General features: G+C 38.6%; 4 pseudogenes; all 4 read left to right on the top strand.

Annotated features, from left to right (window-relative positions):
- Positions 1-15,285: 15,285 nt before the first annotated feature.
- On the top strand, positions 15,286-19,899 carry LOC144251585 (ribonuclease H1 pseudogene; annotated as a pseudogene).
- Positions 19,900-25,092: 5,193 nt separating this feature from the next.
- On the top strand, positions 25,093-26,287 carry LOC144251584 (unconventional prefoldin RPB5 interactor pseudogene; annotated as a pseudogene).
- Positions 26,288-28,622: 2,335 nt separating this feature from the next.
- On the top strand, positions 28,623-89,715 carry LOC144251583 (E3 SUMO-protein ligase ZBED1-like; annotated as a pseudogene).
- Positions 89,716-98,501: 8,786 nt separating this feature from the next.
- Positions 98,502-99,257, top strand: LOC144251582 (2-aminoethanethiol dioxygenase-like; annotated as a pseudogene).
- Positions 99,258-144,179: the final 44,922 nt, after the last annotated feature.

Genomic DNA, 144,179 nt, shown 5'->3' with positions numbered 1-144,179 from the left:
GCTTCAGCCATAGATCAGCCATATAAGTTTGCAGAGGTTAAGGACTATGCAGCTAAAGGGAACTCACTTCTCAACATACACTTTGCCAATGGTACCCTTGGATTGGTGCAGAATCTGTACAATTCTATAAGGTGTCTCTACCTAGCCCTACCCTAGCTGCCCCTAAGGATGTCAGACTATCCCTTTGCCCTTAGCAAATGATGTGTAAATGTCTGTTGTCCTAATATTCAAAGGTGTATCCTGGTGCCTTATCCCATCTCTTGAGTTAGACATTAGCTTTTGTAATACTTCTTGGGTTAAACCTGAGGCTTTAGAAAGGAAGGTTTCCCATGAATGTGTGGGTGCTCACCTGTAATCCCAGCTACTAATGAGGCTGAGGCAGGAGAAACACAAATTTTAGGTCAGCTTGTCAACCTAGTGAGACCCTGTCTCAAAATCAAAAATAAATAAATCAGTTAGAGATGTGGCTCAGGGGTAGAGCACCCCTGGATTTAATCTCTAGTACAAATGTTAGACCAGGATGCAAGAAAAGACCACTGACTCCAATTAAAATCAAATTAAAGCAAGCTTATTATTTCGACCAGCTGGGCTGCCTCTCCCTCCTAAAACAACGGGAACAAGACAGCACCCCAACTTTCCTTCAGCCCAGCTTTATAGCCCAGAAAGTTACACAAAGGGGGGTTACAGATTACAGAACTCTGACAAGCATCACACTAATGGTAGTTTACATTTTTTGCTGGCCCCAACATCAGAATTTATGAGGACCATTAGAGCCTCAGAGGGGGTCATTGTCTGGCCAGGGAAGGCCAAGATTTGTGAGGTGTCACTAAAGTTTCAGAGAGGGCTGCTATCTGGTCAGAGAGCCAGGCATGGGTGAGTTAAGGCACGGGAAGGCATTCCAAGCAGGTTCAGAATTTTCAGTAATTTATAGTAAAGCCAAAATTATCTTTTCATGGCTTTGTGGAGAGATGCCAAATTTTAAGAAAAGATCAGGTTGGGTCTATCACTAAGAAATAAATAAGGTTTTCTTAGATGATATAGATGGTAGATGCAAAAAACAATGTTCAAAGCAAGGTCTAAGCTTATACACTCTCTACTACAGGCAAGCCAGCTGGAAGCATTCAGCAGGCAAATGTCTGAGGTTTAGTGCCAGACCATGAAAAGCATGGTTATCTCAGACACTCATTTATTTATTCCTCACATTTTTCCTAAGTCTCTACAGGACAGTCACCCTAAGGTACCATCCAACTCTGCCATTCATGATATAGGATATCTCCAGTCTCTGTTATATCAGGGGGGCCTCTTTCAATTGAAAATGGCAGGACTCCAACTCAAACTGATATAAGCCAAAAGGGTATCTTCTTAGTTAACATAAATGAGAAGTAAAATCATGTGCCACATAACATTTTGGTGAATGACAGGCTGCATATACAATGGTTTGTCCCATGAGATTACATCTCCTAGTGAGGGAGTTGTCATCTTAGTGTGGGTAAGCACACTATATGATGCTTGCACAACAAAAAAATCATCTTGTTAAGAGCCACAGCCAAGTCAGAATGACACCTGGCATTTTGCCAGACAGAATGGTTGAAAGATGAGGCCAGGGAATCATTGAGATGATTATTTTAGTTAAACTGTATATAATTGTTGTGATGCTGGATTGATTGAGTTGTATATGGACCCTGCTCCGGGGAATAGGGTGGCTCCGGGAATCTGCCTGGGCATTAAGCAATGTGTGACTGTGCAAGGGTCACACTGGATCCTGGGCTTAAATGGGGTCTATTCATCTCCTGAATGCCTGCTTCTCTCGCAGGCTGGTTCTTCTCACAGAGCTCTTGAAACTCTAGGCTTAGGTCTTCTACTGATGAGTCTTCAATGACTCTTTTTTTTATGCCTTTATCAAAAGTTCCAAGGAGGGGGGCCCTGTGAGGTGGTACAAACCTGTAATCCCAGTGGTTCTGGAGACTGAGGCAGAAGGATTGCCTCAGCAATTTATTTAAAGCCAGCCTCAGCAATTCAGTAAGTCTGTAAGCAACTCAGTGAGACCCTGTCTCTAAATAAAATAAATGTTTTTTTTTTTTTTTTTTAATAGGGCTGGGGATGCGGCTTAGTACTTCAGTGCCCCTCAGCTCAATTCCCAGTACCAAAAGAGAAAGAAGTTCCAGAGAGGGCTTGTATTGGCCCAGCGAGGGTCACATGACTACACAAATCAATATCTCTATCTACTATGATCAAATGCTATGGTGGGCAAGAGTTGAGTCTTCATCTGTCAGCTCTTGGAGCTGACTCATATGGACTCACAGTGAGGGAGACATGATTTCCTGAGAAAATTTTGGCAGCTGTTATAAAAAAAAAAAAGCAGTGGATGCTGAGCAAATGGAAACAATGATCTCTTGCATTTCTCATTTCACAGATGAAGAAACTGAGACTCAGAGAAGAATAGCCCATGATTACATGGCCCTTCTATCTGGCAACTTTTATGCAGTACTAGGGATTGAACCTAGGGGGACTCTACCAGCAAACTACATCCTCAGCCCATTGCATTTTTTGAGACAGTGGCTCATTAGGTTGCTGAGACTGGCCTCAAACTTGCAATCTTCCTGCCTCAGCCTCTGAAGCAGCTGGGATTACAAGTGTGCACCATTGTGCCCAGGTTATATCAAGCAATATTAAATGATTTATGTACACTGTACATTAAGAGAAGCCACCTCTGGCTTTTGTCCCAGCATCCACAGATGGTAGGCCATCTGTGGAGGCAATTTGACGATTTTAAGGCCAATGCTGCAGATGGGTGCTGTGACAAAAACACTGTAGAATGACAATCAGGACACTTGGGCCTTCATCCTGACTCTGCCATTAACTTGCTGAATGAATTTAGGCAAGACCATTCTTCTCCTATGCCTCAGTGTCCTCATGTAGAAGCAGAGAGTATTGGAGTAAATGGTCTGAAAACATGTTCTAAGTTGGTGCTTTAGTTTCACTCTTGGGGAAAGAGGGAAGGAGAGAGTCGGCAGACTGAGGGAGCCCCTTCTCTGTATCTGGACCCATGTGGAATTTCTGCAGTGGAGACATTTAACCTGACTTTAATTGGAGTTGAGACGCCTGATATTTCTGATAGTAATAACATGCCCTAGGTGGGGGCCAGGGGGAGCAAGGCCCCCTGAAAAAAACACTCAAAAGCCCTCTCTGTTCCTTCTCTTGAAGCACAGCCCCCAGCAGGCGGGGGTCCCAGCACCAAGGCCCAGGGAATTGGGGGTTCCTGAGAAGCCGGGGCTTTAGGAATCCATCTCAGGCTGGCAGGCGGCAATGCTGGCTGCATCGCGGGCTTCTGCACCTCCTTCTTCCTTCGGCCTGCCCCATCTTGCCCTGATAGGCCTGGGGGCTGCTTCAGGATGGGCCAGGGGCTATGGAACACCAGGGAGAAAGCCAGACAGTGGGTGGCATGTGAGGTCCTACCTGCAATGTTGCACAAGTGGCTTGGCTGAGCAAAGAGGCTTGGTGTCAGGGTGTGTGTGGTAGTGGGAGTTATGGGGTTGGCAGGACACTGCTGTGGTGGCCACGGCTGGGTGTGTTTGTCCCTCCCTAGATATCCATCACCCTCATTTTCCTCCCCCCACTGAGTCCATCTTTCCACACAAGCATCTCCTCCTCTGTGGGAGGTCCCTTGGCTGCCACCCCAGCTTCTCCTGCTGTGACACAGATGTTTCATCTTAACCCTCCCTTTGTCACAAAGTAAATCCTAGCCTAGATAGGTATGGGGGAGCAGGGTCACTCATTCAATAGGGATCCAGCTAAAACTTCTTAACTCTTTTCCCTAGCAGGCCGAGCACACTATGTGTTAGACAGTGAACTTAGATGTCCTGCCTGGTGTCTAGCCCCTCATACTGTATTTATTCTATGCAGGAGTTGGTGAACTGCTGGCCAACCACCACTATATAAACAGCGCCTGGAGTCAGTGACTAAGTGGTGCCCTTGCCACCACTCCTTTAGTTTCCCATCCCACCCCTGGCCTGTTTTCCCATCTTAATGATCCCTCTGTGATGGGGCAATGAGTGGGCAATGGAGAGCCCATGCTGACCACTAGCCCAGAGCAGGCAGCCCTCCCATTACCCACAAAGCTCAGGGGAGGGCCGGGGGTGGGTCGGGAGCTAGTGCTTTCCTCCCCACTTTAAATATATGTATATTCAAGCAAGGAAACAGACTTCACTTTCAATCTTCTCTCCAAGAGATTGTCATGAACAAAAGCAGGTCTGGGGCAGGAGGAGGAGGGGAAGAGAGGAAAGTGATTTGGGAGATGAAGGAGGTGGCCCTACAATGTCCCCTTTTAAACCTCAATCAGGTTGTTTTTCTTGGTCATTTTTCCCCTCCTTGTCCCTCCAGCCAGCATTACTTAAAGGAACATTATGTTATCCCAAATCAGATTTCCAAACATCACCTCCAGGTCACTGTGAACACTCAGCAATCTGGCTGCAGGTTCCTGGAGAAGGAGTCCCCTTTAAACTCCAACTCAGGAGGGAGCGGCCCCTATCACCAACGCTGTGGAAGCCCTCCCAGTTGGGCTGGGACAGAGAGCAGCCTGCGGGGGAGGGGGGTGCAGGGCAGGAACTGCTGTGCTGGGGTGGAGCCCATGCCACCCCAACTCCACTGTGTCCTGAGGGGCTGCTGGGGCTCCCACTGCCCACTGGAGGACACCCCTGGCTCTGCCGGATGGGAGCTGGACCCTGGTGGGGTGATGTGGGTTTCATTTTTCCGCTGCCATAAACTTGGGCTTGTCAATGTCATAGAGCTGCCAGGGGAGACTAGAGTCAGGGCTGGCGCCCAGGTGGCAGTGCACAGTGAGAGACCACACTATTCCAGCTGGGTTGGTGAGGCCTTCAAGTGATGAGAGTGAGGCTGAGGGTGTGGGACAGCTGACGGCTTCTGGAAGTATAATGCTCCCCCTATTCTGTTCCATCTGTCCAAGTGAAAGGCCACCCTTTGCCCTCCCCTCCTCCTTCCTCTGAGGACAGAGCAGGAGGTGAGGGAGAAGAGGAAAGAGAATACTGGTTAGGGGGTGGCAAGTTAGTACACATCTGAGTAGGAACCTCAGCAGAAGGACCTGGGCTAGACACAAAGCATTTCCAAACTGGAGATTCAGGTCCCATGGGGCAGTTTTCTCTCACAGAGAATTGGGAACAGAAAAGAGTTGGGGTATCTTGGCGTCTCACCAAATGGAAAAAGCTAAGTGACAGCAATTGGAACTGGGGTGCCTGAACATTTGGTGTGTCCTGTGTTGATGCAGAACTGAGCGCTGCCAAAACATTAAATTTCAGGTCCTCAAGCTGAAACATTCTTTCTAGGACCCTATTGCCATGAATTTTTGTGCACTTCCCAGTAGCCCCAAGGTGCAAGAATTTAAAAGTCCATTTTAGAGACTGGAAAACAGAGGTCCAAAGAGGACTTGAAAAGAGTCCATGAGGAGTAAATTGAGGAGTTGGATCTAGACATGAGGTCTTCTGACACAGGGGTCACCACGGAAGGTGCCCAGCAGCAGCACCCATGTCACCCTCAGTTTAGGGAGTTCTGGAACTTTGGTCATCTAGGTTTCTTACTCCAGGGGCCTTCAGATTCTCTGACCTCAGGAAGTGGACCCAGGAGCCCAGCAGACCAGAGATGGAAAATTGGGGAGCTGGGGGATAGGGATGGGGAGAGTCTCCTACCACTCCCCTCATCTCCACACTCCTCCCTCCTCCTAGGCTCCCTAGCAGTCCCTCCAGAGCACCCAAGAAAGGAGACACTGAGGAGGGATTCAACATTTTTCTCATGCTACTCGTTCCTGGGCACCTGGCCCAGGCACCCTCCCTTCCACGTTCCTCTGGGAGGAGGGTGGCACAGCACCCACCGCAACCTTGGGCAGACGGACACTCGGCACGCCACTCCCTCCACCAACAGGGGCCGCTTCAGACATCAGCTCGGAGCATGCAGAGGCCTCTCCCTCACTTGTTTTATTTATCCTGGCCCAAGGACGACGAAGCCCGGATGGATGGGGGGGAGGATGATGAGGCCATTTCCAATACTTCCTCCCGGCCTCTCCATGCCCCTTGGTACCTGGGAGGAGAGGGCAGAGGTCTATGGTCTGAAAACCATGACTTGAAACTGTAAGGGTGCAGGGATGAAGGGAGAGAGAGAACTCAGAGCCCACAGCTCTGTGGTGGACTTGCAGGTAGTGCACCACACCCCAGGGGGGCTGTGATCCCTGATGGGCCTCAGCCCCCCAGCAGGGCCCACCCCAGGCCCAGCCTCAGACAGCTGTGGATACATGGGGTAGACACTGGCCTGGTTCCCTCTGCCTTCAGGGTCAGGCCTGCACCAAAGTGTCAGCACCCCCAGGAAGCCAGGCCGAGAGCCCTCTGTTCAGGCCAGTGAGCAGAGGGGTGGCAGGCCTGTCTCCGTGTCCAGGGAGCTCCAGGTCTGTATCCCCAGAGCCCAACAGCCTCAGGAGAGCTCCCCCACCCTAGAGCTCAATGTCTCCCCCTCTTCAGCTTGTCTGCATGGCTGGAATCCCTAAATCCAGTCACCATGTCCCCATCACACCCAGCGCTGTCCTTCAGCCAAGCCACACATAGAACTGCTTCCATCTCCCTCCTCAGCTAAGCCTGCCCTTCTCAAGGGCTCAGGGACTTGGCTCCTCTGAATTCCCTCCAATTTGTCTCCATCACTCCCATGCCCAGGGACGTTCAGCTGCACTGTGACCTGGACCTCAGAAGACAGGCAGGAGGCATGGGGGTGTGAAGACAGGCAGGAGGCATAGGGGTGGCAATGAGCTGGCTTGCTCCTGATAGATATCAAGGAGGGGAGGACATTTTTTTCTTTCGCAGCCTCCCTCCTTTCTTCTGGATTCTGTAGGGCCAGGAGGTGTCAGGGGGTGGGTAGCCTTAGGCTCCATCAGCAAATGTGTCTGGACATCTCCAGGGTGGGTGATGAAAGGCGTCGGACTTGGTTCCTGCCCAGGAGGATTTGTCAGACCGGTTGCTATGGTTCCAATGTGTTCCTCAGAATTCATGTGTTGGCCCTAATATGGCAGTATTGGGAGGGGAACCCAGAGGGAGGTGTTTGGGTCCATGGGACAGAGCTGTCATGAACAGAAGAATGGGGTCTCGTGGGAGGGAGGAGTTCTCACTTTCGAGGGTCTGGATTAGTTACCACAACGGGGGGTTGTTATAAAGAAGCCTGCTTCTTGTATTCTCCCCATCTGTCGTGTGCCTGCTTGCCCTTTCACTTTCTGCCATGAGCTGAAACAGCACAAGACCCTCATGGGTGCCATGCTCTTACACTTCCCAGCCTCCAAAACCATGAGCCAAAATAAAACTCTTTTCTTTACAAATTACCCAGTCTCAAGTGTTCTGTTATAGCAACAGAAAATGAATCCATAAAAGAGGCCATATTAGTAATAACAGCACTGATAAGAGTAATATGGTACTTTCCCCATGGCAGATACTATCCTAAGTATTGTACACAGATTAATCTTTTCATTTTCACAAGGGCCCTATGGGGTGGTAATTATACTTATCTTCAATTTACAGGCAAGGAAACTGGGGTTCTTGCTCAAAGGTATTCTGTAACTTTCCCTAGGAACTGGATAATGTTCCAGCTGGGATTCTGCACCCAGGGAGGCTGCCTCCAGAGCCTATGCTCCAAACCACTACATTCGACCTGATGGGAGCTAGGCCTGGTGGCACAGGCTTATAGACTGAGCTGCTCAGGAGGTTGAGACAGGAGCATTGCATATTTGAGGCCAGCATCAGCAATGTAGTGAGACTGTTCTCAAAAGAAAATCAAGGGGGCTGGGGATATAGGTTAATGTTGCACCCCCACTATTGCAAAAAGAAAACAAAACAAATAAACCAAAACCCCCAGCCAGGAAAGCTGGCAGAATGTTTGGAGGAGAGACCTATTCTTTCCAACAGGAGACTCGGTGAAGGCTTGCTGGAGGAAGCAGCCCTTGTGATGAGCCTTGCAGGCAGCTGGACCAGGCAGAGAGCTGGGAGAGAACATTCCAGGTGAAGGCAAGAGGAAAAGCCATCACCAGGGAACAGGGCATTGAAAGTCAGGTCCTAAGATCGTAGGGAGCTCAGAGGAAGGAGGAGTTCAAGGGCAGCCTTGCAAGTCAAGGCTGGAAGACAGAGGCTCCTGCAGGTCAGGCAGCAAGAGATGAGCTGGTTCTGTTCTGGAAGGGTGGCAGTGGAGATAGAGTGGTGTCAGGAGATGGCACAGATGACAGTTTGATATAATCTAGTCCCCAAATGGATGTCAGGTGTGAGGGAGAGTGAGGTGCTCAGCAAGGAAGACATGAATGCTGGCACTGGAGCACTGTGGAAGAGGGAAAGGTGGGTGGAATGGGGTGGTTTGTCGTGGATGTGGAGAAGTCGAGGTGCTTGTGGGCCATTCAGAAAGGCTCCCATTTTGGCAAACAAGGAGAGCCCTGTGTGCCCTGAGTGTGGGATTCCTGCATTTCCATAGTGGGAGATGTTTCTGGAAAGGAAGCTGGAGCCTTGAATAACAAGTGAATTAGGACTTGATTCAGCAGGCCACAGGGAGCCCATAAGGGCCCTTGAGGAGGGGAGTGGTGTAATCTGATCTGCCTTTCAGGAAGGTCGCTGTGGTGACACTGTGGGAGACAGGCTGCTCAGGAACAGAGAGTGAAGGGAGATGGTGGGGATGGGTATGAAGGGACACACAAGAGAGACATTTTAATGACAGAAAGGGCAGGACCCAGAGAGGGGAAGAGAGGTTAAAAATAATGAGTGATATGCCCTCTGTGGAGAAGGAGCAGGTATACTGGTCAGGGGGGAAATAGAGTGGCTGGCAGTGGGGACAGGGACCATTGAGGTCTGTGGCTTTCTCCCTACTTGTTTGCTCCCCTGGCCACAGGTTTTCATTTGAGGACAGAAGAAATGCTTCCAAAGATAGCACTCCCTCCTGCCAGAGGTTAGAGATCTCCAGAGCCAGGACACTGACACACACCTGCTGCAGGCCTGGGCTCCATAGCTGGGAAGACAGGGTTGGGGCCAGCACTTCCCAAAATATGGGACCATTGCCAGGTTCTGTTTCCAAAGGAATTCCTGGCTGGGGAAACACCAGAAAGCAGTGACTGTGAGGAGGGGAAAGAGCCCACCCATCCCTAAACAGGTCTCAGCATTTACAGAGGGGTGGAAGGGGCGTGTTTCAGGCAGCTTTTCACTGCTGTGACTAAAAGGATCCAACCAGAACAACTGTAGGGAGGAAAAGTTTATCTTGAGGCTCACAGTTTGAGGTCTCAGTCTACATACAGCCAGCAACATCATGGTGGAAGAGTATGGTGGAGGGAAGCAGCTAACATGATGTTCAGGAAGCTGACTCTACCTGCCCAATACAATATGTACCCCAAAGCCACACCTGCCATGCCTCCCCACCTCCTGATACCACTCAGTGAATCCCATCAGGGTATTAATCACTGATTGAGTTAAATCTCTCACAACCCAATCATTCCTTCTTTGAACTTCCTTGCATTGTCTCACTCATAAGCTTTTGGAGGACATCTCACATCCAAACCATCACATGGGGTCTTTCCCTAGGAATTAAGCCAGCCAGACTTAGATGTACCACTGTCAGTTACTGTCAAGTCTGGGGCCACACCCCCTCCATGCACACACATACTGAGACGGTCTCAGAGCAGGAAGGACCCTGGCAAATGCTTGAGTCTAGTACCAAAATGTCGACCTTTGGGGAAGCAGATAATTCAGAGACAAGGCACAGGGATGAAGTGACAGAGCTGAGCCTTTATCTCCTGGTTTAGGACTTGCTAGCACAAAGCTCCACCTTCTACAGGGAGGACATAACAAGAGAGATGAAGAAAACGTGGGATGCATCTGTCACCACCTGGAGAGAAGTCATTTCTTCCCTCCTTTTCTGGAGATAGGACTGAGGACTAACTGCAGTCACTGTCATTGCCAGAGCAATTAGACTTTGGCAATCCTTGAGAAATTGAATTTGGCAAAAGTGAAGCAAGATTGAAGGCCAAGAGATAATTCTGAAGAGGCTGAAAGAAAGTGGTGGAACCCACTTAGAGAAACTGGGGTGCCAAATTGGAAGATTGCAGGACCTTGGCTGAGGGTGGAAGGGCTTCTGGGAATGGCTATTAGCTGGAGAAGACAGGAGACAGCAGAGAAATGGAGGGTTGGGGAGGGTGTGGTCCTTGTCTTGCTCTGATTTGGCTTCAGCCCTCAGCTTACCCCCTGGGTCCTATCTCTGTCTGTAGAGATTTCCCTTATATGTTCTAGTTCTAAAGCACTTTGTTCCTCCCAGGACAGCATCCCCTTTCTGATATCCCAATGCATGCAATGCGCACTCCATGGAAACTTGTTGATGCTATAACAGAAATTGACAAGACTGAGGAGCTCCTGATCCTAGGACCTCGACTCCTCCATCAGAAGTTTCCCTAGGGTCCAAGAACACACCCCCACCATGACCTGGCCTGGAATCCCTGAGAGAAGTTGTTGTTGGGCCAGATCCAGAGGATGAGGGCAGGTTGGAGAGCGCAAGGAAGGAACGAGTCACAGAGCAGCTTGCCATCTCCTGTTGAGCAGTAGGAGCCAAGGCAGAACCTCTTCCAACACTGACACTCTGTTTCCAGGTTGTCAACTCCAGCCCAAGGTTATACTCACAGATAGAGGCAACCACAAGCCCAGCCCGTCATCTTGCTTTGCAGTGTCAGACATTCTTTTGAGAGAGGTGACAATGCAGCCTTTGTCTTTCTCCTTCCTCTCTTATTCTCACTTTCCCTGTCCGCTAGCTCTTTAAGTGGTCATTTCCTGGCTTTCCTCCAAAAGGGGAGAAAAAAAAGAAAAAAATAATAATAGGCCACCAAGAGAGGCCACAGAGAGCATTAGGTCAGACCTGTCCTTCTTGTGAACTGGCTCTCCTCTGGGGCCCTGAAGGGAGCAGAGGTGGTGGATATAGTTCCTCTCCTGCTCTCTCCTAGAGGAAGCGGGGGGAAAACGGGTTCCCTTTCCAGTGCCCCAGGGCGTTGCATTTGCAGTAGACAACACCTGGACCCTGGGAAGTGTATTAAGGGTAAGTGAACATTGAGCTGGATTTTTGAAGGTGTCTACCTGCCCAGAAGCAGAAGGATGGATTTGGTGGCAACCCAGGTCACCTGTGAGGTCCAGACTATGGCAGGGGATTTTGAGTAGCAATTTCAAGAACTTAAGGTTCTTCCCTGGGACTCTGAACCAAAAATTCTGCAGAAACTGTTACCCCATCCCATTCTATTACCCTAAGCTTTTAGTCAAATGTTCCTGTGCCTTTGAGGTTCTCCAAAGGTCACTTTATCCATCCCCCAGCCTCCAGGCTGTAAGCCATTTTTCTCCAGCCTGGCTAACTAATCCCTCCCTTGTAAGCTCAGGCATTCTGGTCTCCAAAAAATTTTAGTGGGTGACCATGGCATTGGCCTTGGGCCCTGGAAGCCATGTGTGCCTGCTTCTGAGTGCAGGGTTGGGGTGTTCCAGAGAAGGGGAACAAGGAGCTGCCTGGTAGAGTCAGCTGGGCAGCAGGGCCTTTGGGGAGCAAGTCCCCTCTCCTGTTGAGGATCACTTTATAGGAGAGCCTTTAAGTCTCCTTGGACTTTCCCTGCCTTCCTGGCTGCCTGCCTGCATCTCAATTTCTAAGCTGAGCCCAGGGTCTGGCCTCAGGAGCAACCTGAGTCCCAGCCCCAGGCCTTCTGAGAGCAGCAGAGTCAAATAGCTCCAATCAGCCTTTGGCTGCCTTGCTTCCTGCAGGTGGAAAAACCATCCTATTTATCCCCAAATGGATTCATCTACTCCAACAACAGACAGACACAGAGACACACAAGGAGTTGTAGACATATGTGTAAGACAGTTCCATAGATGCACAGCCTCTCTCTCTCTCTCTCTCTCTCTCTCTCTCTCTCTCTCTCTCTCTCTCTCTCTCTCATCTCTCTCTCCCTGTCTCTCCCTCCTTTCCTCCAACTGTCACTGCCTCTCTCCATCTGTCTTTGTCTCTCCCCCACCCTCTGTTTCTCCTCTTTCTCTCCCTCCCCCTTTCCCAAGGCCCCCTCTGTCTTTCATTACAGCATTTATCAAAGTGGCCTGACCTCATGTTGTAAAAATATACAGCGTGTAACAAAATCAACCTTAAACTCTCTTCTAAATATATTAAAATAATAGGAATTTTCATCTTCCTGATTGAATTTGCTGCTTGATATTAGAAGCATGCCAGGCCTTTCTGGGCCCAGTCTGGGGCAGGGAGGGGCGGATATTCCCTGCCTGAATCCTCTCTGTTGGTCAAGGGATCAGCTTCCTTGGGTGGTGGGGTCCCAGGGAGGCAGTGAGGCTGTGTTCTAGCCAAGGGACCTTGGGCAGTCACCTCAGTCTGCAGCCTGCACAGTCCACTGAGCATGTGTAGACAAATATCAGGGCTTCTCTGGTCCACATAGCACCTCATCTTAGCCTGGAAACGGTGAACCTTTGTTTCCCATTCCCATCAGCACCAGGGTTCATAAGCCATACTGTGGTAGCTCTCATGCTTTCAAACATCCAATTTCTTGGCCTGTGGGACTACAAGCTTCTTGAGGGCAGGGGCCGTATCTTGTTCTTTCTGTCACCAGGATTCAAAATGGCCTGGTACAGAACAGAGGCTTGGGCGAACATGGGTGGAATGAGCAATTTTGTTCACTAATTTATTCAAGGGGAATTAATGAACACTTAGTATGTTCCAAGTGCTGGGAACCCAACCCAAACCAAAATAGATGTTGAATTCTGCCCTCCTATAGCTGTTATTGTAATGAATAAATAAATGGGCCCACTCAGCTGGTGAGAGGGAGTAATTGTTGCCCTAGATTGGGTTTCCCCTCAAAACCTCCTACTCCCTAGAAAAGCAAATGACAGAACTTGCTAAATATTAGACTCTGCTCCACAGAACTACTGTGTCTGCCTCATTGTGGCTTGCTTAGGCTTGCATAGGAGGCTGATGTCTTCTTGGGGCAACACTGTACAGGCAGAGATGAAGAAAGGACAGGGTTCTGACATAAGACTCCATACTCATTTAGGATTGCAGCTAGGAAATAGGCCTGGCAAGCAGTGAAGGATCATTTCCTAATGGGCAAAGTTCAGTGTCAAAGGGCAGGGACCTGATCAACAGTGGGCCCTGAGCTTACAAAGAGATATAAATGAGACAGGACAATCCTGTGGCAGGAAGGCAGCTACAGGTGGATTTTGTGTCTTGAAGAAGCAATGGTTATCTAAGGAAGAGCCCTAGAGTGTCACATGGAGGTATGAATCCGTTGGTGTAAGCAATGGTGTGCTGGGAAATGTTTAGTAAATTGCTCACTGAGAGAATAAAAAGCCCTAATTTGCAGTGTTTGCCAATTACTATAATATAAATACTCCCAAGATATCTGACTTCAACTTCTGAACATGACATCACTAAATGCCAATTTGGGAAGATCTATGCACAAAGGCCTTGCCCTGGGCTGGGGATTGGGATCAGGAATACCATTCTTAGGGAGGGACTTACACTAGGATGGGGATGAGTGTTTGACTGAGGTCATTAATGTCATAGAGTCTGTGCCAGCACTGGCTTGATCTATTGGCTGATTTAGCATTTATAGAGGCAGTAGGACATCAATGCAGTGGTTGGGTCCTAGGGATCAAGGATAGTTGCTGATGTCTGATCCTGAAAATTAAAGCATGCCATGATATGGTGCTTCCTCATGTAGCTGTATGAAATTTTCATGTATTCATTCTTTTGACCTCAAATATACCCTATAACATAACATAGGCAATTCTTATTATCACAATTTTAAGATGAAGATAATGAGGGCTGGGGATGTGGCTCAAGCGGTAGCACGCTCGCCTGGCATGCGTCCGGCCCGGGTTCGATCCTTAGCACCACATGCAGGCAAACATGTTCTCCCTGCCGAAAACTGAAAAAAAAAATGAATATTGAAAAAAATTTAAAAAAATATGAAGATAATGAGACCCAGATGGATTAAATAACTGTCTCATGTCGCTGACTCCATTCTGTTCTCAACCTCCATACTCTACACCTCTAGCCATGATTCTCCGATGTAATCTTCTTGAAATAGATCACTTGCTTTGGCCCAGAGTACCCAACTGAGCATTATGGCCTTGCCTGCTGCTGCTAAATACTTCTTCCAATTCTTTTTCTAGAACCCACCTCCCAGGGGCTATTCCTGGCCTCTTGAAATCTGTAGCCACCCACACCCCCAGAAAACTCAGTTCTAATCTTTATTTTATTTTGTGACTGTGAGATCTGGGATGATGATATCTGTGTTTTGAGGTTAGGGGTAGCTAAGCCTGGGTGGTCTTTAGGAAGAGGGAAGAACTTTCTAGAAGGGGGAAGAAAAGGAGGAGGGTGACAGCTCAAGTCCCACAATTGTCCTCTGCTGCTATTAGCATTGCTGTGACCCCTGCACACAATCAGAGCAGAGTGAGCTGTGACCTGCTGAAGTGTCAACAGGATAAGAGACTCTGAGCTCCTGGGAGTCGCTGCTGGAAAAGCTCATCACCTACAACATGTGTTCATGTGTGCGTGTGCACAGACATGCTTCCATACCCGGACTCAAATGAGAAACTGTATCTGAGTGTGGTGATTGGTTCATGGGGGAGATGCTATGATTGTGTGAGTGAGTAAGAAACATGGACATCCTGGACTCCTGGAATTTACCTGACCTTCTGGAAAACCCCCAGCAGAGGAGGCTTGGCAAGGTCTCCAGGGAAGCCCTGAGAGGGTTCCTTGGGGGGCATGCTGGCTCCAGGAGGGGCTTTCTTGTGACCCAAGGTCACTGGCCCTCTTGTGTCCCCTACTAGACATAAGTCATCAGTCTCCAGCAAATGCCTGGAGAGAGGGGAGGCATTTCCTCTGAATTTTTCTCCACAAAAGGAAGAGACATACAAATGAGGAAAAGCTTGTAAGGAAGCACCAGGGGTGGGCACCTGTCTCGGCCTGCCCTTGGTTGTCCCTGTGGTTGCCTGTGACAACATGATCAATCCCAGTGTCTCAGCTTTGTCACAGAAGCACAGTATAGAGGGAGGAGCATGGCTTAATGTTGGAGTAGGTAGCTTAAGTAGGCATAAGCAATGAGGATTAGGTAGAGGAAATTCAGGCTTTGTCCCAGGGCCACACACAATGGACCAATGCACCACCTGGGGACCACCTTCATGCAGTCAGACATGTCCATGACAGTCTGGAGAAAATGGATATGGTATATGCTGAACAATTTCCAAGATGGCGAAATCTGCACACGTACATTAAGCCATCATGGGAAACTCAGGAACCACCCCAAATACATAATACATGAAAAGGGAGGTTCCCACTCCAAATACCAAAACTCTCCCCATGGGGACCCCAGGTCCTTTCCTCTTATGGAGATCATCCCCTCCACACACCCTGGAGCATTATTTCTATTTCATTGTCATAAAATCATTGTTGTTCGTGGCTGAGTAATATTCCATTGTGTATATTCACCACATTTTCTTTATCCATTTGTCTGTTGAAGGGCACCTAGGTTGGTTTCATAGCTTGGCTGTTGTGAAGTGAGCTGCTATAAACATTGATGAAGCTGCATCCATCCTTGCTCCATTGAGTACCTACTCTAGTACTTCAGATGAACTCCCACATACTACTAAGCTTTGGTTTCCTCATCTATAAAAATGGAAATGATTTCCACCCTACAGAACTAAAGGATATGCAAACATCCTGCTCAGTCCTTAATTGTTCCCCTAATTTCCCCTCTGTATAGTCAGACACTAAAAGCAACCTTCTCCAAGGCAAAAATCCAGAGGTCCAGCTGTTCTTCCTCTCCCTAAGCAAGGAGGATGGGGAGGAGCCCTCTATTCAGACTTGAGTCTTTGTTGGTCTCTCCTTCCTTTACGTATCAGCAGATAGTTCACAGGCCCCAAACCCAATGTCTGAAATCCAGCCCTCCTTATTCATACCATACAGCTCAGATGAACTCAGCAGTTTCTTGTCCACAGGCCTGGAAAGATCTCTAGGGACTCAGGTAATCCCCTCTTCCGACATTTTTGCAATACAGGGATTTTTAAAGATACAATCTGTATATCCCACAAAGAAAGCTTAAGACATTTCATCATATATGTGTAGATGCTAGATGTAATCAAGTAGGAGTCCCAAGAAAGGGTGCTTTAGCTGGGCATGGTGGTGTGCACTTGTAATTCCATTGACTCAGGAGGGTGAAGCAAGAGGATCACAAGCTTGAAGGCATCTTCAGCAATTTAGTGAGGCCCTAAGAAACTTAAGGAGGCCCTGTCTCAAAATAAAAATTGAAAGAGGGCTGGGGATATAGCTCAGTGGTTAAACACCCTGGGTTCAATCCCCAGTACAGCCTCCCCCCACCAAAAAATGAAACAAACAAAAAAAAAAAACAGGGTATTTGTCTATTGTGAATTGGTTCTTCCTTTAAGCTTGCTGACATGAGGGACATTTTGTCCTATAGCTCATGTGAAATTTGATGAATTTATAAAAATGAAGCTAGGTCTAGCACAGTGGCACACACATGTAATCTCAGCAATTTGGGGAGCTGAGGCAGGAGGATCACAAGTTTGATGCCAGCCTAGGCAATAAGCAAGACTCAGTCACAAAGTAAAATATAAAAAGGGCTGGGAATGCAGCTCAGTGCTAAAGTCCCTGGGTTCTGTTCCCAGTATAGAAACAAATAGGACCTGGGAGGGGTCAGGTGGCTGGCTGGGAGTCTTGGGGGACTGTTGACATAGATAAGGCTGAAGGGTCCAGGACTGTACCTACAGAGAGTGTAGTAGACTGATGGAGGGTAGGGAGAATTGGAGGGCCTCAGTGGAAAGAGCTCCCATGAGCACCAAGGGGCCTGCAGCCTGCCACTCACCATCTGTACAACTTTGGGCAAGGTATAGAATATTTGGGGGCCTCCATTTCCCCACCTGCAACATGAAGGGTCTGGACTACTGTGTCAGACCGTCTGGGGCTATTGTGAATATGACATGACATGATGCATGGAAAGTGTTCCATGGACCATAAACACTGCACATGCGGAGACAGAGCTAGGCGCCCAGGATGCCTGGGCCTCTGCTCTGGGCCACCTCTTGTGCTGGGAGTGCAGTTCCACACAAGAGCTCCCCCTGGACTGCTGCACTGGGAATGCTTTGGCATCAGGGAGTGGATCTCCTACTTCTCTGTGTGCCCTTCAGTTGCCCTGCACTGGGCTTGGCCGTGCAGACGTAGTCTAGCTACAGTCATTCGCCAAATATACAATCTCATCTGAATCCACACAGCACAAAATGGGACAGTCAGAATTAGGATCTTTTTTTTTTTTTGGTCTGTGACACAAATCCATTCTTGCTTCAAGACACACATCTGCTTTTCTCACTTCTGTATAACTCTCTGTGATGCCTTCGTGACCCACTCTCTGGCTTGGTGGGAAGGACATTGGGTCAAACAGAGAACTCAGAAAGCAGGTTGAAGCCAGGTGTGGTGGTACGCACCTATAATCCTAGCAGATCAGGAGGAGGATCATGAGTTCAAAACCAGCCTCGGCAAATTAGCAAGGCCCTAAGCAACTCAATGAGACCCTGTCTCTAAATAAGATATAAAAAATGGGGCTGGGGATGTAGCTCAGTGTTTAAGTGTGCCTAGGTTCAATCCCCAGTACCACCCTTACCAAAAGAGAGGGGTAGGTGAAAAAAGTTCTGGCCATCCCTGGCTCAAGCTGGATCCCAAATATTCTGTTGGTCACAGGTGACTTTATGTTTCAGATACTGCTAGTGGTAGGAAGGAATGCCTTAGGGGTGATAGGGTATTGAAAGAGGAAAAGGGCAAGTGTTGAGAATATCAGAGAGAGGCACTCACTCGGACCTCCCTTGGTTACCCATTGTACCTAAAAAGCCTTATTCTGAGGAAGTTCTTCCTAATGCTATCCCAAATCCTTCTTGCTGCTATCTAAAACTCCTTTTTTTAAAAAAAAAAAATGTTATACTTGTTGATGGACAGAATGCCTTTATTTTATTTATTTTTATGCAGTGCTAAGGATTGAACCTAGTGCCTCACACAGGCTAGGCAAGCGCCCCAACACTGAGCTACAGCCCCAGCTCCTACAACTCATTTTTGTCTCATTTTCTTGCCTCTAGGTTTTCATACAAACAATTTCTCACAATCCTTCAGATAACTTCTTTTCAGGGGCCCTTACTAGCAAAGCTTTTATACTCAAGAGTGAGGAGAGTTTACCATCAACTCTACCCAAGGGAGTTAAGAGGGACCTGGGAACAAGAACCCCGGAGTCAGTTTCTGGCTCCAGCTGAAGTCTGTATCCTCTGGACATACTCCCTGTGCTTCAGTTCCCCCCATGGAAAGTGTTCCTCAGGGCCTAGCAAAAGGTTGGTGCTCAAAAAACAGAAGTATAGTCTAGTGATAACATTAACTGCAATTTTTGTTTCTTATAAGTACACAGTAGCTCATTCTGGACCCCCCACCTCAGCCAATTCCACTACAGTTCTTGCCCGCTGCACTTCTGCTGTCCTGCAAATTCTCAGAAACAACTGGTAGTTTCATTATCTGGGCAAACATCAGAAAGATGTTTTCTACAAAAAACCGTTAACTTGTACTCTTGTTTATTTCTCTCATACTTAGTAAGAAATAGGAGAAAATCTGGAAATAGCTCAAGCAAAAAGCAAATGGTCTTCTATAAACCAGAGAGGGATTGCTTTTCTATATGTGAAATGTAAATATTGGCTGTACCTGACATGTGCATTGGGACTGGTAGCATTCTAAGCTTTCTCAGATTTCTTTCTGTTTAATTTTCACAAAATACCCCTGTGAAGTAAGTAGAAATTGTTATTACTTTAACACTGAAAAAAATTAAATGATTTCATAGAAAAAACACAGCTAGTAAGTGAAGAATTCCAAATTGGAATCCAGAATATATTCAACATAAATATACAATATTAAATATTGTTTTTATTTCAAAATCATAAACTTAAGACACAAAATATTAATCATTTTTGTGCAGACGTACTTCTGAGCTTTTAATTTCTGCTTTCACATAATCATTAATATGAACCCTTCCTGAGCTCATGGGGTGTGGTAGAACCTGGAAAGTGATGTGTTTGTGGGCATGAACCTGAGCAATGCAAGGCCTGCTGCCTCTGGCAGGCCTAGTAGCTCTAGTCACACTGCACAGCTGGGCTGCTGTGGGCTAGGAATTTTCTACACCATGCACAGTGGCCACAGGACTGGTGTCATCCTCACCTGAGCAAAAAAATACAGACGTCCAGGAGTCACAGGTGAAAGTCACCAAGCATCTCAGAGAGCCCTTAGATGACTACGAAGAAGAAGTCTCAGAGCTGAGTATGATGTATGTGTGAACAAACCTAGAGCTAGGCCCTGCCCTTGGCAAGGATACATTTTCTTATATGGGAGACTCTGTAGTTGGCTACACCGATGGATGCTGCTCCAGTAATGGACAGAGGAGAGCATGAGCAGCAATTGGCATCTACTGGGGTCCAGGCCATCCTTTAAACATAGGCATTAGACTCCCTGGATGACAGAAAAACTAAGAGCAGAAATCCATGCAGCCTACAAAGCCATGGAACAAGCAAGGCTCAGAACATCAGTAAATTGGTTCTATATATGGACAGTATGTTCACTATAAATAGGATTACTAACTGGGTCCAAGGCTGGAAGAAGAACAGGTGGAAGAGGAGTACAAGGAAGAAGGTGATCAACAAAGAGGAATTTGTGCAGCTGGAGGAGCTCACCCACGGCAGGGATATTCAGTAGATGCATGTTCCTGTTCATTCTGGATTTGTGGGCAATGAAGAGGTCGATAGGTTGGCCAGAGAAGGGGCTCAGTAGTCTCAAGACTGAGTGGAGTCACTTGGGTGCTCTGGAGAAGACTAGCAATGGCTTTTGTTGCTGTCATTTCCTGGATATGCATCAAGACCTTGCAGCAGGAGTGGCTGCAGGAGACAGAGCTGAGCCAGGAGTCACTGTGTCCTATGACGTCTTGGTAAAAAGCACTCCAGGAAGTGTCAGGAAGTGGATATCTTTGATTTCTGGTAATTCTGAGATCCACTGCTTACTGGGCTTAGTATATTTTCATGTGTTTTATTGCAGTTTGGCCCAAAGTGCTTGGGTGTTGTTTTTATAAGAAATCAATGAAACACTGGTTAAAAGATACAGACAGGAACTCAAAAAGAATTGTGGAATAGTTCGTTGACCTTCTGATTTTCAAGGTGGAGTCACCTGCCCTTGTAGTCACTCTGTGCATGTGGCTCACAGGAAGAACTTCAGGTGCCTGATGCTGTGTACACAGGAGACCGTGGCTATGGAAGAATGGCCTCAACTCTTTCAAATGTGTGTGTGTGTGTGTGTGTGTGTGTGTGTGTGTGTGTGTGTGTGTGTGCAGGGCTGGGGATAGAACCCAGTACCTCACACATGCTCCACAATTACAATTTTGTGCATGTATATGTGTGGTGGGCACTTGGGATTGAACCCAGGGATGCTCTACCCTGAGATATTCCCCCAGACCTTTTTATTTTTTCATTTTGAGAGGTCTTGGTGAGTAGCTAAAATTGACCTTAAACTTGTGATCTTCCCTCAGCATGCTAAGTGCTGGGATTATAGGTATGTGTCACCACTCTTGGCTCAGTTACACCTTTTTTGGTACCAGGGATTGAATCCAGGGCACTTAATCACTGAGCCACATCCCCAGCCTAATTTTATATTTCATTTAGGGACAAGGTCTCACTCAGTTTCTAAGTGCCTTGCTAATCTTCTGAGTCTGGCTTTGAACTAGGGATTCTCCTGCCTCATCCTCCCATATTGCTAGGGTTACAGGTGTGCATCACTATGCCCGGCTCAGTTACAGATTTTAAAGACCAAGATGCATATATCTTTGAAAAGTTTCTTTGGATTTTTTCCTTAAAAATACTGTGTGGGTGCAGGTTAACTCTTCTGTATCTATTGATTTTCTATGTGAATGATCTGTACATGAACAAAAGCGGGGTGTTGAAGTCCCCAGCTGTTATTGGCCTGAAGTCCAGCCCCCTAGACCAAATGGACGTAACAGACATCTATAGAAAGTTCCATCCAACAACTGCCAGATACACATTTGTCTCAATAGTGTGAGGAACATTTTCCAGGATGATCTCATGATAGGCCACAAACAAGTCTCAATAAATTTTAAAAAATTAAAATAAAAATACTGTGTGGGTTTAAAACTAATGTTTGGCATGATCTTTTATTTTTAAATTTTATTTTCCATAAAATAAGAATACAGAAAATCATACACACATACACACACACACACACACACACACACACACACACATACACATGAACCCTTACTCAATAACTCTCTTGGGTAAAAGATTCTAACAGGTAACAGATAGGAAAAGGACACAAATGTCCAAGATTTAGTCATGAGATAAATGTCTAGCATATATCCATGCCCATTAATTTGCTCAACTTGCTTAGTGTTTGTCCTTAAGATTTCAAAAGCTCAAACTATATTTTAATCTCTGAGATATTATGTTAAAGTAGTATTTCACTATTTAGCAGCTCAAAATATGAATAATTTGCAATAATCAAGAAATAATTAAAATATGTTTCCACTTTTCTGCAATTTTTTGAATTTTTCTGAGCCTGTACTGATGTATCTATAAACAGTACCGAATTCTATCATTTTACTTAATTTTATTAAAATTCTACAATGGAAAAAGATAAGAATAGTTCCTAACAAAATATCCAAAAGTATTTGTGTGTGTGTAGGGGGGGGTAGGGATTGACCACAGGGCCTTGTGCATGTAAGTCTAGGACTCTACCAACTGAGCTATATCTCCAACCCCTTCAAAAGTATTTCTACCAATTTTAAATTTTAAATAGTGCAAGAAATGAATGGTTAAACATTTTTCTTACATTAAAACTGTAACAGAGAAATGAAAGAATTTTTAGGTAAAAGCTGTTATTAAGTTGCACAGAGATAATGTGTCCTTCTACTTTGACTAATATAAGTAAAAGAATAATGGGATGAGGTTGTGGCTCACTGGTAGAGTGCTAACCTAGCATGTATAATGTCCTAGGTTCAATCCTCAGCACCACATATAAATAAATAAAGTAAAGCTAGAAAAAAGGAAAAAAATAAGATTGCACATAGGCTAGAACTAAATGACCCTGACTTCCTTTCCTGAGGCTCTCAGAAATCCATGTTAGTGAGCATCAGAGACAGTGAGAAAGTAAGTACAGTACATATCCAAATGACAGAGTGTACAGGATTCCAAAGTGGAACCTTTCTGTGAAAGTGGTATACATTTCACTTTTTTATTCAAAAACATGTTAATACACAACCTTCAGATCCTTTAACACTACAGCATTCAGTCTTTCAGTATAGTGCAACTGTCTACTGTTTACCTTAAGTTGCAAAAAGTTTGACTAAGCCACCACTCACCCACTGAAATGACAGAATTCAGGTTTAAGCTGTCAATATGCTTCTACCTACTGCAACCACTACCTAAAAGAACCCCTTCCCCCTTTTGTGTGAATTGTACTTGGGGTCCTATAAATATTGGTTCTAGAAACTATATCTTTAATAAGAAATCCAGCTCTAAATCAAAGAAATTTCAAATAATGATTATAAGATATTGCTAGTTACTTTATTGTAAAGTTTGATTAGCCATTAATAATTTTTTAATGTTTTGGTATAAATTATTGACACATAATAATGAGCTTCATTTTGACATATTCACAAATGCACACAACAGTTTTCTCCATTTTAATCATTAGTACTTCCTCCCTTCCTGCCTCCCCCTGATTCCCTTCCTCTACTGGTCTTTAATAAGTCAATTTTTCTTGTTTTAATAAAAGATATCTTCCTTAAAATATTGTTTTATAAATTTTATGGCATTAAAATATACAGAGCACAGTTACTAACCCCCTAAAACACAAATCAAATTAGAAGAGAGTAGAAAAAAACAAAATTCATTTCCAAAATTTGTGCTGTTAGCAAACTGTTTTTTAAGGTATGACTACACTAAATAGTGATCATCAAGGGCCGGTAAAATATGTGACACTACTGGAACAGGATTAGCACCTTAGAGCTGCTACCGACAAAAAAAAAATTGTACACAGTTAATGAAAAATTCCTTGAGTTCAAAGAGGCTGTGACCTTATTTCCCTTCCCCATCATGTCATGACACTACTTGACATCATCTTACAAGGAAATAAATTTTGCCTATAAGTACTGCCCAGTGATGTGTACTACCCCTTGAAGAGACTATCAAAATCCAGAGCTAGAAAAGTGGCCTCAAATTATATAAGAGAATAGATAATCTAAGTTCACCTACCTATCCACTGTACCTAACTATCAAGGACATAGATGCAGTCACTCATTTCATTTCCTGTTTCACATTCTCAATAAATCAACTGTGATTTCATAGAGTAGATTGAGGTCACATTCTCATGAGGCTTCACAAAGGTGACTCCAGTGTCCCTCAGGCACACTTTTTACTTCATCCATCCTTAAGTTAAAAGAAGCATGGTCCTTCATGGCCCACAACTTCTTGGGATGGGTCTTCAGTTAATTCATTCCTGATTGGTGAGTGATTTTCCTTCTACTCATAGTACACACCTGGAACCATCCTTCCAATCAAGTCCAGGTTCTCATCTTTAAGTGACAGAAGGACATTTTCTTTGATTGCTTTCTAATCACACAAATCACTCCTTCCTCCCAGTTATACCCCTCCCCACACTCAGTTGCATCCATTACACTTTCTGTCCATGATCTTGCAATTCTCAATCATCTTACTCCCCATTTTAGACATATTCTCTAATTCACTAATTTTAATACCTCCAGTCTAACTCCTCCACCAGGCCTGTCAGACCTCCAACTTTAATTTCATTAATCCTCAAAAACATCATTCCACTAACTTTCCCATGAATCCCCAATCACTCTATCTATGAATAAGTCTAGCCTCTGACTTTCACACAAATTACATTCTCCCCTTGCCAAGAACATGCTTATTTCTCCTGGCAATTGAAACATGCCTTCAGGAGTCACATCTGGTCACATTTTTATAAAAGATTTACCTTTCTTCCCATTTCATCCTAGATAAGTATTCTGTCAGAACTCCATCTCATACCTATTACTCTCTGTATGTTTAGCTGAAGAACTTATGGTTCAAAGACTAAATACACATTTTAAATCTTTCTTAGTAACTAACTGTAAAATTTGAGTGGTTATAAGTTTATCATAGAGGAATACATATTTTAGTCATTAAGTGCAGGTAGGTTTATCACATAAGATTTCATATTGTCCATCTTTTCAAAACCTCACAATCATTCCTATGTTAATTTCCATCAAAAGTATTTCTCTAGACAAAGAGCGTTATTATAACAATAAGAATAGCTGGCACTAATGAGACATACAGAAAGGAAAAAAAAGAGTTGACTTAAAGAAGTAGATTTAAATGACAACTTACATTTGGAATATAGGTTTAGGGTCTATCTCCAGAGTAAAGGACACATTTGTTTCCTGGCCAGGATAATAAACATACTCTCTCTCTCTGAAGGGTAAAAATTAGACTGCTTTGCTAGTAGCCCCTTAAGAGTAGAGAGTTTTCTAAACTCCAAGTTTCTCAGTTGTGACACAAATACACTGTGTACAAATATCTACAGAGTCACTCAGCACTGCCTGAATCATGGATCTCATAACAGGGGAACTGGTGACAACTTGAAGCTCATACTGTTATGCCCTGAGTCCTAAGTATGTTTTCTCTGATCCAGGAGATTTCTGTCTTTCACCAGCATCTATGTTAACTGTGGCAACCTCTCTAAACTGTGACAGCAGCAGCGGGCGCACAGTGCATGAAGGCAACCAGGAGGACTCTGGGCAGCAGCCGGCCGGGCCGCCTCCATAAACCGGTGCCCCATTCACGGAGGCCCCTTCTGATTCTGGAATGTGTGGAAGTTTGTGACACACGCTTCCGCCTTGGCCTTGGTGCTGTTGCGTGCCCTGGAGGTGGTGTGGCTCTGTGAGGAACAGGAAAAGATGTAAGAAAAACAATAAATGGTTTAAAAAAAGTGATGGAAAATTTTTGAATCCAGAGTTAAATTCACAGAAGATTTGGAAAAATGAGTGATGCTGCAGGTGATATTGCTGAGATTAAAAGTGACTTTGAGTTTAAAGCCAAACAACGAATTTCTCAAAAACCTCATTCCAAACAAAATCTTCAAATACTTTTGAAGCAAATTTTGCAAATGAAGTAAAATCTGAGGATATACTTGCTAATAAGAAACTGTGGGCTCGACTTGAAGAATTATAGAGATAAGAATTGCTGGGTGAACTTGATAGTAAGCCTGATACTGTGACTGCAAATGGAGAATACCCAGCCTCTTCTAAAGTGGAGAAGGAAGATTAAAACACAAATGTGAATGTGATACATCAAGAAACAAAGTCCCTTGCCCCCAGCAGTAATCATTAGGATGTTACACATTTAGAACAATTCAATGGACAATTGACTAGTCAGTTGAACTTTTCAGTAAATGGTTCAAGTTTTTGTCAGAGTAATGAAGAAGATGATGAAGACAACAGTCATGATGGTGATAATGAAAATGACCATAATGCTTTAAGAATTGGAGATAATTCTGTACCAAAAATATATTTTTCTCATACGGTTGAACCTAAGAGGATTCGAATAAATACTGGAAAAAAATACCACTTTAAATTCAGTGAAAAGAAAGAAGTCGTCAAACGTAAAGGACAACTCTGGAAGAGTGGTCATTCTGCTCAAGAGCTTCCTACAATCAGGACTCCTGCTGACATTTACAGAGTCTTTGTTGATGTTGTGAATGGAGAATATGTTCCTTGTAAATCTATTCTGAAGTCTCAAAGCAGAGAAAATAGTGTTTTTAGTGATATCAATGAAAGTAGTGCTGCTGAATTTGATAAGAGGATTTTTTGAGGAGTATTAGCTGTGAAAAAGCCAATTGCAGTGACACCAGTGAAAGCATTTTAAAAGAAGAACCACAAGAAAATCATCAGAATAAACTTTTCCCATTATCAGGAGCACCTGAGGCTTTTTCTGGAACTGTAATAGAAAAAGAATTTTTATCCTCTTTAACACCACACCCAGTCATTGCTCATCCTGTACTACTCACCATTCTGGAACAAAAAGAAATTCTGTCAGAAGTATCAGAATGAACTGCCAAAAGGGTTTCAAAGTTCAAAGCTGCCATATTTCAATAGAAAAACTAGGAAATGGGAGTTTACATCCTAAAACCTAGTTGTGAATTTTTAGAATGTATAAGCAAAATATGTTACATGTACTTTGAAATAAGGTGTTTTGAATTAGTTTGGTAGCAAGCTGTCATTCTTATCAGTGATATTACAAAAACCAAAGTAAATGTTGGAATATAGTAATATTCAGCTTGTTTTGTTAATTCTCTTACTACTAAGTTGGCCTTACAATTTTGAATTATTTTTCAAAGAACACAGTTCATACACATTGCTTTTGTGTTTTAAACTAAACACAAGCAGTTTTGTACCAGCTGTGATACTGTGTGTACCTAGCTGCTCCCCAACCAACTTTTTGACAGCATCACTTTTTAGGGCTTCAGTGTGAGTTCACAGATGATAGTTCCCTTGACTTTGACTTCCAAACTTTTCTAGCAGGTATAAATACCTAATTCCAATGTTAAAACACTCACACCAGAAAACATAAAGTGGATTCAGTTTCCCCAAGTAATTCCAGATATAAAATGCAGTGTTTTCTCTGCTGCAGTTCTAAGCCATTACAGGTGCCTGACAAATTGCTGATAAAGAATTTGAGTTGGTGATGGTTTCCTTGATACCTAAAAATTTGGACTGCTAATGAGAACATCCACCCAGTAAACACATTTTACCTCACATTTAACCATTCCTATAGTACTCCAGCCTGGGCTTCCAGAAAGCTACTTTTTGGAGAAAATTAAGATGAATCTGTGGCAAAATGCATTTTAAATTGACTAAAAATGATTTAGTTTTACTTATTATATTTCCTCAAAAAAGAGGTTTATAAAACTAAATTCAACTCTTATATAATTTCTTGAATTGTAAACTGAAGTTTTCTGTCCTAAAATGGCATTTATAAAGAAATTTATCAAAATTAATGTGAAAGTTTCAGTCTAAAAACTGTGTCATATATTCTAACAGGTTACAAAAAATGCAAAAAAAGCCAACTCAAAAACAGTTTATACCAAAGAATAAATAGCACAAGTTTTTGTATTATATGTTTCCAGAGTTCAAAAATTATGGTGATATGATTTGCTCAATATAACACCTAAATTTACACTTTGAAGGTTATGAGAAAAGAATTCCTGTTTCATTTCAATAGACATCCTCATGAACATATATAATATTTTAGATTTAAGTGTACATAATTAAATTGCTGCCCATGAAGGTGCAAAAATATTTAAAATGTTGTATTTAAAACATTGATTTGGGTTAATACATTATTGGTATCCAGAAAATAATATGTTTTTACTTTATTACTTGTCTGAATTAAATAAATAAAAGAATGTACACATATGTATAATGTCTCAGCATAACAGCTACTGAGTATTAGCTTAGTTTTTAAATTCTAAATAAATGTGAAAATAGAAATGCATAAATAACTATTTGGGAATACCCATAATAATATTTTTGATTATATTTAACAAATGTATTGTGTGTAAAAACCTGGAAGAAAAATTCACTAAAAAAATATTTTAACCTTAATATAGACCATTTTCTTTAATCAATACATAATATTTGTATAACTGTAAAACAAATTAGCATATTTGTGCTGTTCTTTACCATTTAAAATAAGTAATGATGTATAGGTATTCTCAAATGTTTGGATGTATCTTTTAAACTCCATTAGTAAATTGAGTCTGACATTATTCAATTAAGCCAGTATTTTAAAATACATTCAGGTTGTGGATGATGGGAAGTCATGGTGCTCAATGCAGAGCAAGATATTGTATTGGATTTAAAGTTAATTAACATACTTTTGTGACAGAATTTATATAATATTTATCAATTTAGCAGCAGCATGAACCAAAATATCAAGTAGAATTGGGGAGAGAAAAATAAAATTGAAATTTAAAAATCCATAATATTTTCATTTTATTTTCTACAATATGGGAAATAAGACCACTATTTGCACCAAAACATTGCCATTTGATTCCTGAACAGGAAATTTCAAAGGCAGCAGCTGACCCAAGTGGCCCTATTGAGGACTGAAATGCCCACTTCCAATTTTCCAAGCCAGGGCTCTGGCTAGGCTAGACTATGAAGGGTATGTTTTTCTAATTTGTTCACCCCAGCAGGTGCCTTTTCTTATTTATCCTCCAGAGATAGTGCATTTTCCTAATTGGACAGTCCAGAGTGTATGCTTTTACTATTTTGCACAGAGCACTGGATGCTTGGCCATCCTGCCTCTCTACCCATTGGACTAGGAGCACTGTGAGACCAAGGAGACCCATCTTCAGGGAAGTGATACACACACAAACTGGATCAAAGCCGACAAACTCAGGTTAGAAGGCATGTAATTGAATACGGCATGAAGATGGAAACTGATGAATTGTGCCCATTTTCCATGGAGTCAGCTGAATCTGCAGAGGTACCTTTGTTTTTATAAAACTCTCTGTAAGAGGTCAGTTCCATTTAGAAGTGTTTAATCAATGAGAATTTATTTAAGAAATCACTTATTGTAACATGGGCAGCATTCAAGAAAGTAACAAGTGATGAGTTTACCCAGACACCAGCATCAGTGGAAACATTACCACTATTCTATTGAAGAGGACCAGAAAGAGCAGAGCAGTAGGAAGAGGCTGACATCATGAACTGAATGAGTCATAACCAAAGTGAAGCGCCAGAGAGGATGAGCAGGAAAAAATGCCCTGATTTTTCTCCTTTTGCCCTCTGTTCCTCAGTTTCCTTGCCAAACCCCAAAAGAAGACAGGACAGGGGAGCTCAGGCAACACAACATTGAGGATCAGACTCTTGGGGCACAGAGGAGAGCAATTGCAAGGTGAGACATTACTACCACAAGATGCAAATTACAACACGGACAACCATTATGTTGGGGACAGGTAGATTTAGTGAGCCTTAATCTATGCTAAGGATTTACCCTCAACCTTATGAAGTCAGTTCTCTTATAATCCTGGTTATACAAATGGAAAAATTAAGGCAAAGAGAAACTAAGTTACTTGTCTTCTATGGTACACAGCCAGTAAGTACACTTTTTGTGGTACACAGCTAGTAAGTACTGCTCTGGGACACATGTTACATAGTATAACATAAAACTAGTGGGACCTTGTCTCAAAATGAAATTAAAAAGGCTAGAGATGTAGCTCAGTGGTAGACTGCTTGTCTAGCATGCAGAAGTTTTAGGGTTTGATCCCTAATAGTATCCCCCTTCCCCAATAAAATGGTTTCAAAATAAATTACAAAGTTAGCCCTAAGAAGGCTTTGCTAAGGAGCATTTTCAACTGAGAAATTCTAGTCTTTATTAGAGTTCAGCTCTGATCGTGACCTTATTTTCAACAGAGGGTCATGGTCTGTGCCATGTGTGAAATCCATGAGAGGTACCCCTAAGCCAACATGTGAGGCCCCTGAACTGAAATCTTGGCTTCACTTAGTGAATATCCTCACCTTCATCCCCCTTTCCTCAAAGTACATACTGTCATGTTAGGTGGCAATACTTAATATTCACTGGGCATTGGGCACATCTTGGGCACTATGCAGAGTATAAGTTGTGCTACTTCTCAATAACTCTATGAAACGAAAGGCAATTTTATACTTGAAGAAACTGAGTTTTAAGGAGATTGAATGATGCAGCCACAAAAGTCCAGCTAGGAAGTTGATCTGACACAAATGGTTTCACTCCTGCACTTAGTCTTTAAGCTACTAGTTCTCTGAGTATAGGAAACAGATGAAAATTTTAAACCAGCCTAGAACTTTGGATAACTCTTCAGGAAAGCTACAGAATAAAGGAGATGAATAAATAGTGTGGGCAAAACAGTGGGGAAGATTTCTCCAGTGGCTCAAGGAGTAATAATTATAAAGGACTCTGGAGAAGAAGTGGGCCAAAAGAGTCATGTAAGGATAATGTAAAAACAGTTGGATTAAGGAATACTGTGTGGAGAAGAATAAATACTAAACTGCAAAACTCAAACTGGAATCTCTGTAAATGGCAGGGACTGGGAATAAAATTTTTGGTTATCATTTTTTTATTTCTTCAATCTCCCAAACTTGTGATGGTTATTAATCTTCTCATTTTTTAAATCGGGATATAACATACAAAGAGAGAAGTATATAATCTTAAATGTTTGACTTAAAGATATGATTTAAATGTTTAACATGTAAAGAAAGCACAATTTTTTATGTTTATATTTGGGCATCCACCATATACATGAATACAGAATATCCACATGCCCCACAGTCTTCCTGGTGGACCTTCCCAGTCAGTTTACTCCAACACCATCCCAGGAAACTACTATTCTAGGTATCTTTTACTGTGGATTGCTTGAGATTCATACAAATGGAAATATAAATATCCTCTTTGTGCACAGCATCTTTTGGTTTTATCTGTGGGGTTATCTGTGGTTCTACAGGGAGCAGTCCATTCTATAACCGTGCTCCATATCCCATGCTGGACATACCACAATTTGTTTACCCACTCTATCATCGATAGACTGGAGGTTAGTTTCCATATCAAGATTATAAATATCCTTGTTAATATCTATGTGGATATAATGACTGCTTTCCATGGGCAGACATCTAAGTTTTGGGTTAGTCATATGTTGAGCTTTAGTATATGACCAGCTTTTTCAAAGATGCCTGAAAATGTAGGCTCCCCAAAACAGCATGCAACAGTTACAATTTCTCTACATTCTTACCAACACAAGCATTTTCCCTTGTTTGAGTGGTACTTTGTATTTTTAATTTGGATTTTCCTGATAAGTAATCATATTTGTCACTTTTTCATATGCTTTTTTACCCATTTGCATATTTTTTGAGGTGTGTTTTCAAGTTCTCCCATTTTTTAAATTAGGTTTTCTTTCTTTTTAATGGATATATTAGAGGACTTAATGTTTTGGATGTGCAAGTTTTGTTGTTTGTATTGCAAATATTTCTTTCCAGTCTGTGACTTGCGTTTTCAATTTCAAAGGGTATATTTTGATTATCAAAGTTTTTGAATTTTAATAAAGTATTATCTTTCAATCATTAATTGTGTTGAATAAGGTTGAATGATTTAAAGAGATCTGAACTGGTACTATTCTTTGTGTAAAAGCTTATTTTTAAATTTAATTGTTTATCAAATGTGTTTAACACATTAAAAATGTACATATTTATGGAGTACCATGTGATGAATAGTTAAATGTATATGTTGTGTAAATACAGATTAAATTTATTTAACATTTATAAAGTGCTTCAGATTTTTCTTTCTTCTTTTGTCAGTCTTGTTGTGCTTTTCAAGGGGTGTTTCCATGTTAGCTAAATGAATTGACATAATGTGATTTAAAATGTTCTTTTAAAATAAATAATATTAAATTAAATGTCCTTTTATGGTATGCCACACAAGTTTTATCTTTTTAAAAAATCATTTTTACCAGTGGTTTATAAATTATATTAATCTCTATTTTTAAAAATTAACTTTGGTTTTCTGTTTCTTCTGTTATTGGTGTATTTTTAATTTCCATTGATTATTCTCTTATCTCCATCAATCTTTCTTTGGCTTTGATCTATGTTGTTCTTTTGACTTCCTGAGAAATATTAAATCACTGATTTTCAACCTTTTATTTTCCCAATATATGTGTTATGGAACAAATATCCCTTTAAAGACTACTTTGGCTATATCTCACAAGTTTTGATGTAATGTTTTTTATTTGGTTAAAACTATGTTCTAATTTATTTTGTGCTTCACTCTTTGACCCATTGGTCTTTGATGTGTATAACAGTCAACAGTCAAGCATGTGGGGATTCCCCAATTACCTTCCAGTGTTGATTTCTAGCTTAATTCCAGTGTGGTCAGTGTGAAAGAAATCCTTATATGATTGAGTATGTGGATATACATTGAGAGTGAGTTTTTGGCCCAGAATATATTTTATTTTGATAGACATTTCATGAACACTGGAGGAAATAGTATATTATTCAATGGCTGGGTGAAGATATGTCTGCAAATCAATTAATTTCAGTCCTTTAATATTGTCACAAAAATAATTATATCAACACTGTGCAACAGAATTATAATATAAGCTACATGTGAAATTTTAAAATATCAGTGGCAATATTTAAAAAGATAAGACTGAAAAATGAATTGATTTAATAATATATTTTATTTGAAACAATTTACATAAAATGTTATCATTACTGTAATTATTCAACATTATATATGAACTACTTTGAATTATGTTCATACAGTCTTCAAAGTTCAGAATGAATTTTATACTTTTAGTGTACCTCAATATAATGCTAAATTTTCATCTGAGGTATTTGATCTAAATTGATTTCATATTATGTCACTTGAAAAAAATATATTTGTATACCTAAGATGCTCAAAATATACTTTAAAATTTTCCAGTAACTTAATTAACTTCTAAATAATTATCTTTCTTTAATTTTCTCACTTACATTGACAAAACTGGTTGAAATTTTCTGAGTTGATTTGAGTTTGAAGCAAAAATCCTGCCATTCAAGGTAAGCAAATTCACTAAATCTTGAGTCAAAGTATTATTATTATGTATTATATACTTTATATACTTTTTAAAAAATATTTTGCAAATTGAAAGATGACTTTATGAGTTTCAAAAATACAACTTTCAATCTTTTCTTATAGGTTTTGAAATCAATTTTCATAATGCTGTTAATAACAAGTATTTTGTATTTATGTTTAGAATAACCTATAAAATCATATTGCTGATTTGTATAATGAAAAATTTCAATTTCCACATAAATTCTTATTTCAATTCCCTTATGTCACAAGTAAGCTCTTCCATTGGAACTTTAAATTTAATTCACTTGCATGCATTGTGATATTAGTGAGTAAAAATAAGTCATTGTCAATTTTGTTTTGTATTATTAAATAATTAGCAAGTATTTTTTTGTTTTAAAACAAAAAAGAATTGTTTTAAAACAATTTTGAATTGAAGTTAAAAATCTAGGAAATCTGTAAAACTTTCCCATGATTCAACCAGTGAGCACTGGAAAAGAACACAAAATCACTATCTTCAATTTCTTCCTACAGTTCAAAAAACTAATAAATGGGTGATTCATGTCTTCTACCACCCCCACATGCATACATTTTAATAACCATAGAAATAATATTTTCATAGAAATTGAAGCACAGATATTTTGATATGCATCACACAGCAGAAAAGAGCAGTTGAGAAACTTCAGGTATCTGCTTGGAAAGGAAAGTGAACTTTTAGTTTTGACCTAAGAAATGGAAAATTGATGTCTACAATGTGAGGGGGGAAATTAGTTATTTTGTATCTATGTGAAATCCTTCTTTTAAAATTTAAAGTATTCAAAAACTAATGATACAAATTTGTGGTTTGGGGATATAAATTGATATCTTTTTAAAATAGTAAGGTGCTTGTGGCTGGGCTTGTGGCTCAAGGTTAGAGCACTCACCTAGCACAAGTGAGGAACTGGTGAGATCCTCAGCACCACATAAGGATAATAAAATAAAATTTTTGTGTCCATCTATGACTAATTTTTCTTTAAGTATTAAGGTGGTTTTGTCTTACAAAATGTTAATTGTGCAATGTTTTATATCATGCACATTTATCTGAAACTTCAAAAACTCGAAATTGTTCAATTTTGAATCAATTGATCTTTGCCATTGTTAACGGCATCTTGTACATTCCCAACAATCCTTTGGTGGCTTAATTTGAGATACTAATTTGTTTTGTGAAATATCTCCTTGGGTGTCTGCCGCATACTTTTTTTTTAACAAAATGTATAAAATGAAAAAAATAATTTATTTTGCCACTTCATGAAACATAATTCTGTCTCTGTGTGTTTGCAAAAGTTTAAACTTCTTTATAGCTGATCAATGTTATAATCACAGATCCTGTTAAAACACATTTTTAAATGTTTTAGATATTTAATTTTGATTTTAAGTGATTGGACACTTCCCTTATACTGCAAGAAATTTATAATAGGTCAAATCTATTTTAGTTGTTCTTTGCAATAATCTTAACAGTTTATCTTTACATACATTTTAACCTATGCACTGTAATATAATTAATATTTATTTAGATTGGTCTTTTGGACTGCTCTTTTTTTCTTTTCTGCAGCATTCTCTAAGGTTTGGTTTTTTTGTTTTGCTTTTATTTTGTTGGTCTAAAATGTTTGCATTCATTTTTTAAGGATATTTTGGCAAGATATAGAATTCTAGGTTTTTCTTTCTTTCATTACTTTAAATATATTACTACTATTGTCTTATCTTCCATAGTCTCTTAGTCAAGTCAGCAATATTCTTATTGCTATCCCCCTAATAGTGATGTGTCTTATTTACTGGGACGGATTTTATATTTTTTTCATAGTGTTTTATTTTTCTTCAGTTTAAATAGAATGTGACTAAAAGTGAGTTTCTATTTATTTATTTTGCTTTGGCTATCATGAACCCATGTTGATGTATCAACATATTTAGAAAATTCTCCACAAGTTCTTTTTAATAATTCTTCTGGTTCATCATTTTTTTTCTCCTTTTAATCTGAAACTCTGATTAGAATTTTTTTTTTTTTGCAACTTCCCACATTCATTTTAATTTAGTGTGTTTGTGTGTGTGTGTGTGTGTGTGTGTGTCTGTATGTTGCATCCTTTCTTCTTTCTGTGTGGCAGTATGGAAATTTTCTTCAGACTTGTCTTCCAAATCACAAATCCTCCCCCACCTAGCCAGGAGCGGGCGGGACTGCGGGCGGGCTGCAGGCGGCCTGCAAGGGTGCGATGCCCCCAGCGCTGCTGCAGAGCTAGAGAATCCGCGTCCCAGGGCGGTTGCTAAGCACACTGCTTCAGTGGGCCCGCTGGCATAGCCGCCTTGCGCAAGCCGCTTGCCAGGCGGGGCAAACTGAAAGCGCTGGGAGCACAGGGCCTGGGGCCTGAGGCGCTGCTCTGGGGCCTGAGGCACTGCCCTGCCGCCGCCTCCGACCCCCACCCCCGGAGCCTCCCCTGCGGCACCACCCCTATTCCCAACCCCCTCACGCACTCACCTTCTGGCTGTGCTGCGCGCGAGGAGGAGCAAGGCGCCCATAGATCTGAAGGGGCTAGAGCCTGCCCTGGCTCTGTGGCTGACTGGAGGACCACCGGGGCTGCGCTCCCCAGCCGCCAGGCCGCGCAGCTCCGCGCCATTCCCGGGCACAGACCCTCAGCGGGGCGTTGGAGGGCAGCGAGGAGCTCCCGGAATTGCAGGCGGTGCAGACTAGCTGTTCCATTCTCACCAGAGACCTCAGGGCCAGGGGCTTGACCCAGAGGTGCAGGGAGCCCCTCAGAGTGCAGAAGATATTTGACTTTGAATATTTAATATTCAAGATTATGTTAAATAAAGAATAAGAAATTTGTGTCTTGAGTTTTAGAAGGCTAAAGCAGGTTGTGGGTGCACTAAATGAAAAATTTCTGTGCTGGGGATTTAACCCAAGGCCTCATGCATGTTAGGCAAGTGTTCTGCCACTGAACTATATTCCCAGTTCAGGGGTTGGCAAACCATGGGCCACATTCAGCCCATTATATATTTTGATATGGCCTGCAAGTTAAGACTGGTTTTTACATTTTTCGATGAAAAACAAAATCAAAAGAATACTGGAGCTGCGGGTGTGGCTCAGTGTTGGAGTGCCTGCCTTGTATGTGCGAGGCACTGGGTTTGATTCTCAGTACCATATAAAAATAAACAAATAAATAAATAAAACTAAAGGTATTTTGTCCACCTTAAAAAATAAAAATATAGAATGCTTTGTGTCATGTGAAAATTACAGGAAATTCAGGTTTCTGTGTGCGTAAAGACAGTTTTATGGGAACCTAGCCATGCTCATTTGTTTGTATATTGACTGTGGCGGTTTGGGGGTACAGCAGCTGACTTGAGTAGTTACCATTGAGACCATATGGTCTGCAAAGCCTAAATATTTACCATTTGGCTCTTTACAGAAAAAGTTTGCTGGTTCTTGGTCTATTACGCAGTCTGTGCTCATTAAGTACTTATTGAATATTATGAGCTGTAGCTACACCTTGTCCATTGAAGGATTTGCAGGGAATAATTTCATTTATTTATTGAGAGAAAATTGATCACCTTGCCTTAGTATGGGTTTTTCTGACAGACCCCTATTGAGCCCTGTTATGATACTCTTACTATGTCTAACTCTGAAGAATTCAGTTTCTGACAAAATGTGTTATTAGATTCTATTCCTTTATCAAAGAAGTATCCCAAGTAAGAGGTTAGAGCACAGCATGAAAGAACATTTTGCTTTACTCAAATTTAAGTCTATCATGTATTTTCCACACAAAAAAAGATTGTTGTTATATTTTTAAATACTGGATTTTGTATAGTAATTTGTTACACAGATACCATGTGTAAGGTATGAGTTGTTGAAGTATTTATATTGAAAAAATTGGGGGATTATATATGGAGTATATTAATACATTCCCTTACTTGATATTTATTAACCACATATTATGTACAAATTTCACTACTGTTGTATTTGGTTTAGGATAAAAATGGTATATTCTTCCTTGAATAAAAGCTAAAATTGTAATTCGGGGGAAAAAAAAAAGAACAACAACTCACAAATCCTTTCCCATGGTTTCAATACTGATATTAACCCCATCAACTGAAAATTTAATTTCAATTATTTTATGTCTCATTTATAGAGGTTCAGTTTTACTCTTTTTATGAATTCTAGGCCTCTGCTCAAAATTTTTATCCTCTGTTCTATTGAATATATTAATAATAGTTATTTTAAAGTTCCTATCTGAAAGCTCCAATAAGTGAATCACACAGGGTCTCTTTTTATAGTCGGTTATTTTTCTTGGTTCTCATTAAATTGTTTCTGTTATATATCAGGATTTGCATTTTTTTTTATCAGTTTCCACATTGTGTAGAAAATTTTGGAGAAACTCTTAAGATATGTATGGTGTGAAACTATTAAGACATGAATGGTGTGAAACTATTAAGACATGAATGGTGTGAAAATACATTGTGTACAACGACTGTCTTTAAAAATTGTGTTATATGTTTGAAATATGAAATGAATTGCATTCTGTCATCACTATGAACAAATCAGGATAAATTTTTAAAAATTTAATTGAGGAAACTCTACGTGCTGCTATATTTCTGGAAAAACAAAAAGGAAAGGTTGTGGGTTGTTTTTATTCTGACAGGCAGAGAGATACTATTAGATCATTTTAATCCTTGTCCTTCTGATGTCATAACTAAAAGTCTGAGTTTTTTTAAGTCACCCCAAATTTGTGTATCTTGAATAGCCATCTGCTTCCCAGCACTAGGCAGATGCAAAAATCTATGCTTACATATTTAGTCTTTCACTCTATGCCTTCTACTAATCTTGCATCTTAGATTTGAGTATATCAGATGACATCCCTGACTAGCAACAAATTCGTATACAGATTCCTTGTTCTTTCCTATGTGGCTTTTGACTCTGTGCAGCTGCTCTCTGTTGAACTCCTATTTATAACTCCTCTGTGCAGACAACCTATTTTGTTTGGATTGCATTTATTCATAACATGGTATAACTATCAAGTGTCCTCAGTGCAAAGTTGTAAAAAATGTGGATCTTACTCTTACTCTTTAAAGAATGCATTCCTTTGAATTTTCTCCGGTGCCACCTTTATCATTTTTTTTTTTTTGGCTTGGATTTTCTTCAGCTTTTATAATTTTTGTTAGTAGGTTAATCCAAGCAATATATGCTGCTCTGTCAAATATTCAGCAAACTCTAGTTTCCTTCTCCTTAAGAAAGAGATACCCAGTAATGCCATGATCACTTTTGTCTTAGCACTTTGTTCTTTCATCTCCCTAGATTTCCAATGCAATATTTATTAATTTTTATTTTTATGTGCTTTGTAGATTATTCAAAGAAAGATCTAAACAATGTAATTTTAGTAAGAATCAAGACAACATGGTACTATCTAGATATAGTTTGGTAATTGTGAATATGTATTATAAATGAAAAGTAACTCAAATTTAGAAAATAAGTTTCTTGAATTTATGACAATTTTTATTCCTCCTCTGTTTCCCTATGTACCTGCTGGCATTTCATAAGATTTAGGCTGTTATGGTAGAAGAGAAGAATTTCAATGAGGTATGTGTTTATGAAATGAAGAGAGGCTTAATTTACACAAAAAAACTTTTACATTGATCGGGGTATGGTGGTGCACACCTGTAATCCAGGCTGCTCAGGAGGTTGAGGCAGGAGAATTGCAAGTTTGAGGCCAGCCTCAGCAACTTAGCAAGGCACTAAGCAACTTTGCAAGACCCTGTCTCAAAATGAAAAATAAAAAATGGCTTGAGATGTGTCTCAATGGTTAAGCATCCCTGAGTTCAATCCCTTATAAAAACAAGTAAATAAAGGGCTGGGATTGTGGTTCAGTGGTAGTGACCACCTAGTATGCATGAGGTATGGGGTTCAATCCTCAGCACCACAAAAAATATAAAATAAAATATTGTGTTCACCTAAAACAAAGAAATAAATATTTTTAAAAAACAAATAAAAATAAATATTTTACACCGAGAAAATAAATTATTACCCATAGAAGTTATAAGAAATATTTAGTAGAATATCTAAAAATATTAAAATATGACTTTAGTAAGGTCTCTGAATTAAAGGTGAATAGAGGCATCCCACACAGAGGATATCCAAATAATTAATGAAAAAGTGCTCAAAATCATTATTAGCACTTAAAGGACTTTGAGATATACACATCCCCAAAACGTTTAAATGATTCTGTATTAATGTCAAAATAAAACTACAGAAATTCAAGAAAATAGCAACTGGAGCATCCATACACTAAGAGGGAGTGTGATTGTAGCAGCTTTAGAACACTGTCTGGTGGTATCAGCTAAAGTGGCACATGGTACACCTGTGACCCAAATGTTTCATATAGACACACAGTCTGAAGAGCAATGTATTTATGTGTTCTCCAAAACAGATGTGCAAGAACATTTATAACAGTACTGTTTGTGACAGCATCAAACAAGAAGCTCTCCATATGGCCATTAAGTTAAAAATGAACACATTTTTGCTATATTCACACACTGCAATAGTATGTAGCAATGACAATGGAAAACTACAAGTATGTTCATGTGAACATTTACATGAAATTCACAAACATACTAATGTTCAAAGGAATACTAAATAATCACAAATAGCTCACGCCATATGATTCCATTTTACTAACATCAAAAACTAGCAGAACTGATCCATTCTGTTAGAAGAGAAAGTAATTTGTTTTAGTCAGCTCTTTTACTGCTGCAACTAAAAAATCTGACCAGAACAATTTTAGGGGAAGAAAAGTTTATTTGGGGGTTCCCAGTTTGGGAAGTCTCAGCCCATAGACACCAGGCTCCATTCCTTAGGGCTCAGAATGAGGCAGGACATCATGCTAGCAGAGGGAATAAGCTCATGTGCTGATCAGAAATCAGAGAGAGGTCTCCACTTTCCAGATACAAATATATATCCCAAATGCCCACCTCCTACAGCCACACTCTACCTGCCTTCAGTCACCACTCAGTTAATCCATATCAGAAAATTAATTCACTGATTGGGTTAAGACTTTCATAACCCAATCATTTCTCCTCTGAACCTTCTTGCATTGTCTCACACATGCGCTTTTGGGGAATAACTCATATCCAAACCATAACAGTATTTTATTTGGAGGAAGTAATGAGAAGGCATCTGAGGGTGCTGGAATGTTCAATTTCCTATCTTTGCATGTTGCTTACACAGGTATATGCATGTTTTGAATATTCATTGAACAATTCTGATGTAAGCATTCTCTATTTTTGTTACATTTCAATTAAAAAACTATAATAAAAACAAACAATAAGAAAAGCCCTCCCAAGCCTTGTGTGTATTGTCCATTCAGCAATAAATGCCCCTTTTTCCTGCATCTTGCACCTATATTGGAATCTTTATTCTGAAGCCAATGCAATAAACTGAGTCATCATACAGAAAGAACCATTCTTTGCATAGTTGGTTCTTGAAACACAGCTGGCCATGGGAATCAGCTTTGGGTGTACAAACAGGAACAAACAGAGCCTGAGGAAGAGCCATGGTCCAGGATAGATTATTATTCCAAGGAATATTTGCTGAATACTATTACCTCGTAAATATCTCATACCTGCTCAGAGAGTTCACATTGGAGGGAGAATGGAGATGATCATGCCTGACATAGCAAGATGAATTTCATCAAACCAATAAAGCAAACTAATTCTAGTGGAAAAGACACCTTCATGAGAATGGATCTTTTTTAAGAAGTATTTTGGTCTCGGATTTTCATTTATATTTAAACATGAGCATATTTAAACATCTTGCTCAAAGGGGAGAATATACAAGTAGGCCAGTTTTTCGTGTGTTTAACAGGAATGGTGATGATGATAACTAATTCCTACTATGCATCAGAAACAGTACTAAGTGCTTTATATGCATCAATTATTTAAAATTTCAATAATATTATGAATACTATCTTTTTCCTGAAAAGAAAACTGAAGTTTGAAGAGAATGTTTCCCCAGGTGTTCTGTAAATGTCTATGTGTACTTGAGAAAATTGTATGTTACCCTCTTAGTATACACACTTTAGATGAATCTGCAACATGTACTAGAACAATCTATAATTAGATACATACAGGTTTATGATTTACAGTTTCCTGGAAACTTGTTCTTTTATAACTGTTGAGCTTCTCACTTTACCTTAAAAGTTTTTGCCTGAAGTGTTTTTTTCTCCATATTAAAATGGCTACAGTGGTGTATTTTTTAACTTGATACTTTTATACTTTGTATTTTTTACTGTTTTTCTCTTATTTTCAGCCTCCCTCTGTGGTTTTATTTCAGGTTCATCGATCCTGTATGTAATAGGACTGTATTTTATTCCATATAAGTAGCTTTTTATTATGATTACCTTAGTTTATCAGATTTTGTGTTTTGATTATGTAATTTCTTATATGCACATATATTGAAATACTAATGAATTTAGAAATATTTCTATCAGGTTGTTTGTCTTTATTATCCTTTTATGTATGATGTTTTTCCTGCCTACCATTGGATTCATAAAATGTCTGTGTTCTCTTTTATTGCAATTATTTGCAATAAAGACAAAAGACATACATATTTATCAGGAATGTATTCATCATGGAATGACTAAATCAAAATAATCATGTATATAATTCACATTCTTATTTTTTGTGTTGAGATCATTTTAAAAGTACTGTTGCCAATTGTCAAAAATGCAATATGTTGTTATTAACTATAGTCACCATGTTGTACAATAGAGTTCTTGAACCTATTCCTTCTCCCTATCTCTTATGAAGATTCTCTACACAATGACTAATATCCCCCAACACTTACTTTCCAGTTCCTGGTAACAATCATTCTCTTTTCTGCTTCTGATTACAGACTTCTTAAATCCCATGTATAAGAGACATCAGGAAATAACTTTTTTTGTGTCTAGCTTATTACACTTAGTGTAGTGTCTTCCAGCCTCATCTATGTTCTCATAAAGGATAAATTTACTTCTTTTTTAAAAAAAAATAGTGCAGATGGACACAATACATTTATTTTATTTACTTATTTTTATATGGTGCTGAGGATTGAATCCAGTGCCTCACATGTTAGGCAAGCATTCTATTACTGAGCCACAACCAGACCCCTGATTGCCTTCTTTTAAAAAGCTTAATAGTTTTCTATAGCCTACATATACCACATCTTCTTTATTCATTTATCCTTTGATAAAGAATAAATTGATCACATATCTTGGCTTTGTGAACATAAGAGTGCAGATGCTTAGACATCCTGATTTGATTTCCTCTGGATATATAACCAAGAAACAGATTGTTGGATCATTTGTTAGTCTTATTTTGTAATTGGTTGAAAATTTTTCATTCTATATTTTTCAGTTTTGTTGATTTTATTTTTTTAAATAAATGACAGTGGAATGCATTACAATTCTTATTACACATATAGAATGCAATTTTTCATATCTTTGTATATAGAATATGTTCACACCAATTCATGCCTTTATGCATGTACTTCCTTGTATTTTTTGGCATTACAATTCTTATTACACATATATACCACAATTTTTCATATCTATTTATATATAAAGTATGTTGACACCTAATTTGAGTCTTCATACATATACTTTGGATAATGATGTCCATCACATTTCACTACCCTTGCTAATCTTCTGCCCCCTCCCTTTCCCTCCCACCCTCTTCCCTACCTAGAATTTATCTAATCCTCCCATGCTCCCCATTCCTACCCTGCTCTGAGTTAGCCTCCTTATATTAGATAAAACACTCAGCATTTGTTTTGGGGGGATTGGCTAACTTCCCTTAGAATTATCTTCTCCAACTGCATCCATTTACATGCTAATGACATGATTTTATTCTCTTTTAATGCTGAGTAAAATTCCATTGTGTATATATGCCACATTTTTGTTATCCATTCATCCACTAAAGAGCATCTAGATTTGCTCCACAGTTTAGCTATTGTGAACTGTGCTGCTATGAACATTGATGTGGCTGTGACCCTATAGTATGCTGTTTTAAAGTCCTTTGAGTATAGGCCAAAGAAAGGGATACCTGGGTCAAATGGTGGCTCCATTCCCAGATTTCCAAGAAATCTCCATACTGTTTTTCATATTGGATGTACCAATTTGCAGTTCCACCAGGAATGTATGAATGTACATTTTCACCCACATCCTCACCAACACTTATTGTTATTTGTCTTGATTGTCTTCATAATAGATGCCATTCTGACTGGAGTGAGATGATATCTTAGAATAGTTTGGATTTGCATTTCTCTGATTGCTAGAGATGATAAGCATTTTTTCATATATTTGTTGGTTGATTGTATATCCTCTTCTGAGAAGTGTCTGTTCAGGTCCTTGGCCCATTTGTTGATTGGGTTATTTGTTTTTTCAGTGCTTAGCTTTTTGAGTTCTTTATATACCTTAGAGATGAGTGCTTTATCCAATGTGTGAGGATTAAAAATTTGCTTCCAGAATGTGGGCTCTGTTAAATTCACAGATTTTTTCTTTTGCTGAGAAAAAACTTCTTAGTTTGATTCCATCGCATTTTTGATTCTTGGTTTTAATTCTTGTGCTATAGAAGTCTCATTAAGGAAGTTGGGGCCTAATCCCACATGATGAAGATAAGGGCCTACTTTTTCTTTTGTTAGAAACAGAATCTCTGGTTTAATTCCTATGTCTTTGATCCATTTTGAGTTAAGTTTTGTGCATGGTGAGAGATAGGGATTTAATTTTTTTTTGTTGCATATGGATTTCCAGTTTTCCAAGCACCATTTATTGAAGATGCTATCTTTTCTCCAGTGAATGTTTTTGGCACCTGTATCTAATATAAAAATAATTGTAATTTTGTGAGTTAGTCTCTGTGCCCTCTATTGTGTACCATTATTCTACTAGTCTATTATGGTACCAATACCATACTGTTTTTGTTACTATTACTCTGTAATATAGTTTAATGTCTGGTATAGTGATGCCACCTGCTTCAGTCTTCATGCTAAGGATTGCTTTAGCTATTTTGGGTCTCTTATCCTTCCAGATAAATTTCATGATTGCTTTATCTAGTTCTATGAGGAATGCCATTGGGATTTTGATCAGATTGAATAATGGCTATATTAATTTACATTATACACCAAAAGTGTGCAAAAGATTTTTTTCCCCACATCTTCTATAACATTCATTATCTGCTCCATAACAGGTATACTATCAAGAATAAAAGTGATATCTCATTGTGGTTTAAAAATGCATTTTTCTCTAATGACTCATGTTGAGCATTTTTATATGCCTATTGTCCATTTATGTCCCTTCTTTTGAGAAATATCTATTCAGATCCTTGCTACTAAGTTATGTGGATATATTTTTATATTAACAGATGTGAGAATGACAAACTTCTTTCATTCCATAGGTTGTCTGTTCATTTTGTTGATTGTTTCTTTGTCTGTAGAGAGTTTTAGTTTGTTGTAATTCCATTTTTCCATTTTTTAAATTTTATTACCTTTGGAGATTTTCCACTGTGTTTTCTGCTATCGGTTTTATAGTTTTAGGTATTATGTTTAAGGTCTTAACCTATTTTGAGTGGATCTTTTTGTGAGATAAGAATGCAAGTACAATTGCATTCTTCTTCACGTGATATCTGGTGTACGAACATCTCTTAGTGCAGAAATTGTCCTTGTTCCATTAAGTGTTCTTACCACCTTTGTCAAAAAATGTTGGCTCTAAGTCCCTGGGTTTATTTATGAGCTATCTATTCCATTCTATTGGTCCATTCATCATCTATTTTGTGCCAGTACCATGCTATTTGTGTGCCTAAAGCTTTATACTATGTTTTGATGTCAGGTAGTTTAATGCCTCCAGCTTTGTTCATTTTTTTCAAGATTATTTTCACTATTCTTGGTCTTTTATGAATCTGCACGAATTTTAGAATTTTTAAAAATATTTCTGTGAAAATGTCATCAGGATTTTGATAGGGTTTTCTTTAAATCTGTAAATTACTTTGGTCAGTATAAAAATTTTAACACTAGTAAATTTTCTAATCCATGAATACAGAATATGTTTCAATTTATTTGTCTTCTTCAGCTTCTTTCACCAATGTTTTATGAATTTCAGTGTGATGACTTTTGCCTTCTTAAATTTACTTCTACGTATTTTCTTTTGTGTCCATTATAAATGTGATTGCTTTGTTGTTAACTCTTTCAGTTTCCTATTAGGGTATAGAAATTCTCTAGACTTCTGTGTGTTGACTTTATGTTCTGAAACTTTATTGATTGATTTTTAATATTTTTTGTGGATTTTTTAGAATTTTATAAAAATAAAATTGTGTTCTCTGTAAATAGAGAATGTTCATCTCCTTCTTTTTAAGTCTAGGTGCCTATTGTCTCCTTTTCTTGCCCAATGGTTCTGGCTAGAACTTTCCATCACTATGCTGAATCAATCTCTCTCTCTCTCTCTCTCATTCTCTCTCTCTCTCTCTCTCTCTCTCTCTCTCTCTCTCTCTCTCTCTCTCTTGCTCTAGGCTTCAGAGCCATAGGTTGCATTTTTTGTTATTTTTATAGTTTAAAATTTAAATATATATATATATATATATATATATATATATATATATATATGTCAGATACCAGATAGCACACTCAAATTAGACATCAGAATTTGAAGATATTTTAGTAATAAAAATATGTACAGGGGCTGGAGCTATGGCTCAGCAGTACAGGGCTTGCCTCACACAAAACAACAACAACAACAAAAACTAGACATCTAGATATCTTACTTTTTTTCATTTATCTGCAGATGATGGGTTGTTCCTCCTTTTTGGCTAATGTAAATGTCGTTGCGAACATTTGTGTACAAAAATCTGTTCAAGCCTCTGCTTTCCATTCTTTTAGGCAGCAGAGATAGATTTTTAAAAACATTCTGTAGGGAAAATTTGGAACTGTTATGGAAACAAAATAATTTACCTCATTTAATGATTCATAGAGGGAGCCATTGTTGGGTTTTTCTGAGTTGACATTATAAAAATTTACCTCATCACAAACTTTGGAAGAAAAAAATAATAAAAGACTTTCTGGACTCTGATTTATTATGAGACTATGCAAGTGGCAGTGATCTAAATGATTATCAGATTTTAAGCTTTTCATTAATGTGTTTAATAAAAAATATAGCTTTAGTTCTCAAAGTTGACTAAAATAAAATGAATATGTGCTCATTGGATTTCTTAGACATGTTATGCTATGGTAACTCCATACATATATAATAAGCCTTTTTAAAAATATTGCCCACAGCAACATGTAGCTCTAAGGAATACCATGATTCAGGAGATAAGTTGGTTCCTGTGTTTTATCAAACACCTATAAATAAATCACAGTTTAAGGGAGCCAGGGCCAGTATGCTCAATGGCTAAGGACCACCTGAAGAACAGCTTTTGGAAAAAATATTCCTTGTTATTCAAATAGTCACCTGCTAATCATTTAATTCACCAATTCAGAGATCCATTCTTTGAAATGTGTTTGGAAGCAGGGACAACTCTTCAAGTCTGAGAACTGAAGCCCCACGTTGATTTACCAATGTAACCTATCATGTCATTCCTGAGGCTCATAGGTCTAGACTGCATCTTTAGCTCTTTTGAGCATAATGAAAAGTAGAAAATAACATCATTCAAAATTGGAAAACACTATGAAAGGGCAATATTTTCAAAGCCTCGTGCCCTAATGGCCACCTGGTCATCTCCACATCTCCTACCACAGGTCATCTTTGTTTTTCATTTTTTTGAAGGCAAACTCCTGTCTCATTTCAGGGTCTTTCTTGCCTCACCCCCACCCCCCTGTCTACTTTCTCTGAAATGCCCTCATTGATTTTAAAGACACTAACAATTTTCATTTGGTCTATTTCCTCCAGTCTCTCTTATCCTACACTCTCATGCTTATCCTTGCCTCTTGATATCAAGTCCATACTCCTCAGCTGGATATATAAGACCTCCCATACTGTGACTCCAATCTTTCTTCCCAGTTTACTGGTACTCATTGCCTTAGGTTTTGAAGAAATCTACCCAATGGGTTCAGTCTACACTGTTTTCCCTGTTGGGAATCCCCATCCCTTCCAATTTTACCCATTCCCAGCCTTCCTCATTTATCAAGTCTTTTCTGGTTCTTCTCCTTGGAAAAAGCATGCTTTTGTTTGGACTCCCATTGAGAGTTACCCACTTACCTCTGAAAACGCTTGCCACTTTCTACCCCATGTATCAGTTACTTGCGTTTCTATCTCAGTTCCCATAGATTCCCAGAAGCTTTCATAGCAACTCAATGAAAATATAAGAATGATTATAGGATACCAAGTAATATCAGTAATTTTGGTTCATAATTGCATTACCTTTATAAGAAGTCAGAGTTTTGAGTTATGGTCAACAATAACAATATATTACATACACATTGAGCCTTCTAGGTCTATAATCTATTATCTGAAGACCCCTAGGAAAAGTGGAATCCCCATTCTCATTTGACAAGTGAGAACAATGAAGCAAAGAGCTGGCAGGAAGCAAAGTCAGTGTTGCTGCATCAGGTGAGCATAAATTTCTGAAAATGCTCGAAGAACATAAATCCATCACAAAAATGCAGCTCAGCCCAACTGTACACCTTGGCTGTGGTCCCCAGACGACACTATCTATGGGGCCAAGAATGCCTCAATTAGTGTGGATCATCACGAACACACTTGATACACAGATTTCAGATAAGAGCAAACAGGGAGTGAGTTCCCTTAAACAGAAATCACCATGGATCCGTACTGTTGCTGCTATGTAAGAGAGTTTCCCTATCTTGATACAGAGGAGTCATTCATCAGGCATCCTCTGGATCTGCCAGCTCCCAAGTGCATCTCCCTTCTAGCAGGGATTCTGTCACGGGGGTAGCTGTGCATGGACTCAGGCTAGTGGCAAAGTTTTCCAAAGAGTGTTTACCTGTGGGAACTCATACTGTGACACTGTGCACTTCAAGGCAATTCATAGGTTAATAAGTTCATTCAGTATCCGACTTTGGTTATGTCTTTTGGGACTGCTAAATACATATAGAACAATTTATCTCTTTTGTCCCTTGGTTTTTCAATCAAGTGTGTGTAAAGCATTAGAAAGCAGCCCTTATTTATTTTTAAAGTATGGGGTCAGGGAACAGCCTTGTGGCATGCAAATACCCACAGGTGGAAGTTAGAAAAGTCTGCTAGGGAAATGCTCTCTCATGGGCACCTTTCCTTCCCTCTGCACTGTGCACATCTCTCTGTTGGATTGCTCCATAGCACTCAAAAAATGCAGTCATTTTTTCCCAGCATCATCTGGAATCCTTACAAAGAGAGCATTTTAGTATACAATTAATCGAATGCATTTGAGATAAGCTAGACTTTTTAAAAAGATGATTACCCATGAGCACATCTTCCCTTTCTGGAGAAAGCCTGGTTATGGGCTTCCCAGCTGCAGCACGTATTTCTTCAATATGGATATTTCTAGCCCGAGGTGCTTATGCACAGCTCAGCTGCCAAGATCATGCCAGCCCTCCTTCTTCTGGGACCCAAGGCCCAGCATCTCAGACATCAGTGTGGCTTCCCACAAGATCTTTTTGGCTGGAGGCCCTTTGCCATTTTGCCTAATCCCCTCTGCTGGCAATGGCAGTAATGCCGCTGAGGGCCGTCTGCATTAGTCAATAACTTGCTTATTGGGTGCTTACTTAGAAATGCCTCTGAAAGCATTTTCTTAATCTAGCTAACAAATACTATGGTTGAGTTGATATTAGTTTCAACAGCCAAATATCACCCCAGTTGTCTGTGTTGCTAGGTGAGAATAGTGGTAGGAAAAGCCTCAATAACCATGAATGGATTGACTCACAGTTTTTGGTTTCTTGTTTGTTTTGGTGCATACTTGAAGCACAGGCTCAGCCATGGAGCTGCACTCCCAGCCCTGGCTTGTAGTTTTAGCTCTTTCTTGACTCCTGGGACTTACTCTTCTACAGCTTCTGCTTAAGAACTGGCAATGGTATAGTTGCCTGGTTATACTGAGTACCAAGACTAGAATTTCAGAAAGGCAGAAGTTGATATCCAGTTCTGCACTATAGAATGGTGTGTGTTGTCTAACCTGTTTCCTTCTTTGCCAAAGAACAACAGGATGACCCCATCAGCCCTGGGTAATATCCTGGCCACTGCTGCATCAGATGAGCAGACACATGCCAGGGCCCCTGGGTGAGCAGGAAGCACTAGAAAAAGGAGCTCACTGTTGCTGCCTGGGTGAAGGAGGAGGCGTGATGGGGCACAGGGCTTTGCTGCAAAATATCTAAACCAAGTGCAGCAGCTACAAATAGTCACAAAGCAGAATGGGAAGGATATTACCCAGCAAGAGGGGCATATGTAAGAATGATCTTTTACCTAATTTTTTAAAAAATGCTTTATGTCCACTTGTGTACAATTCTAACTACCTTAGGTACCTTCAGTGTCCAAGGTATTTTCTTGGTGCTGAAAACACCAGAACAGTAAGATACAATCCTTGTTCTCAATGAGCTAGTGATGGGTATGCACACACTATGTGTAGGTGTGCAGGGACGCAGCCACATGAAGGTGCCCTGTGGCTTGCTGTTCTCTGGAGCACAGGGCATCGGGGAGTCCAGGCCAACTGGCAAAGCACTGAAAAGGCAGCAGAGGTGAGTTTGCTTTGAAGGGACTTCAACAGGCAGGTTTATGATAGAAGGTGTTTTTGAAGGAAAAATACTTGAGAGAAGGCAAGGAGGGGGTGTGAGGCACATGCCCCCATGTGCTGATATGTGTGGAATAGGAAGTGGGGAGCTGTGAGGTCCCTGTGTGGCTGGGAGGCATGAAGGAAGGGCAGGAGGGAATTGGTACATTTACAGTAGCCACTCAGGTCTGCTCTTATGATGTTTGGGAACCAAAAATGCCACATTGAGACAAGATCTTAGCTGCTTCTTTTTTGTGGGGAGGAGGTACCAGGGATTGAACTCAGGGGCACTCGACCAGTGAGCCACATCCCCAGCCCTATTTTGTATTTTATTTAGAGACAGGGTCTCACTAAGTTGCTTAGCACCTCACTTTTGCTGAGGCTGGCTTTGAACTCACGATTTTTCTGCCTCAGCTGAGTTGCTAGGATTATAGGCATGTGCCACCATGCTCAGCTCTGGCTTCTTCTTTTTTATTCTGTCCTTTTCATTCAGTTTGGCAAAGAAATGGCACCTTCCTGCAGCAACCAGACCCAAGGACAGACTCCCAATGGACAGTTGTGTATATAGAAAGACTGGCAGAAAAAGAAAGGTATTCTATCTTCCAAAATATTTGTTGGTTTTGTCCCCAAACTTATAAATTGATTTTTCAAGTCACATAATTATAAGAAAACTACAAAATCTTTCCACTTCCTATAAAGTGAAAGACTCAAAGGAATTCACTGAAATTTTTCTCCAAGTTCATTACTAACAATAGCAAGAAAGTTCATCATTTGTTCATTTAACAAATATGTCTTGAGCTCCTATCATGCACCAGGCTCTGTTCTAGGCACTGGGGATGCAACAGGGAACACATAGATGAAAATCTCCACCTGGGTGGAACTTATCGCTTAGCAGCAGAGACCAGCAATAAATGAAATAAAACAGACAGTGAGGCAGGGGACCAGAGATGCTGTGGAGGAAAAGTACAAGGAAAGATGTAGATGGCATCTGTGACACTGGAGCCAATGCCTGAAGGAAGGGTGGGGTGACATCCATGCAGACACCTAGGAAGTGAGCCATGGGGCAGAAAGCTGAAATGTACTTGGCAGGGCAGAAACAGGAAGGAGGCCAGGGTGTCTGGAGCTGAGAGATGGAGAGAGAGGAGCAAGACGTGAGAACAGAGACATAACACAGAGCCTGAGGCAGGAGCACAGCGGATGAGGAGAGGGTGTTTTTTGGCAGCAAGAAGAAACCGTTTCAAGGTGGAAGAATTGATCAATACTAGCTAATGCTCTGAGAGGCCAATTAAGATGAGAACTGAGAACTGATCCTTGAAGGTTCATACCTTAGAGGTCATGAACTCCCCTGAGGAGAAGGGTGTGGGTGGAGTCATACGGGCAAGGCTGGCCACAGTGAATTCAAACAAGAATGGGAGAATGGACAGGGTTTTGCTGTAGCGAGAGCAGAGAAATGGAGTGGATGCTGGGAAAGAGAAAATGGTAAAAAACTATTTTTATTTTGTTCTGTTCTTTCTTTTTTTCTTCAAATGACAGAAATCACAGCCTGTTTTTATGCTGCTAGGAATGGATCCAGCAGAAGGAAAAAAAATCAATGTTGCACAAGAGGAAAGGGGTAGCTATCCAAAGGTACCAGGGCGCTAGGTGGGAGGGAAGATTTAGTGCAGAAGGGAATGGGTGACTGAGGCAGCATCAGGGACAGTGATCTTCAGAAAAGGCAGGAAGGCAGAGCATCCAGGCACTGAGGTTGGGAGATGCAGATGAGTGCTGGCAATTCATGGAGACCCTCTTGTGACAGCTCTGTCTTCTCCATGGATCAGCGCAAGCAGGCAGGGCACTGGTGAGGAAAACAAGAGCCATCATGCAGGGGCTGTCTCTGAGGGAGGAGACAGTGGGACATGGCCTGACTTACATTTGGGGAGCTCTCTCTGGCTTCCAGCTTCAGAATGTACTGAAGGGAGGAAAGCGTGGAAACAGAACAGTTAGTTAAGAGGTCACTGCAGTTGGGGATAGAGACTTTTCATTTTTTCAAGATGAGGATGGTAGCAACAGAAATGGAAACACAGTCAGCTTCAGAATGTATTTTGAACATAGCTGAATGTGGCAGAGTCAATGAAGTACAGGATGTTTTGTTTTTCCCTCCAAAACCAATACAACCCACCTCAGAGATGTTATTACATGACTGAGACCCAACTCAATAACATGGCAGTGCTTTTAATGACCTGATCCAGTTTTTTTTTTTTTTTTTGGGGGGGGATTGGCTTGTTTTGCTGATCCAGTTTTTAACTAGCAATGATTATTCCAGAACAGTGGTGATATCCATAAGTGATGCCAGTGAATACATAAATACCTGTTGGTGTTGTAAAGTGTTATGGAAATGGAAGCTGTAGTTAAGAGAGGCATTTGTGTCTGCTCCAATAAGCCAATAGGCAGGGAGGAATCAATACAGCATGAAATTAGTGTGGAAAAATATTTTAAGCTTTCCAAGATCAAAGAAGGGATAGTAAAATATTAACTTGATGTCCTTTTAACTTCCCTTTCTCAATATTTATTAATGTTTGGCCTCCCTTGAAATGAGAATTCCATTATGAGCTCTTTTGGTAAATGGATTGAAGGTTGTCTCAAAGCACTCCGGCTTCTCTTAAGTATTTTCTATTCTCTGGTAAAATACTATTAGTCTGTATTTTATTGTGCTCAGCGTATCAAAAACAAGCATCTCTATTCAGAAGAACTAAGGGACTGCTCTGTTCTTCTCCCTCCCCTGCCACCTGTGACTACAATTATAGACATTCTTACAATGAGGGTATGTACAAATATAACTGTCATGGTAAAATTGTCATTATAGCTGGGCATTGGACCCACACCAGTAATCTCTGGAACTTGGGAGGCTGAGGCAGGAGGTTTGCAAGTTTGAGGCCAACCTCAACAACTCAACAATCTCCTGTCTCAAAATAAGAAGATAAAAAGAGCTGGGGAGGTAGCTCAGTGTTACAGTGCTAGCCTAGCATGTGCAAGGCCCTAGGTTCAATTCCCAGCAATGCATACAAACATACACAATTATAAAAAACACCAATCCCTGGTGATTCATGAAGCCTACTTTAAATATACCTAAAATATAGGGCTTTGAACAACCAAAATATATGAGAGGCTCAGTACTTTTCAAATTCATAGCTGGGAAAAATGCACACAAAATTTCCCAGAGAATAGAAGACAGAAATCCCTTCCTTGTCTTTTCCTCAGTTCAGATTGTGAGAAGCTGCAAACTTTGGCCACCTAAATATTCTGTGTCTTACTAAAGAGCATGTGAGGTAAATCCTACAAGAACCATGGCAGTTTTTAAACTAAGAATTAAACTTCTAGGATTTAATACTAAAGAAATAATTAAGAATGCATAAATCTCTGGCTATAAGAATGTTCATAAAAGCACAGTTTATTAGAATAAAGAGAAACTGGAATCAATTTAATGCCTAACAAGAGCTGGCTAGTTTAAAAAAAAAATCCATCCATGCAATTGAACTATTAGCTGGGTATAAAATTCTAGGTTGACTTTTTCTCAGCACTATCAAGATATTAACTCATGTAATTCTTCTTTCAGTACCTTTTTTCTCCTGATGGATTCATTTTTATTATTCATTTTCTATACATCACAATAGCATAAATAAATGTGGGTTTACTTTTTATATATTCTATTTGCACTCGATGTGAACTTTCAACCTAAGAACTCATGACTTCATTACTGGAAATGTATATCATTCTTTGTATCTTTTTCTCTTGGAACTAAATCAGATGCATTTTGAAGCTTCTCAATCCATTCCCCATGACTCGTAACTACCCATCACATGTTTACAAGTATGTATGTATGTATAATTTCTATTGTGTTCATATTTTGTTATGGGCCTACGTTCTGTTATCCTATAGTAATAGAATTCTACAAAAAAAAATAGGACCAATAAGATATATATGTCTTCTTGAGAGACAGGGAGTCCGAAAGAAATTTATTATAAGGCATTGTCTCATACAATGATGGAGACTGTCCAATCCAAGTCTGCAGTCTGGCTGAGCATGCGTAGGACAGCCAATGATGCAGATGCAGTCTGAAGGCAGTCTTCCCGAAAATTCCCTCTTAGTTGAGAGAGCATGGCCTTCTTGTTGCAATCAGGCCTTCATCCACCCTGATTGGCTCACTCAGATTGTAGAGAGCAATCTGCTTTTCTGTACCAATGAAAATGTAAGTTTCATCCAAACATACCCACGCAGAATCACCAGCATAACATCTGAGCAAATATTTGGGCATCTCGTGGCCCAGGTAACACATAAAGTTAATTATCACACCCATTATTTTCTTTCTTTTCTTTCTTTTTTTAATGTGTTAGTTCTAAACTGTAGATAAGAGTTTATTTCATCTGTTAGCAGTTCTTCTTGATGACTTTATTTTGTAGTATCACAATTTACTACTGTTACTTTAAATATTCTCTTATGTGCATACAATTTTTTATTTCATCATTTTTCTTTTTACTTTTATTATAGTTTGTCTTTGACAATCCTAAATAGACTTATTTTTCAATTTTCAGGTTTCTCTATTATTGTAATGTCCCCAGAGTTAAGTTCATTTTCCCATATTTTTTTTTTTAATTTCATTAGTGCCCACTTTTTTCTTCGCGTGTTTCTGGATTTGGGCTTCCAGGTTCATCTTGTGTGAGGCCACTTAAATATACACAGAGGCCACTTGGGATTTCCGTCTGCATGTGATATTAGGAATAATATCCAAGCCAGCAATAATCTTGACCTTGGCCTTTGCTCTGGGGCTTTCTGCCATTTTCCATCTCCCAAGATGTGTGGTTCTAAATAAGCCACAGACCCAAGCAGAATTTCTCTGAAGCCTCTTCATGGCTTTACAGAAAGGACTGTGATGGGGTCTTCTATACCCAATTGTAGACTAGTAGAATTGAATGTGTAGCGGCCTCTGGTGCTTTTTCAACCTAGGACCCACAGGTCAGTAGGTTTACTCTACCAATTAAAATCTTATCCAGAGACATTGACACAGAAACTCCCAGAATAATATTTGACCAAATATCTGGGCACCTAATGACCCCATTCAAAGTGATTCATAAAACTAATCATCACACCCTCTTTTTTATTGCATTTAGAGCAGCAGGTAAGAGGTCTGGAAGGAATGGAATTTTCTATAGCAAAGACACACAGAAAACTTGTCAGAGGTATCTGCTTTTAAAAGCACATAAATCTCAGCCTTTGATCAACTCTCTTTTCATTTACTATGACCCCTTCACCCAAAACCACTTCCTCTTCACTTTAGAGCACCAGTTTGCAGGTCAGAACAATATCAGTTGACAGCACTCCATCCATCAGGAGAGCAGAACTGTGGGACCCCAAGCAGAGACAGGACTGTCCGTAAGGCCTGTCCTGACAGGCTGCAATCCCACATGGAGAGGTGAAAAGAGAAAAGGAGGTGGAAGAGAAAGAGGTGCTCAAACTGAACAGGCAGGTGGGATTCAGTCTTTTTTTCCAAATTAAAGAGATGTCTTCTCTGCCAGGGTTTCTGGGCCCTGATACAGCAGTAAGTCAAATACCAGCATTCATCTTCTTGCAAATGGGAACCACTTCCCCTCCTTGGAGCCCAGACAAAATGCATTTGAGAAACCCAGTGGAGAAAGCTGAGTATGGCTGGGCTGCCACACAGAGGCCTTTGCCTCTAAGTTTCCTTGAGTTCCCTCCCCAGGAGGGACAAATATGCAGGGCTAAGAGGTGTCCAAGGAATGCAGCGGTCTCAGCCATTCATTACGGAGGCTCAAAACCACTGAGGCAGGAAAAGCAGACAGAGAGCTGGGTAGGATCTGTCTCTGGTGAGGTTTGGAAACAGGAGATACCCCTGGCTGGGCAGGCTGAATTGATGTGGTCTGGCCTAGGGGCAAGGGAATGGGAAGAATGACCATCGCAGCGCTCGGCCAGCCCAGTGGGTCTATGAAAAGAGACGTTTGATTCATTCTCAGGCCCTACCCAAGTGACTCTGAAATATTCCTAGACAGTTGCCAGGAGAGTCAATGGTGGATGAAACAAAGATCCAGAAGCCAAATACTGGGCTTCCAAGCCATTTCCTTTCACATTTTTTAAGTGTTTTCCTTTCTGTCTGCTTACTGATTCTCCTTCTCCAATAAGCTCTAAGACCCTGAGGACAGAGCTACTTTCTCCTGCCACCTTCTTCTGCCTCCTCCTCCAAGCTAGATTGGGCTGCCTCAAAAAGAAGAGTTTCTGATTGACTTGGATCATTTCTTGACCTGACAAGTGGCAAGGGCTAGGGAGAGGAAAAGCAAGAGCCAGGGCAGCAAGAATGACAAGGAGAAATAGCCCTGGCATCATGATGGTTACTCATTTATGGTCTTCCAATTTATACTCTACTCTGATGCCCATGAAAGAAAAAGGAAGTTATTTAAATAAAATGTAGACAAATTGCCTGCCCACTCCCAGGCCCAGAAAAAATTAGTTTCTTACCTGGAAGAAATTCCACCAAGCATGAAGTTTAAGTGGGAACCCAAAATCTGATACCTACTCACATCTGGACACATTTGGATCCTATAGATACAGCTGTGTGCAGACAGACAGATTCATCAAAGGGATGTCTGGAATTAGGTACTAAGAACCAGAGAGAGTGAGTCAGGAAAGCCCTCTCACAAGAAGTTGTTTTGAGTAAAGATTTGTGGATGAGGAAGAAATTTGGAATAAGGAGAGGTAGGTACATCCTCTAGGGGTGGTGATGGGCCAAGGATTGAATGAACGGGGGGCTTGGGCATGCAGACAAGGATCAGGAAACATTTTAGGAGAGCCTGCAAATAATAGGAAGTGAGTACATGGTAAGATTGGGCTGGGGAATGAAGCAGTGTGGAGTTGGGGATAAGAAGATAAGAAAACTAGATTGAATCTAGCACAAGGGACCCAGGGAGACAAGTTGGAAACCCATCCAAGCATCTGTGGAGACATGTAAGAAGTTGTGATCTCTCTAGTCTCTCAAAGAGAATCACAGGAGATTGTTTGATAATTGTAAGTTTCCAGTACAGGCAGATCAGGGGAAGGAGAGAAGCTTTCCCAGAAAAGCTGAGAAGCTAAGCAGAGGGGGGATTAGCAGTCAGTGAGTGAAAGCATCCATTTTTGATAAAACCTTTTAGAGGAAACTCCCCCATCCTAGAAAAAGAAAACCACTCTTTGATTGGTATGGATATAAATGAGCTTAATTTAACATCTGAGGATTACTCAGTTACATCAAGAGAGCAGAAATGCTGGCAAGGATGTCAGGAGAAAGGAGTCACTGCATGAGTGTCCTTCACTTACCAGACACCTATGACTGACAGCCAACAGGAGGGCTTGTCCCGGGTTTTGTAGCTGCCCTACACCCCCATGACATAGAACCAGCTAATTTCAAAAGTTCATCTTCACTTCACTTTAGTTCAACAAAAGATTTTTGAATATCTATTTCAAACCAAGCACAATTTTGACACTGGGATGTGTAAGAATAGATGCTTCTGTTCTAGGAGACATGCTTGCATCCCGACGCAAAGAATGCAAACGAAACAAACAAATACACAACTGCAATCGCTGAGTTGGTGCTCAACACTGAGAAGAAAATAAGACATCCAAGCCAAGCACGGATGGAAGTGGCATACGAGAGGGTGACACGCAGCATAAGCTGGTGAGAGAGGACTCTCTGAGGAGTTGATGTTTGTGCTCAGACAGAAAAGGCAAAAAAGGCAGCCAGAGGGAGAGCTCCCTGTACAGAGGGAGAAATACATTCAGCAATCTGATCTCTGGAGCTGAGATTTATAAAAAGGAAACAAATAAGATGTTCAGTACTCAAAGTGAGAGATGGACTAAGATGTGGAGAGATTCCACACTCTTAACCTTTGTTATTATTAGTCAAGAAGATTGGAAGATGGTTGGCACTGAATGCTGGACTAACTTTAAAGATTCCTGAGCTCCAATCCTGACCAATAACTTCCCTTTTACTTTCCCCTGTGGGTTTTACTTTCCCCATATATAAAATTAAGGAACTGGATATTAGTATCTAAGGGCTATTCCAGCACTACCAGTCTTAAAATTATGGAGGGAGTATAATCAAAAGAGAAATAGAAAACATTAGCAAGTACAGCATGACAACATCAAAAATCAAATGAGGGGGCTGGAGTTGTGGCTCAGTGGTAGAGCACTTGCCTAGCACGTGTGAGGCCCTTCGATCCTCAGCACCACATAAAAATAAATAAATAAAGATATTGTAACCAACTACAACTAAAAAAATAAATATTTTTTAAAAAATAAATGAGAATTGCATTTACTCTATAGATGACTTTGGGTAGTATGACTATTTGCACAATATTATTTTTTTTCCAGTCCATGAACATGGGCTGTATTTCCATTTAACCATGTTCTCTATAATTTCTTTCACTGCTATTTTATACTTTTCATTTGAGAGATATTTCATTTCTTTGGTTAAATTTAATCCTAAATATTTTTACTTTTTGTATCTATTTTGAATAGGATTGCTTTTTTAATTTCTTTTCCAGCAAGTTTATTATTTGTGCATAAAATACAATTTTTTTGTATGTTGATTTTCTTATCCTGCAATTTTATTCCATCATAAAAACATAATGAAATCCTGTCTTTTTCTACAACATGGATGGAACTGGAGGTCATTATGTTAAGTGAAATAAGCCAGGCACAGAAAGATAAATATCACATATTCCTACTCATCTGTGGAAGCTAACAAGTCAATCTTGGAACAACAGAATGGTAGTCACTAGAGACTAGGAAGGGCAGGAAAGAGAAAGATTGGAAAAAAATTAATAAAGGACACCAAAACACAGAGTGGAATAATTAATTTTGGTTCTTCTTTAACACAGAAGGGTAACTATATGCTACAATAATCTATGACATTTTTCATAATGACTGGAAAAGAAGAGTAGGAAATTTTCAACACATAAAAATGATTAATGTTTAAGGAGATGGAAATGCTTATTACCTTATTTGATTGTTGTACATGTAATTGAATTACCATAAGGTAACCCATAAAGATATACAAATGTTGTGTCTCAATAAAATAATAAATTAAAAAATGAATAATAAATAATGAAATCAAATGGACCAGGGAATTCTGGTGCATTGGTTAGTCAAGCATTTGGCTTCATGTAATAGAAAATATATCAAACACTAGCTTAAGCTAAGTGAAGGTTATTCTCCTCTTATAACAACAAACCAAATTGCTTTAACTCAAGATCTATGCTGAGTATGAGAGAAGCAAAGCTGGATTGAGGGTGATTGGTTAAATGCAAATGTCCTTGGGGATAAAAGGAAAGTGATGACTTCAGAGGTATTTCTCAAGCAAAGGAGGGACAGTCATGGGAGGTAAGAGTGGTCAACAAGGGGACCAGGAGGTTCCAATATCAGAAGAAGGGTTTGGGCAGTTTGGGGAGATGAGAACACCTGTGTGTAGCCTTGACAAAGGATTTCTAACCAGCAGCTAGGAAAAAGAAGAAAGTAATGAGATAATAATTTATATGGATGTGGGTAATTTCTTAGCATCCCCTGGAGGCCACCTTTCTGCCTTACCCAACAAATCCCATCTAGAAAATTAATAAAGAAGTGGCAGATGTGCAGAGAACAAAGGAGCACAGCCAGCAGGGACAGCCTGCCCAGATGGAGGAGATTGGAGGGAAAGGAGCTGGAAGGATTGAATGTCTGCACCTCCAAGGAGGAGATGTGAGGAGGAAATGTGGCAGAACTGTAAATGGCCTGGAAGTAAGGGTGAGAACCAGGAACTGCTTTCTCCCTGCTGAGGGGCTCTCTAAGCCCCAAGGACCTTTCTCATTCTGGCCTCGGGAACTTTGAAGCACCTGCCTATCATGATGGATTTGAGTGTCTATTTGCCCTGTGAAAATCTTTTTTGCTTTGCTGTCTTGGGATCTTAAGTCTGATGGCCCCAGTCACTCTAGTTATTGAATGCCACCAATCTCATGTTTTTTAAAGAGCCTCCAAACAGGGCAGCTTTACTCTTCACACTGGGATGTCCCTAACATGTAAGGACATATGATGTGAACCCATACAAATCATTAGCCCACTAGACTGTGTGCTCTAGTGAGCCCAAACTCCACTGTTTGTCCACATGTTGATTTTTCCATAATAAAAATATGTAGGTGCCTAACAACTATTTCTTGAGTACTGCATATGAGCAGCAGTGTCAGGGTGTTTGAATGGCACTCCAGCGTGACACCCAGTAACATCCTGCGCTGTCCAAAATCAATCATGCTGCCAAAGGCCAGGTGGAGTTGCTGTCCACCTGAGTTGAGGAGGAGAGCTCACTCCCTCCCTCTTCACGGCCCCAGTTTCCTGGAAACCTTACCACTCATAGAACTGGTCTTGGTTTCCTCAGGGTCCCACTGTCTGGGGCCCAGCACATCAGCCTGCAAGCATGTTTACTTTGGGGCCCAGAAGACACCACACTTGTCTTCTGGGGCTTGAAATCACTCCAGAACCTCAGTAGCCGGCTCTCTCAGGTTTTCTCCAGCCCCCTCCCCTTTGCCACTTGCTAGCACTTTCCACAAAGCTTGGCCATGACTCATTTGGTGAGGCAGAAAGGGGTCAAGGGGAGGAGGGAGCTCAGAGCCCCAGGTCGCCAGTGTCTGGGCAACTCAGAGGAATCAAAGTCCAGGCAAATAATCATTATCATCTCTCCCCAGCGCTCCCACTCCCCCCTTTCCTGATGGAAACAAAGTGGATTTGAGGTGAAACATCTGTTTTGCTGTGAACCAACTTCATTTGTCTTTTCTTTCTCTGTTCAGTTTTAACCCTCTTTCTGCCATGAGATAGCTTGCTACATCCACCTAATTTAATTCATCTCCCCGGGGACAACCAAGGCACAGTCTACGTAATGGACATTATTTAGTTTATAGAGTAGGTGAGGTGACTTGTCCTTCCTTTTATCCCTTGGCTACAATGTGTCTGAACTGAGTTCAAAGTATGAAATGATATCTGCCTACTTGATTCATCTCCCAACCAACTATTAAGAGAAAGTACATAGCAGGCACTGTGCTACTTAATGGAGACACAATGATCAAAAAGACATGTACAATCCTTTGAGAGCTTATGTTTCAGGGGCAAAGACAACAAACGAGCAAGTCAATAAATGAAATTGTCACAACCTGTGATAAATGTCTAAAAAGTCAAAAACTAGGGTGTCATGAAAGATAAAAATGGGTAAGAGTCACAGGGGGTCATGGAAGATCAGGATAGTCCCTTCCATAGAGAAGACAATTAAAATGGGACATTGATGTTGGCAAGCTATGGAAAGAAAGGGGGAAAGAGGACTTGGAGAAGAAAAGTGGATCATGTGTTGAAGGAACAAAAAAAAGAGTTTAGTGTTTTCTAAAAATTGTGTAACAACATATCTTTCCTATGTTCATAGAAGACAAGCGAAACTTCACATTATATACAATCACAAGAATGGACCCTAATTAGAATAAGTAATAACTCCACGTATGTATAATGTCAAAAACCATGTATACCATTCTAAAAAGAACAAGTTAAAAAAAAAGTGAGTCTAAAATAAAATATTTCTAAAAAAATTTGCACTGATTTTTTTATAAGGACAAAAGCTTTCCAATAATGAAAAATATGCAAGCAGAAACTTTAAAAAAAAATTTAACTAGCATTGACATAAAATAAAGCTTCTGATGCTTACTGAGTGGGAAAGAAAATAATGACACAAAGGTGTTAGAAAGAGAGGCAGAAGCCAGCGTGGTCAAGCCTGGCCACCTAGAGAGGGACTTTGATTTTATTCTAGGTCCTCTTGGAAGTAAGGCATTGAAAAGGAAAGTCATGGATACCCTGAGATACACCTCTAGGGAAAAACTAGGATAACTTCAAGACTCACCCCAGCTTCATCCCCAACCTCCATTCTCAACTTCCACCCCTTGCCCAGCACCAGCAACCAAAGGGAGCTAAAACCATGTTTAATTATTTCAGTTTCCTCACTCCTCTGATAGGGACAATAAGATACAGTTCAAATCAGTCCATTTGGCAACCTCTCAGCATATTTTGGTCAATGATCAACTCTCAACAAAAATGAGATTTTTGAATTATTGTGAGAAGTTTCAAAGATCCAGCCTCTCCCTGTCCCCCATGACTGTGAAAAATCCCAAATTTTTTATAGGACAGTGCAAGCTTTCTTAGGCCAGAGGATGTTTGCCAGATATTTCTACTCCGGGTGGTTACAAAAGATGGTATCCAATAACAGCCCAGGCCTCTTAGGTTTGGACGCTCACTATACCCAGATGTGCAGAGAAAGTGTGATTTCTTCACACTTCTCTAAGTGATCCTCCCCAGATGCTCACATGTGATAGGGGAAGGAAAAGATAAATTCAAATCAATGGATCATTTCAGTCAAGTACAATAATTTCAACAGTGCTTTTAGGTAAAATGCTCACATTCTTAGACTTTATTACTCTCCCATTGTTTCCTTTTCCATTATGGTTTGTAAGAATATGAAGACAGCTTGAAGTGTCCTCAAAGCCCAGGGGAGGGGCCTCATGGCACCCTCTGATCAATGCTGTGGGGTAGGACCATTTAGGATACTGATTCTCTCTGGGCTAACCTGACATTGGCTATTGAGGTGCTTGGGTGACACAATTCAAGGTCTAATCTCTCTTTTGGTTTGCTGTAGCCCAGTAACCGACAGTGTTTGACCCAGTCTTGCCACTATCATTGTGGATGATGCTCAGGACTGAGTCATCCGAAGGCTCTAGCCTAGGTGATCCATTCCAGAATATAATGCTCTTTTCCCCTGCCCGGAAATCCTCTCCTACTGCCCCTCAGCCTCTTAACCAACTTCTCATCACTAGGTCGACATCCTGCCCAAATTGCACAGGAACCCAGGCAGCTCAAGAGAAAAATAATGCCTTCCATTCCCCAAACTAGGGGGCCCATCAATTTTACTTTGATGTGGCCAACAGTAAGCTGGTTATTTTCGGTCGAGCCCCTCCAGGAGGTAAATGAGATGTTCCCAGCCTTCAAACTCCATTTTAAGTAGTTATTTATGATGCTTCTTGCATGCTTGATCCTACACACCATCCCTCTTCCTCTGTCTTCTTTATTTTCCCCATGATCCCCTGAAGTGTGAACATGGGAGGCCTTTATGCTAGTTGATTCTCTATATTATATACTCCTCCTATCCTTGTTAATCAACTCAGAGATAAGACAGGATTCCTTATGTTATCCCCTTTTTTATTATCATCTGTGTTATAATTTTAAATAATCAGTGAAATTTACAAGGAGCATTTATTTGATTGTGACCTTTAAGTATTTTCTTTTAAGTGACAACATGCAACCTCTACCCTTCCTTTTCATGTCCAAATATGCTAACATGTTTGGAGGAAGTAATATTTTTCAAATACCATTTATTGGTTTTCAATATTTATATTGCCATTTAAAAGTTTAAAAAAGACTTTCAGAATACAAAATTACATGTAAATGCTATACACTTGCAAATTTCAAAAGAATACTCATTACTTGAAAGGAGGATGGGTCAGAGAAAAGGTAGAGAGAAGGTATTGGATACTGAATCCATTCTTAAATACTGGAAACATGAAGACTTTTTCAAATTTTTTTCAATAAATAGAGTTTTTAATATATTATTTAAAATAATAAGTAAACCAATGGAAGGGATGCTAGTAATAATCTAAATTTCTCATCTGTAATAGCATAAAATAGGCTGGTACCTTGATGCATGTCTGTAATCCAGTGACTTGGACTTGGAAGGCTGAGGCAGGAGGATCTCAAATTCAAAGACAGCCTCAGCAATTTAGCAAGGCCCTAAACAATTTAACTAGAGCCTGTCTCAAAAAACAAAATGGGCTGGGGATGGGGCTCAGTGGTTAAGTGTTTCTGGGTTCAATTCCCAGTACCAAAAAAAGTATAAAATAGTACTATTTTTTTTAAAAATGAAATGGAGGTTAAAAACATGTTTTTTTACACATATGTAGATAACCAGCAGAAGTTTTAAAAATAGAAGTAACTCTGAATGTTTACATCTGAAGAGTGGTGCTAGTTGGGAAGAACCCCACTTACTTTTTCTTTGAACATTTCTCTACATATATTTCTTCCCACACAAGAAAGCCCTCAATGAAAGGTGGTAGATGATGTGGATCCCAAAGATCAAAGAGTGCTTCACAGGAGACAGGAAGTAGGTGTTGGCAATGAGATAGGGAAAATGTCCTCAGACACAGAGGGCTCACAGCAGTGGCCAAAGCAAGAAGAAAATAAAATGGTCACAGAAGCCTCCAGTCTTAGAACAGATCTTGGGGGTGTACCATGAGACCCCACAATGACACTCAGCAAGGTTGGTGTAGTTCTGTCACCTGGAACAAAGCATAAGCAGCCACCAAAGGCTTGGATGGCCATCCTATTTTCTCTATGCAGAGAATAAAGACAGGTTAGAAGAACTTGAGGAACTCAGACACTTCTGTGGGTTGAAGAATCAAAGTCCCCAGAGAAGAGACAAGGTACACCTGGAGTTGTCAAGGGTATTCATGTCAAGAAAGAGCAGCAGATGAAGGAACCCAATAAAGGAATCCTATAAAATGAGCATCAGAATCTGGCACTTCAGGATTAGAAAATGAAGAGCAGCTGCAGTAATGACCTTCTCTGTCATTACTGTGAGGGAAAGACTCTAGATTGAAAGCAGCACCAGAAGTGCCCAGTAGCCTCTATGGATAATCCTCCACCTGGCTGAACTGAGGAGGGAGGAGATGTGTTGTTAGCAGGCCATGCTTAGGACTGAACTTTTTACAAATTTATGTCATCAAATCCCGCACTTTGAGAATTACCACTGTTGGTTTGGGCTTTTATAAGAGTTCCAACCCTTTTTATTATTTTTTCCATCCTATTTTATTCTCCTTTTGCTTTTGGTTTCCCAACATATTTTGGCCTGTTCCCCCTCTCTTTGAGCCAATTCATTGTTTCTCAGGAGAAACTAAGAAGAAATCCTCTCTGGACATGAGTTCTTCTCGTGGGGTTTCCATACTCAGTAACAAGTTCTCTCAGGCTTCTGCAGTAAGATGAGAAATATCACTCAGGCCTTCATTTTGAATGGGACTAGAAAGAGGTCCAGAATTATGGGGGGGATTTCAGAGATCCATGCTATCACTGAATGGAGAACCATCAGACAGCTTTCAGTACCAACAGTGTCAGGAGCATGGCCTTCTGTGTTCAGGCAGGAATCACTTTAATTCACTTATCCCAGGGCACACATAAGAAAGTGGGGAGTCAGTGACTAGCTTACTCCCACATACCTGGCAGCTGTCAGATCAGGGTTCACCTCTTCCACCTACAAATACAGACTTTCCCTGAGACTGCTGCAGTCTCTGACCACCCCCATCACTGGTTCCATTGGAGGAAGACACTGAAAGCCACTGCTAAATGACCAATAATACTTACAAAGAGAGGTCCTATGATACAAAGCCAGCTCAGTCATTTAAAGCTGAACTCTAGAAAGTAAACTCACTCTAAAAGTCAGAGCAGACCCATAGAAAAGGAGATATAAGTTGAGCTGGGAGAACATCTTGGGGTTTACGTAGCTCCACCCCCATCATTTTACATTTAAGAAAAAATGAGTCCCAGGGTTATCAGTGCTATTGCAAAGTTACTTACTGATAGAAACAGGTAAACTCCCTTGCATATGGGGTCCTAGTCCATAGAGTCTATTCATAGAGGCATGCCATTTTAGAACTGGAGTTCTTAGGAATGAGGGTCTTAGATCAATATCAGGCATTTCAAAAATTGTGGCAGTATTTATACCTATTGGGAAGAATGACACAAAAGAGACATGTGTTTCAGTTACTGGTGTGTTACACCACCCCAAAATTGGACAGCTTGAAATCACAACACTTCTTTTCCCTATGAATCTGAAATGTGAACAGGTCCCAGTGGAAACAGCTCATCTTTGGTCCAATCAGCTTCAGCAGGGGCAACTGGAAAAGGCCACACATAAGAAAGTGGGGAGTCAGTGACTAGCTTAAAGCTTTGCTGACACTTGATGCTGGCCAGCAGCTAGGCTTTCAGATGGACCTGTGGCCAGAGCCACAGTGCCGCAGCCCATCTGGCTGGGCAAAATAACCAGGGGGTGACGAATAACTTGTGTAGATTGACACAGCAGGAGTAGGAGCCATTTATTGTAGGACAACAGACGTATTTATACATTTTGCACAGCTTATCTTAATTAGCATAAACTAGATACATCAGTCGACCAATAAGGAATCTCCACACTTAATGGCTCGCTTTTGTTACTTCTCAAACCACTCCCTCTGGCATTTTGCCAGGCACCATACAGACTTGTTTACAAACTCTAACATTCCCCTGGCAAAATGCCAGGTGTTATTTTGACTTGTTTACAGACCTTAACACCACAGGACTTTGTGTCCTCTCCATGTTCCCACTAAGAACATGGTGTCTTGGTTCTCATAAGAGAGAACCATGAACCAGCCAAATAGTCTGTCTGATCAAGCTCTTGATGCACGGAGCATAGTATATGCCACATCCACAGAAGGCCATGCTCCTGACACTGTTGGTACTGAAAGCTGTCAAGCAGTCATAAAGCCTGAGCCATCTGAAATTGCAGGGGAATCCAAATTTTGATGGAGGACTGCCAAGAATTTGAAGACAGGTTATAAAAACACCATAGTAGGTAAATTTTCAAAGCTGATTTCAGGGGTTCTCCCAACTAAATCCTGAGCACTTCTTGAGTCGAGATGTTGGAGCTTCCAATAGATGAAAACCACTTGTAATTCTCTTGGTTTTTGGAATTCCTTAGTCACCCAACTCACCTCAGATCCTGTAATACTGGGGTGACTCAAGAATTGAAAACAAAAAAAGAGTTTGCTAATGTTTCAGCTTCCTAAAGCTTAGAATTCTATTAAGTCCATCAGAATAAGAAGTCAAACAACTAGCTAGTGACCCTTTTGATGAGGGAAAACTATCACAGATACTCACAAATGGAGTAAGAATCTGAAGGTTCTATGGCAAAATGGTTTCCTAATAATCTACTAGGGGATGCTGGATGGGTCCCACCTTCTCTGACTACTTATTGGAAATCTATGAACACAAAAATGACCTTTCCCTCCCACTTTTAACAAAGCAAAGTGAAGTGCTCTCTGAATTTTGCAGGCAAGTTGTAACTCAAGGGGGGCTTGATTTCTAATTGTTCATATTTTCCTGATGAATTCTCTTAAGTACCTAAATTTCCTGCCATAGAGCATTCTTCTTTTGGAAAAAGTAAAACATCTCCTGTCTGCCTTGTGTGCAAAAGGCATCACATTAGCCTCTTAGCCCTCGAGTCACACTAACAAAACACTGGACTGACTGTGGAGATACAGGATGCTTAGGCAACACAGAAGGGATGGGGTTTTTAAAGTGTGGAGGCAGGGCAAGGCTACAGGATAAGCATTGTCTGCATGAGGGGAAGAGGAGAGGAAGACAGACGTGGAGTGTATGGGTGGGGAGATGGAGGAAAGCGAAAAGATCACTAAAAAGGTGAGGGATGCATATAAGTAGAATAGAGGAAAGTGGAAGAGCCCTGATACTGCACATGGGTGGCCACAGTTCTTTTGGGTGGGATTAAGGTGCTGCATTCTCTTTGAAGATCAACTGATACCTACCTTTTATGGGCATTCACCTTCCAAGGGACTGATGTGTCAACAAAGAGATGAGAACAAGTAGCACAAAGGAAGAAGAGTCTCACCACTGATCACATGAATATCTCTCCATCTCTCTCTCTTTCTCTCTATCTCTCTCCCTCCCTCCCTCGCCCCTCTCACACACACACAACTTAGGTATCTTATTATGCAAGTGTTCTGCAAAAATCACATCCTTTAGATTGCACAGACTGGCCCCTTAGGAAGCTGAAGTAGGATTTCATCTTTCAGAAGGCTCAAGCTCAGCCCCTGTGAGTTGTTCAAGAGGACTTTGAGGCCATTTTGCAGGTTTTCAATACAACTCTTTCAACATAAGGAGCTCCCTCACTTCCCAGGGGTCAGTGCTCTCCAAGCTGCTCTTAAGAGAACTGTGTCCTAGGAGGGAAAAATCAGAATGCCAATCCATTGGATGTGAACACTGAACTCAAAACCAGGGGAAGACGGAAGATGAGGAGAGACAGACAGAGATAGAGAAGCAGAGGAGAGAGGAGGAAAGACAAGAGAGGGGGAGAGAGAGAAAGCTAGCAGAGGCACATCTGTGTATGTGTGTTTAGAAGGACAACAAAGAAAGAGGAGAGAGGAAGGGAAAGAGAAAAAAGTTGACACTTGAAAAAGTCTTTACTGGTGTTGAAGCCACAGTAAATCAGAGGATAGTGAAATTCTGCACAGATTAAATGCCCATCAACAGAAATCTTGGATGTAAATGATGAATTTTATCACAAAACCTCAGAGTCATATGTTAGTGGGCAGGGTTATCAAAATGGAAGCAACAATTACATTCTTCCTATAAACAAAGTGGTTCTGAAAATGGAAGATTGAAGAAAGAAGAATGGCAACAGTTCTGTCAATGATTAAATGGGGAGCAGGGATCATGCATAGGGGGAGCTGGGGAGAGAGGGAGGGGCTGGGTGGCAGCGATAAATATAGAAGCATAATTTAAGAGACAGTAGGAAACTGTGTGTGTTAATTGGAAATGCTTTCTAGAGGCTGCAGTTTGCTCACCATGAATGTCATGATCTTGGGTTCCTTGAGGGAATGTGGACTCCACCCTGTCCCCATGGTGAAGGGAAGAAGCGAGAAACCATGTCATTCAATGGATGAAAGGACTTCCAGTTTATTGGTGGAGGAACCATTTTTTTGTTGTTGTTTTTGTTTTTCTGTTTCATTCTTTGGATTAAAGAGAGAAATGCTGTGGGATCACCACAAAGCCATCCTGTTTGCCAAGGAAAGAGACTCAGATGGGAAGGTTTGAGAACGGCCACACTCCACGTTAGAGCAACAAGATGGATTCTCCTTTCTGCTCTTGGCTGCCAAAAATTTTGGTTAATCAAGAGAGCATTTGTTCCAAAGGAAATGGAGGTATTGGGAACCGGCTCTGAGAGGAAGATCCCTCCAGTTTATCTGGGACAGTTCTTTTCCCAGAGCCTGACTCTGTGTCACATGATAGAGCAGAAGGGGCCATGCTCGCTCATCAGAAAGCTCACTCATCAACTGAGAGTTGAAGCCTGTTATACATTTGGTATAAAATGCTTTTCTTTTTTTTTAATAAAAATGGCAAAAGGTGAACCTTCAGGAAGTTTCTGCCAACCAGCCCTTATTCTGAATTTTTGTGATTCAGATCATTTCCTCCTTCCATCACTTCCCACACCATTGCTATAGAAGCAGGGTATTTTATGGTCTCAAAGATGACCTAGGATCCTGATGTCCAAGTTCTGGCTGTATCCCAGATGAAAATAAAGGAAGCACTGAAAAACAAAGCTTAAACTTGAATCAACACATGCTCCTGAACCATCTCAGGCCTACCAAATATCTGGCAGGTGTTAGGAGGAGACAAGAAATCTGATTTTATAATGAGCACCAAGGTTTATCTCATGTGGTCATCCCACGTGGAAGCCACTGAAAACCAAACCCTCTGTGTTTTATCTGTGTAAACTAAAACTGAGAGAGGGAAGAGCTTCCAAAGCCACACTCAGCTGAGACCAGAATGCAAACATGGCACTTCTCAATCCAGAACATTTCTTGTATATCAACAATTTCCCTCAAAGCATAAATAAGATCTGAATCTTCTCTACCACCTAAGTTAGGACTGATGTGAGCTTACATCTGGGAACTCTACATTTATGATGATGAGGAGGAGCCAGCCTTGGTGAGGGTGACAACTAATTGTCACTTATGTGCTTGGTGTTTTATGAAAACTTACTTAATCTTCAAAACAATCCCATAGGGTAGGCAGTACAGTTGAATTTAAATAGGGAAGTTATTCAAGATCCACATGGCTAGAAAGATATGGAACTGGGATTTAAGTTTGGGATAGACAGAGCACAGAAGAAGCGTCCAACATCCTCAACATGCCTGTGCATTTTAGCATTTCACCTTTTGGTCACACAGGACATTCTTAGCCTATGGTGCATTACCTCTCTCCATCTTACTATTTCCCCTTCTGTCCTCCACACCTGTTGTAAGTACAATAGAGCGTGGTATAATGAACCTGGAATGAACAGGAAGATGACTGGAGATGGAGGGAAGCACTGGTGTTCAAGGAGGTAAGTGCTGAGAAGGTTTGTAGGAGTGAGCATGACAGGAGGGACCAAGCACAGAACCAACTCATGGCACACTTCTTTCCCCAATCTCATACCTAGATCTTACAAAATTGAAAACAGGACTTAGATGAAGATCAAAGTAAGCACTGGCTATGTTCCCCAGCCCCCAAATACAGGGGCTCTGGTTTTACTATGTGAGGATGTGATTTAAGGCTTCTTGTTTCAGAAAGACTATAGGAAAGCTCCTCTTTACCATCCTCTCTGCCTCCTCCCACTCCTGTCTTTTGGATTTAAGTACCCATCTTGGGAAAGACACAGCAAGTTCTGAGCTACTTACTACAAGAGAAGGCCCACCAAAGTGGTGACCTTGGACATGGTCTCATCAATAAAATGTGCTATTTCTTCTCCTTGCTTGGTGGGCTGGAGGTGTGGGAGGCTAAATAGGAGAGAGGAGAAAAGAGAAACCAGAAGTAGACCTCTGATCCTATACCCTGATGAGGAATAGAAGTCCTTTCTCCTATACAGAAGCATGAAAGGTGGGATGGTGAGTGTTGACTCTGATATGCTCCATGACTATCCCTACTAACTACCCATAGAGCAGCGAGCTCTATGTTTCTCCAGTGGAGCTGATTTGCCTTCATTCATTCATGCTCTTCTTTATTCCACTCTTGTATAAATGATGGATAAAAGAAACCCAGTCCTATAACTTAGGAATTCAATCATGCCTTTGTGACCATATGGATCAGTTAATTCAATTCTGCTTCAGGCCTCCAATCACCATGAAGAGTCAATACAAAGCATCAACCCATTGAAAAATGGCATTATCTTTGTTTTTGTCGCTTGCTCCAAAAAAGAGCCAGTACCCTTAAATGGAGAGAGAAATGAGGCAGGGAGATGATAGAAATAAGCCTCTCAGGGAAGGCTGAGGATTATGACCACCCCTTGAGGCTAGAGCCCAACCCATAGGAGGTGCTGCTGATCTCCAGGGATGCCACATCTGCCTTCCCTTCAGCATCTCCAGCAGGAAGCTCTTAGCTTATGATCCGCCTCCACAGCCCCCTGGGAAAGCTATATCATGAGCATTTGAGATCATTTCATATTTCATAAATGGGCTTAACTCAGACTCATGAGGTCACCAAGGAGGCCTACTGGATTTAATTATGCTGGAAAGGGAGCAGCCAGAAACATCTCACATGGCTCAGGAGAGACGCAGCTCAGAGAAAATCAAAGGGAGATCTGATGTGATATGAGTTACTCTATTCAGGATGAGGGGCTAAAACCACACAGGAATGCAAGGAGAAAGAAACCCACAGTTACTGATCCAATAGCATCCAAGTATATTCTGGTCCCAACCCATTCCTAGGAAGGCTTTGGGAAGTAAGTTGAGTTCATGCTACACTGATAAGTACATGATAAGCTTTATGGCACAGGCCTACATGCCCAGATCCTTAATTAAAAAAAAAAAATCTAATAAAGTTTCAACAGGGGTTAATAGACTTGGTCTCTTTCACTATTAGTTCCAACCAAGTTCTGACTCTACAGTATGAAGCTGGCAGGTTTTGCATAAAGTTGATTCAAGGACAATTTTGATGGGACAGACAAGAATCCATGGGAAAGCACATGAGAAAGTGTTGACAGAATATTAGGTGAGGAAGAATACGTTAAATCTCATATCATATATAATGTAATCATGATTTTAATTTACATGCAGTATTTATATACACATATATGGCATTTATTAAAATCATTGCAAATGCCCACTGTCTCCTGGATGTTATCAGTTTATTCCTTTGAGATTGATTCAACTGGTTGGATCACCAGAGGACTGTTTCTTTCATTATTTACTGACATGTTTCATCAGTAGTCTCAGGTTCTCAAGGATTGGAATTGTACTATAAATTTATATAATCATGTATAATATATTATATATTATGTTCTATATAATAATCATGTTGATGTTGTAGAACAAATGAACTAACAAATCCTCAGAGCAGAAACAAAGTTGGCAAAGTTAATCTTCCCTCAAGTGGTCCCAGTCTTAGGCCCCTACCATTGGATGACTTGAATGTCATGTCCATCATTCAAATTCCCATGCTACTTGCAACATTTCCTGGACAGGATTTAGCTGCTGTGATTCTTTTCCTTTTTACTAAGATGCTCTTATAGCTTTTTTGTTACCATAATAGTATTGTGTAGTTTAGAAGCACCTGTTAGCTGGCAGTCATTCTTGAATATAAGTCCAAGAAAACAAGATGACAAACTCAGGTTTTATTTCTTCCCAAATAACCCAGTGAAAAATCAGAAAATATCAAGCATATTACACATAACATGTATATTAAATAATATTATTAAATTAATGTCACCAGAAATAATATAATATTAATAGCTTTTGGATCTAAGTGGTGACTCACAGATATACATTATACTATTCTTTCCAGTTTTTAAGATTAAACATATCCAAGTTTGGAACATTAAATTGAAGGCAAAAAAATACACAGACACGACCCCCACACATATAAGCACACATGCGCATACTCAGGCACACGGGTCAGTTAGGCTACTAACAATTGCATTGTGTTTGCTTATTAATTCATTTAAAATTCATGGGTTTGCACATATTTATTGAGGGGCAACTGAGTTTAGTGAGAGCAGCATGTATTTTGAAGTCAGTCAAATAGAAGGCAAAGATGAGCTTGTCCTGTGGGGCAGCTACTTGAACTCTTGGAGTTCAACATCATCCTTTCATCATTAGAGATGCTGATCATTGTATCAATATCTGTGAATTATTATTATTATTATTATTATTATTATTATTATTACTAAAATGTGGCAGTCATATTTTAGATCCATATTTTAAAATACTTTCATATTTTGTTTCTCAAGATCTCTTAAGTGAATAAATACCATGCATTTAAGATGGCATTTGGCCATGTAGAAAATTTGTTCTCAAACACTTTAGTAAAAACACACTATTATGAATATACATAGTTATGCATGGTTATGTATATGTGCTATAAATATTTTATACTGCATACACATTATACATGCATATGTGCATATGTTAGAGAGAAATTATGTGTTTGCATATGCAGGGAGAGAGAAAGAAAGGGTTTATAAATGATCAAGCAAATTGAGTAAGATGTTAGCTGTAGATGGTGTTCAGTAGAATCTCCATTTATATGTGCTTTATGCTATTTTTCAATTCATTTGTATAAGATTAAAATTATTTCCAAATAAAACATTTTTAAAAAAAGATGCTTGGTGGCTAGGAGGAAAAGGAAAGCATTTATGTCTATAATAGTCATCTTTTCCTCAAGGTTCTTGAATGAAATATGTACAAATAGAGCTTTGTCTGAGATTCAGGTGCTTCATTTTCAGAGACTAAACCCCCAGTCCTGTATGACTCCCTTAGGGTTGTATGCATAATACAACAAAGCCTTTGATTTAGGCTAGTCACGAGCCTGTGGCTTACAATAAACTTTTTTTTCTCTCTACAAAATGAAACTTAATGCAGTAAAGAGTCATGGTTAGGCTGGTGGATTCTGAAGATGGATTGCTTAGGTTTGAATTCTGTCACTTAAAGGAATAATGTTGCAGATAGGGATATAGCTAGGTAGACTATTTACCTAGCATACATAAGGCCCTTGCTTCAACCACTAAAACTGTGGGGGAAGATAAAGAATAAAAGTTATTATAAACATTGAGTTTGGGAACTTTTGCAATGGTAGGGATTGAACCTAGAACATCCCCAACCCTAAGCTACATCCCCAACCTAAGAAGAAGTTCTTTTAGAGTATGAGCCAGATGAAGTCATCAAGGGGAAGGAAGGAAGGAAGGAAGGAAGGAAGGAAGGAAGGAAGGAAGGAAGAAAAAGATTGGAAGGAAGGAAGGAGGAAATAAATAGAAAGGAAGGAGAAAAGAGGAAGTAAGTAAGGAAGAAAGAGGTAGAAAGAAAGAAAGGAACAAAGGAAGAACAGAAGGAAAGACGGAAGGAAAGTAGAAAGGTAGATCAAATGGGACAACAGATGCTGTGTGTTAGACAGTACCATGCTTATCCTCTTGCTTACCCCAATTCTAGAAACCATAACCATGTAGCTGTTTTCTACCCCCTTGGAGAATAAGAAAATGCGTAAATACAGACCCGCCCTTGGTGAAGTCTGATATCTAACTTGGGTGAGTGAGCAATAACAACAAAATTAATTGGTTTATGCTAAAGACCTTAGTATTGATTCCAGAAAATGTTTTCTGAGAATAAGTCAAGAGCCTCACAGGTGACAGTAATTTCTCCTATCACATTATGGCAAGTCAGAAGCATAGGTAATTTCTTTGTCTTCCCATCACCATAAAATGCAGGATTTTTTTTCAAAGTTAATTGTCATTTGGTTAACTTCAATGGGACAGAGTGAGAACTCAGTAACTAATAGTGACAAATGTTTAATGAAATGCAAATGTATTATGAATTCATAAAAATGCCATTTATGATGGAACCTTTGCTTTTTCACTTTTTAATTAAAGATTATAGGGTCCCTAAGTAAATATCTCCACCCAGAGAATAAGAAAAGAGTGAAAAGACATCAATAGATAAACTCTATTCAGGTTACATCAGATACACATTTTAACCTCTCTGAATCAATGGTTATGAACCTATTTTTCAATAGCAGTGGATACTTCTATTGATAGTAAGTGCACTGCTATAGCTACAAACACAGATGAAAGAAGTTTCCTGGTTGTGTTGGGCAGGGCCTCAAATTCTCAGAGCTCCTAAGTCAACTCCAGGTACTCAAGGCTCTGCACAGTCCAGATTAATATCTTGTTATTAGCTGAAAGATTCACAATCCTTTCACCATCCAGGATTCTGTGTTATTATTTTTCTCCCAAAGCTTCTAAAACTTCCTATTATGTCATCAAAGGTGAATTACCTATACCAGATGCTTTACATATTATCTGCTTTAATCTTCCCAAATACCTTATTAGGTAAGTTCTATTTTACCTACCTAGTATAGGGAAAAATATCTATTTTATCTAAGTTCACCCAGAAATTGTGGAACTGAGTACTGAACCCAGTTCTGGTTCCAGACACTTAAGCTACTCAGTTAAGCTACTCAGTTAACTCGCAATAATTATGTATTCATTAAAAATTTTTTTTTGTGGGGCCAGGATTGTGTCTCAGTGGTATGGCACTTGCCTAGCATGTGTGAGGCACTAGGTTTAATCCCCGAAACCACATAAAAATAAAATAAAGGGCGGCGAGGTTGGCACACATGGAAGGCCGTCCCACGTGCTGTATGGTTGGTACAGATGGAAGGTGGCACAGTATTCAGAGGCTTTGCTTGTGGGTCACCAGTCAGAGCTCTGAACACAGCACAAGGTAACCCCAGCACCCCCCACCTCACCAAACACCCTAAGCAGGAAACAGATGGAATCCATCTTGGAAAACCTTACTCACCATCTATCAGTTGGTGTGGCTACCAGTGCAGTTCTGTGGCTGACCAGAGAGATTTTGGAACTATACAAGAGCAATATAAATATATAGGGGAAAAACATTAAAACAACAGTCACACAGAGCTGGAAAGAAACATGAGCAGTATAAAAAGACAAGGAAAGAAAGGAACATAAATGATGTAGAGCAGTTCAACATTAGATGAGGTAATATCTGCAGCAAAAGGAATGTCAGATAAAAATTTCAGGATATACATGGTTCAGATGATCTAAAGTCTCAAGAAAGACTTTAGACAGCAAATGAAGACAATGAAAGATCACTTTGACAATGGATTTATATAAACAAATCCAGGAAGCAAAAGATCAACTCTACAGGGAGTTAGAGGTTATACAAGAACAAAACAAAACAAACAAAAAAACCCAAAAAAAACCCCAAAAAACAAAACACAGAAATCCTGGAAATGAAGGAAAAAATAAACCAAATTAAAAACTCAAATGAGAGTATCACCAGCAGAGTAGAACATTTAGACGATAGAACATTAGACAACAAAGTATATCATCACAAAGAGTGTAGACAGCACAGCAAGATTGATAAGAAACCATGAGCAGAATATCCAAGAAATGTGGGATAGCATAAAGAGACCAAATTTAAGAGTTAATGGGATACAGCAAGATATAGAGGTCCAAACCAAAGGATTGAGCAATCTGTTCACTGAAATAATATTAGAAAACTTCCCAGACATAAAGAATGAAACAGAAATCCAAATCCTAGAAGCCTACAGAATGCCAAATGTGCAAAATCACAAGAGATCCACACCAAGACACATTGTAATGGAGATGCCCAATATACAGAACAAGAGAGAATTTTAAAAGTCACAAGGAAAGGAAGCAGATTAGATTTAGAGGTAAACCAACTAGGTCAATGGATGATCTTTCAACACAGACTCTGAAACCTAGAAGATCCTGGAACAACATATTTCAAATGCTGAAAAATAATGGGTTCCAACCAAGAATCTTGTATCCAGCAAAATTAAGCTTCAGGTTTGAAGACGAAATAAAAAACTTCCATGATAAACAAAAGTTAAAAGAATTTACAGGTAGAACACCAGCACTTCAAAACATCCTTGGCAAAATATTTCATGAAGAGGAAATGAAAAATAACAATGAGAACCAACAGTAGGAAGTAGTACAGTAAAGGAAAAACTAATCAAAGAGGAAAAACATATCATGTTAAATAACAAAAATAAACAAATATGGCTAGAAATATAAACCGTATCTCAATAGTAACCCTAAATGTTATTGGCTTAAACTCACAAATCAAAAGACATAGGTTTGTAGACTGGATTAAAAAAATCTAACAATATGCTGCCTACTGGAGACTCATTTGATTGTAAAAGATATACACAGACTGAAGGTGAAAGGTTGGGAAAAATTATACCACTCACATGGACCTCAGAAGCAAGCAAGGGTGTCATATCAAATAAAATAGACTTCAAGCCAAAGTTAATCAAAATGAATAAAGATAGATACTACATACTGCTCTAGGGAATCATACACCAACAAGACATAACAATCATTAATATATATATGCCCCAAACAATGGTGCAGCTATGTTCATCAAAGAAAATTTTCTCAAGTTCAAGAGTCAAATAAAACACAACACAATAATCCAATATAAGCGTCTCACCACTGAACAGATCTTCCAAACAAAAGTTGAATAAAGAAACTATAGAACTCAATAAGACAATTAATAATTTATACTTAATTGACATATATAGAATATATCAACCAACATCAAGAAGATACACTTTTTTCTAAGAAGTACATGGATCCTTCTCAAAAATATACCATTTATTATGTCACAGGGCAACTCTTAGCAAATACAAAGAAGCAGAGATACTATCATGCATTTTATCTGATCATAATGGATTGAAATTTGAAGTCAACAATAAAATAAGAAAGAAAAATTCTTACATCACATAGGGAATGAACAATATGCTTCTGAATAAACAATGGGTTACATAAGACATCAAGAAGAAAATTTTAAAAATTCTTAGAGGTAAATGAAAACTCAGACACAACATATTGATATCTCTGGGACACTATGAAAGCAATACTAAGAGGAAAATTTATTGCATAGAATTCATTTCTTAAAAGAAGAAAAAGCCAACAAATAAATGATCTCACACTACATCTCAAAGCCCTATTAAAAGAAGAACAAATCAGCAGCAAATGCAGTAGAAGGCAATAAATAATTAAAATCAGAGCTGAAATCAATAAAATTGAAACAAAAGAAAAAATTGAAAAAATTGACAAAACTAAAAGTTGGTTCTTTGAAAAAATAAATAAGATTGACAGACCCTTAGCCATGCTAATGAAGAGAAGAAGAGAGAGAACTCAAATTACTAACATACTGGATGAAAAAGGCAATATCACAACAGATACTACAGAAATACAGAAGACGATTAGAAATTATTTTGAAAACCTATATTCCAATAAAATAGAAGATAGTGAAGATATCGATAAATTTCTTAAGTCATATGATTTGCCCAGACTGAGTCAGGAGGATACACACAATTTAAACAGACCAATATCAAGCGAGGAAATAGAAGAAGCCATCAAAAGATTACCAACCAAGAAAAGCCCAGGACCAGATGGATATACAGCCGAGTTTTACAAGATCTTTCAAGAAGAACTAATTCCAATACTCTTCAATATATTTCAGGAAATAGAAAAAGAGGGAGTACTTCCAAATTCATTCTACGAGGCCAATATCACCCTGATTCCAAAACCAGACAAAGACACCTCAAAGAAAGAAAAATTCAGACCAATATCTCTAATGAATATAGATGCAAAAAATCATCAATAAAAATCTGGCAAATCAGATACAAAAACATATCAAAAAGATTGTGCAACATGATCAAGTGGGATTCATCCCCAGGATACAAGGTTTGTTCAACATAAGGAAATCAATAAACATAATACATCACATCAATAAACTTAAAGATGAGAACCACATGATCATCTTGATAGATGTAGAAAAAGCATTAGACAAACACAGCAACAGCATCCCTTTATGTTCAAAATACAAGAAAATGTAGGGATAACAGTAACTTACCTCAACATTGTAAAAGCTATCTATACTAAGCCTCAGGCCAGAATCATTCTAAACAGAGAAAAAATGAAGTCATTCCCTCTATAATCTGGAACAAGACAGGGTTGCCCTCTCTCACCACTTCTATTTAGCATAGTTCTTGAAACATTGGCCAGTGTAATTAGACAGATGAAAGAAATTAGCACTATTTGCTGATGATATGATTCTATACCTAGAAGACCCAAAAAAACTCTACCAAGAAACTTGTAGAATTAGTAAATGAATTCAGCAATGTGGCAGGACATAATATCAACACCCATAAATCAAAAGCATTTCTGTGTATCAGTAACAAATCCTCTGAAAAAGAAATGAGGAAAACTATTCCATTCACAATGTCCTCAAAAAAAATAAAATAAAATACTTGGGAATCAACCTAACAAAAGAGGTGAAAGACTTTTACAATGAAAACTATAGAACCATAAAGAGAGAAACAGAAGAAGACCCTAGAAGATGGAAATATCTACCTTGCTCATGGATAGGCAGAATTAATATTATTAAAATGACCATACTACCAAAAGCACTATACAGGTTCAATGCAATTTCAATCAAAATCCCAATAGCATTCTGCATAGAAATAGAAAAAGCAATCCTGAAATTTATCTGGAAAAATAAGAGACCCAGAATAGCTAAAGCAATTCTAAGCAGGAGGAGTGAAACAGTTGGTATCATTATACCAGACCTTAAACTATACTACAGAGCAATAGTAACAAAAACAGCATAGTACTGGCACCAAAACAGGCTGGTGGACCAATGCTACAGGATAGAGGACACAGAGACTAACCCACAAAACTACAACTACCTTATATTAGACAAAGGTGCTAAAAGCATTCACTGAAGAAAGGATAGCATTTTCAATAAATGGTGCTGGGAATACTGGAAATCCATATGCAACAAAATGAAATTAAATCCATATCTCTGACCATGCACAAAAGTTAACTCAAAATGGATCAAGGATCTATGGATTAAATCAGAGACTCTGTATCTAGTAGAAGAAAAAGTAGGCCCTAATTTCCAACACGTGGGGCTAGGCCTCAACTTCCTTTATAAGATGCCTATAGCACAAGAATTAAAACCAATAATTAACAAATGGGATGGATTCAAACTAAAAAGTTTTTTTTTTTCTCAGCAAAAGAAATAATATGTGAGGTGAATAGGGAGCCTACATCCTGCAAACAAATTTTTACCCCTAACACATCAGATAGAGCTCTAATCTCTAGGGTACATAAAGAGCTGAACAAGATAAGTACCAAAAAATAATCCAATAAATGAATGGGCCAAGGACCTGAACAGACACTTCTCAGAAGAGGATATACAATCAATCAACAAATATATGAAAAAAAATGCTCATCATCTCTAGCAATCATAAAATGCAAATTAAAACTTCTCTAAGATACCATTTCACTCCAGTAAGAGTGGCAGCCATTATGAAGACAGACAAGAAGCGCTGGAGAGATGCAGGGGAAAAGGTACACTCATACACTGCTGGTGGGACTGCAAATTGGTGTAGCCAATTTGGAAAGCAGTATGGAGATTCCTTGGAAAACTGGGAATGGAACCACCATTTGACCCAACTATTCCTCTTCTCAGACTAAAACCTAAAAATAGCATATTACAGGAACACAGCCACATCAATGTTTATAGCAGCACAATTCAAAATTGATTAACTCTGGAGAAACCTAGATGTCCTTCAGTGGATGAATGTATTAAAAAATATGGCATTTATTCACAATGGAAGATTACTCAGAAATAAAAAAGAATAAATTAATGGAATTTGCAGGGAAATGGATGGCATTAGAGAAGATTATGCTAAGTGAAGTTAGCCAATCCACAAAAATTGAATGCCAAATGTCTTCTCTGATATAAGGGGAGTGACTCAAAATGGGTTGGAAGGGAGAGCAAGAGAGAAAGATTAACTTTAGATAGGGAATAGGGGTGGGAGGGAAAAGAAGGGAGAAGGGGAATAGCATGGATGATGAAAGGAGATCCCCATCATTATACATAATACATGTATGAAGATGTGAATTTGGTGTCAACATGACTTATATATAATATATAATTAAATGATAAATTATTATATAATTATGTATTAAGAATTGTAATGCAAGGCTGAGGATATGGCTCAAGCAGTAACATGCTCGCCTGGCATGTGCGGGGAACTGGGTTCGATGCTCAGCACCACATAAAATAAAATAAAGATGTTGTGTCCACCAAAAACTGAAAAATAAATATTAAAAGAATTCCCTCCCTCCCTCTCTCTCTCTCTCTCTCTCTCTCTCTCTCTCTCTTAAAAAAAGAATCATTATCATTATGCAAATAAATAAATAAATATATTTTTAAAAATAAAAATTTATATATAATATATATTAATAAAAAGAGATTTCAGCACCTAGCCAACCCACAAAATTTCTTCCCCAGCTTAAATGAAGTACAAAAGAAATCCCTATCTCTAGCTCTCTAGCTGGATTAATTTGCTCCTGTTAATTCTTTAGATTTTATTTCTCTTTCAACATACAATCTCTGTTTCATTTTGTGAAGTCCAGTGTGTTCCCTGTCTAAATTTTTCCATTCACTTGACAGTAAAAAGAACTGGTTTCTTCAAGGATTAAGTCAGGAAGCAGTTTTTAACTACAACAAATTGAAACATTTGCACAAGGAAGTGTTGCTTTTATAAGGGATGGGAAACTTCAAATGTGATTACAATCAACCTTTGGCTTCCTAATCTGTTCAACAATAGGCCATAGCATTAAGGGCAATTTCAATGCGCAGCATGTGGGTCCCATTTTTTCATTCTTAGACATAGTTCTTTACTGTTCAGCACAGTTTATGCATTTTAATCAGGCTTTTTCAGTCTCCCTTAATAAATCACTACAAAGGGAATGTATCAAAACAAGAACTATTATGCAGTACCCTTACACGTTATTTGCCGCACTAGAGTTTCACTAAGTACTGGAATTCAAAAAATAATAATAATAAAACAAAATAAAGTTATTATATCCATGTAGAGCTAAAATATGTTTTAAATTTTTTTATAGTTATAGATGGACATAATGCATTTATTTTACTTTTTTATCTTTATGTTGTGCTGAGTATTGATCTCAGACCCTCACATGGGCTAGGCAAGCATTCTACCACTGAGCTACAACCCCAGCCCCATGTTATAAGTTCATTTTTAATTCTCATAACACTTATGATCTTAATCATCCTCATTGTGCCCAGTTGGGTGTCCACCTTTCTTATCCTTCCAGATCTCTTATTGGCAGGTCATAGTCACACAAAAGGAATATGAAACCCAGACTTTGGGGATTATTCATGCTGGTTATACTCCTGTCTAAAACTCTGAAGAGTTCCCTTCATATCCCAGTGTGGATCTGTGGTTCTACAACCTCCAGTTGAACTCACAGGCTGTTATAAAACTATTTACTAGAAAGTCATTCTCTTTCCTATAAGAAATATTAAATTATGATTAACTATAGAAGGGGCCACATTGCCAAGTGGTAATTAAATGTTAGGCTCAGTACACCATAAGATCAATAAATCTAAAAGTAATTTCTTCAGGTTTACTTCCCCAAAGTTTGTCATTGCTGTTATTGTTGTTTGTTTGTTTGTTTTACTTTCATTTCTGTAGCTCTTAATCACAGAATGATTCACAAAACTCTTCTGAGATGTGGTCTTTGACTAGACAGCTCTTAAATGAAACACAAGGGGTAACCAAGGTGAAAGTCAAGTCCAGTAAGACTAAAAGTGAAAACAATAACATTCATATATATGGTTCCTAGGCTGTTCAAAGCATTGCTCTGTTTCTTAGATGTTAACCTCATTTAGTCCTCACAAGTCTTGAAGTTAGCTATAATTATTCTAGAAATCTTTTAGTCCCAGATTGTTTACCTAACTTATCCAGGGTCAGTAGGCTAGAATGTAATACCTTGATTCCAGCAAGGGTGAGTGGTCTCAAAGATGTTTACCTAATCAGCATATTTATATAGATTCTTTCTTATTTTGTATCTATTATTTCCTTGAGAGAATTTAGGCCATGCTATCATATCAAAGAAGGGCAAGAATCTCAACAATTTAAAATAAAATTTTATTTTTCACTTTTTTTCCCATTGAGGGTTGATTGAGAGCTCTGCTTGAAAATGTGCCCATTCTAGGTACCAGGCAAAATATCAAAATTGCAGGTCATTGTGCCAGAGGGTAAAGACTTGTGCTCTGTGGATACGAAGGGTTATGACTACAAGTAACACCTGCTATTGTCCCAAGAAGGTCACATGATCATCCCTAACTTCAGGTGAGGTGCCCAAGGAAAGAGCAAGAAGTGGAAATACTTTGTAAAGAGTTCCATTGACTCAGTTCTATTTCAAGTATAAACCACTGGTAGAAAAAAGGGAAGATATACAGATTTACAGGCAAGCATCTTTCTGATACAATTAAGTAAAATTTAAGCAGAATTATTCTATGGGATTGCAAGGAAGCAGTTAGTGAGATAAGTTTAAATTCAACAACTGTTAAACTCAAGGCAGATCCTGCTTGCAAATAAAGTGCATTTTGGTCCTGGTCCTTTGACAGTTTTCACTAGCTGCCTGACAAATAACCATGTTTGTGGGTGGTAACTTCATGCTTTCCTTGTGGTTCTGACCTGCCCACTGCACTTCTCTCCCAAATAATCACTAAGTGAATATTCATTGGGTAATTGACTTATTTGTTCACTTATTAATTCATCTACTTGTTTATGAAACATGCTTTGAGTAAGTACTTTGTCATTGACATTAGGCTATGATCTGGAGATACAAAGATAGAGAAAGCATGGATTATAGTCTCAAAGGGTTCACAGTCTACAGGGACAAAGCATACCTAATTTACCCTGCACCTACAACTTTTATGGCAATGGAGGACGGAGGAATGTTGGTAAGTCCTATGGTGATGACCCAAACACTAAGTATTTTCTACTTGTCACAGCTAAAACTACCTTTATGTAGTAGTGGAATCTGTGCCTCCCTCACAATTTGTTATCCAAAGTGTTTCTGAAGTTTTAGCCAATTCTTTCCATACAGAAATTCCTCAACTAGGGATATTTTTCATGTGGATTTTTTTAAGAGAGAGAGAGAGAGAGAGAGAGAGAGAGAGAGAGAGAGAGAGAGAGAATTGAGAATTTTTAATATTTATTTATTTATTTTTAGTTTTTGGCAGACACAACATCTTTGTTTGTATGTGGTGCTGAGGATTGAACCCGGGCCGCATGCATGCCAGGCCAGCATGCTACCACTTGAGCCACATCCCCAGGTCTCATATGGATTTTGCATCATTGTGTTTTATATATCATATACTCCAGAGAAGAGGCAATATAGATCTTTAGGCAGAGTAGTTCAGATAAATAAGCAAAAGTAAAAAGGTAGATTAGAAAGAAGTGGTGGATTTGGAAATCCAAATCCTTAGGAAGCCATTGTGACAGGCCTAGGTTGGAGAGACACAGGAGTCAACATTGGGTCTTTATCCTGTAGGGGACCTTGAGTCCCTGGGGCCACTGCTTTCTAGGAGGTATACTCAAACAATGTCATTTTGAGGTTGGAGTCATGAAAGTGAAAGCAGTCTGAGTAGGTGCTGATCTACTTGGTGGTCTACTCTGATCTGTTGAACAAGGGTAGAACCAATGTGCCCATATCCCCAAACACGCATTGTACCAAATAAAGAAGCCAGAAGCAAAAGAAAGGACACAGTTATCCTCTTTTCATATATAATGCTCCATTCCATATAAAAGTACAGGGATTTGATTTTTTTTTTAAATTCACAAAGACAGAAAATGACAAGTACTCAGGACCAGTAAGTTGTGGAGAAATGTTTTTTTTTTTTTTTAATCTTATTTTTTTTTTGGTGGGGTTCTTTTTTTTGTCTTTTTGGAACTGGGGGTTGAACTCAGGGCTTTGTGAATGCAAGGCGGACACTTTGCCACTGAGCTACATCCCAGCCCAGTTGTGGAGAAATGAACAATGAGGTTCATGGATATGGATGGGGTTTATGAAAGTGTTCTGAAATTTATTTTGGTGGTTTTAGAGTATATAAAGTCCTGAAGAAATAAGAAGTAGCTAAAAGCCAATAAATAGGAATATTTCTCACTCTAATTTTGAGAATATGGCTGTGACAACTATGTTGAACAATGGAGTTTCTTGCACATTTGATTTAGATGAACTTACTGTCATCATTTTTTACAAAATTCCCTTGTTTCATGGGGACTTGAGGTTATCTTTCTGATGATTAGTAAGAGGAGGGAAAGAGTGATATGTATGGTTGACTACAAGTATAAATAAGAAAAAACTGAGCAATGTCTGTGGCTGTGCTAAAAAAAAGGTGCCACAGACAAAAGAAATACAGCATATACTGGGGTAAGGAGTTCCTTATTCTTAGGATTTTCATAAGACTTGGAGAGAATTTTATTTGATGTCCCAAAAGAATGGAGAATCCTAGAATTGGTGAAAGACCTATCCATATATTTCATAAATATAATTTTTAAGTTTTAATTAACAAATACAAATTGTACATAAGTGTTCTTATCATAAAAGATAACAAGAATGTGGGAGCAATACACATGTCAATTAGCTCAATTTAGTCATTCCATTTACAATGTATATGTATTTCAGAAGATCATTTGTATGCTGTTTTAGTCATCTATTCACTGATGTGACCAAAAGACTTGACAAAAACAATTTTAGAGGAGAAAAGTTTATTTGGGGGCTCATGGTTTCAGGAGTCTCAGTTCATAGGAGACTATCTCCATTCCTTAGCATTTAAGGTAAGGCAGAACATCATGGCAGAAGAGTAGTGGCAGAGGGAAGTATCTCACATGATCAGGAAGCAGAGAGAGACTATATTCATTAGGTACAAAATATATACCCTAAAGGCATGACCCCCAGTACCACTTCCTCTAACCACACTCTACCTGCCTTCAGTTACCACTCTGGTGATCCCATCAAGGGATTAATTTACCAGTTGAGTTAAGGCTCTCATAACCCAATCATTTCTTCTCTGAATGTTCTTGCATTCCCTCACACATGAGCTTTAGTGAGAGAATGAGACACTTAATATCTAAATCATGAAATATGATAAGAACACTTAAATTCTACTCTCTCTGAATTTTCAAATATACAGCACAATAGAATATTCATTAATTTTTTTTTTTTTTACACAGGGAACAGTTTGATTGGTTTCTCCAGGTCTTTTAAAGAAGTGAACCTGTGCTACTATAAACATCAAAATACAATATAAAATTTCCATTATCAATGCATTCAAAATTTTCTTCCAACCATCCCTTGCTTCTTTGTGTAACTAATCCCTGCTAACAAGATTGTTAGGCCTACCCACAGCTTTTTTATATTGTTGTAGGAATTTTAACCAGGAGACTAGAAATTTCTACATTGCAGACAGTTAGATGGAGGGGCCTCTCTTTGCCTTTATTCTGTACATAAACCTTACTACTGTGAAGAGAATATAGACAAGAGATTGACAATAGCAGTAAAAATAGAAAGTAGCAGAGAAAACTCAGACCCAAGATGTCAGTGACAGGAAGCAATAGAGATGGTCAATGACAATGTGAAGAAAGAGAATGCAGAGTTCTCAGGAAACCCTGAAATCTTGATGACAGGAGGCATGGTGCATGTGTGCACACACATATGTGAACACACTGTGAGTGAATACTTGTCAGGGAGAGATGTTAAAATGAAAGGTGAAGAGTCAAAATGGGAACAAAGTTCCAGCTGATTCAGAAAGTTTAATTCCTTACAAAGGTGGATGTCTATATATGCGTAATAAAATTTAAGTTTTCAAGAGTTTTGAGATGCCCATATAATTATATTTCTAAAACACAACACTGTAAGTTGAGTTGGTTTATATAATTGGATGTGTTTTCTATATTTATTGTCTTATTCATTGACTTGCTTCTTTATTCCTTATTTATTTGTTTATTCAACTGAAAGTTAAGTACCTAAGAAGTGCTCCACACTGTGTGATTGATAGACAGCAGTCATGGGCCCTACCTCTGTAAAATGTAAAGAAACCAAAAATATGTTTTCCACAATTAATAGAGTACAATCATAGTAAATCCTAAGATGGAAATATAGACAAATATAGAGTATATGTTATAAATAAGTGATTTATTTTGTGTGGTTGAAGTAGGATTCCTTATGAAACTGGTATTTAATGTAGTATCTGAAAGATAAGTAAGAACTAGGTAAGAGAAAAGGTGAGGGTGGGAGAATATTACAGACAAATGGAAACTCAGACTCAAAAGACTAAAATTCTGGATTAGAATATGGCTTTGGCTGGTGGGGTCAGAAAATACAGAAAAGATAAGCAATGTTGATTATAATTTTGGACTCTAGAGATTTGAAGGTATGATATCATGAAGAACTTTCAAAAATGTTTATTTTAAGGTGAGCTAAAAGCTACTAAAGGAATTTAACCAAGTGAATTACATGAAGTGTTGTATTTTAAAACAGCTTCCAACAAGGAGTTAGGAATTCATTGAAGAAAGAATAATAATGTGAAATAGAGAAGATGATACAGAAGTTCAAGTGAGAGGTGATGGGTTTGGATCATGTGATGTCATCAAAGTTAGAAATAGGTGAACTGAGAACAGAGTTATTAGAAGTTATGTTGATAAATTTGATAAATTTTTGTATGTGAGGAGATTACATAAATTTTAAATATCACATCAATATTTGCGTTAGTAGATATTTGCTACTTCAGTCACATTACCCTTTATATCAGTAGTCAGCAAACTTTCTGTAGCAACTAGCTAGTAAACATTTTAGGCTTTAAGGGAAACACAATTCCCCCTCCATCAATTCAGTAAAAATGTAAGAAAAATAATTCTTATCTTATAGGCTCTAAAAACACAGACCATCAGCCAGAGTTGGTCTGTGGCCAAAGTCGGCCCAGCCCTCCTTTCACCTTGAAGTATTTATGATTCAATTAGAGTTTTTTTTGTAATAATCCATCATATTCATATATATATATATATATATATATATATATATACAATATTACTTTATAATATGTTTAACTTGAGTGGTTTATGTTGAAAGTAATTAAGATATCTTTCAAGAGATCATTTTATATCACAAAATTTCCCTTTTTATTTAGAAATTGATCAAGATCATCCAACAAAATATTAAAAGTTCTAGGCTTGACATGGTGGTGCATGCCTGTAACCTCACCAGAGCCAACATGTCCCAGAGAATGAGCAGGCCCAGCCACTGAAGCGATGGAGAAAAAGTGGTGGACAGCTCGCAGGTGGACCTGAAGCTGGTGGCGCACCCTTGCGCCAAGAGCAAGATGTGGAAGTATTTCAGCATCAACACCAATGTCAAAGGATGCATCTTGTAGTGGAAGAAGATCTACTGTCACATCTGCTTGTCCCAGATCGCCTATTCCAAGAACACGTCCAACCTGTCTTACAACCTGGAGAAGAATCACCCCGAGGAGTTCTGTGAATTCATCAAGAGCTACACGGAGCAGATGCTGGAGGCTTTTGTCACAGCCTTCTCCAAATTCAGTCCTGAGTCGTCCTCATCATTGCAGCAGCAGCAGCTGCTGCCACCTGCACAGAACGCACTGGCCTGAAACCTGGCCATGGCTTCTAGGGCACAAGGCAGCAGGAGCTGATGGGCACAGTTCCGTCGCTAATCTGCGAGAGGCTGTGCATTGTTTCCATTGTGGATGAGCCCATGTTCTGTGTGCTGCTCAGGACCACAGAGCCTAGTTATGAGCTGCCCAGTAGGAAGTTCTTCTGCAGCAAGGCTCTGCCAGAGCGCTACAGTTCCATGCGGGAGGCTGTGCTCAAGGAACACCTGGACACCGAGTGATGCGGCATCTCCACCGAGCTGTGGCGCAGCAACCACCAGAACCACGCCTATGTGACTCTGGCCATGCACATCCCGGGCCTTGCGTCCTCTAACTGCCTGTAGGTGGCCTCCAGGTGCCTAAAGACCTTCGAGGTGTCCAGGAGAATGCAGCTGAGATCATCACGCACGTGCTCTAGGAGATGTTCATTGAGTGGGGCATCAGCACCAAGGTCTTCAGGACCACCAAGGATTGTGGGAAGGACAACGCCAAGGCTTGCTCCCTGCTGGATATCCCCATGCAGATGCTGTGTCTGGGGGGTGGATCTTCAAAGCGGGCATCCAGCAGGCCTTCCAGCTGCCCAAGCTGGGCTTGCTGCTGGTGTGCTGTCTCAGGCTGGTGGCGAACTTCCAGCAGTCCTTGGTGGCCAAGTACATGCTCCACAAGAAGCAGAAGCAGCATGGTGCAGAGCACAGCATGATGGTCAGCAACCAGGTGGCCTGGTGGGGCAGCAGCCTGGCCATCTGCAGCGGCTCAAGGAGCAGCAGTTCACCATGGCGGGAATCCTGGTGGAGGACAGCAACAATCACCATCTCATGTTGGAGGCCACCAAGTGAGCCACCATTGGCAGTGTGGTGGACCTGCTGCAGACTTTCAAGCAGGTGGCCAAGATGCTGTCCATATCCAAGCATCCAACCATCAGCATGGTGAAGCCGCTGCTGCTGAACATGAAGCTCAACATCAAAGAGATCAACTGCAAGGAGATGAGAATGGCCAAGGAGATCATTTCCAAAGAGCTCTCCAAGACCTCCCAGGAGACGACTGAGATAGACATATTTGTTCCTCAATGTGGCCACCTTCCTGTACCCTTACTACAAGAGATTCCCCTTCCTGTCCGCCTTAGAGAGGCAGCAATTGGAAAACCGAGTGGTGGAGGAATCCAAAGGCCTCCTGGAAACGTCAAGGACAGCAGCTTCCCGCTGCTGCCGCCTACGGAGGACAAGCTCTACGCAGTGTCCAAGGGGCCAGTGGCCAAGAAGCCCAGAAGCGTCATCAACAGCATGCTGGCCGAGACCTTCTGCCAGATAGGTGGCGCCGAGGAACAGGAGGAGTTGCACTAGCAGCTGCTGGAGGAGCTGAGCAACTTCAAGTCGCAGAAGGTCCTCAGCCTCCAGGGGAACCCACTCAAGTGGTGGTCCGACAGCCTGGCGCTCTTCCCGGAGCTACCCAAGGTGCTCCAGAAGTACTGGTGCATGGCCGCCACCTGCATCTTCCCTATGCGCCTCTTCAGCTCCTCAGCCAGCATGATCAGCACCAAGAGGAACGGGCAGGCCTCGGTGCACGTGGACCAGCAGGTCTTTCTGTACAAGAACGCCAGGAAAACCGCCGAGACCAAGCCCGAAGAAGAAGAGTAGGGCCAGTGGGGGCTCAATCAGGAGCACATTTTCCCTCTCGGGTATGCACTCAGCTGCGGCTTCTTTGGGCTCAGGGTCTGGGGCTTCCTATAGGGACGTGTTTGCTGATGCTTTGCTGTAAATAGTGGGTTTTGTCTGGAACCCCAAAGACCAGTTAAAGCTGAAAAGGAAGGATAGAAGGCTGGGGGTTCCCAGGGGCACAGAGTCTTGGGCCTGCCCTGTCCTCTGCCATCTTCCACAAACCAAAGGCCATAACTTCCTTAAAAGACTATCAATGGCTGATATTTAATTTTCCCCAAGAACTGGACATGGTGGTCCATGCCTACAATTCCAGCAGCTTGGGAGGCTGAGGCAGGAGGATCACAAGTTGGAGGCCAGCCTCTGCAACTAGCAAGGCCCTAGGAAACTTAATAAAACCTATTTCTAAAATTGAAATATAAAAATGGCTGGGGATGTGGTTCAGTGGTTAAGTATCCCTGGGCTCAATCCCCAGTACCAAAAATAAATAAATAAAAATAAAAACCAAGGTGGCATGGGGAGAGGCTGGGAGACACAGGCTTTCAGATGAAACGCTTTCCCCTTCCTTTCCCCCTCTTCCTTTCCAAGGACTGACTATAGGTGTCTCCAGAGAGGGTTCTGAAACAATCTGGAAAATTCCAATCAGGTCTGGGTGGAAGACAGATGCCTCCCAAGCAGCACATCACCTGTCCATCAAAGCCCTGGGTTTTTTTCTATTTCAGGTGAAGCAAAGGTCTCCCCTTGGGGAGTCTGGTAAAATTATTTAGCCACCATACTCTGCTTGAAAAGGGATGGGTTTTATCTCGCGGAGGGGGGGTGGAAAGTATGGGAAAATGAGTATCAGTTCCAGACACTTGGAAAAGTAAATGGAAAAGATTAAAAAAAAAAAAAAACAGGGGTGTTGCTCTCTGGCTTTAAGGTTGCACCTATCACATTGCAATGTGTCTCCTACAATTCTGCCAAATTTATCTTTGCTTTCTATTTTCTTGTTGGTACACAAAATACAACAAAGTCCTTTTTTTTTTTTGAACCACATATTGAACCTAGAGTGGTTTGAGCACTGAGCCCCATCTCCAGCCCTATATTGCATTTTATTTAGAGACAGGGTCTCTCTGAGTTGCTTCATGCCTTGCTGTTGTTGAGGCTGGCTTTGAACTCCTGAACCTCTTGCCTCAGCCTCCCAAGATACTGGCATTACAAACATTCCCTAGCAAAAAAAAAAAAAAATCCACTTTTAAAGTCCCGTCCAATATAGGTAGTTCATGCATATTGCAGTTCTGTGTTTTATTTGTGATGCATGAACGGAAGTGAACTATTTTTATTTTTCTTGGGGAGAATAAAAGGCTCCTATTTTTTTCCCCTCTTTTTTTTAAACCTACTTGAGGCCACACACACACATATATAGATGGATATAGATAGAGAGATAGAGAGATCAATAAACTGTTCTGTGTGTGTGTGTGTGTGTGTGTGTGTGTATATATTTTTTTTTTAGGGGGGATTGGTTTACTGGAAGTGTCCTTGGGGAAAATGGAATTCTGTTTTTAAATTGTAGGACTGTTTTTCAGGTTGGAAGAATGATGCTCCCTTCTTTAAGCAGCTGAACGTTGAGCTCTGTGGTTCCCAGGCTTCACAGCTCCTTGTACAGGTTAAGAGAAGCCAGACTGCACAGGATGCAGGGCAGGAAAGGGGCTGGGTTTAGGAATGAAGGGTAAAATCAACATTATCATTAGTCTCTCTAAATTAAAAACCACTCTGCATTCTAGAAGCACAGGGAATGTCAATACTTTACTATTCATTGAGGACTAAAGTGAACTGATGCAAACCAACAAGGAGAGCTGTCATTTGCCTCAAACACATGCTATAAAGACAGACAAGAGGGTCCCATGATACCCTGGTTTCCACAATGCTACCTCAGGTACTGGTCGCCAGCTATTCTGACAAGTGCTACATGATTAAGATCTAAGCTCCTTGTCCATAGAAACAATTATGCAACAGATACACCTTGACCTCTTCCACATGCAAGGCTGCACTGGGACATGGTGCGAAGTACATGCTGGGTTAAAATCCCCACTGTCACAGAGTTGGTAGACCAGGGGCTACTTGGACTTAGAATACTCATTATATGATGCTTTCAGAAGACATTTCATTTAGAAGTCACTGGAACTTTAATATTGGATGAGGTCTTTAGGATTCTGTGTGTTTAAAATTATAGACCTATTAAGGGTACTGTTAATTGGTGCAGCCACTTTAGAAAATAGTACAGCAGTTCTTTAAAACTTTAACTACTAGCAATTCTATTTCTGGTTGTATAGCTGAAAGCCTTCAAAAAATGAATTGAAAGAGATGCACCTATGTTCATGGCCCCAGTATGTTCACAATAGCCCAAAGATGAAAGCAACCCAAGCCCTTGGATGGATAGATGGATGGATGGATCAATAAACTGATCTGTACATGCACCGCATGATCTGTGGACACATACATTGAAATACTACTTGGCCTTACAAAAAACCAAGTCCCACTCTACAACATCGACTGTGGGAGACCATCCTTGCACATGACTGAGATTCTTCCCCAGCTGGGTGTGATGTGCTCAGTCACTTTTAAGGTGGCAGAGCCTTCCCCACCCTTTTGGGTTTGAAAGCTTGTCCATGTGGAGGCGTGTCTCACCACTGCCCAAAAGATTCAATCATTGTACCTGACCTTGCCACACTGCCCCTCTTGACCTTCATTGGATTAGATTTTCCCCAGAATCCTTTGTTCTCCAATAAAAGCCCTCTCCCTAGCAGTCTCTCTCTCTCTCTCTCTCTCTCTCTCTCTCTCTCTCTCTCTCTCACACACACACACACACACACACACACACACACACACACACATCTTCAGTAAAACCTGGCTGCCCCCCTTGGGGAGCTTGAGACTGAGGGTTTGAGGCACCATCCAGGAGCTGGTTTAAAAGTAAAATGGTGTCTGTGTCTTTAATTTAAACTCCCTGAGGATTTTGCTGCATGACCGAACCTTTCAGAATATCTACGCTGGCTGGCCACAGACTAAAATGGATGAATGTTGAAGTCACTGAGTTAAGTAACATAAGACAGTTGCAAAAGGCCAAAGGCTGCATTCAGGCAATTATACCTGGCACCTTGAGTAATCAAGTTCATGAAGCCCAAGTAGGATGGTTGGTTGCTGGGTGCATGGAGGGGGGAAGAATGGGAGAGAGTGTCTAGTGGGTGTGGAGCTTCAGTTTCTTAAGATGAAAGCATCCTGGAGATGGATATTGGTGACAGATACACAATAGTGTAAGTGTACTCAATGCCACTTAAACTGCACACTTAAAATGAGCAAATGATTACTTTTATGTTATGTGGATTTTATCACAACAATAACAGTTAATTGATGAATTGTGCACTTCAAGTGGGTGAATTACATGGTATGTGATGTATTCCCCAACAAAGCTGTACAGTCCCAAAACTGTACACACACACACATACACACACACACACACAGACACACATGCTCACACAAAAATCCCTGCACTTGAAACACTAAAGCTTTCACTAAAGCTGACCAAAAAAAGCTAAAATATCTAAAATATTCATAGAGGAAAAATAAATGTTATTAATCAGAAAAATAACCAAATAAACCATCTGTAATCAGTAACTCACTTTCGACTATCTGGTAAGATTTATTAAACTATTTTATTCATTGGAAAATAAAAGCTGAATAGAAGCATTACACTGGCTATTCTTACTGTTAGAAACTCATACCTGAAAATTACCTTGGGATCACAGCCAGTTTATTCTAGGTGGCCCCTGAATGATAGCCCTTGAGATGTTCAGCTTCCCATGAGGGTGATTCCTTAAAAAGAGAGAAAGAGAGACATGAATGCTTCTATGCTTAATTATTGTGTTTTGAAGAAAAATCTTTAGTAAAAGGGAGGGGAGACAAATTCCAGTATTAGGCATCCAGAAATGAGATAAAGAATCTCTAAACAATACATTTTAAAGGAATTATTGCTATAACTCTCTATCAACTGCTGAAATAATTTCATAAGTTTTAGGCCCCATTTGTCTTACAGATTCTCCTTCATTTTTCCTTCTTTTCTTAATATTCACAGAATAATCTTTGGCATGACCTAGCATCTTCATGCAGTAGTTGCAATCACTCATAACTGTTTTCAATTCAGAAAGGAGTAATTTTTTATACTTCCTTTAAAAAAACAGAGAGGAGAAAACAATATAACTCAAAACTATTCAGTGTTGCTTGAAATTTAAACGCAGTACTTTTTTTAAAAAAGTCTTCTTTTTGACATTTCATACCCATCTCTTTAGTCTGTCAATAACTATTATTAATTTCCAGTTCAAATTCATGTTCACTTACCACACAGTTTTAATGGGACCTTTGCTAACAGCTCATTAAATATTTATGAAGATATTCAGAAAACTCTGCAGTCTCAAAATTTAAGACAACATGCATCTTAAAAAGAATTTGAAAATGATTGTCAATAAGTAAATAATATAGAAAACATACTGAAAATTATATTGATTTCAGTATATAAACAACCAACTCTTGTTAATTAAACTGCATCTGCTTCTGAAAATGTGTAAGCTCTGCTCTGCAACTCCTGCAACCTGCTTCTTGACTTAGAGAACCAGCGCTGAACCTACAAGAGCCAAGTCCTCCTAGCAGTGCTTCTTCTGCCTCAGTCCTACATTAAGAATCTGGGAAATAAAATCCAGGACTACAAAAGACAAAGCAATCAGGTTAGAGGACAGCTTATTCTGGAGCACATAATTTATTTATATGAGTAAAACACAAAGTAGGAGCAGGATGGAAGTGTATTCAGAAAGTAAAAGAACATCCTGCTCTTATCAACAAGTATTTTTACATGTTTCATCAGATCCTAAAGCAGTGAATGACCTTAAGGGAAAATAAAACCATAGTTTTTTTGTTTTTTTCCAAAAAAAAACTAAGGTGAAATTGATAAGATGGTCACCCAAAAATCAGTTCAACCTACAGGTACACGATTTTATCTCAGTGCTAACAAAGAGTGGATATTCTCATTTCTACATGCACTGGTGTATCAGATCTGGGTTTATTAAAGCACAAGTTTGGAAAAACCATGAGGTTCAGGAAATCATATTGCAGAGCAAGAGAAAACTAACAATATCCAGACCCTGGACACTTGGGCACAGCATTCTTTTGAAAGTCCACTCCTGCAGACCTCAGAAGAAAATTTATGAGTAATTAGAACATCTAAATACAGTTCAAGATAACATAGTTACTAAAAAAAGGAAAAAGTAGCACAAGAAACAACAGACACAATGAAGCAATCACTAATTCCCTTTTCTCTGCTCCCTCCCCAGCACCTCTTATTTTTCAACTTTTGGGTAGTGACCATTCTAACTACAGTGAGGTGATGACCCACTGTGGTTTTAGTTTGCATTCTCTGATGATTAGTGACATTGAGCATCTTTTTTCATTCGACATGTACCTATTCGACATGTATAGGTCTTCTTTTGAGAAATGTCCATTTCAATTTTTGCCCCTTTTTTAAAAAATATCAAGTTATGTTTTCTTTCTATTGAGTTCTTTATACATTTTGGGTAATAAACTTGTCAGATGTATGGTTGGCAAATACTTTCCCCCAATCTGTGGCTTCTCTCTTTCACTTTGTTAATCATTTTCTTTGCTGTGAAGTTTTTTTTTTTCCCTTTGATGACATTTCATGTGTCTCTTATTTTTGGAATTATATCTGAAAGAATCATTGCCCTGATCAGTGTTATAGAACTTTTCCTCTTATATTGTCTCCCTGTGGTTTTATAGTTTCTGGTACGTTTATCTTTAGTCCCTCTGGAGTTGATTGTTTTACCATAATATTTGTAATATGAAACTGTAATGTATCCTTGTTTGAAATTTCAAAAGGAGATATATTTTGCAGAATTTCCCAAATTTTTGGCTATGTGAGTCTATCTTGACTAGTGCATATTCAGTATATAGCATAATAGGTTTCCTTGTGGCATATTCACATATATGTCACCTTTGAGTTGATGAATGAATGTATTGTTGATGAGGACCCAATTCATCCTTTTGTGTGTAGATACATAATTTTCCTAACAGCATTTATTGAAGAGATAGTCCTTCTCCCCTCTGGGTGCTTGGTACCTTTGTCAAAAAAAAGACTGTAAATATGTGAGATTTCTATTCTGTTTCATTATTTGTTTTATGCCAGTTTTATACTGTTGTGCTTTGTAGTACTTTGTAGCATATCTTGAGGCCAGGTAATATGATGCTTCCAGATTTGTCCTGCTTACTCAGGACTTATTTGGCTGGTCACAGTTAGTTGTAGTTCTAATTGAATTTAAAACATTTTTTTCATTGTGTAAAAATGCAAATGGAATTTTGATAAAGATTGTGTTAAACTTGTAGGTTGTTTGGAGTAGTATACTTATTATTCATTAAGTCTTCCAATCCATGAATGAGGCATGTCTATTTGTTTGTGTCTTCTTCAATTTCTTTCATCAACATATTGCAGAATCAGTGTACAAGTCTCTTGCCTCCTTAGTTTATTCCTAGATAATTTATTCTTTTTGATGCTATTGTAAATGGTATTATTTTTCTTTCAGATAATTTGTTATTAGTACATAGAAATGTGACGGCTCTTTGTTTATTTGTTTTTTAATCCTACAACTTTCCTAAATTCATGTATTAGTTCTACCAGATTTTTGCGGTGTATGTGAGTTTTTTTTTAATATACTTATTTGTTAGTTATAGGTGGACACAATATCTTTATTTTATTTGTTTATTTTTATGTGGTGCTGAGGATAAAACACCATGCCTCACGCATGCTAAGTGAGCACTCTACCTCTGAGCCACAACCCCAGCCCAAAGTTTTTTTGTTCCTTTCTTTTTAAATAGTTTTTTTGTAGTTGTAGATGAAGAAAATTCCTTTATTTTATTTGTTTACTTTTATGTGGTGCTGAGGATCAAACCCAGTGCCTTACAAATGCTAGGCAAGTGCTCTTCCACTAAGCTACAGCCCCAGTCCTCAAGGGTTTTCTTTCAGGTTATATCATCCCCAAACAGGAACAATTTTATCTCCTAATTAAATGTCTTTTTTCCCCCAACCCCCATTTGCTCCCACAAGGACTTCTAGTATTGTGTTGAACATGAATAGAAATCATAAGAGTGAGCATCCTTTGCATACTGTTTCTGATATTAGAAGAAAACCTAATTTCCAGTTTTCACAATTGAATATGATATTAGCTGTGGACTTGTCATATATAACCTCTAATTATGTTCTGATCCTAGTTTGTAGAAAATTCTTATCATGAAAGAATATGAACTGATTTTTCTGTAGCTATTGATAGGACCACATGACTTTTATCCTTCATTAAACCTGACAAGATTACTGTTATCAAAAAATCAAAAGACTAGCACTACTCACAATAGCCAAATGTCAAATAACCTAAATGTCAATCAGTGGCTGAATGAATAAAAAAATGTGTATATATACAATTTAGAATATTATGCCACCTTCAAAAAGAAAGGAATACTAAAATATCTGAAAACATGTATAAACCTTGAAAACAATATATTAAGTGAAATAAGCCAGTTACAAAAGGAGAGGTACTACATGGTTCACTTATATGGCATTACTGAAACAGTCAAATTTACAAAAGTACAGAGTAGAATAGTGGTTTTTAGGATCTGCAGGGAGAGGTAAGTAGGGAGCTGATTTAAATAGGTACAAGGTTTCAACTGAATAAGTTCTAGAGATCTGCTCTATAACATTATGTCTAGAGTTAGCCAGCTTTTATATAAATAAAAAATCTGTTAAGAGAGTGCACCTCACGTTGCATTCTTAACAACCTTAAAAATGGGTAGGAGTGGGGTTGGACCAACATCTAGCAGACAAGGCAGTAGGGGATAATGAGGGAGAGCATATTTACAAAACTTCAAACCTGACACAGAGTCTGGAGCGCACAGAGGAAGGGTAGATAGTACAAAAATGGAGAAAATTGCTGAAGTGAAGCTGGCAACATGGGGAAGTTCAGGTCTTCCAATACAATTTATAAGAAACACCTACTATATCCTATAAGCAGTTGGGAATCAGAATTGCTTAGCATGCATTCAACTCCCAGTAGAGAAGCCCCAACTAAGAGAGATTTCAACATAAGGAGTTGCTCAGAAACAGGGCTAGTCCAGAGTTGGATAATTCTGTGTCATGATGATGCATGTGGTTAAAGACCCAAGAGCCATCTATCTTCCCAACCTGCCATCCCCATCATGTCAGCACGTTCCCTTATGATTCAGGTGGGGCAGCAACAGTTTCCAAATACTTTGCAGAATTGGGTGAAATGACAAAAATCTATAGCCCAGATCTGTAGCCTCATACTTGACAGTGATGTCTAGATCTTGGGATTTTGATTTTGCACCTAAAGGAGACTTTGGATCTTCAAAGCAGAAACATCCCCAACAGCTGCCTCACACCAACAAACCCATAGCAAGACAGAGAAAAATGATTTATGCAATGCCACTATGGGTCTATGAACAATATGTAGGGCTAAAGATATATGTTTACAAATAAATAGAATTCATCACCAATAAACATTTAATGAGCATTCCTTAGGTGCTAGGCCCTATTTTTAAAATATTTAATAGTGACGGTGGCTGGCGTACCATGAACCCCACAGGAAGATCCTTGCAAGGGGCCTTCCACTTAGTCCAGGGCTGCTAGCCATTGTGGCAGCTGCCATGGACCGCAAAGGTCAGAGGAAAGGAGGGAGCCGGCCCAGCACACGGAGGAACAGCCAAGCAGACCCAAGACAACACGTCTTCCCTGACCTAATTGATTGCCCACCGGCATGCCTCATTTTCAGGGCAGCGGGGACAGCCACTGCACTGCCGATCTTGGCTCAGAGTTTGGCTCCGAGGTGCCAATGCCACCTGGCTTCCCGGAAAACATGAGCAAGCTGAAAAGCCTGCTGATCCAGGTTCATGCCAAGGACTCAACATGGCCCCACATAAGTCCACGCCGCAATCGCTGTCGCACAACCTGCTGCCCAATCTGCAGCCGGTCACCTACATGCATGTCTAGGAGACAGATGGCTTCAGCCTTGGAGTGTTCCTGCTGGAGAGCTGAACGTCCATTCCGGTGCACGACCACCCTGGCATGCACGATAAGCTCAAGGTCCTCTATGGCACGTGCACATCAGCTGTACTGACAAGTTGGAGGCGGAGAGCGGGCAGCAACCACGATCCCTGCTGCCAGAGCAGTAGTTCAAGCCCCCGCTTCAGGCCCTAGAGTGGGAGGCGGTCGACCAGGAGTGCTGGCACTTTATGGCTGAGTATACTGAAGTCAGAGGCCTCTGCATCCTCACGCCTCACAGGGCCAAGCTGCAACAGATCTATGTGGTGGACAGACCCGCTGCCTTCCTGGACATCCTGGCCCCACCCTACAACCCGGAGGGACGGCTGTGACTGCCACTATTACCAGACCCAAGGAGGCCTCTGGCTCTGAGAGCGACCTGCCTTGAGAGGTGTGGCTCCTGTAAACCTCTCAAGCTGAAGACTTCTTGTGCTAGGGAGAGCCCTATTCAGGCCTCCAGGTCTTCCCTTGAAGCAAATTGCGCCCTGGAACATTGGGCAGAAGACATGCCATACCCTTATCAGCCTGGATGGCTGTGGCACTGCACAAAGTCTCTCTTTCTCCCCCCCATCCTGATTATTGGATTTACTGAGGTGAGCAGCAGCTGATTCCTCTGCAGGTTGTGAAGCAGGGGCAACTGGACTACAGACACCTGGTATGGTTTTGGGGGCAGGGTAGGAGGGAGGCTAGGTTTCCTGGTACTTTCATTGCCACTGGGGCTTTGATTTGTGGGAGTGGGCAAGGGACTTTGAAAGGCCTTCACCCTAAAGCCATAATGAAAATATTCTTCCTTGGTAACCCATTCTGTACAGAAAATACTAAATGATTATCTTAATCCCAACCCTTTGGTAAATAGGATTTGTCTTTCACTGCTGCCATTATAACCTTTTGATCCTCATAGTTTTATCTCATTGACTGAGCATGATCCAGTGTTTTGAAGTGTTTGTAGTTCAATTCATTGTAACAGAGGAAATTCTAAGAGTTGAGCTACTTTGAAAGTGAGTTGTCTTGTCTAATTAATTCCCTGTAAAAAGTCAATCATCTTGCAGACCTTCTACTAGGCATCCCACACACTTTGATCTTTGTGCTGGGCTCCTGTTGAGTGACCTGATTTCCAAGCACCCTCTCCTTATTTCCAACTTCAGGCCTCCAGCTCCTCATTTCCACCCTGCTCCTCAGCATAAGCAAGGCCGGTATTTTAAATCACACCTTGACATCTGCATTTTTCTTCTTCTTTTCTCTCATCAGAAACAAAAATGAATGAGGGGGAGAACATGGCCGCCGGCGAAGAGGCAGCACATTCAATGCGTCCGTGGTAAGGGGATCAGAAAGACTCATTAATACACCCACAGGCGTCAGGCTGAGAAACTTCAAGCAAAATACCACTGAAAGCAGACCTACCGGGACCCAGTAAGTTTAATTGGAGGGGTCTGCTTGTCACAGACTACTGAATCTCGGCAACGCAGAGCAGGGGCACAGCCCCGCCAGCCGCTGCCAAATGGCTGCTGCTTACTCGTAGCAGCAATCTTAGGAGCGGGCGTGGCCTGTCTGGGCCCACACCGGCCCGGCTCCGTGATCCACCACCGGCAGATGCCGGGTGGTTGCAGACCACATGTTACAGTGAACGTAGGAGCTGATAGTGACCGCCTGGGCCCCCGCCACCCGGCTCTGTGAACTGCCGACGCCGGGCGCTGCCTGCCAGGGCCCACACCCGCCGCGGCTTTGTGAACCGCCGCCAGCTGGCGCCAAGCAGCCGCTGCCTGCAACCTTGCAGTGAGTGGGGGAGCGAGCGCTGCTTGCACGGCCCCACCGGCCCGGCTCCGAGATCCACCACCGGCCGATGCCGGGTGGTTGCAGACCACACATTACAGTGAACGTAGGAGCTGATAGTGACCGCCTGGGCCCCCGCCACCCGGCTCTGTGAACTGCCGACACCGGGCGCTGCCTGCCAGGGCCCACGCCCGCCACGGCTTTGTGAACCGCCGCCGGCTGGCGCCAAGCAGCCGCTGCCTGCAACCTTGCAGTGAGTGGGGGACCGGGCGCTGCTTGCTAGGCCCCGACGGCCCGACTCTGTGAGCCTCCTCTGGTGGTTTGGAGCTACAGACGACCGACCGCCCCTCACCTCACCTGCCAGCCCAGTGCTGCAAACGACCCCTGACCAGCTCTGGGAAAGGCCCCGCCCACAGCAGGAGTGGAGACTCGCCCAGTCCGGGAGGAAGAACTGCTGCACAGTGATTGACTCCCGCCTACTGAGAGGAGAGACTTGGCCCGGTAGGCATAGCTCCATCTACTGGAAGAGCAGTTAATCGAACTCTAGGACTACATTTATAATTTTTTTTTTTTGCTGTCCTCCTTTTTAATGTTTTTTTAATCCAGCTTATTTTATTTTATTCTATTTTTTTAAATTTCATTTTTCATTTCTACTATTATTATTTTTTTAAATTCTTTTAAATTTTCTATTCTGTTCTTTCCTTCTCTTCTCCTGCCTTTACATTTCTTTTCATTTCTCTTATTCCCCCTTCCTTGAATTCTACCTGCTTACTCTCATCCTCTTTAGTGACTTCTTCCCATCCCTTCTAATACCTTTCCTCCCAAGCATCAAATAAATTTATAGGAGTAAACAGTAACTCAGCAGTCAAACAGAACAAGAAACAATATGAACAGCATGAAAAAGCAAGGAAGAAAAGGAGTGCAAACAATGCAGGGCAGCCTAAATATTCAGGAGGACATAGAGTCACCAGAAAAATGGTCATATAAAGAACTCATGGATCACCTGAGACAGATGGAACGGAACATTAAAGAGGATACGAGACAGCAAATTCAAGCAGCGAAAGCTAATCATGGAGAAACAAACGAAATATTAAAAAAAAGAGATAAATAATCAAACATGGCTGGAAGTACAAACCATATATCAATAGTAACTCTAAACATTAATGGTTTAAACACTCCAATAAAGCGACATAGGCTGGCAACATGGATTAAAAAAACAAATCCAACAATATGCTGTCTCCAGGAGACACACCTGACTGGAAAAGACATACACAGGCTGAAGGTGAAAGGTTGGGAAAAAATATACCACGCACACGGTCCACGAAAGCAAGCAGGTGTGGCCATCCTCATATCAAATAAAATCGACTTCAAGACTAAGTTAATCCAAAGGGATAAGGAAGGACATTATATACTGTTAAAAGGAACCATTAAACAACAAGATATAACAATTATCAATATTTATGCACCAAATAACGGTGCTGCGAAATACATAAAACAAATTCTCATCAAGTTCAAGAATCAAATAGATCACAACACAATAATTATGGGTGACTTCAACACACCTCTCTCACCATTGGACAGAACCTCCAAGCAAAAGTTGAATAAAGAAACTATAGAACTCAATACCACAATCAATAACCTAGACTTAACTGACATATATAGAATATACCAACCATCATCGAATGGATATACTTTTTTCTCAGCAGCACATGGATCTTTCTCAAAAATAGACCATATATTATGCCATAGGGCAACCCTCAATAAGTACAAAGGGGTGGAGATTATACCATGCATTTTATCTGACCATAATGGATTGAAACTGGAAATTAATGACAAAAGAAGGAAGGGAAAATCCAATATCACATGGAAAATGAACAATATATTACTGAATGATCAAGGGGTTACAGAAGACATAAAGGAGGAAATCAAAAAATTCTTAGAGATAAATGAAAACTCAGACACAACATATCGGAATCTATGGGACACAATGAAAGCAGTTTTAAGAGGGAAATTCATCGCCTGGAGGTCATTCCTCAAAAAAAGGAAAAACCAACAATTAAATGAGCTCACACTTCATCTCAAAGCCCTAGAAAAGGAAGAGCAAAACAATAGTAAATCCAGCAGAAAGCAAGAAATAATTAAAATCAGAGCGGAAATCAATGAAATTGAAACAAAAGAAACTATCGAAAAAATTAACAAAACTAAAAGTTGGTTCTTTGAAAAAATAAACAAGATTGACAGACCCTTAGCCATGCTAACGAAGAGAAGAAGAGAGAGAACTCAAATTACTAACATAAGGGATGAAAAAGGCAATATCACAACAGACGCCACAGAAATACAGAAGATAATTAGAAATTATTTTGAAAACCTATATTCCAATAAAATAGAAGATAGTGAAGACATCGATAAATTTCTTAAGACATATGACTTGCCCAGACTGAGTCAGGAGGACACAAATGATTTGAACAGACCAATATCAATGGATGAAATTGAAGAAGTAATCAAAAGACTACCAACCAAGAAAAGCCCAGGACCGGATGGGTATACAGTGGAGTTTTACAAAACCTTTAAAGAAGAATTAATACCAATACTTTTCAAGTTATTTCAGGAAATAGAAAAAGAGGGAGTTCTTCCAAATTCATTCTATGAGGCCAACATCACATTGATTCCGAAACCAGACAAAGACACTTCAAAGAAAGACAACTACAGACCAATATCTCTGATGAACTTAGATGCAAAAATCCTCAATAAAATTCTGGCGAATCGGATACAAAGACACATCAAAAAAATTGTACACTATGATCAAGTAGGATTCATCCCTGGGATGCAGGGATGGTTCAATATATGGAAATCAATAAACGTTATTCACCATATCAATAGACTTAAAGATAAGAACCATATGATCATCTCGATAGACGCAGAAAAAGCATTCGACAAAGTACAGCATCCCTTTATGTTCAAAACATTAGAAAAACTAGGGATAACAGGAACTTACCTTGATATTGTAAAAGCTATCTATGCTAAGCCCCAGGCTAACATCATTCTGAACAGAGAAAAATTGGAGGCATTCCCTCTAAAATCTGGAACAAGACAGGGATGCCCTTTATCACCACTTCTATTCAATATAGTTCTCGAAACACTGGCCAGAGCAATTAGACAAACGAAAGAAATTAAAGGCATAAAAATTGGAAAAGATGAACTTAAACTATCACTATTTGCAGATGACATGATTCTATACATAGAAGACCCAAAAGGGTCTACAAAAAAACTACTAGAACTAATAAATGAATTTGGCAAAGTGGCAGGATATAAAATCAACACGCACAAATCAAAGGCATTTCTGTATATTAGTGACAAAACTTCTGAAACGGAAGTGAGGAAAAACACTCCATTCACAATATCCCCCAAAAAAATAAAATACTTGGGAATCAACCTAACAAAAGAGGTGAAAGATTTATACAATGAAAACTACAGAACCCTAAAAAGAGAAGTAGAAGAAGATCTTAGAAGATGGAAAGATATACCCTGTTCATGGATAGGCAGAACTAACATCATCAAAATGGCGATATTACCAAAAGTCCTCTATAGGTTCAATGCAATGCCAATCAAAATCCCAATGACATTGCTTGTAGAAATAGATAAAGCAATCATGAAATTCATATGGAGAAATAAAAGACCCAGAATAGCAAAAGCAATTCTGAACAGGAAGTGTGAATCAGGTGGTATAGCAATACCAGATTTCAAACTATACTACAGAGCAATAGTAGCAAAAACAGCATGGTACTGGTACCAAAACAGGCGGGTGGACCAATGGTACAGAATAGAGGATACAGAGACTAATCCACAAAGTTACAACTATCTTATATTTGATAAAGGGGCTAAAAGCATGCAATGGAGGAAGGATAGCATCTTCAACAAATGGTGTTGGGAAAACTGGAAATCCATATGCAACAAAATGAAACTGAATCCCCTCCTCTCACCATGCACAAAAGTGAGCTCAAAATGGATCAAGGACCTAGATATCAAATCAGAGACTCTGCTTATGATAGAAGAAAAAGTTGGCTACGATCTACATATTGTGGGATCAGGCTCCAAATTCCTTAACAGGACACCTATAGCACAAGAGTTAACAGCAAGAATCAACAAATGGGACTTACTTAAACTAAAAAGTTTTTTCACAGCAAGAGAAACAGTAAGAGAAATAAATCGGGAGCCTACATCATGGGAACAAATTTTTACTCCTCACACTTCAGACAGAGCCTTAATATCCAGAATATACAAAGAACTCAAAAAATTAGACAATAAGACAACAAATACCCCAATCAACAAATGGGCCAAGGACCTGAACAGACACTTCTCAGAGGAGGACATACAATCAATCAACAAATACATGAAAAAATGCTCACCATCTCTAGCAGTCAGAGAAATGCAAATCAAAACTACCCTACGATACCATCTCACCCCAGTAAGATTGGCAGCCATCAGGAAGTCAAACAATAACAAGTGCTGGAGAGGATGTGGGGAAAAGGGTACTCTTATACATTGCTGGTGGGACTGCAAATTGGTTCAGCCAATTTGGAAAGCAGTATGGAGATTCCTGGGAAAGCTGAGAATGGAACCACCATTTGACCCAGTTATTGCCCTTCTTGGTCTATTCCCTGAAGACCTTAAGAGAGCGTACTACAGGGATACTGCCACATCGATGTTCATAGCAGCACAATTCACAATAGCTAGACTGTGGAACCAACCCAGATGCCCTTCAATGGATGAATGGATTAAAAAATGTGGCAGTTATACACCATGGAGTACTACGCAGCTCTAAAAAATGACAAATTCATGGAGTTTGCAGGGAAATGGATGGCACTAGAGCAGATTATGCTTAGTGAAGCCAGCCAATCCCTAAAAAACAAATACCAAATGTCTTCTTTGATATAATGAGAGCAACTAAGAATAGAGCAGGGAGAAAGAGCAGGAAGAAAAGACTGATATTAAACAGAGACACGAGATGGGAGGGAAAGGGAGAGAAAAGGGGAATTACATGGAAATGGAAAGAGACCCTCATTGTTATACAAAACTACATAAAAGAGGTTGTGAGGGGAGTTGGAAGAAAAAACAAGGAGAGAAATGAATTACAGTAGATGGGATAGAGAGGGAAGATGGGAGGGGAGGGGAGGGGGGATAGTAGAGGATAGGAAAGGTAGCAGAATACAACAGTCACTAATAGGGCATTATGTAAAAAGGTTAATGTGTAAATGATGTGATTCTGCAATCTGTATTTGGGGTAAAAATGGGAGTTCATAACTCACTTGAAACTAATGTCTGAAATATGATGTGTCAAGAGCCGTGTAAGGTTTTGAACAACCAATAAAAAAAAAAAAAGTCAATCATCTTTTCAGAATTTGGGTATCACTCTAAAAACAACTATGCATATCAAGGACAAGATTTATTCTCTTTCTTAAGCTTTCCCAGTAGCCACATCTGGTTTACCTTGGCAGGCATCTACTAAGTAATCACCTGTATATCTCAGTGACAGCTGGTCACTTAGGGCTCATCTTCCCCCAAGAATCTCCAGATCTGTGAGTTGAGCAGGTCTCTTATTGCAGATTCACCTTAAATGCAAAGACCATGTTATACTCAAGTGACTTTTTTTCTTGTCTCAATATACTTTAAGAGTTAATAATGTAATCCTGTGTTTTCTAACCAGAAGATTCAGAGAACCTAAATTGGTTATGCTTCCAAACAACTGAATGTAAAACACCTCTAGCCAACTGTTGAATTCCATGCCCCTGTTTATTTCCAGTATCTTTCTGTAAAAGTTGGCAAATATTGTTTGGATGGCTGTTTCATGTTCTCCCTGGAACTCTACTGTTCCAGAAGGCTGTGGTTCTAACTGGGTTGCTAGAAGTGTTGCCTTAGCCTTTATCCTCAAATAATAGTGTGCTATAAATTTGTTTCATTTGATGTGGATTTCTGTAGGAAGGAGTAGAATGAAGAGGTGGAAGGAATGGTTGATCTAGCCTAAAGAAAAAAATAAATAGCTGCATTACTAGCTATTTAGGGCAACAAAACTTAGAATGAAGTATTTCATGCTCCCAACTCTTGATACAAACAGTTTTGCTATCTCTAGCTTTTTTGTCCTTTTTGTAGGCAGAGAAACTTTAACTTATGTACAAATGTATTAACATCATTTACTTAAGCCATAGAGCACTATTTGCCTCATTTTACTATTTATAGGATTCTTTTATTTCACATAACTTTTCATAAAAACAAGCTGTAGAAATAAACACATTAAAATTTGCCCAGCTGTTATTTAAGCCCTCTTGATTGACTTGGTCATGTGGCAGTAGAGTTCTAATATTCATAATAAAGTGATTTACTACTATTTTTGAAAAGTGTTGCCTCTATAAGGGAACAATATGAGCCTTTCCCTCTTGATGCAGACTAGGTTACAGAGACCGAGAGTAAATAAGCATTTTTTTTTACAATTTTTAAAAATAGTATGAAAAAGCAAATTCTTGAGAATGATTTTCCCCTTAAACAGAAAAGAGGCCACACCACATGCCACTGAAAACATTTTGTAAATCCTGACACAGGCATAATACCATGCATTTCCTCCAGGGCTGCAAAAATTACCTTATTGTATTTTTCCTGTTAGTATGGGTTAAAAAGCCTTGAGGGCAATCTGAAGCAGCTCTTCAGGCCTTTCAGTTTGAAATAAATTTTACGTATGCAAATGCTGATTTTCTTAGAAAACTTCACTAAATAAAATTTATTCATAGCACAATAATGTGTGTAATTATCAGTCACATATTCTTGTAAAATACATTGTAGCAAAAAGTTGATTAATATACAAGGGCTGTTAATAGTATTGTAGTGTTGCATGTGTTACAATGCAATCTGGAGTACATTAACCTATAGAAACACATCCTGGAAATTGAACAGCAATAAAGAATTATGAAAGACTTAATTACAAAAAAGTATTAACATTCTCAATTATAAGCAATTTGTAAGAAAAAAGCTTAAGGTACTTTTCAAAGGAATAAATTATTCCAGTCCAAAATGGCAATATAATCTATATGTGGTTTAGTTTAATGAGAAAAAGAAAACTTTTCGTTCACTAATAAATTCTGAGTAAATTAATGGTGAAAAATATAACATTTTGATGAGACATTACAGAGAGAATATGCTCATTACAAAGGAAATGTGGTGCAGAAAAATTCTTGCACCTCTATGCAAGACTGTTAGTCAAGACTGACTAAGTGTGCTGCTACTGTATTTCCAAATAATTCTGTAATATAGACTAGTGAGCAAACAATATTAATTGCTTTTTTCTTTTGAATAGTAAATGCAATAATTGCTTATTATTGATGAGAGGTATCTAAATACTTTTGAAGATTTAAAATTCCCTAATCTTGGCAGTGACTGGTTATATGAATGCAGAATATTATGTACCTTCATAGGATTTTGAGGTTTTCTTACTATGATTTGATGGGTTGAATTACACTTGCTGCTTTTAATTAATGGAAATGAAAATATGTTTTATCAAGAAGAGTGAGCATTCCATGTCTCTCACTATGCAATGCCTTGTATCATCTTTAACTCTACAATCAAAAAGGCCATAAACAAATGTGGGCCTTTGAGTTGGACTTTTATAACCATGAACCAAATTAAACCCTTTAAAAAAAGAAAAAAAAAAGAAATACTGCTATTAAGGTGTATTGTTTTTAGGATAACAGGAAATGATTACATGTACAATCCAAAAAAACCATATCATTATATAATAAATTATATAAAGTATTAGATATTATAACAATTAGTAATACATTAAATTTATAAAAATATATACACTAATACACCCAATCAATAAAGAAATAAATCACATTTTCCCTCAAGTGTACACAAAATATTTTTTTAGGACAGATTGTGTGTTAGGTTCCCCCCAAAATGTAAAAAAAAATTATGAACATTGACACTGTATATAGAGTATGTTTTTTGACTACAGTTGAATGAAACTAGAAATTTATAAAGAAAGGAAAAATGGGAAAATTTATAAGTATGTAGAAATTAAACAACATACTCCTGAACAACAACAAAAAAAAAATGAAGCAAATAAGAAATCAGAATGTATAGTAGAATGTATCTTGAGAAAAATGAAAATCAAAACCCAACTCAGAAACTTAAGAGAAGTAGCAAAACCAGGAAGTGTATGGCAAATTTTGTAAGAATAAGTAAATTCAATAAATTTACAAAAAGAAATGAGAGCTTACACAGCCTACCTAATGTTACTATTATGATCTGCTTTTTGCAGTGTTGGTGATAGACCCGAGAGCCTCACATATTCTGGAAAACCACTCTATACTGAGCAACATACCAGAAAAATAAGCACAAGGTCATTAAAATACAGAATAAATACAATCAAGCACTAATAAATAAAAGGGAGAATTATAAAATAATAGAGAAAAAGTCAACAATCTGTGAGATTTTTTTCTTAGAAAGGTAAGCCAAATTAATAAAAATTACTTAGATTAAAATAAAAATCAGAAAAGAGAACACTCAAATAAATTAAATCATAAATTTAAACAAGAAAACATTCTAATTGATTCCACAAGGGAAAAATAATGCAGCAGAGATTTCTATGAGGTTATGGAAAATATGCAACTAAACAGATGACCTAGAAGAAAATGATAAATTTCTAAAAACATACAACTTACCAATATTGAAGTATTAAGAAATAGAACATGCCTGTAATAGGTAAGGGATCTAAATAAGAAATGGCAACCAGTTAAAAACACAAATCCCAAGACCAGACCAATTAACAGGTAAATTCTCCTGATTTTTTAAAATATGCCAATTCTTTAATTTAAACTCTTCTTGAAAAGTGGAAATAAGATATCACAATTAATTTTATGAGTACAGCATTATCCTGATACTAGTATTAGACAATTGTATTAAAACAATATTAAATTACAGGTTAATATCCCTGATTAAAATAGATGTGAATCTCTCAAAGAATAACAACAGCAAGTTATCTAATAGTATATTAAAAGATCACACAAATGCTCAAATCAATTAACATGATATATCACATTTAAATAAATACATGATTAAGAATGTATCTAAATAAGTGTAGAGAAAAAAATTACAAAATTAGCACATTTTCATGGCAAAAAAATCTCATAATAAACTTAGTAAGTAGGACTTCAATTCAATATAATCAAATCAATATATGAAAAGCCCACAGCTAATATTATAATCAACAATAAAAAATAAAGCTTTTCTTTTAATGTTAGAATCAAGACAATGAGGAAAACCTTTATCACTTTTCTTCCATATAAATCTGGTAATATGATTCAGAGAAATAGTGGATGAAAAGGAATAAAAATATCTGCATTGTAAAGAATTGAGAATATCTATGTTTTCATACGACTTAATCTTACATGTAGATTCCTCCTAAAGAGTCTACAAATAATTTTGTCAAAATAAGTAAATCCAGTAACTTTACAAGATATGAAATCAACAAACAAAATTCAGTTACATTTCATATGCTAACAATAAACTTTAAAAGCAAAAAAATAAATAAATATCATTTACAATAGCATCAAAAACAGTAAGATAACTCAGAGTCAACTTACGTAAAATGTGAAAATTGTACACTGAAAACTATGAAATATAGATAAAAGAAATTAAAGCAGATACAAAAAAATAAACATCCTGTGATTATGTGTTAAGAGTTGATATGGTTAAAATATCTCTAACACCCAAAGTAGTTTTTAAATTCGATAGTATCCTCCGCCAATGACCTTTGCTAGAGACATAGCAAAGACAATTTTTATTTTTACATTAATCCATATGAAACCACAAAAGCTACAAGTAGCCAAATTAATTTTGACAGTGAATAATGTTGAAGGAGGCATCACAATTCTTGATTTCAAAATATACTACATAGTTTATTAAAATGTTATTTTCCTTACATAATGACAGACATATGGAACATTGAAACAGAGAACTTAGAAATAAAATACACATATATGCCAAGTGAACTTCACCAAAGTTTTCAAAAAGACACAAAGGGGAAAGGACAATATTTGTAACAAATGCTAATAAGGAAATTGAATATACACTAGTAAAATAATAAAAGTAATTTTTTATCTTATATCATACCAAAAAACAACATCAATAGATATTAAAGACTTAAATATAATACCTGCACTGAAGGACACCAAAAATTAACCACTGTAGAAATTAGGAGCTTTTTATCAGTAACTTTTCTTGGATATGATTTCTTGGTTATAAAACCAAAAGCACAGTCAACAATAACTAAAATGGAGAAGTAGAACGAAAAAGCTTCTACACAGCAGAGGAAACAATCAAAACAATGAAAATGCAATTACAAAATTAAAGAAAATAACTTCAAAACACATACCCAAAAAAGGATTAATATCTAAAATATATTTTAAATATTCTACAATAAGAATAACAGCCACTCAATAAAAATATGTGCCAAGCTCTTTTTTCTCCAACCTATGCTTTTGGCCCCTTTGTCAAGAATCAAATGAATGTATACATGTTGGTTTTTCTCTGTGACTTGAATTCTAGTCCATTGATTTCTGTGTACACTTTATGTGATTACCATGCTTCTTATTCTTGTTGTTGTTTTATGTCTCTTCAGTGTAATTTGAAATGAGTAATGGGATTCCTCCAGCATATTTTTTTGCTTAAGATTTTTAGACTATTCTTGAGGATAACATCAATTTAGATTGCTTGAGCTTCACATGTTCTCATCCTTCCATAGGCTAGCTTGTCCAGGCTTGCAATATTCTAAGGGTCAAGGTGAAAATTAAAGCATAGGAAGAATTGAAACGAACTTGAAACTAATACCACATTAAGTTTCTTGAATAATGGGGTTTAAACATTGTCACAAGAGCAGATAGAGTGGTTATTTTCACCACAAGAATCATTATTTTACAGTCAAAAATATAACCGAACTCAAAGTTTGTTGAAAGGATATTATAAAAAAGGACTTAATTGCTAAGTGGTGACATGGCTTCTTTCACTTAGCAAAATATCTTCCAAGTTCATTCGTATAATTATAAATGGCAAGGGACCTCATCAGTCATAGACAGCCAAATGATCACGTCGCCACTATCAGATTATGGAAAATTATGCAACAAAACAGATGACCTAGAAGAAAATGTCAAATTTTTAAAAACATACAACTTACCAATACTGAAGTATGAAGAAATATAACATGCCAGTGATAGGTAAGGGAACTAAATAAGAAATGACAACCAGTTAAAAAGACAAAGCTGGCAGCTTTGCCCCTGCCAAGTTTGGCACAAGTTATTTAGTGCCCAGCAACGCATTGGCCAGAACTGCAGTCCTCTCACGAGTTGAAGCCAGGAGGACTGTGAGCACTCTCTAGGCTCCAAACAGCAAAAGGTGTGCATCAACCCCAACCGCTACCTCCAGGGGACTCCAGGGCTGCCTCCTGCAGAGACAGGGAATGTTTCCAACAGCACCGCTGCCTGGGCAAGTTCTGCTGTGCTTCCCTGCAGTGGAAGCAGCTCCTGCAACACGAGCCATCCTTCCATCTCCAGGGTGCTCTGTTTTCTGCTCTGCCACACTACCCACATGGCCTGGCCCCAATATCGATGAGCACAGCCCCACCCTCGACTCACAGTTGCACGCAGCACACACGCACAGACGCACGCACGCACAGATGCACCACAAACTGCTTCTGCAGAGTGGGTTTCCCGCGGCCTAGAAGTGTCTGGCAGATGGTGGAGAAGCACATGTCTTCAATTCGGCGAGGTCCTTCCTGCTGAAGGATGCTTGGGCTGCTCTCTCCTGGCCATACAGCTTTGTCGCCATCAGAAGATGTCCCTGCCATCCTTTCCACATCCCAGTTCCTAGTGAGGATGTGGGGCCTCCCATAGGGGCAGCCTGGTGCTCACCACTGCACTCCTGTTGGCCATCATGGATCCGGGAGGAGAGCCTCAAGTAGGGAGAGTCCCAGTGTGTTCAGCAGCTTGTGGGGTGCAACCCTGCCTGGAGTGGAATCCTGGGACCAGAGCTGGGTGGGGTAGTGCATGGGGCGGAGGCGCACTGTGTCTCTCCCTGTAAGGCCATTCATGGAGGGGTGACCTGCTTAGGCCTGTGGGGGATGGGACCCTGGCTGAAGAGTTCTTAGGGAACCAGGAGCAGAGTTGGGTAGGAACTCATGGGGAAGGAGGTGGTTGAGGTAGGAACCCCGTGGGGTAGGAGCTTGGAAGGGTAGTGCAGGGTAGGGGACACACTGTGCTTGCCCTTAGGAGGCAGTGACTGAAGGGGTGACCATGCTGAGGCTTGTGGGGGAAGGGCCCTTGCTGGAGATTTTAGGGGACCTGAGCTGGGTGGGGTAGTGCCTTGGAAGGAGGTGCAGTGTGCCTGTTGCTGCTAAGCATTGCCTCCTAATATCTCTGCACAAAGCCCTTCCCTGATGCACAGAGGCATGCATGACTCACACAAGCTTCGGCGGCCATTTCGCAAACTGCTTCTCCGCCATGTGTTTCCAGGTATGCAGAAGTGATGAGCAGACCATGAAGAAGCATGTTCCTTCAAGTCCTGGAGATCCTTCCTGCTGGACCCTGGAGGAGAGCCTCAGGTAGGGAGGGCTTCAGTGTCCTCAGTGGTATGTGATGTATGGCCTTGGTTGGAGATGTGTTGGGGAACCGAAATGGATGGGGTAGGTGCTAGGTGAGGGAGGGTGTGAGGAGGGGGCACACGTTGCCAGTTGCTGTGAAGTGGTGCCTGGAGAGGGTGCTCATACTGAGGCCTGTGGGGGCACTGCCCTGCCTCAATAGGCTTCAGGGGACTGGAGATTCAAGGTGGGGGTAGGAGCTAGGTAGGGTAGTTTGTGGGGAGGGGCTGCACTGTGCTTGTACTTGTGAGGAGATGCTTAGAGAGAATGCTCTTGCTGAGGCCTGGGGTGCAGAGTCCTCGCTGGAGAGGTGTGGAGGCATCAGGTGCTGGAGGGGGTACTGCATGAGGAGGGCACACACTGTGACTTTCCCTGTGAGGCAATGCCTAGAGTGGATGCTTGTGCTGAGGCCTCTGGGGGTGAAGCCCTGGCTGGAGAGGCATTGGAGGACCAGAGCTGAGTCGGATATGAGCTTGGTGAAATGCTTTGAGGTGTATGTTGTCCAGTGTGTTGTACTCATGCCTCATGGAAACTTGATTATCAGTTGGTTTTGTCTTAAAATGGAAAATACACTGTGTAGCTGAAATAGTCAGGTTTTTAAGGCATTTGTCTGATGTATTCTGATGACATTTTGCTCTGTTGAGACATGCATTTATAAGAACATTTCTTTGTAATAACATATATTTCATGTCAATTTTTTATTCATAAAACCAATTATAGTCAGAAAAAGTTTTTTTTTATTTTTTCACTTCATCATTTGTAATGTTTTCCAGTAAAAGTGGAATTTTCTGAATATTTCTCTATGTTGTGTGTTTGTATACATACAAATGTATGATTATGTGTGTGTGTGTGTGTGTGTGTGTGTGTGTGTATATATATATATATATATATATATATATATATATATATATATATATATTTAGAGAGAGAGAGAAGGACAGAAAGACTATTTTTATATTAGGTAAATTAATTTGCATTTGTATGGGTACTCTGGTATTTTTGCTATAAAATTTAAACTTAAAAATGAAGTATCTGATATTAAGTAGTTAATAAACAGAAAAATGAAATATCTGACAATAAACCAAAAAATGAAAGTTGTGAATGTATAGTCTTATGCTACACTCATTATTATGTAACTGAACTTTGAATATCAGCTATTGATCAGATAATATCAGTAACAGAGTGAGCCTGATGATGTGGGCAAGACCATCACTATGAAATGTATTTGAGATGTTCAGATTATCAGCTGTGTTTACCTTTTTGTTTTTCTTTTATTCTTTTAATCTTAGTTTTTTTTCACTCTTTGTAAAGTATAAACTATCACAACCTTCTTTTCTCATCTACTATAGCTACCTAAATAATTTGTTTAGAAAATTCATAATGTATTTTTCAATAGGTTACATGGTCTTAAATGTTTGAGAAAAATGTTTTCAACTGTTTTATGTTACTTACATTTCTTTGATTTTTTCATTTTTAATTAGAATACATGTAATGGGAGGTACTATCTCTATATTTCAATGTTGGAAATTTTAAAGGTCTTAATCATAGTACTTGTTTTAATACAGAGCTATATTCATACCAAAGAATAACATTAATTTGAAAAGATAGAACATAATGACAATTACACAGGAGGATTGCAAGTTCAAGGGCAGCCTCAGAAACACTGTGAAACCCTTTATCAAAAATTGTTCCATCTGTATCACTGAAATAAAATGTTGTGGATCTATACAGTGGTATAAGTCCCCTGGGTTCAGTGTCCAGTGTTAGAGAAGAAATGAATAAAAATAAATGAAAAAAGAACCAATTAGTTGATAACAGTTTCATGAAATAAACATGTATTTTCTAAGGTAACCTATTAAAGGTTGTTTTTTATTTAGGTGGAACAAATAAAAGAATGAGGTTATTTTGTCCTAATCATAATATTATAAAACTCATAGGACTTATTTTGATAATTTTTATATTACTGAAAAATTGGAATATTACTTTGAATATTTATATTTCTGTGTGTTAATAACTAGTTACCAGCTAGTTCTATAAAGTGTATAGTGGGCATGGTTCTGCCACTATTCTTTGATAATATCAATTATTTAATCATAATGATAACTAGTTTCCAGCTAATTATATCTACTGTATAGTGAGCATGGTTCTGCACCATTCTTTGATAATATCAATTATTTAATCATAAATATGGCTTAAGAATCCTAATCTTTGGAGGTTTACTGAGGCTGTGGTATTAGTGACAAATATTGGATATGAAAGTAATAACAAGGACTTTTGAAAATGTTTATTTTTTCTCTCTATCTGATTAATGTGGGAATCTATCTTTATGTTATCCATTTATTTAGAAACAGGTTTGATTGGATATTGAAAGGGCAACTTGATATTATTGATTTTTATATGACAAGAGAAGAAATAGTCCCCTTGTCCTCTATGAAGGACCAGAAGATGTGTTTTCTTTCATGTCATGTCATCAAGATCTGAACCATTTGATATTTGGGAGCTGAGGGAATTTACTTATTTTCTTTCTGTTCCTATTTCTCTATCTGAAAGGTAGCAATAAATATAGCAGCTTGTTTATAATATTTTCCAATAGTTTTAAATAAAACTATATTTTGAGTGGAGACAGCTGTAGACATATGTAGACAGTACCCAAGAAAAATAGCAGCGACTCTTGCCACTGTCATTCATCTCATGGTCCTTTGTTGTCATATTACAACAGTGCTGGAGGATCATGGAGATTTAATCCCTGACAGTGTCATTGATTCCCTGTGATCTAAATGGTGACAGCTAATCTTTCTGGGTTGGTTTGTCATAAATCAGTTGGTGATGAATGGTTCATTTCCTGCACAGATGTTTGAAAAATTTTATTCATTGTCTATTCACTGTTGGGTGACATTCTTAGAATGCATTCAGCTGCAGTTATTTTAAAGTTATTACTAATAGCCTCCCGACACCAATCTTCTGAAGCTTTTCCTGTTATTTTCAGTTACATCAGAAATTTTCTTCTAAAAATAAATTTACTATTGTCACGTTACTTCAGATGTACCTTTAAGATAAAAATAAAAACAAATAAGAAACTAACATAAATACAATGGATTTCTTTTGTTAGTCAATAGCTAAAATACTATAGAAGTTTCCTAATTTAGTTCTTCCAGTGATTCTTCAATAGAAGTGATTGTTTTTCCCAATTTTAAATGCTGAGGAGACTGGCAGAAGTAAGATGAATCATGTTCTAAAAGCATCATCTTCCCTTTCTTATTGAAACTTAATGAAGAATCTATCAGTGATTTCTGCTCCTTGAAACTTAGAACTTAACATGCTTTTATGCACTGAAAATAAATACTAAAAACAAACAAAATGTCATGTTAAACATTTTTGTTAACGTAATAGTATAATAAAAACCCTATGTATCAGCAGACTGATATAAGGTAAAAATTATTTTTAATATCTGCATCAATATTTCTGGAAATAATTTGAAAAAGTGATCTAAGGTATTTGAAAAAAAGCTATGACACTTCACTGAAATAAATAGCAGTGTTATTGTTTTTGAGGAAATCAAAATATCAGGATATTGTGAATTAAAAATAGTTTTTAAGGTTAAGCTATAAAGGATATACTTAAATAGTTTAAATTTAGAGAAAACATTTGTATAGGATACATAAGTATGATCAAGCATAACTAATCATAATAGAGATACCTAGAAAATAAAAGTGAGTAGTTCTACCAAATATTTAACTGTATCATGATAGTATAAAACCATTATAGTGTGGACACAAGCTAGCAGATCTATTATATGAGAATAACAATGGAGAACTAGAAAATTTCTAATTCTTTTGAAAATGAATTTGAAAAATTAATTGTAGAACTTGAAATTTTTTAGTATTAAGTTCATTTCTAGAAATCTTGCCTGAAATTACATTAAAAAAGTGTGACATTTTATAATGAGCACATATAAGTTAAGCAGTAGAACACATTGTGTGTTCAAGTTCTTACAGGCATGACATTAAGCACTTTGCAGCAGAAGAACAAGTTGTAGGTAAATTCTTCTCAGTGACATTATCACCTGTATCTTTAGTAGAACTGCATAAGCATTTCAATAAAGTTTAGAATCAATACACAATTAATGAAGGCTGCCAGTAACTTTTATGTAATTTTTATCTACCATCTTTAGAAGCGTAATTAATATATAATTTGCCTACAATAAACATAATATTAACATTTCAACTATTTTGCTGAAATATGGTTCCTGTCTCATCACAATGAAAACTTTAATAAATTTAGTATAGTCCTTAAAATATTTATTATAAATATTATGTTAATTCATTATTAATAGAGATCAGTCTAGTTTATACTCTTCCCTAAAATTGGCATTTTAAACAAAAATTGCATATTTATAGATACTTCCGTTTTATTTTCAGATGTACATCTATAAGAAAAGCGGATTTTTGTGAAAAGTAATTAAAATTACTTTTTGATTAGCTACAATGTATATTATAGAATCTTCTAAGAACACTGTGAACTATGTATACATTAAAAATTTAAGGATATATGTAAATATTTTAGTATATACATATGCACATGTATGCAACATAATGCAGTTTTTTTGATGTTCTAGCACAGAAGTATTGGAATAATAAAAATTGGAATATTTTTATTATTCTTTCAGATTCCATTACACTAAATTCTAAACTGGCTAGCTGGAATGGATATATTTCTCTCAATACAACATAAACTAATAGAAATAAAGAAAACTATGATTTTTAAATTAATTTAACAACTACCTGTTGTGTTAAAAGATAGTGAGGTCCTGGAATTAGAATACAAATTCAAATCTGTATATATTTTCAAATATTTGAGCTCTTTTCATTTTTGTACATGAGTCCAAAATAACAATGAAAATACCTAAATCCACACCTTAAAGGACCAAATCTCCACAATAACTAATTACATACCTATTCTATCCCTATTCCATGGTAACTCCTGGAAATGACTAGAAGTTTTTCTAGTAGTAGTAGTAATAGTAATAGTAGGTAAATGTTAATGTTTTTAACTACCAAAATTATGTTTTCAATTTGTAATCTCTTTATGGTTTGTTTATTATTTCTGCCCACGAGTGGTTAAGTGATATGTGAGAGGGCAGCCCTGAATGGGGCTATGTAAATTTCCTGGAAGTTACATAACAAAATACCACAAACTGTGTAGCTAACAGAAATTTATTCTCTCAAAATTCTAGCAGTCAGAATCGGAAATCAAGGTGTGAATAAGGCTGTGCTCCTTCTGAGACTCTGGATAAAATCCATCCATTCCTCTTCCTAGTTTTGGTGATAACCTTTAATCCTCCTTATTTTTGTCAGCTTGCAGCTGCATCATTCTAATCTGCTTCTGTTCTCACAGGTCCCTCCATTCCCATTATCTATTATATATAGTCCTTCAAGCATATTGGTTAAGGGGCAACATTAATTTCCTCATCTTTACTGTGTGTGATATAAACCTATTGGATTTTACCATCTTGGTCATTTTTTTAAACTCACAGATTAATTTTGTTCAAATTATAATTTAAAATAAACAAAAGAATGACAGGTTTATTGTATGTTTTATTTTACAAGGCCAAGCACTGTTAAATACCCCATTTTGTAATGGCATTTGAACATTTTTAAGTTAGATATGTACATAGTTATTTTGTATTAAAATATGCTGGCATTTTAAATCTATAATTTTCATATAAGATTGAATTAATTTAAATGACATTTAAGAAAAATCATTAATAATTTCTTTAAAATAAGATTTCAGACATTTTAAGTGTGTAATAGAATAATATTAACAATTCACATTGTTGGGACAACCTACCTACCCTTTAAGAGATGAATCAATGAAGAAATTATGGTGTATACATACACACACGATGGAATATTACTCAGCCTTAAGGAGAATGAACATATGGCATTTGCTTGTTAATTGATGGGACTGAAGTTATCATGCTAAGTGATATATACCAGTCTCTCAGAAATGTGGATGCTAACCCATAACAAGGATATGGGAAGTATAGGAGTTCACTGAATTGGACAAAGGGACTAAAGGGGATGGGAATAGAAAAGACAGTAGAATGAATTGCACATAATTTTTCTATGTTCATATGGGCACATGATCAGTGTACCCACACAAGAATGGAATAAAAATTGGAATGGCTTGCACACCATGTATGCATAATATGTTAAAATACACCCTAAAGTCATGTGTATGTGAAAAAAAATATATAAAAAAGAAAAAAAAATTATATGGGTTTGTATTCAAAATACCATTTCATGCTGTCAGTGATGAGAAATAAAATTATGTTTTCTGATAAATAAAAATAATCTGGATAAATAAAAATAATCTGTATTTGCATATTTTCCTCTCCCAGAATGTTTATATGGTCATTTGCTTTCTTATTATTGCCTAGCATTCTTTTGTTTCCATTTGAAAGACTCACTATAGCAATTCCCATAAATTAGGTCTAGTGATAATTAACGCACTCACTTTTTTTTCCCAAGAAAGTTATTTTTTCTTAATTTTTACAGAAAAGTATTGCTAATGCTCTCTTCTTGATTGTCAAATTGTTTTTAATTTGTGTGTGTGTGTGTGCATCTTTTTTTCTTTGAAAAAATTAATATATCATCTCTGACCTAAATTTTGTCCATAATATCAGCTGATGATTTTCTGGAAGCTCCATCATATGAGATAAATCACTGTTCAGTTCTTATTTTCAGAATTTTGTATTTTTATTTAGATTAATTTATTTATTTTAGTCACTGATAGGAACTTATTTATTTATTTGTTTATTTATATGCAGTACTGTAAATCGAACAGCCTTTCTTTATTTATTTATATCAGGTGCTGAGAATCAAACCCAGTGCCTTACACATACCAGGCAAGTGTGCTACTGCTGAGCCCCAGCCCCAGCCCCAACCCATGAACAATCTTGATTTTAAAATTTTGATAGTTACAATTTGCCTTACTGTGGGTCCTTTGTGGATTCATTTTAATTATTGTTCTTTGAGCTTCTTGAATTTGGGTATCCATTTTCTTTCTCCGAATTTAAAAAGAAGTCTATTATTTTTTCAAATGAGTTCTCTTTCCCCTTCTCTTTCTCTTCTTTAGAGATGCATGCAAAACACATATTGGTCATTGTGATGTTGTCTCATAAGTCCCTTAGAGTTTCTTCACATTTAATTTTTTTTTAAATTTTCTTTGTTTCTATCAATAATTTCAAAAAACCTGTATTTGAGTTCAATGACTCACTCTTGTGCTGGATTAAGTCTGTTACTGAACACTTCTAGTGAATTTTTTATTTCATTTATTGTTTTATTTAGCTTTTTGTACTGTCATGTTTGCATTTTACATCTTCCATGTATTTTCCTGATTTTGTGTAGTTTTCTTTTTTAATATTTATTTTTAACTTGTAGTTGGACACAGTATCTTTATTTTATTTATGTATTTTTATGTGGTGCTGAGGATTGCACCCAGGGCTTTGTGTGTGCTAGGCGAGTGCTCTACGGCTGAGCCAGAATCCCATCCCCTTTGTGTAGTTTTATGTGTGTATTCTCTCATAACACATGTAGGTACTTTTAAGAGGGCTATTTTTCATTTCATGAAATTATCCATAGACCTTCAATGTCTTAGGATTGGTCTTTGGAGAGTTGTTTTGTTTATTTTATTTATTTGTGTTTTTATATTTCTTCATGTGTCTTGTTATTTCTGTTATAATTTTTTGTTGTTTTTGCATTTGAAAAGACAATTATCTCTTCCAGACTTTGTGTATTAGTTTTGTATGGGGAAAAAGTTTCATAAATTAGTCAGAAATTTTGGAAGCCCCTTGAATATTTTATTGGAGTGCTTCTTTTCTGGACTTGAAATATGATTTCTGAATTAGACAGGTTTGCTGGTTTCTTTAGGAAGCTTTTGTACTGTCTTCCTCCCCTCGGTGTATCACTGTAGTACTGTAGAGTCTGATGCTTAGACAATCCTTTTGAGCTCTCTCTGGTTTTCAGCTCAACTCAGGTATTGAAAGTAAGAGATTTCCTCATATGAGATTTGAGACAAGTGAGTCAAATCATTTCCTCAGACACCTGTCTCTCCCTAAACAAAACCTAGAATATTGGAAGCATATCCACTCTTCCTCCTAAGAAAGTAGTCATGAATTATGTTTGTCCTGCTAGGTTGGGCATGGAGTTGAAAAAAGGTGAAAGGAAGTGGCTTTTTCCCCATCTTTAAAAGAAACTGTGTATTCTCTGGAATACCTCAGTTTCATAACTGGCTCTGATATGTGCTATGTCAATGTTTGTGATGTAGTGAGGTCTGGGACTTTCTACTCTGAAAAATTTCAGACACCACTCATGAAAAACATTTTATTTTAATAAAAATGTCAGTATTAGGTTATTCGTATTATAATGTAACTTTAATTCAAGTATAATTTCTTAAATGTGAGCTACATTGTAGCTTAAAATTCATTTTATGGGAAAGTTTAAATACATTCAGCCACTTTTATCTTGTGACCCATTGAGTTACAATAAATAATAACATTATGATATTTGTGGTATTGTTTAAATATACTAAACCTGTTGGGTTTTTGAAGTTGAAATATTCTTGTAAAATATGTAACATTTAAATTATTTTTCAATGATGGATAGCTGAATATATCCAATTAAAGTCATATGCAATCTCCAAATTTATAATCCAATTTTCTCAAAAAAGTTTAGTTAAATAGCATTTTTTTCTGAGCCCTAAAATAAGGGAATCTGATGAGCACATTTAAGGTTTAGATTATAAACCAAATCTGAAATGAATAAATTATGAAAATTTGGGGAAGATAAAAGTTGAGAATCTGGGCAGAACAAGAAGAGCTTTCTGGTGCATTCCCAAAACATCAGATCAAAAGTGAAGTTTTTGTTGATGCTTTTGTTGACATTTTATTCCTTTCATTTTTTCCCCTTAACAGCTTTTACATTTTATACCTACCCTTTCCATTTAATAGAAACTTCATTATTTTTAGTTCCTCACTTATTTTTTCTTCTTCCTACCTAAAACTGTCATATAATTTAGATATTGATCTTTATTTTTCTAGCATACTGACATATCATGAAGTGGTCATTTTGTGAATTCATGAAATAAATCACTTTCTTTTACATTTAATGTTTTCACATTCATTATTCAATGTACATAATGCACACATTTTGTGGTTGAATGTTTGTAAAACGTCTTGCCTGAAACCAAGAAGTAAGACACTGGATCTAGTTTCCCTAATAATAAGTAGGTTCATATTAACTGAAGTTATACTTTTGCACATCCAAATCAGCATCATAGGAAAAAAATCTGATATATGGCACATGCTGTGGTGATAACAGATTTTAGGCTAAGGAAAATTGAGGGATTATCTCATAGATTTAAAGGTCAACAAGAATTTTATTTGAAGATTAATTCGATGCTAACATACAATTTTTGTTTATTAAACCCCATGAAGTTAGTAGTTGGTTTTCTAATTTCTCAAAAAAAAGTCAGAATGATGCAGGGAGTAAAATTGCAAAATGAAAATTGATAATATGAACTATAATGTCTTTTTTCTATAAAAATATATAGGACTGTGTTGATAAGCAAATTGTGTTCTTTTAAATTTCTTGACGATATGTGATTTTAAGTGTAAAAATACATATTTCCAACATAGGAAAACAATCTCTTTAAAGTTGTGTAAAAAGCACAGTAAAATCAGAAATATATTTCACAATTTAGGAACATATTTCTCCAATCAGAAATTTCAAAAGCATGTTTACATTATATATTTTTATTTCAATATAATACAATACCTAAATTGCATATATTACTTTGAGTTTTGTCTACTTCATATTTTGTTTAATAGATGCATTCCTGCTATCATATATATTTATATGTCTTTTTAAAAATGATCTAGTATTTACAATATCTATATAAAATATTTAGTTTTAAATTTTATTATTTCTTTGCTACATGTGGTGGTGGGAATTGAACATGTACTTTTTGCTTGGTAAATGCTCTATCACCTAAGCCACATCCCCCACCCTGAAGTTTATTCTGGAGAGATATGATTTTGTTATATGATTGAAGCTATATTCATAAATTTAAATTTGTTTATGCATATATCTTAACATGTTAAAAATATGTTCTATACAAACTTACTACAAAATTTCTCTAGGAGACATGTTATTGCTCAGCAAAAAGCTTTGGAGTAGAATTCAGTGGTAACACTACAGAAGTCAGGATCAGGGTAAATGCTAAGTACTTTCTTTTGATTATGTGAACTTAAACTTGTAGCAATTACCAGTTCCCAACTGGCAACTGGTCTTGTGCAGCTCTTGGGAAATTCAGATTAAAACTAACTTTACCATTTAGTCACACATTATTTACAGATTTGGCAAAAAAATACTTGCTCCCCACATCTGCATATTCCTGAAAGTTTGGACATTGTCTTATTTTGCGTTGAATTCCTAAAATTTCTTTAGATGTGAGGTAAATATAGAGATTTGTTTGAGAAAATTTATTCACTTAGTTGAATAGTGAGACAACATTTCTAAAACAAAAATTCTTAATTATTTTTAAAAATTTTGATAGCATTCATTATCTTTCAGAGTTTTGTATACATTATTTCATGCCCTCCTAATTTTTAAGGGTCTGGCTTGAAAAATCAACTGAAATCATTTTTGTTTACTTCTAAATATGACCAGTCATTTTTAGCTGCTTTTAAAATTCTTTCATTTTTCAGTAGATTAGGCATTAATATCTATCTATCTATCTATCTATCTATCTATCTATCTATCATCTATCTATCTATCTATCTATCTATCTATCTAGACACAATATCTTTGTTTATTTATTTTTATGTGGTACTGCGGATTGAACCCTGGTCCTCCAATGTGTGAGGCAGGCACTCTACCACTGAGTTAGAGCCCCAGCCAGCCCCAAGGTTAGGCATTTTTATAATAATGTGCCTTGTCATGGGTTTGTTGTAATTTTTTATATTTGGAGGCCTGTATGCCTCCTGTATTTTATTTCTGTTTAATTTTTTTTTAGATTTGGAATTTTTTAATCTTCTTGTTTCATGGAAAATATTTTGCATTCCTTTAATTTATATCTCAGATCCCCTATAAATCCTAGATTTGACCTTATATATTACTCCACATTTCTTGAAAATTCTGTTCATATTCTCTTAACATCTTTTCTCCGTGATCAAGTTTCTTTGCCAAGATTATATATATTGTATTTGTTACCTCAATATCTATTTTTAAGATGATCTAGTCTGTTGGTAATGCTTTCCATTGAATTTATAATCTGGTTTATTGTCTTCAATTTCAAGAATTTCCAATTTATTCTTTTTCAAAATCTGTATCTCCTTCTTGACATGACCTTTCACTTCTTATATTTTCTGATTTCAATCGTTACAACATTTTTTACCTCTTAGATTTTCTTATCTACATACTTTATAAACTCATTACTTGACATTTCCTTACTGCAGTATCAGTAGAGTCTATTTTGAATCATTCTGTTTTGTTTTGGATGTTTTCTTCTTTTGTGTTTTCTTTTCATATTGTTTAGTGTCTACCCATCTATTGAAATGAATCTGAAGCCATGGGGTTTCTACTCTACCAGCTTTTAGTTTTCTTGTAGGTTTCCAGTACCTCAGAGTTTAGGGGGAGTCAAATAATTGCAAAAAACCTATGCATATAACATATAGTAATAAATTAAGTACTTAGTTTCTATTATGACATCTACAATGTTGATTGACAAAATAAACAGAAATTGTAGGGTCAGCAATTTCTATCAGTAAAGATAGTAGTTAAACATGAATTATGTCCATCATAAACTCAAATTAATATTACCAATGACTTCCAGTGTTTTAACTTCTTCTATAGCATTAGTGGCTGGGTTTGACATTTTACAAACTAAGCAGTGGTAAGAGAAGTTAAAAATAGAGATAATTAAGAGGAAAGAAGAAAAGATCAGGCAGACATGGATTTGCAATTTTCAAATAGAGCTGATCCATAGACAACATAGGGTGCATTGTCTATGAGGAAGAGAATAAATAGAAGTAAAAGAAAAATTAGAGGAAGAGTGAAAGAGAGAACAATGAGTCTGGCTTCTGTTTGTTTATCTTCTATTTATTTATAGATTTTTAATTTGGTGCATTATAGACATACACAACATTGAAATTCACCATGCTTCCTGCCTTCCCTGTAACCCCTTCCTGTAGTCCACAGATATTTCTGCTATTTTTTTTGGATTTCCCTTTTTCCATTGTATGGTCAAGTATTCACATATGAGGGGAAACATTCAACCCATTGCTTTCTGAGTGTGGCTTGTTTCACTTAGAATTGTGTTCTCATTTTATCAACTTCCCACCTAGTGCCATCGCTTAATTCTTCTTAATGAATAAGTAAAACTTTATTGTGTATATACATCATGTATTCTTTATCCATTAGTCTGTAGATGGGTATGTGGGCTGGTTCTGTAATTAGGTTATTATGAGTTGTGTTGCTATAAGTACTGATGTCCCTGTGTTTCTATAGTATGCTGATTTCAGATACTGGATATATACCAAGAAATGAGACAACTGGGTCAGATGGTGGTTCTATTCTGAGTTTCAAAAGGGATATTCATACAGTTTTCCAGGATGGCTGTACTAATTTGCAGCCCTACCAACACTGCATTAGTGTATATTTCCCAATACATATTCTCTTTTAAAATTCTTTTCAGGTGTACATAGAGTAAAGTGTATTTTGACATATTATACATACATGGACTATAACTTCCCATTCTTGTGCTATATATACTGTGGAGTTGCACAGGTGTATATTCATATAAGAACATAGGAAGCTTACGCCTGTTTCATTCTACTGTTTTTCCTATTCCCATTCCCTCCTTTCCCTTCATCCTCCAATGTCTAATCCAATAAACTTTATTCTTCCTTTCCCCAAAAATGTTCTCTCTGATATGTGGATCCCCCCATAATATTCTTGATAACTGATATTTTGAGTGAAGTGAGATAAAATCTTTATGTATTTTTTTTAACATAATAGTTTTATTGCAGTATAGGGAAAGATCAAGGGCACAATAATACAGACTTTCTCTTCCTTGTAGTTTTTATTTGCATTTACCTGATTCCTAGAGATGTTGAACATCTTATTTAGATTTTGTGTTTATTTAGTAATTGATGGTTTCATTTTTTAGTCTTTTGTTTGTATTCTGAATATTAATTTCCTGACGATCAGATGAAAAATATTTTCTCACATTGGTAGGCCCTCTGTTCACATTCTTGTTTCCTTTATTATGCAAAAGTTTTGAAATTTGAATTCATACCACTTATTGACACTTAGTTTTTTTTTTCTTGTGCCTTAGAAGTCTTGTTAAGTTGATAATTTTGTCAATATTTTAGAGTGTTGGGCCACATTTTCTTTAAGCAACTGTAGAGTTTCTGGTTTAATTCCGAGGTCTTTGATCCACTTGGAGTTGGCTTTTGTGCAGGGTGAGAGGGATCAATTTTTATGATTTATGATCAAGTTATACTGATTTTGCTTATTCAAGAATATTGGAAGTATTTCCACTTCTTAAGGTTGTCTTCAATTTATTTTTCTTCACCATTTTATAATTTTTATTGTTGAGTTTTTACATCTCCTAGGTTGGATATTTTTCCAAGTATTTTTTTTGGGTTTTTTGAATGAGACATTTTTTCCCAATTGTTTTGAAGCAAGTTTGCTATTGCAATATAGGAATGCAATTGATTTATGTATTATATTCTTGTATCAGCTCATTTAGTAGATTTGTTATCAACACTATAAATTTTCTGATGGAGCATTTAAAATCATCTAAGTAAAATGTTCATGTCATAAGTAAACAGAGGGAACATGACTTTTTCTTTCCCATGTGTATGCCATTAGATTTATTCTCTTGCCTGTTTGCTCTGGATGGGGATTCAATGAGTGGTGAAAGTTTACTTCTTTGTTTTGTTCTTTGTTTTTAGAAAAAAATGTTTCATTTTTTTATTTCGTTTGCTGTTGGCATTTGATTTATCACATACAGCTTCTATAATTTTGAAGAAATCTCCTTCTATCACTAGCCCCTCTGGTATTTTAAACCTTAATGGGTGCTGAGTGTTGTGAACAGGCCTTTCTGAATCTATTGATTATCTCATGGAATTTTTGTACTTAAATTTGTTTATGTAGTAAATTTTGTGCTTGTGTGTGTGTGTGTGTGTGTGTACATATGTATATATACATATATATGTAATTAAAAACATTTTTGGGGTATTGGGAATTGAACCAAAGCATAATTTGCAAATAAGGTTCATATGCCACTGTGCACTTTTAATTTTTTTCCATATTTTTGTTAATACATTATAGTTTTATAGAATGATGGGATTTATTGTTACACATTGACATATTAATCTAATATAAAAATAAGCAATATCATTCCCTAGTGTCTCCATTTCCTCTTTTCTTCCCTCCCCATGTCCTTTTACTCCTTATTTATTTCTTCTTTATATATATATATATATATATATATATATATATATATATGACAGTAGAGTACATTTGGAGATATTATACATGGATAGAATATACCTTATCCTAATTAGGATCCCATTCTTGTGGTTGTACATGGTGTGGAATTTCACTGGTCATGTATTTATATACAAACATAACTCTATGTTCAGTTCATTCTTATGTTTTCCTATTGTCATGCTGTTCCCTTACCTTTATTCTCCTTTGTCTACTACAATGAACTTCTGTTATTCCCTCCCCACCCCTTATTTTGTATTAGCATCCACATATAAAAGATAATATTTGGCCTTTGGTTTTGGGGACTGACTTATTTCACTTAGCTTGATAGTCTCTAGTTCCATCAATTTACTGGCAAATGCCTTAATTTGATTTTTCTTTAAGGATGAGTCATGTTCCATTTTGTATATATAACAACATATTCTTTTGGATATATGATTTTAAGAGAGACTAGAATGAAGGGTCAGAAGCTTGGAAAAGAAAAGCTATGGGTATGGTTCTGCAATTTCCCATGTATCCTTATGGAGAATAAAATTGACACTTCTACCCCAGGCCATTTGTTCAAGACTAGAACAGTGCATCTCAAATAGGGTGCATCAGATTCACTTGGAGAGCTCACTCAAACTCAGACTTCTGGTCCTCAACTCAGAGTGTCTGACTCAGGTGCTAGGGGTGGGCCTGAGCATCTGTATTTCTTACAAGCCTCCAGGGTTTGCTAATGTTCATGGTCTAAAACTTCCAACTGATATTACTGGTCTAGAAATTTCAGGGGCAATGAAGGTGACATATAGTCCTTCTTGGGTCCAGTCTTCACCTTCTTTCCCTGCCTCATTCCCCAGTGCCCTACAGAAAAATATGTAGCTCCTACTTAGTTTACAACTGAATATGTCCATGATAAAATGGGGTACTTGGGATCCTCCAGCGTCATGGGCCTTCCTTATTTACAGATCTTTTCCCTGAAGACTGCAAGCCCTACCTCTGTACTTAAACCACTGTTTATATATCAGTTTTTTAGAATCTCATCTTTTGGATTGTTGATTTCCATGTGAATTTCAAATTATAATTTCCTCTTAGAATTCCAAACTGAGTTTTCATGATATTTTATCCAGGATTTTGTGGACACAGGATGTTGCTGACCACATTGGGATTCCTCTTTTTTCGTTTGATGAAAAGAAGCTACCAATCTGGGAGTAACCCCTCTAGTGTTAAGGAGGAGCCAAACATCTGGGTCCTTTTGGGTTCTTAGGAGTACTCTGAAAAATAATACTTGCTGGGCATATTAAAAAATAAATTTATTGTACCAAACTCTAGGAGTCCAAACTGAAATATAATAATGTACTTACTCTGAAACATCTAGTGGAGAAATTCTTCCTGTTTCCTCTAGCTTTCAGTGGTTGTGGGAAATACTTGGCATACATTGACGTGTAAATTAATCTCTCCTTTTTCTATCACCATTATTACATGGTGTTCTCTCTGCACAGGTATTCCTGTCCAAATTTTACTCTTCTAAGATCATGAGTCATTAGATTATAGCCTACTTTAATTGACTATAGCCTCTTATAACATTTTCATATGCAAAAACCTCATTTTCAGGTGGGGTAATAAGCTGATGTGCTGGGAAGGACATGCCTATTTAACCCAGAGCATGTACTGAGAACTTAATGTGCCCTCTTCCCTGTATTTCCCGTGGCAGCACTGTGAGGTACACACAGGCATCACTGACACTGAATAAACTAGGATATTAAGCTCAGTAAAGTTGTGCTCCCACCAAAAATACATGCAACATACAAGGTTGTAGTCACAGTGTAGCTGTAGAATGGGTCCACCTGCCCCATGAAAGAATAGTTCTGTACATCCTGAATCTCTGTAGACATGAGACTGCTTCCCAGAAATGGTCCCAGAGTACTACAAAGGACTTCAAATCTTTTAGTAGCTGTCTATTTTAGTATCTTAGAGCAGGAATTGATGCATAAAATAATAATATTCAAATTTACTCATCAATTATGCCAAAAGTTATAATATTACTCTTCTAAATTTATATTACTAGAATTTCATTGAACATCCTATGCAGGTTTATAGAATGGAATTTTTAAATTATTTTTCTTCACTATTTTTAGTTATATAAATGACAGTAGAGTTAATTCGGAAATATTATATATACATAGAGTATAGCATATAACTTTTTCTAATTTGGATCCCATTTTTATGGTTGTACATAATGTGGGCTTTCACTGTGTTTGTATTTATAGATGAACATAGGAAAGTTATGTCTGATACATTCTGTCTTTTATACTCCCATTTTCCCTACCATCCTTTTATTCCCCTTTGTCTAATTCAATTAATTTGTATTCTTCCCTCTCCCTCCTGATTATTTGTTGGTACCCATATGTCATAAAGATTATTTAGCCTTTGGTTGATTGGGTCTATTATGCTGATTTTATATCCTTTGGGTTTAGACTGAGAAGTGGGATAACTTGGTCAAATGGTGGTTCCATTACAAGTTTTCTGTGAAATCTTTATAATGCTTTCCAGTATTGGTTGCACCAATTTGCAGTCCCACCAGCAATGTATGAGTGAACCTTTTGCCCATATCCTCGCCAATATTTATTATCACTTGTATTCTTGATAATTGCCATTTAAACTGGAGTGAGACGGAATGTCAGTGTAGTTTTAATTTGCAATTCTCTAATTTGTAGTGATGTTGAACAATTATTCCATATATTTTGGTAATTTGCATTTCTTCTGTGACGTTCCTGTTCAGTTCCTTTGCCCATTTGGTGATTGGAATACTTGTTTTTACCATGTTAAGTTTTATTATTTCTTTATATATCCTGGAGATTAATGCTAAACCTGATGTACAGGTGGCAACAATTTTTCTCCCATTGTAGGTTCTCTTCACATTCTTGATTGTTTTCTTTGTTGTAAAGATTTCTAAATGGGCAACTCATGTAACTCTTGAAGCAATTTAATGATAAATGATACATGGAAACCAAAATAAATCTTACATGTGTGTCATGCTCATTTAAAGAGTCATAATACCTTCAAGAGATAAAGGCAGTGATAATCCTATTTAAAATCATGAATGTAGGTTCACAAAATGTAGGCCTTTTAACCAAATCCCCATTTCAGTAATTCATAGAGTATAGACAGAAACCTAGTTTTACTCTGTTATCTGTACATTCCCTGAGCCAAGCTGCAGTAACAGGCCCAACAATCCAATTAATTCAGTTTGTTTGAATAGATATAAGACGTTCTTATTAAAACCCATTGGCCCAGATAATATAATGGTTTAACATTATGTCCTCTTTGCCAGTGTTAGATGTTGAAAATTTAAAATATTGTTTAGCATGTGTTATATGTTGACAATTTAAAATATTGTTTAGCATTCATAACAGATTTTCAAAGCACAATGTTTGGGGTGGGTGAGGTAGGGGGAGAGGCTCTGCTTGTGATCATATAAAAAAAACAAATTGGTTCATTCAAAAGTTGACAGATGTTGTTGAAGGGTGTTAGAACAATCAGTGAAAGAAGCTCAAAGAACTCAGTGAGAAGTAAGCCTGTATTCTCATTTCAATTTATATATATATATATATATATATATATATATATATATATATATATAAATGTATTAATACAAATGGCCATTTATTTTGCTTACTTTATTCTCCCTTGTATTTCCATTTTTACTTCAGAAGAAAGAATTAAATAAGAAAATGGATAAAAAGACACAGGAACAGGATGAGAAAGCAAAATCCTAAGACCACAAGCATATGGAAGAGTAAGTAAAAAGGGTCTTTTTTCCTGTACCTTATATCTAGAAATGATTTTATTGTGCTTCAAAGTAACAAGTTTATAACTAGACAGGGCCTCTCTGTGAATTTCTCTACTGATTAACTTTCCAAATGATCAATAAATTTAATTGAGCTCAATCAGGGGGTAGTTCAATAAAAGTTTTAGGCACATGCCATGCCTTTTAGATAAAAAGATAAGAGCTTAGGAGATGGTTAAAACACCCTTATCTGAATTGTCCAACATCCTTCATTCAGATCATGTGGTGAAAACAAAGCTTGTGTCCTGGAAGCACCTGACCTTTGTCCAACAGCTGGCAAATAGCACCCTCAAAGAAGTATAAAGAATGTTGAGAGTTCATTTTGAGGTGTGAGGTTCCAGATTAGTTGGTTTCATAATCTGTTGCTTCTGGGAGAAGATAAAGATGGTCTGCTTCTACACCCTAGAGGTGGTGCATCAAGAGGTATGTGGGCTCATGATTCTTTACTCTCAGTAAATAGTGTGTGAGCATTTTGTAAGCTTATAGAGAACTTACAGAAGTAAATAACATGCCTTACTGTACCTTTTGACCACTATTACCCTGAAGAGTTGCTACAGGGTGTAATCACACCATAATCAGTGTTTCATCACAAAGCACTATCTGTATAAAAAGGGCTACTCTGAAAATAGAAGAGAATGATTTGTTGAAACAGGAGCCTGTAGACATGATGTAAAAGGGATTTTTTTTATTTTAAAGAATTTGGAGTCATCATCAGTGATAGAGAAGACTGGCAGACTCCAGGTGTTACCAGACCCAGGCCCAGGCTCCTCATCACTGGAGATACGGTAGTCAGGAGATGTGAATTAGTGGGAAAGAAATCAGGTTTACTGAAGTTCCAGCACAGTGTGGGGTGTGGGGGCTATCATTCTCATAGTTCCCTCTTGGGAATCGCAGGGAAACAAAGGGTTTTTATAGGGAGAGAAAGATGGGATTGTGAGGCAGTGGGAGAGAATATTTCCCTTAGCATGATTTTGGTCATCCTTGGTGTGTCTTCTTTTCTTCCTTTCTGAATGGACCATCACAATGGAGATTGACTTTCTGGGGCTAGTACCTATACTTTCTTTGAATAGACAAATTTATTTATGTATGTTAAAAGTCACAGAAATTTACTTGTCTTGTGTTGACATATAACTAAAGACTAAGAAGAGGCATGACACATTATGATTTTATCTGAGGATCATCGGATGTTCTGGGTTTTGTATAATGCAACATTATACAGCAGTTCACATCTTAATCAGTTAGCCACAGATTTTCTCCAGAATTGAGAAACCTGGGTGGAAGAGAGGGTGTAACTGTGGGGGTGCACATGGAGAGAAGTTGAAGTAACTTCCCAGGACAGCTCCCAGTGGTGGTGTCCTCCCCACTGTTTTGTTTGTTTTTGGTTAGAGGCACTTTACCATACAAATGTACTTACGTATTTTTAATTTTAAAAACATTTTTGTGCCAGTCTATCAGTAAGTTTTTGAAACTGGCCTCAAAGTTGAGATATCCTGTCTCAGCATACTGAGTAGGTGAGGTGAAAAGTGTACACCACTGCACCTGGATAAGGGTGGCCACTGTTACACAGTGTATTGTTAATTAAAATGTTCAAACACTGACAAAAATATACGTACATGGAATACCATCCCACCCTTTTCTTTTTCCCCACACCCTGTTTCAAATCTTACCTCTAAAGTACTGAATATGAAAGGGCAATTCTTGAGCAGGCAAGCATATGATGAAATTTACAATATATATTAGAAGAACTTTTAATTTTTAAAAAAATCCACAAAGCTTTTGAATTTTCTTGAAAATGAACCTTTTTAAATATGTACTTTATTATGGATAGAAGAGGAACCATATTAATGACAAAAAGAGCTCATGGAAAAACATGAGGTGATCTTTTAGCAGATTCTGAGTGGGGAATCCAAGGCAAATACAAATGACATTTAATCTTAATTCAGTAAGAATTAAAAACTTACTGCATCATGTAAGCAGGGTTGCATTCCCAAGAGGCTGGATTGTGGTACCTGGAGTCTTCTGTACTGTCCTGGATGACATCACCTGCCAACCCCATCCCCACCCAGAAGCAGGTAAGGAAGGCTCTAGTGTGACCGGGGGGAGGGGAAGGCATTTCATTGTCTGTCAAAAGAAGTTTCAGGGGACCAGCACAATGTTGCTGAGGAAGGTTGGGGTGAGAAGGAAACTGGGGAGGAGAGAGCATTGGAGCCTGTTCAGGGGTTCTGTGCAGAGCAGATGATGTGGAGTCTGGGTGTTTGTTGGGGGGAGCAGATTTGCAGAGGTGATAGCATGCCAAGCTTAGCAACCAGGATGGGTGGGTATCTTTGGGTCTTTAGGGTGTGAGAAGCACACTTGGACTGGAATGGAAGAGAGATTTCTTTCATTAATAAGTGACCTCAAGCAGTGTCATTTGAAGTCAAGTTTCAGAACATGAGTTGCCAGTGGTAGTGTTTCCTCTGAAAAAGAGCTTGGAGGTTTTCAGTGCAGGCCTGTACAAAGATTTTCTCCCTTTCAGTATGCTTTCTCTTCATATTATTGTTTCTGATGCTGAGAAGAAGTTTAAAAGCTGCTTCTTTGATTCTATCCCATTTATTTATTTTTATTGGTTGTTTAAACATTACAAAGCTCTTGACATATCATATTTCATACATTAGATTCAAGTGGGTTATGAACTACCATTTTTACCCCAAATACAGATTGCAGAATCACATCGGTTACACATCCACATTTTTACATAATGCCATATTAGTAACTGTTGTATTCTGCTACCTTTCGTCTATCCCATATATTTATTCTTGATTTTACGTCTTGTGCTTTATGAGTCTTGTTAAGAAAGTAAGTTCCTAAGCTGGCATGATGGATATTTGGGCCTACATTTTCTTCAGTTAGTTGCAGGGTCTCTAGGGTTCTAGTACCTAAGCCCTTGACCCACTCTGAGTTTTGTGTAGGATGAAAAGTAGAGGTTTAATTTTATCTTGCTACATGTGTATTTCTAGTTTTCCCAGCACCATATGTTGAAGATGGTATCTTTTCTCCAGTGTATATTTTGGACCCATCTTCTGGTATTAGATAACTGTATTTATGTGGGTTTTTTACTGTTTATTCTGTTCTTTGCCGTTGTTCTGTGAGTCTGTTTTTGGTGCCAGTACCATGCTGTTTTTCTTACCTGGCTTGGTGATGTAGTTTAAGGTCTGTGGAATGTGATGCCTCCTGAATCACTTTTCTTGCTAATGACTGCTTTGACTATTCAGGTTCTCTAATATTTCCAAATGATTTTTATGGGTGATTTTTCTAGTTCTACAAAAAAATCATTGGGATTTTTATAGTAATTGCATTGAATCTGTATAGCACTTTTGGTCGCATGGTTAAGTTGACAATATTAATTCTGCCTTTCAAGGATATGGGAGATCTTTCTATCTTCTAAGGTCTTCTGTAATTTCTTTCTTCTGTGTTCTGTAGTTTTCATTGTAGAAATATTTCAAATCTTTCTTTCTATATATTCCCAAGTATTTTATTGTTTTCTGAGGCTATTGTGAATGGTATAGTTTTCATAATATCTCTTTCAGTTCATTTGCCATTGATATATAGGTATGTAATTGATTTATGGGTGTTAATTACACAATCAATTTTGATGTATTTTATCCCTATTCTCATTTATTTCTGATTTTTTTCTCCCCTGATTCTATCTGTAATCCAATCCTAATCCAGAGTTGTGTATTTTAACCTCCAGGCATTAAATGGTTTCTGTTTTTTATATTGTCATTATCCTGTTATTTCTTTCTTTTTGATCTGATTGGGTGCAAGAAATTATCTCTATTTCTTGTATTTACCTTGTACCAAAAAATATGATTTTTTATTTTGGTTTCAAGGATTGAACTCAGAGGCACTTGACAATTGAGCCACATCCCCAGCTCTATTTAGATACAGGTTCTCACTGAATTGCTTAGCACCTTGCCATTGCTGAGGCTGGCTTTGAAATTGCAATCCTTCTGTATTAGCTTCCTGAACGACTGGGATTACAGGAGTGCTCCACCATGCCTGGCAATATAAAACTATTTTAAAGAATGGTCATTGTTTCATGGAGAAGCAAACAAATTCATTATTGATGGATTAAATTGTCCACAGATGTCTATGCAATCTATCTGATTAATGTTATTTATTTAGTTCTGAAGAGGCTAGGCTGGTAGGGTTTCCTTTTTTAATGGACATGGTACAGAAAGGTCTCCCCAAACCTCAGCAGTGTGAAGAGCATGGAGTGTGGTCCTCACAAAGCCTTTCATCTGCTACCACAAACTCTGTCTTCCATCTGTGGCTCCCTCCAATTGTCACCTCCTCAAACCCCCACCAACACCAGACCATTTAATAGTAATCTTATTTTGTTTAAAAGCATTGACAGAGGTGTTGGGTATATGGATTATTTATAGAGTATTTAGCATGTATGAGAACCTGGGTATAGTGCTTATCTTTTTAAAAAAAATGACTTACCAAAATTATTATTGCCAATGAAGAAGCTTATCAAGGGAGATTGAGCAGGAATACTGGCTGGTGTGGGCCATTTGTGGAGGTCCTGACCTGAAAGCCTAGAGAAACAGAGAGGTCCTGAGTGTCTCCATGCACCTATTTACTCATTTCACAAATTTGAATGAGTCCTGGAGGCCAAAGTGTGAGTCAGTTATGTAGGTTAGAAGAGTGTCCTGATGGAATGGAAGCCTGCACCATCCAGGCTGTGCTGGTGGGGGCAGAGCAGAAGGGAGACCAGTTCTCCTTTCACCAGGATGTTTGACTTTAATACCCTATGGAGTGCTCAATATCCAGGACCTGCAAACCTTGGAAGTTCAGTACCCAGGACTTCCAATTGGCAGCTAAATCAAACCAAAACTTCAACTGGTTTCCCAGGTAATTATAATTTCCCTATAGGGTGACTTATTTTTATAAAATAATTTAATACACACAGCAGCTTTTAATGTACACATTTTCAAAAGAATTGAAAAGTTTTCCAATATAATCTATTATCTGTTGTATCCTGAGGGCCTCACAAGAACTCTGGAGTTGGAAGATGGCTCCATGTTCCTTCATCTTTTTTTTTTAATTTTAAAACTACTTCACACTAGTATATTGTCTCCCACCTCTAAAAATAAGATTTTACTTATTTCCCACATGCTTTACTCACTAGTTCATCAAATTCTTAAGGATAACTCATTGTCACATTGATCATCCAACCATCTTCATAACAACAGTTGTTGACAAGCCCTGAATTTTCTGCAAATACTTTATTAACTTTAGTTACCTTTCCACAGAGGACACTAGAGTTCACTGGCAGCTCTCATACTTTCCAAAACAGAAAACACAGCATGCTTTTTAAATTTTTCACCACTTTAGGCAGACTAAAATAAAAAAGCATCTGCCAAAAGCTTTTTGCACAAAATTCCATAATTGCTGATTCCACTGTCCCAGTACCCTTTCCTGTAGTTATCCATTACTCTGTATCTGTTCAAGCAGGGAGAACAGAGCATTGGTTGACAGCATCCAGTCAGTGTAGGCTCTCAGTCACTAGGGCCAAGGGAGCAGCACAAAATGGTGCCTATTCTGCACAGAGCTGCCTGCGGGTTTCCTACAGTACCTTGCCCTACCCTGTTCTGAGGGGATGGGGGTATCAAAGGTAGGTGCTGCTGGTGGTTTGTGCATAGGAATATTCACCATCCCAAAGTGTGAGCTCTTTCTGTGGTTATCAATTTCACAAGAAACAAATAAAAATATCAGTACATTTTTGAGTTCTACACGCAGTTCTTTAGGGTCATGATGACACTAAGAAAATGTTTGCAATGAACAAAAATTTGACATTCTGTGTATCAAAATACATTATTAACTTTCATAAATTACTTGCTTGCCAGTGGCCAAAAGATAAGTGACTGGAACAAGATAAAAATAATAATCAAATATCTGGAAGAAGAGTAAAATGGAATTGTTAGATAGTGGCATGCACAGTTTTAAATGTTGCACAGAAGTTACCATTCAATCATCTATTTGAGGAACATTAAACATCTCAAACCTTAATCAACAGCCCAATAGCACTACTATTCATCTTCAAAGCATTGTAGCTGAAAAATTTATCTCATTTGTTAGACTTAAATTTCTTCTCTTACCAAGGACAATAAATATATTTTCTATGTTCATATGTCACCATAACTTGAGCATCTGTAAAAGAGTACTTTATTTTATTTAAATTAGAATTCCAGGGCTGGAAACATAGCTCAATGTTAGAGCACCTCCTGCATAGCAAGGTCAAAGGTAAGGATTCAATCCTCAGCACAACAACAGCAACAGCAAGAACAACAACATTGTCATCATCAACAACATAATATATTTTAAAAAGAGAGGTAGAAAAAAGGAAGTCTTCTTTTCAATTTATTATTCCTTAGAACACCTTTGCTAACATGAAGAAGCATTTGTTTTTTCCTAGTATATATAGCACTATATAAACGTCCTATAGTGCCATTCATCTATTGTAGATATTACTACACATACACTTTTATATGTATATTTTATTTCACATATGCAATTATAGGTTAATAATTTTGTTTTGGTTGCATCCTGATGGAAATAGAAGAGAGCAAGTATAAAATATTATTGCTACTGCGAAAGTATTGCTTTACTTTATAAAATTTTACTTAAAAATACTGAAGTTCTCAACTATACTCATCTATTCTTTAATTCTATTCATTTGTACTCATAAACTGAATACTATTTTATGCTAAAAACTGAACAGCTACTTATTTTGTATTTGACATATTCTAGGATCTCACAGAACTCTTACACAAAAACTTTCTTTATGTGACCAGTTAATTAAAACTGAAGTGATAAGATTCAATTTAAAGTAAAACAGTTCTTCCTCCTAATTCAATTTAAAGTAAAACAGTTCTTCCTCCTTTTCAATCAAGCATTTATGGTGGTAAGAAATTGTAAACTTCCGTTGTGAAAAATTAAGACAGTATTAAATACTGAACATTGAAAACACCTGATTAACATATATCCTGTATATGTAAATACTTAATTAATTTAACCATACTAATTCTTTTGGATTCTTTTTTCCTTTGGGATTAAGTTACTTGGGAAAAATAAGTAAGGATTATTTTACTTTTAGTTTGGTCTTTTATTCTTATTATTGAGCCTACTGAATTTAATTTAATTTAAGAACTGAATTTAATTTAAATGTCATCCATGTGATTATAACTGCCATAAATATATTGTTTGTCTTACATTTCACTTAAGGTAAGGAACCATGGATTATGATGGTGCCTTATTTTGTGTAAGAAGAAAAAAAAAATAAATGCTGCCAATTATAGCTGTAATGCAGCCTGAATTATTAGTGGCATTCCAATGTCAGTGTTGTTAAAATGATAGGGAAAAAAGCATCTAAGACTCATTGAAATACATAGTTTTTAAAAGATATCTGTAAAAGTCACTATAATGATACTAATTTAATAATTGAAATACTCTTATTTGATAAAAGCAATAGTATTGATTCCAGTAGATACCAATTATGGGACTGTTGCTTGTTCTAGAAACTCTTCAGATATTTTACATAGATTCTCCATGAAGGATCAAATTAGGACCCTGGGAGATACTAATTTTAATCCTGTATTTTTTAGGAAACTGGGGGAGAGTATGACTGTAGGATAACTAGTACATCACAGAGCCTAAAGTAGAATTCAAGCTGAAGATGAGCTAAATCTTAAGGCCATGTTCTTTCTAGGCAAGTGGGCCACTCTGCTCTGGGGATATGGTTCTAAGGTATAGCCCTTCTTTACCCATAATGCTTCAGGCCTGGGTTCCATCCCCAGAACTATGAAAATAAAGAGAAAAAAATAAGTAAAATCAATGGAACCAGGCACAATGGAAAATACCCATGATTCCAGTGAGTTAGGATGCTGAAGCGAGAGCATTGGAACTACAAGGTCAGGGTGGGCAACTTAGTGAAACCCTGCATCAAAAATTTTTAAAAGATAATAAAAAAGTGCTTAGGATATGACTCAGTAGTTGAGTACCTCAGGGTAGAATCCGGAGCAATATCAGAAACAAGAAATATGAAAGAAAGTGTCAATGGCATAGGCAGATCATTCATTAATTTATTAAGTAATGACAGCTAGTAAATATTGTACCTTCTTCAGAAGAAAATAGAGGGATTATGAGCTATTTAATGTTTATAATTGCATTAATAGTTGTATATTCCAAAGGTGCCTTATGAATTCCTAACACAGCCTCTAACTTGCAAAGAACCCCTATACATTATCCTATGCCTATGTCAACCCAGCAGTGGTGGCTCTTATAGTGAAGATGAAATGCAATGTTGACCTGTGAGGCAGTGATGGCAACACACTGTTAATGAAGGTAGATGTAGCCAATGGTTTTGCAGAAAATGAATTTGATGCAATGCTTAGAAGAAAAATTGATTAATGCCAGTTGGTTATAACTAATGAGTAAAACATGTGAAATATTTTTCTTGGATTTCCCAAATTTATAATCTATTTCTTGGTTAAAACAGACAGGCCTTATAATACAAGGAAGAGGAATGTGCAATTATTCTTCTAGAACATGGTGCCAATCCAAATGTTCACAACAACAAGTGTGAAAATCCTCTCCACTATGCTATATTTTATAGGAACACATCAGTAGCAACAAAACTGCTTTCCTTCAACACAGATATTGAAGCCAAAACATGGTATATAATCAATCACCATTATTTCCAAAATATTTGAAATGTTTCTTTAAAATTAACAGTGATGTATGTTGAGAAATACTGATTATAAGCAGTAATTTTTCGATTAGAATAGTAACAAATGTTGGAAGGTCTCCTCATATTCCTCCTCCTTTTGTAGCTCATGTGTATACTTAGGAGTTATCCCTCCATGAATTGGGTGCACATCTAGAGTTCAAGAGACTCATGTAGAAATCTGAACTTCAAGCTTCTGTGAGGTAACCTGATGTGGTCCCCCTTGAACCATAGTACTGTGTGGTGTGGTGTGCAGGGTTTGCCTCCCACATGCTGGGCACACACATTCTTTAGTTTGCTACTGGCAACTGAAGCATTCCCTCAGATCAGCTACTTTGCCTGTATAAATGAGGTTACAGCTCCTATTTTATAATATATTTTGATAAAGATTTCATGGTAATTTCTACTGATATACAAGAATATGGCCTACATAATATATTATCAATCTCTTTCAAATGGGATTAAATTTTTGAATTGAGAATTTGGCATTTAAGTAGTTTTCTTTCAAGATACAATAAAAATCATGTTCCCATTGGAATTTTTGAAAGGCAGATTAGGTCGCTCATTGCTAGAATTGAATAAATTATTGCTAGAAGTAGTAACTCATGAATTTTGTGAGCTGTACTATGTATTACTATTCAGCTTTTTCCTTAAAAATGCAAATGATTTAGTGTCTTTCATGATGCTAAAAATAATCTGTGTAGATCAGCATGAAGCTTGTTGATACACAAAATTTCTGAATTAAATTTTGGCTAAAATTATAAATAACTTTAAGTAGCAATTAATGTGAAATGCAAGTAAAAAGAATTATGGAAAATAGCTTAGCATTATGTTACAGGATTGTCATTAAAAGTGAGAATACATTTTCAATATCATTTTTTATTAGTATTTATAGTTTTACATAGTAGTTGGGTTCATCCCAACAAAATCATACATGCGTGGAATTTCAGTTGTTTATGATTCCCTCTTCTCTGTTCTTTCCTACTTCTCCTCCTCCATTCTCCTCCTATTCTCCTGAACTTCCTTTCACTTGTCTATTTATTTATCTTTGATTGTTTCTTTTTACTTATACATAAAGCTGCAATTCCCTGTGGTATATTTATATATGCATATAACATTAATATTAAAGAATTTCTTCTTCATTCCCTTCCCTTTTCCATTCCCACTCTGCCTCTCAATCTCCTTTTTCTACACTAATGATATTCCCTACGTCTTTTGAGGTTCTGTTCTTCCCTTCTTTTTCTTTACTTAATTCTAGCTTCCACATATGAAACATTTGACCTTTGAGTTTCTTAGTTTCACTTATTTCACTTAGCATGATGTCATAATTGATTTTTATGGCTGATTAAAACTTTATTGTATGTATGTGCACCACAATTTCTCAATCCTTTTATCTTTTCACAGGCACCTGATTTGATTTCATAATTCACCTATTGTGTATTGTGCTACTGTAAACACTCATGTGACTGAATTACTATACTAGGCAAATTTTATTGTACTTATTTACTGATGCATATACAGCTGGTTCTTGTTGTGGTTCCCTGCTTAGATTTTGGGGAATCTCCAAACTGTTTTCCAGAGTTGTTGTACTAGTACGTAGTCCCACCAGCAGTGTACAAGTGTGCCCTTCTCCCACATTCTTTTTTTTTTTTTTTGTTAGCAATTGGTTTTATTTTGTTGTAATTGAATAGAAATAAACACTGGCGCTTGACGAAGGGAGTCGTGTGTTCAGGTCTGCGGTGACTTACGTGCCATCTGCCATTAGGCTGCATCAGGCTCCCCTGGGTGGCTGATGGCCTGTACCCCTCAGTCACGCTCTCCCTGCCCCCAGCACCCTTTAACTCAAGGGCCACACCGGAGCTGCGCAGACCGACCACAATAGGACCCATTATAGTGCCGGAGCTACCCAAGAACAGCGGGTGGGCGGGACTGGGCCGGCCAGGAGAGCAGCACACTCAGCTATTGTGGGTGAGAAGTTTCCCAGCGATAAGGAGGGAGTTCAGAGAGGCCGCCTCCTGAGCCGATTGCAAAACAGAATAGAAAGTTCAAGGCCCGGAGATATTTGAGGGCCGTGTTCGGGGAATGGCCCTCCGCCGCGGCCCCAGGGTCAGGGCTCAGCCTCTGGATTGATCAATGCCTCGGCTGATGGGTGGAGCCCTGTGTCCATCTTCAACACCCTCCAGGAAGGGGCCCTGCTCAGGGACCCCCACCCCAGGGTCCACCTCCTGGCTGGGGCCACTGAGCTGGCTCCCTGTGCAGAGGGCCCCTCTAGGATCCCTCTGGAGTGGCCGCCTCTCACTGAGGCCTGCTGGGCAGGCTGCTGAGTGTCTTCACCCCCCCTCAGGCACAGGCGGGGCAGACAGCAGGGTCAGGCTGGGTTCAGGCTCCCGTCTGTGCTCGACACCGTGTCTGTCTCTCTCTCTCTCTCTCTCTCTCTCTCTCTCTCTCTCTCTCTCTCTCTCTCTCTCGTTGTCTGGGGTGTGGCAGGCCAACAGCTGGCCTTGGGCGTCCTGGATCAGGGCAGGTCAGAGGGGACCATGCCATCTCCTGCTCTGTCCTCAGTGCTGCCCTCTCTCTGGGTGGAGGCCCCGAGTTGGCCAGTCTCTCCAGAAACACCACACCTGAATCCAGGTGGTCAGCCACAGCTGTGTGACCTCGCAGACCACCTCCCTGGGCCTCGGTCTCCTAGCCCAGGAAAGGGGGGCCAGCAGCCCACCCCCTGTGGTCATCACAAGGAGTAACTGGGTGCTGGGCTGTTCCTGGCAGCAATGGTCATGAGGGCAACCCCAGGGCCTCAAGAGCCAGGCACAGAGCTGACCTAGAGCCTCTGGCCACCCTGGGGTTGCCTCTCAGGAGGGTCCCATGGCTCTGGCACACACCTCCAGCAACCAGCGGTCCCTGGGCCCTGGCTCTTTGCCAGCAGAAAAGAACCACTTGACCAAGTGAGTCCATGTTTTCAGATCTGCTGGTGACTTACGTGAAATCTGCCGTCAGGTTCCCCTCACTGTTTGTATTCTTGATTATTACCATTATGGATGGAGTAAGATAAATTCTTAGTGTAGTTTTTATTCGTATTAACCTAATTGCTAGAGATGTAGAATAGTTTTTCATATATATTTTGGATATTTGTATTTCTTTTAAGAAATTTCTGTTTAGTTCTTTTGCCCAATTATTGACTGGGTGTTTTTTGTTTGTTTTTGTTTGATTTGTTTTGTTGTTGTTTCTTTGTTTGGTGTGTTTTTTTTAATATTTATATTTTAGTTGTAGCTGGACACAATAACTTTATTTTATTTATGTTATGTAGTTCTATGGATCAACCCCAGGGCCTCACATGTTCTAGGTGAATGCTCTACTGTTGAGCTACAACCCCAGCTTGGTGTTGATTTTTTTGAGTTGGTTATTTCTCTTTGTTAACCCCTATCAGTGGATTAGCTGTCATTTTTTCCAATTGTGTAAGAATAATATATTTTTGAATTGAGATTTCTGACATGTAAGATAAATATCTTTCATCTTATAATAAGAGAAGACACAAGGACCAATTATTAAAAAAAGTAGTTTACACAGAGTCTCTCAGTTTTAAGCAGGAATGCCTGATATTGGTATCTGGGATTCTAATTCCATAAAAAGAAAAAGAAAAGAATCAAGAGGAATTTTATAACATGGAGGAAACTTTCATGTCATTGGAAAGCTCTCAGACATAACTCTATTTCTTCAACTTGAATTCTTTACATGTGAATATCTACTATGAAAAATCAATGTAAAATAGGTGTTAAGCAATGGTAAAGCTA

The sequence above is a fragment of the Urocitellus parryii genome, unplaced genomic scaffold (genome assembly GCF_045843805.1).
Source record: "Urocitellus parryii isolate mUroPar1 unplaced genomic scaffold, mUroPar1.hap1 Scaffold_114, whole genome shotgun sequence".
Lineage (NCBI taxonomy): Eukaryota > Metazoa > Chordata > Mammalia > Rodentia > Sciuridae > Urocitellus > Urocitellus parryii.
Note: the sequence above shows the minus strand (reverse complement) of the source record. Positions and strands in the feature narration are given on the sequence as shown.